Source organism: Dermacentor silvarum, chromosome 1, assembly GCF_013339745.2.
Source record: "Dermacentor silvarum isolate Dsil-2018 chromosome 1, BIME_Dsil_1.4, whole genome shotgun sequence".
Taxonomy (NCBI): Eukaryota; Metazoa; Arthropoda; class Arachnida; order Ixodida; family Ixodidae; genus Dermacentor; species Dermacentor silvarum.
In genome coordinates, this window is record NC_051154.1 from 374,844,610 (window position 1) to 374,988,788 (window position 144,179).

Genomic DNA, 144,179 nt, shown 5'->3' on the forward strand with positions numbered 1-144,179 from the left:
ATCGCTGCTTTCTGACCTTATCACAAAACTCGATTTCAGAAAAAGTGACGCAAAGCCTGTTTTTCGCGCCGCGGAGCATCAAGAAGCAAGGCGCCGAGAGTGGCGCACTCCTAGTGCTGCCAGTGCAAATAAAGAGTTTTCGTCACGATATGACGACATCATCACTCGGGCGATTCGACGGTGACTGCAGAAGTGACACCTTGCGCTCTCTCACGCGTTCCGGTGCGCGCGCGGTTGAAGCGAGCGAATAAGCAGGCTGGCAGGTAAGAAAGGACGCGCGTGCGCCGTACGCGCTCTCGAACTTCGGCCCGCAGCCGTCAGAAGGCGCAGCCATGCAGTTTAGTCATACAGAAACATACTGCGTAGTATGTTTCTCTATGGTTTAGTCGCCGCTCCCGTGGTCTCTAATATTTTGCACTCGACTGTACATACCTTTTATATGAGCAGTCCATTCGTATTGCGAATGTCCCTTGGTGTGAAGGCGAAGCGCTGTCACGATGTGCACTCAGTGCACGCCATTTCTTCTCCGTAGTGGAGAACAATGTCGAGGATGGATTCCGCCGAAAAAAAAAAACGTGCACTTCACTGTTCAGGCCACCTGGAAGCGGTTTTCTCCTTTGTCACGAATCACGATCGTCGTAGGCATAGCAGACACAGTCACAAAGAAACACCGATGTTGTAGGCCACTACGGCCTTTCTTTCTCACGCATGTCGCGTCGCCTTCAGTTTGAACGCTCACTTTGCTTCAATGACTACAAAAGTACACTAAAACAACTAGAAGTACACTAAAACAAACGCCGCCAGAAACAATCTAATTACTCACAAATTCAGGACCGTCACGGAAAACACACACACATGCACCCTGCGCTGCCCGCCATGAGACTCAGTAGCGACACCGGTGACACCTGTCGGTGATAGTTACTGCGATTTCGGTTTCGCTTTGAAAGCCTAAAAACAAATTTTCGGTTACACCACTTGTGTATATTCCTTTCTAAGCTATTCATTCTACGCTACTTCTAAGCTATTTTCTGTGCTTACAGGCAGTTTCACTGGAACTTTAGCTGCATAAGCATTAGCTGATATGAAATTAAATGGCAGGACAGGAGGGGGGGGGGGTGCTATCAATTTGCCTCGAACTAATTATAACAGATAAGTGAGTGCGTTTTCTTTAATTTTTTTAGTTTGGACGTTTATCTGTAAGGCGAGGTGCCCTTTCTGATTCTATAAGATGCTGAGCTGCTTACGAGTCTGTTTTCTTTTATCCACCGAGAAAAAAGAAAGCTTTAATTGGCATTTTCAAGACGTTCACAAAGCGCATGTTTCTGAAGTGGTGTACTCACGAAAATAGTAAATACCTTAACGAATTGCAAGTTATATTAGTTATAATTTCCAGTACTCAGTACACGTGGCTGTCATACCCGTCTCGCCAGGAAAGACAGGTGAGTCTCGCGCAGGCTGCATATGCCCGACAACGCGAACGTACTTGGCAGGCGGGACAGTGCGTGCACACTTTAACAATGCATCGACACTGGCCAGTGAATAAAGATCAGGCCTGAAAGTCGCCGCAAATTTCTGGAATGTCATTCTATCTACAATGATTGGCTCAATGTCCTATCCATGCATGCATTCACATTGTCTGCAACTTGAGAGGGGAAATAGTTGAGTAAATTGCGCTACTTGTCAGTATTGTAAATATTTACTCTATGCATTTCATACTGTATACGCTGGTTATCTATACCTTCTCACATTCTCCTCCCTTTCTCTTTGTGCACTCCATACTGGCCGATGTTCAGGTGCTTGTAAGCCAACAGATAGTTGCCTTTTGTACAGCCAGCTTCGTAAGTTTACACGGGCTCGAAGCCATGAGCACTTTGCACGGCGCTTTCTGTAGATGCAGTTTGAGCAAAGAATTGTGGTCGGTGAGAAGGCTAAAATTTGCCAGCGAATTTAGCTTGTTTGTAAATGGGAGACACGGAGAAAGGGTTGGGGTCATTGCCTCGATGAAAGAATGCCGGGTGGGGTCATGTCATCCGGACACAGCGTATCTTTTGTCCGCGTTGGCGCATATGTTGAATGGTTCGTCGTGCCCTTTTCTCCCTGTTGCGTTGTGTTTTGACATAAAGTTAGCCGACCGCATTGCTTTGGAGCAATCGTGGCGCACTCAGCCGCATGCTGTCACCTGCCTATTCATTTTGCTGGATTCCTGGCGTCCCAAAAGCAAGAGCTGCACAAGAGTTGTGGCTTGCTGAAAAAGTTTTGAACACTTTTATTTCGATCAAGAATTCACTACAAGAAAACAAGTGCATGCGCATTTTGGATTCCGCGGAATTAAATTAATCGTGCAGGAAGGCATTTGAGAACTGTGTGCCACCTAGCTTACTAGCTTACAATGACATAATAGACAATAGTGCTTACGCAACCGGTATTTACCATCACATTCTTAAAACGGCCGCAGGGGGGGGGGGGAGGGGAGGCTCGTCACAACATACATTGATACGGAGGGTGACTCGCGGCACAAGTCTTTGTCAGCTTTGAAGACACAACATGTCTCGGGGGGAACGGTTCGGGTTAGGGGAGGGCCCCTTTTGGATCCGCCACTGGTTTGTAGTGCTGTGGGATGCGCTCTCTCTTCGTAAACCTGTATGTTTGTGAATGTAGTAAAGATAAAATAAAACACCCTTACACCCCCGTCCAGTTTTCTTAGTCAGTACACCCTTATGGTGGGTGTAAGGGTGCTGTGACATCTAGAACTACCCTATGCTTCGAAAATCGTCATGATGGGATGTTTCTTGAATCATAACACCCTTCAAGGGTGTCATGATTCGCAATTGCCACCATCAAGGGTGTAAATTATTTTAATGTGATAATGCGTAATTGGTGTAAATAATTAGAACTTTTTTCTTTTCTTTTTTCTGGCAAGTCGTTAGCATTGCCTACTGGAAAGATAATCAATATTGAGACACATATCACTCACGTGCTTTTCACACGCCATTGATAGAAGACTCGGTCCAAGGGGGTCACTGAAGTCTGCAGGTTTTTTTTCAGGGTCAAAAAGCATGCAAACTAATTTGAAGTGAGGTGAACATAAATCAACATATTCATTCTCTAGGCATAACGAAATCATTTAGTTGACTACCTACTTCTCTTTAAAAAATATAATAAACCTTGTCCTGTGCATATATTTAAATATATTGTGTCTGTGCAGCGGAAATTAAAAAAAAAACAAATGTTGAAGTGAGGAACCACGAATGGGGTAGCCGCCGCTAGTGCTTCTAATGCGCGTGTCCTCCTACTGTCAAGATTTATGGAAATAAAGCCAAAGTATCAATTAAAAGCCGTGCATGTCCGCGCCAACAATGATGCCGTAAGCTGTTAGCCACTACAAAAGTGAAAATGTAGAGGCAACGCCAAAGAATCCTCAAATTATGTGGGTAACAGAACTCTGGTAATGACACTTTAGGGGTGGAGGGGAGGGGGCTCCGCCCGTTCCGGGAAAACTCTGGAAGACCTCCAGCCCCCCCCCCCCCCCCTTAGTCGGCGCCTATGCATGACAACATTCACTTTTGGCAGTTCCAAATGTGCGGGCAGCTCCTGAACGAGGTACCCGTCATCGAACGCGTTCCGAAGAGCGGTGGTCAAGAGGTGAGCACTGCAGTTCATTCTGGCATATGAGACACCGTCGTAGGCTGCAGAATCCCGGTCCTTGCGGAGATGCTCCCGTACTTGGCTCTGATAGCGATCAGTTCGTCGGCAACTTTTAGGAATCCGTCATCGCAACCAACGTGAAATGGCCGCATATATTTTGCGCTCCACTTGACGTAAGCAGTCGTCAGATTCCCCTTAACGCTAGATGAATCCTGGGGTTTCTTGTGGTGTCATCTGTAGTCTTGAACTTGGTTCAGTTGCGATGTTCCTGTCTTCCAACCATCATAGGCGAAGACAGCTTTGCAGCTTTTGCACTGCACATGGCCTACTGGGGATAAGGTCTGCACATCAACAACTTGCAGGAAATGTTTCCAAACCTCGCTTTTCTTTAACTTGCTTCGAGAGAAGCTATAGCTTCCCGCCAGTGAGTTTGTCCCTTAGTTCAACTGCATTCATGGTTTCATGTGGACAGCAGACAAATCATGAGCTATATAAATCCTGTAAGTGAAGTCATTAAACCCTAAGCGCGCTCTGACGAACTACGACAGAACAGACAATGCCTGTTTTTATCTTTAAGCAGACGATGACGTTGGTTATATATGTTACACACGGAGCGGTTCTTTGTAGGAGGTTCCATAAGGGTGGACCACGCTCTGCGCATGCTCCGCCTAGCCGGCTGTCGCCAAAGGAAAGAGGCCGTCGCTTAATTCTTCCGTGCTTCTTCCTTCGCGCGGCTCTTTTTTATGTCTGCTCCTACGTGCCGAGTTGGCAAAATCTCGCAGGGGTCGCCGCAAGGCGGCAAGGCCTTCTTTTTCCGGGTGGTACCATATACACGTGCTTGTGCTTTGTGATGGTTCAGGTGTGCGCCTCGAGGAAGACAGTTAAGAACTTACGATGTCCGTGACAAGGAATGTCGCTTGAATACCCTCACTTCCCAAGCAAAAAATAACATGACTCTTTGAAAGTGCCTTGGAGCTTACACACGCCTTAATATCAGCCCTTCGAACAGAAGGATAGCCACAGTGTCACAAAAGAGCGCGTAATCCAAGCGCGCGCCGCGTGTCACGCAAGCCAGCGAAAGAACACGCCGGCCCCGCGGCAACTTCAACAGAGGGGGAGAGCACATACGTCTCAAACAGCAACGCGAACAACGGCGCCGAAACAACTAGAAGAGCCTCGAGGAAGCGACGTTAACCAGAGAGGGAGAGAGAGAGCCCACGCGCGCGCCGAGACACTTTCTCACCCGGCGAGTCGAAAGAGCGTGAGCGTGCGCCAACAGCATGAGTCATCACCTCCTCTTAACAACTCTCCGACGGCGTATGCCGAAGGTACGAGAAAAGACGAGAATATTCCCAAGCTTTGGCCTTGCTACAAGACCACGACTCCGATAGGAAAGTTCGAGAACGACTGTGGAAGCTATATAACCGCCGTGCGAGAATCGTCAGTGGGAGTTCAGGAGTTCAGTCCGCACCGGTGACGTGATGTAACGTGAAGACCGAGCGTCTGCGGAAAAGGGGGATTCCCCGGCAAGCTAGTCAACGAGTTCATCGAGCGTCTGCATTTCCGGAAGAAGTTCCCTCTTCGAGATTTGCCCAGAGCTACGTCGAGATCGTCTAACTCCAAGGCCTACCAGCACGGGTGAATACGATTGGACACTTAGTGTTCCTTTTCATTTTGTACTTTACGTGTTTGACTCGTAGTGCTTGTGGTTAATTATTTTCCTTTGTTTTGTGAATACCCATCTGATTTGTATTGTGTTGTGTCTAGCCTAAGTGTGCAAGTGTGTGTGTAACTGCCTTGTGTGAAGAATATATTTTGTTGTGTTTTGACAACTCTGGGCTCTGACTCGGTCTTTGGAAAGCAACCGGCGTTCGCTGGCGCACCAGAGGGCCCATTCTTAATTGTCCTTGCTTTCGTTGGATTATTTTCGGAAGCTGATAAGTCAGCTTTGGAATTTGGTCCGGCCTCTGCGCCTCGTTTACGGGGTCTGTGACACACAGAAAATGCGGTCTTCACCACTATATGCGCATTGAAGAAGGACGCGGGCATCAAATATCCTTTCTTTTTTTTTACTTACAGTCTCTACCGTATGTGTCTGCCTCACCTTCTGGGGGTCTAATCAGCTGCAGTGTATAAGCTATAAAACACCGAAATCGTTGTTTCTCCCTTGGAAACATCAGCGATGTGGCCTATTACCTACGCTGTTATGTTTTCGTTGGTGCGCATGCATTTCCCTTGATCGTACGATTTGGTTCTATGAAGTCATTTAGCGCACACACACACACACACACACATACACACACACATATATATATATATATATATATATATATATACGAGCATGTATACAGCATAAAATAAACGCACAAGTAGACAGAGAGCCCTTGCGTTAGCGCTAATATAAGAGAAAAGTATCGAGACTGGTAATATAGTACACTCGCAACAGCGGTGACAGGGACCTGGTTTGAAGAGCGGTTTTATGCATAATGTATTTTTCCTCACGCGGGAACGCAGTTCGCTTTTGTGGGAAAAAAATAGAACTTCATCTGTTTTTATATTTTCTTTGCTAAGGTATACTAAGAGGCAGCTCTTTGTAAGTGTCACTTCAGCTTGGCCCATAATATGCCTTGGACCATGCAATGCATAACGTTCGAGTGTGCTCGAAGGACCGACCTAGGCCCTTCAATGAGAAGGCTTAGGCATGCCGAAAAACGCTTCGGACGGCCCGGACTTTCGGGCAGGCCCGGCCATTGCAGTGCTCTATACCGTGGAGCCACCGTGGCGTCGGAGAAGCATATATGCTCGTCTCGCATTCCAGAGGCCCCGGTTCGATTCCCAACCAGACCAAAATTTATCACATCTTCTTTTCTAAATCCATCAATTTAATTTGTTTACCTCCATGGGAAATCTTACGTCAATCCGAGAATTTCTTGACGTGTTTTTATCTTTGCGCCCTCGGCCATTTTTGGTACCATAATTTGGTTACGCCGCTGACGAGTACGGACTTTCGCGCAATGGGGCATATCATGCTTTGACATTAACATAAGTGATAGAGTTAGTAGTTAGACCAAGGCTAGTGCACAGAGTACGGTGTCAGATTCCATGGAGAGCGTTCCGGTTATCAAAGATCGGCTGGCTTCGCCTAGCAAAAGTGCTCAAACGAGCTAAAACTTGGTCGTTTGTGCTAATCTTGAGTGAGCGCCAAAAACTGAACCTACTTCAAGGTGGGATGGATTGTTGTCAAACTGAGCAACATTACCCGAATCTGTGCACTCGAGCGAACATTTATAACTTCAAGCATCGCGAGATAGCAGGTCTCTGACATCTATAGTCGGATACAACTTCAGAAGGCAGCGGCATTTACCCCTCAAAGGCGGATGCACACGAGCCTCCACCAATAGGCGCGCACTTCAGGTGACGTCATGAGCCGGACGGCTGGTGTCCCCGCCGACGGAGAACATGCCTAGCATGGCCGCCCTCGCTTTGAACTGGGCCGAGTCGCGTCAGCTCAGTGCGTCTCCCTTCGTCAGAGTGAATTCGAATTCTTTGTGGGGGTCTGTCATGCCGGAAGTATTATTGTGAGCTTACGATGCACAATTTGTACCGCGTGCGTTTGTTCTAAGCCGTGAGCCGGTGAAGAAAGATTGCAGCGAACATCGGTGACGCTGCGCTGCGCTTCGTGTGGAAACAGGATCCCGCGGCGACATACCGCTGCAAACAAACATCGTGCGTGTTTGTTCCGTGGTGTTTTGTTTTGCTCCTAAGTGAAGTTACGACGAGGAGAGTTCGCCAAAGTCTGGTACCTACTGTGAGCGGCGGGTGTGTTTGTGTACTGTGCCCCTGCGTTTCTCGTCGGACGTGGTGAAGTGATGGAGCAAAACCATTATCAGGATAAATGAGAAAAGCGAGCGCGGATGAAACCAACCTGCGAGTTTCTCAACAGAAAACATTTGTGAAAGCAACCTCCAACGCAAATATTCATTGCTGCCAGCTCTGCGTGCAAACGACCGATCGTTGGCAGCAGTGTGATAAGATAGCCGAGCGTCTAGCAGCGTCGTTCGAGTGTTGTGTAGCACCGTCGATTGATTGCTTTCCACCAATGCTAACAATCACTGACTAACACGCGCTGATTGAGCGAATGTCATTGGATTGTTAACGGTCAGGCGTTTGGAAGCAGTGTTTGTTGCCTTAATGTCAGCCTCAATGCTAATAGGAAATTATGACTGATACACTTGTGCCGTTACAAGGGAGCTTGACATGAATTCGCGTCGCTGTGTGGCTTAGAACTCTTCGCTAACTACATGCGCCAGCTGTAGAAAGCCTGCTGTGACACCATCGCGCATAAGCTGTGCTGCCAGAGCTCGACTTGCTTTCCCACAACACAGCTAAGCGCTTTGTCGTGATATGCTGCTACTAAAAAATTCCTAGGACAATGAAGGCAACAGAGCCAATATGTACATTAAAAAAAGTACGACAAAGTAGGCACAGCTGCTTGTGAACTGACTCCTAATAGTTCTACTCGCGTCTGCGTTAAATGTGGGTGCGTGTTTTGCTTGTGTGTTTGTGTATATTTGTTATTTTGCCCTTTTTTGTGTTTTAGATCTTAGTTTTCGCGCTCGCGTTTGTGTTAATGTGTGTGAATATGTGAGTTCTTCCGTGCGTATATGTATTTATTCTTATGTCTGTCCTTTTATTTTTGCATTTGTTCTTGTAAGCACGCTGCAGCCACGTCTTTCTTCACAATTCCATTAACTCATCTCTTTCAAAGAACCAAGTCCTGTGAATAGCAGGGCTGGCCTCTTCTATGTCATTAAAGCTATTCTCTCTTGTCTACCTTGCCTCCTCAGTCTGTCACCTTGCTTCGTTTTCTCCTACCATTCTGACATTGTTTCTTGTATTGTTGCCGCAACGTGATTAACCAACTTGCACCAAAGAAAGTTCTATCAGCTGTGACAACAGAAACATTGACAGATACAAAATGTTAAAAGCATCACGTGGCTTGCACAGTTAATTCGTCTCTTACCCCTGAATGTGTTTATGCATCAGTGCATCCGGTAGCTTGCCAGAAGTGCACATGAAAAGGTGCCATATTGTGAAACAGCACCTTGCTATGTTGTTGCATTCAGTCTTAATAAACAGATGGTTTTGCTGCCCGTCACATGTGGTGGTACACATATATAACATTGTGCAGTGGGGTATATCATTTCCTGTCTTGACGCTTTCATCATTACAAATGCAGTTTCCTAGTGAACGGAGTCCAGCAAAGCAGTGCTGTGAGAGCTTTTCCAACTTTCACCACTTATTACTTCACCAATATCACTATATGAATCTGTCCATCAATTGCCTAGGGATTGTAATGAACAAAGCGACTCACTAAAACACGTTCAACTTCGCTGAGCATTTTTCCGGTACGTAAATATCACAAAAAATGCTAGCAAATTTAATCATATCAATAATTGTGCTTGCATTCGCATTACTGGCTCGAGTCAGATTATTAAATTGAAAATTGGCTATGACAACACTTCAATTTTCAGTGCAGCCTGCTAACGGAGCCATAAAGCGTGCTCTGACTGTTGCTATTTCACTATGGGGCGCGTCAAACTCGACGGTGGCTGCCTGAATTAGCATTTTGGGCCTCACTAAGCTAATGATGTCTTATATTTGTTCTCTTATTCGCATTACTTGTGTGAGCCAGATAACAAAATAAACAATGGAACCACATGAATGTGCTTTGACATTCAAGCTGCTGACAGTGGCTGTCAGTTTCGTGTTGTCTGCTGCTATTTCACCACCATTCGCTATGACATGACTGTGATTTCCAGTGCAGACTGCTAACAGAACCATAAAGCGTCCTCTGACTGCTACTATTTCACTATGGGGCGCATTAAACTCGACGGTGGCTGCCCGAATGAGCATTTTGAGCCCGCCAACGATAATCAGGGTTAACAATAGTGTTTCGATTGAGATATGCCAGCATTTAAATGTGTTTCTATGCCACTTCTTAAATCGAGCAGAATGTGTGCAGGACGTTGCTTATCAGAATTTAGCTTCTATTATAAGGAATATGACATAAGTGGAACGCTTATTTATTTGAGAGGTCACATAATGAATGGTTGTCTGTTGCGAACCCGCCGGCAAAATTTTGATAGACCAAATAAGGGCTGTTCTCTCATTGATAAGAAGCCTTTATGCTTCGTCGAGTGGCTCAATGCCAGACAGCTCACAGTCGGAGTCGCTTTCTTCAGTGTCATCTTCACCCAGCTGGATGATGATGGGTTGAATGTGCTCACTTCCAGACGTGTCAAGTCTGAACTTTGCCTCCAAGTCCATCACATGTTGAATGCTCTTCCTCCAGTCTTCCGCCGTTGCATGCTTGATTTTCTCCCTCAAGATGACTTCGACCGTGGACAGCTTGAAGTCTCTGTTGCCCGCAGCGATGCAATTTTTGACCTTGGCCCACACAAGCTCAATGGGATTAAATTCGCAGTGGTACGGCGGGAGCCTGAGTACAATGCAACCAGCCCTTACAGCTGTGTTGTCTACGATGTAGCTCAGAGAGAGTGACTTTACAGATGCCACCAGCTCAAGCAGCTGCTTCTTTATCATCGTTTCACCATAGGTGATGTTCTTGCTTGTGAGCCATTCCTGTATCTTTTCCTTCTTCCAGGCCGTCGTCGGCAATTTCTCTTCTCGCCGGCTATGGTAAGGTCCATTGTCTGAAACAATGATGCTACCAGCTGGCAACTTCTGCAGAACGTCATTGAACCAGCCCTCAAAGCGATTGCCGTCCATTTCCTCGTGGTAGTCGCCTGTCTTTTGGCCTCGGAATACATCCAAGCAGCCGTCGACGAAACCATCCTCGCTGCCGATGTGCGTCACGATCAGGCCCTGACCTTTCCCAGAAGGTTGTTTTAGTCTCGTCGTCAGGCCATTTGCTCGAGCGAACAGGCGTCCGCGCTTCTGCACCACGGTGTCTGTCCACACGATCAACCGAGTGTGTCCCGAAGTCACCCATGTCTCGTCCAGCTAGAAGATCTTTCGGCCTTCCGCCCGGTAGCGCTCCACGTCACGGAGGTAGCAATTCCGGGAATAGGTGATGTCATCCCGGTCGATAAGCAGCGAGTTGCGGCTTCTCTTTATGTGCTTGAAGCCGATCTCGGCAAGCAGGCGACACACAGTACACCGCCTTAGTGATGGGAGTTCCATACGCTCCGAGATCTCGGTAGTTTTCTTCTCGACCGCCGGTATCTCGTTGCGGCGAAAGAAATCGTGAACACATGACCTCAGCGCGCACAACGTCAAGCTGTCAAACCTCACGCTGCGTCTTCTCTTCTCCGCATTGCGTGGGCGCTTTCGCGAGGGCGTCGTCAGTTTGCCACCCGAAAAATGCGAAGCTTTAACTTCCTCCCTCACCCTGAACACAGTCCTTTCGCTGACTCCAAGCATGTCGGCGACAAGCTTGCTCGCGTCCTCCACGCTGCGTTCAGGCTGCCTGTTACGCCAAAACGTGTAGCAGTGGAAGATCATGTTGCGTGAATCGCTGTTCAGGATGTGGCCGCTCTTGTTCTTGCCGAGGCTCCTTGGTGGTGTGGTCATCGAGGCGACACAATGCTCGTTCGGCAACAAAGGATCGCGTTCCGATGTCACCTCGCTGGGCTCCATGGCTGAAAACTGGCACGGAATGCCGCGCGCGATCGTGTGCGAACTCACAAGATCGCAGGTTCGCAAGCGCGAAAAAAAATAATAATTGAAAAATAAGCCTAACACATAAAAAAATAAGCTTGTGCAAACACACAAAAAGTATATATGAATCTTATGCTATTAAGCCAGCGACTGCTTTATGCCCCGTGCCGTCGATCTTGCTCCGTAGCAGACGACACACAGCGTTGTAGAAGGCACGGAGTTATTTTTCTCTCGCGATCCCGTATGTGCTGTAAAATTTCCATCATGATAGTTTTACCAAACCACTCGTCAAGATACACAAATCTTATTTATACCGACAAATACGCGTTTTAGAAGCAGTCACAATTTTTTGAGCGGGACTATTTCTTTAGTCGCGGACGAATTGGCTGGTGCGCTTCGGTCAACTGGGCGGGGCCTCTCCCGTCTTCTAAAGTTGTACCCGACTATAGGCATTTAAATTTTCCTGCTTTTGAGGCGGTATACTTTATGGCGCGGAGTGTAGCTTTAGTTAATTCAGAGAAAAGGGAACACTACTCGACATAGTTATTACAGTATGATAAGTATAACTGCTTTTTTTTTAGATATGTTCTCAAATAAGTTCCAGAAGCGAAACGTCATGCTAACACTGTCAACTTTGCTTGGATTACATATGTATATAGCAGAGTCGCTGCCACTTGCGTCCGGGCCTGTGGCGCAACGGATAACGCGTCTGACTACGGATCAGAAGATTCCAGGTTTGAATCCTGGCAGGCTCGTTATGTTTTTTTCTTCAAACTTTGAATTTTATTTTCACCTTTTAACTTTAATTTAAACAACTGTTTAAGCTTAGTTTTTAGTTTAGCGGGACGTTTGTAGATTAGAAAAGATGGATCATTGGCCACAAATAATTTACAAAGAAAAGTCGAGTAAAAATTGCAAGAAATTACGTCGCTGGTGCATTTTGCAGTTCAACGCTGAGCCCTTAAACGGCGTATCGGAAACACGCTGTTCTCCCTCTCGAAAGGAATATTATCTCCACAACCAACCAACTTTTTGATGCGAGATTTTTCGAAATTGTTGTAATGTGTATAATGCACCTACCGAACTAAAGGCATTTTGGCACCTCCAGATGTTTTTTTTTTCTGTAAAAAATTCCGTACGCAAGTTGACTTGAAAATAACATGATAAGATTAATATATTTATTATGAAGGAAATTACAATGTGAATGTTCTAGTTCAGTCAAAAGCCTGCATTGTGAACATTATTTTGCAGAAGTTTTAACGCTTTAATTGCTTTAGTTGTTTTTAAAATGTTCTTTAACGGAATTTCAAAGACAGATAGATATAAAATGCTTACAACTGAAACATTTCACAATATATATTTTTTAAATAAATCTTTTAATGGGTGAACAGGAATGCCATTACTTAACACTTATAAACTTTAGGAATTTTCCACGGAGAGAAACCTGACAAAATGACGAGAAGCTCCGTTCTCCCTTATATGCCTACGACCCCCACTGATGAAGATATTGAGGAATGCGGCCAGCTATTTCATTCTTTTTCTCACTCGCGTATGCCTGTACCGCAATGTAGCGGACATAAGCAGCCCGCACGAGCGCCGACACCCTGTGAGTGCGGGACCAAAGCTGGGTGCGTTTCAGTTCGGATTAAGCTTCGGGGGGCGGCAGCCAATTAGGCGAGAACCGTATAATTCACTGCAGTGCGCCACACATGAGCCGTTGCGAGCCCGGAAGATGTTCGAAGCGACAGCGCTAGTGCCACCGGTGTCGGGTGTTGGAGGGCGAGGGAAGGAGAAGTGCCGCCATTCGTAACGCGATTCACGAACGCCTCGGTGCAGTGGAGGCCGGTGCTCATTAAGGCGGCGTCGAATTGCGTGCGCCTCAAGGACACAAAGTCGACCTCGACGTCCTTCTCTCCTACAGCGCAACTGCCGCTGTGGTTCACTGAAGCCACGGCCTAATAGGGAAAGGGGGGTCTGAGGCGGAACAGGGAAACGAAAAAACTAAGAAAAAAGCCGGCAACAGCAAATGCGTTTGATCTGCGCACTCGGTTCAAAGGTAGGAGAGTGCGAGGCTGCTTGCCGATGCACGTGTGCGTGTTTTCGTGATCGGACGGCGACGGAGCTTTTACAGGCGGGAGTCATCGGTACCGCAGTCGGCGCAAAGGTACGCGTGCCGTCTCTTTGCAGCACGTTTATCGAGTCAAGTGCAGCTAACAGGAAGAGTGTTTCGCCAGTTTGTAGCCTTCCCGGCGAAACCTTTCTTTGCATCGAGACAACTTGATGCAAGCAACGTGCCAAGTGGTGTCGAACCAGTTCTACAAGCACCTTTGAGCAGCAATGAAGCGTGCGACAGGGTAGAATAGCGCAAGCAAAAAAACCCTAGTGCTCTTCCTAATGCGTTGCCGCTCGAGTGCGTGACGTCGCATCTCTACACGCGAACAGCTGGTTTGCAAAAAATGCCCGCGAATACACGCAAAGTTCCTCGAGCGGCCAGTCGCGCGGCAATTTTGCGTGTATTCGCGGGCTGCTTTTAGGCTCGGAACAACACTTTTATGTAGCACGTACTGAGCAACAGAAAGTTGTACCAGGAGCATTTCATGTTGCTCTACAATTTTCCCATTCGCACTTTTAATATAATTGTAATATTTCAGAAGCTGAATAATTAATTAAGACTAATTATAACATTAGGCGGGATGCAAAAATTAATCTCAGCATCCCCAAGCGACGGCAAACAACATTACCTTGGTCCTGTCCAGCTACGTAGCATTTGCTTATTTTTGAAGTTTGGTGCAAGTTAAGTAAAACACCCTGTACACTCATCTGTGCAGTGTATCGCTCCTGTGCCGTGGGCTGCCTGCCCCGGCTTTCCCGGATACTGACAGGCACCGCTGAATTAAAATTGGCATAGGGCTGCAGCTATGAGAGCCTTCAGTTTGGCGGAGCCTATTACGGGCCGGACTTAGGCCCGAGACCGACCCAAGCCAGACCTGAGCCCCGAAAATCCTAGGCCTAGCTGGGCCTTACTCAACAGTTGCCTACCCGCCCCGGGCTTTTGGACCAGCACGGACATGTGCAGCGCTCTATTGGTGACAGTTGGGTGCTGTTCGTCAGATCGCTTCTGAATTATTCGTTGCTGCAAGCTTAACGAGAAAGGCTGTTCTAGTTGAAAGTGGCCTCGAGATTCGGCAGCTCGTGTGGCAAGCAACGCATGCGCTGCGCTATGGCGGAGGCCTATAGACATACAAGTTGCTTGTACTCTTTGAACTTCGTATAGAGTGTGCTGCCATCTTCCGAAACGGACAGACGCTGTTTTCTTTTTTTTTCGCCTCCCAGCCGGCCAGTGCACAGAAAAGTATCTCGTAGACAGGCATTCTCGAGAAGGCCTCCTTCAGGTTCAGGAGCGAGGAAAGGAAGCATAGATGTAGCTTCGTTCTTGCCCTACGGTAAGGGAGCACTAAGGAAGCCTCCACTAAGGGCGCCTCATTTAGGAAGCTTTCAGAATTTACGTAAGGTGGCCTAACCGCAATGAAGGCTTCTTTGATGAGGTAAGGCAAGTTTCAGAGTTTGGGCCTGTATAACTTCGCTGTATCTGCTATCCGCCTCAAAGCAAAGCCCATATTGACTCGGGCCATTGAGCAAACGCATGTTAGGTAGGTTGTGTGAATACCAGCCATGATCTTGTTCACATACCTGGGTATTCCCTCTCTCCATATAAGACAAAAATTAGAAAGGGCGACACAATCTTAACATGTCAGCCTAACCACACCTTAGTTTTCTTCTTTTCTTTTTTAAATATAATTTTGAAGATATCTCGAAACAATATGGCGACGCACCTAACTTTGTGACTGGTACCTGGAATAAACTGCAACTTTCATAGCTCTCTGTGTCAGTGCGTCAAATGGATGGCGTGAGGACATCTCGTCTGGCCGGGCAGTACGTTCATGTCAAAAGAAAAAGAAAGGACGCCGACGGAAAAGCTGTGTTAAATGTATTCGGCATTTCGGCGTCCAGACGGGAGCCTTATTCCCAAACACATTGCGATAGTTGCCATCATTGAAACTCGGTACGATACACTGTTTCTTTTCTCTTTTTAACAGCGGAGCTGTTTAAGCCGACCGTTAGTCCGTGTAGAGCTAACAGAAAATGTGGGCCGATCCTGGCGGTAGTGCAGGAAGGGTCCAAGCGCAATGGCACATACCCCTGTGAACTAGCGAAGGTGTTTAAGCCTAGCCCAAATACATGACATATACCTTGCGATAGCCACTCGATTGCCAATCAATAGCTAATCGATCACTAATCAATAAATTACGGAAAATGCTGGGGATGACTTGGTAGTGCTAGGTGCCGATCTTCTCCGCTGTTTCTTTAGCCTTGCGCCACTAGTGCAAGCTACGCTAATTTTTTTTCTACTATGGGTAGCAAGAGACTCGATATACTGCCGCAAAATTTAATTCGTTTCCATGGCGCTCTTGAATACCTTGTTCCAGTGAATTGACCACGATCAGGCTGCCACGTGCTCCACAAATTCATTAGAAGTAACTCTTCTTTTATTGCGATAGCAATTATATGGACACTTCAACCGGATTTCTGCCGTCGCCGTCGTCGTCGCCGTCGCCATCGCCGTGAAGTTCCCTATAGATAAAATCTTCGCCGCGCGCCGTATGCCCGAGCGGAAGCGTGCGGGGACGCGCGCTATCACGGAGAGCGAACGCACTAAATCACCCACGCGCAAGCAAGGAGGCGGGAAGCCAGCGCCGGAGGGAGCGCGGGGGGGGGGGGGGGGGGGCGCCCTTCTACTCTGCCAACAACCGCGCTCGTCGCTCGCTCGCCCGCACCGTCTCTTATCTCCACACGGCTCTGACCTTTATGCGCCGTGCATTCGCCGGTCGGTTTCCGTTGCAGCGATAGACCGCACGTACCTTCGCCCGCGGCGGCGTATGCGCTCGCTGCCAGCGTTTTGACAGTCGTTGTCTGCAGTCATTCAGTGTGATCTATTCATGTTTGTTTGTGCGCGCTCACACCACGCTTGCTCATTCAGTTAGTAATAGTCGGGCCAGATTTTCCAACGCACGCTACACATGCAATGCTGCCCGGATCGGCAGTGCAGCACTACAGGTGTGTCCCTTCGGACGCGCTGCCCACGGGAAGCGCTTCTCATCACCACCACCTTTTCCCACGTGCCTTCTCGTGGTCATCGAGTCTCTCTTCATGTCGGTCTACTTACGCCGCAGCACACCTGCTTACTTAATCAGCTCACGTTTAATACAATTCATATTGCTACCAAAGCCGCTCACCTTACTTCGTATGACATTGCTGTGTTGCTATCGCATTCATTGCTTCGCCCTTAGGGCGAAACTGTGACATTTTTAAAATTCTATTTTCCTCTCCTGCCCTTCTTTTAAATAACTAGGCAGTTGTGTCATTCTCATCGCAATAAAGGGATTTAATCGATCAATGCATATTTCTGGCATTTTCGAAATGTCCTCTTTCGCCGATTGAAAATATGTGTCGCAGTTTGCGCAGGGCTTTTCCTGCGCAGACTGCGACATTGGATGGTTCGCTAATTTTTATATCTCTTAAGGGTTGTACTACCGCAATTCGAGTGGCAATAAATGCTAATATTTATGCAAAAGATCAGATGCGAAAGATCAGAGCTACTGCATCAGCTTAGAAGGTAGCGCTTACGGAGCACATAATGAAGACTGACATGAAAGTGCGGCAAGCGTATACTGTGAGAGAGAGGCGTGTATTTCGCCCCCTTCTAGAAGTGGAATATTCGCTCCTGAACCTGTCCCATACGACAAAAGATCGACGATGTTCAGGTGGAGAGCGAAAGTGCTCATTATGGATGCACAATATGCATAACAGATGGTCAAGGAAAGTTCGAGTTCTTTTGACGCGTTGGCTTCGTCTATCTGTCTTGGTATTTGCGAAGATTGTTCAATGTCGTGAAAGTTGCCGCCGTACACGCGGAAAAAGTACAGAAGCCTTTTCGTAGATTATATCTTTGCTGAGGGTACACTCTAAAAAATGTTTGCACCCTTTGGGTCGTATCTTGTCCCCAAGCAGTAATCGTCATCTGTCTTGTCCGCATTTACTTTCTTGAACGCTGCGAGTCCGGTACTTCCTAAAGTCCCTATATAATAAAAGTACCGCCATCCTTTGATCAACGCCGCTTCGCTCTCTCCTGTATCTCCGATTGGACGATGATAGCGCGCGCTTTGACTTCTTTAGTTTTTTTTTTTCCGCCTCAGAGCCATGTTGAAAGTACATCTGCGCCGCCGCAGTCTACAGCAGCGGCGGCGGCGCGCGCACGCCCTGAAAGTTTCAACGTGGACTTTCTAGGGCCGCCACCGTCGACTTGCTTTCGCAAGCCAAAAATAAAGAAAAAAGCAAGCGCTTTAAGAGAGGAGACGACGGAAGAAAGAGTAGATGGCGGTACTTTTTCTATATAGGGACTTTAGTACTTACTATAGTCACGAAAGGCTTGAGCGTTATAAGCGTGACACAGCATTCTCGGTAGGAAAGTAGCGAGCGCCGAGTTTTCAAGAAAGGAAACGCAAGCAAGGCAGATGACAAATATTGTTTGGGGACAAGATACGACTCAAAGGGTGTGAACTTTTTTTTAGAGCGTAGCTGTTCTTATGCTCGTTACGCACCATGGCGTTCAACGGGTCGCATTGTTTTCGAGCTCAGCCGAGCCATGCAGACATCGACGAAAGCGTTCTCGGGTGTGAAAAGTGATCTTGGCGATTTACTCGGAAGCGGAGGAGCTGTATGAAGTCATTTTCCTCTTTCTAGGCGATGTACTTGATGTGATGTAGCAATTTGATGCTTCGTGGAATATTCTCACAGCTTTCTTGCAGGACATTAAGCCCAAATGTCAAATTAAACGAATAATCAGTCATTTTCGTGAGGTAATATACTCTTTACTTAAATGAGACACATTATTATCTAGAATTCCACAGTATGTAATGTATGCGGAGCAGTTATTTAGGATCTAAGAAAGCATCTTTGGATCTCTGCGCAGTGTCGTTGCGCCAAAACAAATCACCTGTGCCGCAGGTGAGGTCCCATGAAGGAACTATATAATTTTGCGCAGCTCTGGCTGCCACGGTACACCCGTAACTTCCAATCAACTGCGCAATCCCCCCCTCTCTTTCCTATGCGCAGGGTAGCAAACCAGATCTGTACCTCTGGTTAACCGCACTTACTTTCCCCTTTCTTCTGTATATATATATATATATATATATATATATATATATATATATATCAAGCCCATAGCCAGGATTTTTTTTTCGGGGGGCACTTGCTGAAGGCCTTGACTATTTGAGGAAAGCACCTTTTTTCTGTAGTTATTTGCGGTAAAATTCGTAGTATGTAAATTATGTGACTTTTTACATACCATTTCACAATAGTTTTCTATATTTAGTTTCGAGAGGAATCTTCCTAACGGTATAATATTTTTGTACGAACGATTCGTCTCAATAGATGTCAGTAATAAAAATAAAGCAGCGTTACTCAGAGCCAAAAATAAGAAGACGTTTGGCCGATGTACGGCGCTGATTGCAGGACATGGGCACGGAAAGATCTGCTCAGTCATGCTGCTCTTGCACAAGGTGAGCAGCTGTTGACAAATTTCTATGCGCAGCGGGGTGGCGGGGGCTCTGCTGGAGAACATCCCCCTCTCCCATGAAAATTGCAGGGGGAGAGGCGGGCCACTCGCCCCCCCCCCCCCACCTGGCTACGGGCTGGATATATATATATATATATATATATATCCACTCAACGTCACTGAGCCGATGGGGCGGAGTCTAGCGCCATCATTTCCGCGTAGACTGAACGGTTGCAGCAAGCCGTTGGCCCTCTGATCTGAGACGCCGTTCTAAGATTACTGGAGTTCTAGGAACGCCTCCCCGCACGCAGTAGAAACACAGTTGTTACGCTCAGCTTTCCTGAATGCCTGCGCTGGTTAGTGGCATCTTGCCAGTTCGTACGGTTGTATTGTGAAATGATCTCGAGTCGATCCTTCCGCACGTGCTGAGATTTTATGCCATGTCTCAATATGCACTCCGTACAAACACTTCTGCGCGACGTGGCCAGCACAGCCACATCTGGAGGCCGCGGGAACCTCCTTTCGTCCTGCACTTAACGTTGGTCTTTCTGTAAGCCGCATTTCACGAAGAGGCGACATTTACTGGTGAGCTCTGCCTAAGACTTCGTTTGGTGATTACGCTTGCCCATTTATTTTTCTAAAACAGGCACGTTCTTTTATCCAAAGTGGATTCTTAACTATGCATAGTCTTAAAATCGTTTCTGGCCTCAAAAAATGCGTATTTTGTGCGTTTGAACTAATAAGGAAAGAAAAAAGGAAATATTCTCACTGAAGCTTTTTTATTACATCGAAGCATAGAACCCCGTCGCGGGGTGGGCGATGTTTCGCCATGATGAACTTAAACTCACTAGCCCAGCTGAAAACCCTTCTATCGAATTTATTGCAGACAGCTTGCGACACCTAAGATTCCTAAATTACCAATACAAATTGCATTAATTGTGTTCAAAAATTATTTGAAGGCTGTTTGCACGCCTCCGAAAGTCACTGGACTATGGTACAAAGTGTGGGTCAATTATGCAATCAGAGATGCTGGAACTGGGATTTCTGAGATTAGTTTTCATTTCCGCTTTTTCCTCGGTCAGGTATAGGTCACACTTCGTGAGCCATTGTGATTCCTACACAAAGGTGTTACAAAGATACTCGGTTCAAGCTGTGGTCTTGAGTTACGCAGCTTACTCCCACTGAACTATGCACTTCTGAGCCGATCGAACTTTCGCGGGCTGGCACTCCCGGAGTGACACTCGGTCTCAAGAAAGCGCGTTCCACGGTAGCCGAACGAAGGATAGATTTATTAATTAGTGGCGGAAATAAACGGGGTGATCATTTTTACGTTTTACCGAATTTATGAAAAATTGCCTGTGGCAGGTAGCATAATTCCTTGTCCTTGAGTTAAAACAAGGGAAATGCGGGAGATGGCGATTCAAGACGATGAGTAAGACGAGAACAAGGTGAGAGCAGGAGCCAACGTTTCGACAAGTGGACTTGCCTTGAAGAAGACAAGTCCACTGGTCGAAACGTTGGCTCCTGCTCTCACCTTGTTCTCGTGTTACTCATCGTCTTGTCCTTGAGTTGGATTATGAGAAGAGGCGGACATTACTAGCATGAGAAATGAAAACACATATTCCAATAATTAACAAAAATTCACTATTTGATTTTCTAATGATTTACTTTACGGCACATATTGCAATTTACGAATTATAGCCGGTGAGCTTGGAAGACGTATCCACATGAAGTGAATTTCCAGGATGACTCCAGTTTCGAGATAATATTTCTTGCAATATACTACATGGCACATATTTCAAATTGCAATATGTGCCGTGTAGTATTATTAGGAAGTTAATTAGTATTTTTTTTCATTATTTGAATATGTGTTTCGATTTCGCATGGAAGTAATGTCCGTATCTTTGAATAATCCAGCTCAAGGGCTAGATTTGCGTTATGTGCAACACGCGGTATCTAAATATTCCGTAAAAAATTGAAAATGATCACGCCGTATACAAATGAGGGGCCACCATGGACGCCATCTAGTAATCATGCGACATCTTCCCCCCTGAAAAAACGTTGACAGTCGATTTAGCATACGCTAAAGAAGCTGAATGCGAAAGCCTTAGCGCTCACGTGACATTCATGAAGTTACTTGGACATTCTCATTCGAATGCGTTGTTACTTCGTATTACTTCTTTTCTCTTTACATTTTTTTTTATCTTGTTCTCTTTTTCGGTCGCGTAGACATCGCCACTGGTTTTGCGTGGTTAATGGCACGTTAGAACAGTTGTGGTTTTCTTTTCCGTTCGTCTACTTTCTTGTAGCGCAAACAGAATGAGAGGGACACGGAACGGCACATTAAACAAACCCAAAGCGCTAACTTTCAACAACTGATTTATTTCCAGTTTTCGCAGGTGTACATATACTTCTCAAAACGCCAAAAGACACGTGTACAATGCTAGGCAAATATGAGCAATACCGGGCAAACCACACGCAGACACCTTTTGTGGCCACGCTGATGGTGTCCGTTAAACACGAACAGAGGTAATCGAGCTCTTTTATTCATAAAGAAAATCTTGGCTTAATGGCGCATGCGTTACCAAATGTGGCTATGTTCGTAGCTTCCATAGTAATTTCAAACTTGCTTCTGCTCATGAAAACAGTCCTTTTTTTTAATGTTTAAAAAACGACAGAACCCATCCTTCGAAGACGCGTAGACGAGATGAGAGAAATTGCACATCCACCTTTGCTGGGACTAGCAACATAGTTTCATAAAACACTTGGGTCGAAAGGAAACCAAAGCGCGCATGCGCGATACATAAACAAGTGTAAATAAATGCATCGGTGTAGAACACATTCTAATGGCAGCATTTTTCCGAATAAGCCACTTTTATGTCTTCTTGTTTATGTATGGTGCATTAACGCATGAGCGAGAAAGGAAGAGACAACTCTATTTTACTTGATCATTATCAATAATGACCTTTTTTTCAGCGCCCACCGTAAGAGCAGGTAAGAGCGCCCATCGATAGTAATGGGCGTTGACGCCGCTATCACTTCCGAATCACGCTATCACCGTAGATGAACCGCCATATTTTGAACGTACGGGGCTCTATGGAAACTTCATACCAGGTATATTTACCTTGCCATGTGTTTCTTGAAACTCTGTTGCTAGTCCCAGCGTGTGTGGTTGTGCAATTTCTTTCCTCTTGTACACGCGTCTTCCAAGGCTGGGTTTTGTCGTTTTTTCAAGCTATGTACAGTAAGAACAGGCCCAGCCCCAGACTCTTCTTTAATGTGTCTGACACGTCACCTGAGACGTAACTTGAATTTTGGTGCCATAACTCTGGACGGCCATCGGATTTTTCGACCCATGAGCCAGCTTATAATACCCCTGACACACGGGCACTCTAAAGTCCTTCATGTAAGGGGACATCTACCGGAAAGGCGTTCAAGTGCAGTGACACACGACAAAGGAGTATCTCCCTCCGCGCTAAGTTCCTTTGCGGCAAAGAAGATAGGGCATCTACTTTTCGAGCAGAAAGGTGTACTCTCGCATACAGCGTGCACAACTCATCAATAGAAGGAAACCTGTCGCAAAACTACTGTGCCCCGTAAGCATTGATTTGCCTTCCGAAAATGGAAAAAACGATTTTAAGTTCTACAATCGCGAAATAGAATCTACCTACGCAGCTTTTTTTAAATGTTTTCTCTCTTGCTTCTTATTTTCTTTGCGGCGTTCATCTGAGGAACCATCTAAAGAAGTTAGTGTGCTGCCGTGTGTCATCGGCGCAACTCCTTTCTGCAAAGGATCCTTCGGAGTAACAAAAGGGGTTTCCCGCAAAGGACTTCACTTTTGCCCGTGTGTCAGGGGTATAAGTCTTTTGCCTTAAAACAATTGTACAAATGCTACATTTGGTAGTCCGCGAATCATGCGGGTTGTCTTCTGTCTCGCGTTGATCACTGTAGGGTTGCCGTGGCCTTTCGTTGTTGATGCCTAAACTTTTAGCGCTGTTCAGTGTTTCTGATGGGCACGCTTCTGTCTGCGGTGGCTCTGAAGAGCGTCATGTTTCCTGGAACGGAAAGCTTGTGATGGGGGCGGGAAAGCTCTCAGCAGGCAGCACGTGCCCCGTTGTACGGCATGTGCCCTTAGCCGTGTCCGCCGCTGCATGTCTTTGTACTTCTTGCCCCTCACCTGATGACACTTAGTTACTCTGTGACGTAGTGTTTGCAGCTAGATGCCTGGCTTCTGAAAGAACTGGACGTCTCGAGCTCCGACCAAGTCCAATTCGTTCTTGGATGACAGCCATACAGAAGCAGAGCAGTTTTTTCGCAAGTTGCTACCCGCGGGGTGTATTGGTGTACCCCAAGGTACTCCGTGGCGGCTTCCACCAGAGGACGCTTTTCGGGCAAACATATTCGAACATAATCTTCCAGCGCGCGGGTAAATCGTTCAATCTGTCCGTTTGCTTTTGGGTGGCAGAAAGCATAAAATGTGTGTTCTGTAAGGCGGTATTCGAAGAATCATTCAAACTCATTCGCTGTCAATTGAGGCCCATGGTTGCTGCCGAGCTTTCTGGGTAGCTGTGACTGCTAAATACGCAACGAAAAAATGGTACACCTTTCTCAAACGTGACTTTAGAAGTTAAGTAGACTTCTATCCTTTTATTGAAGTAGTCATTGGCACGATAGAAAAGCGACAGTCTTTTATACCCTTCGAAGACTTCGAAATGTCTTCAGTTCCGTATACAAGGAAATCACAGTGCTCGCGGAATGCTTCTCCTTTTGTTGCACGGTCGACGGCCCGGGCCAGTACGGCCGTAAGCGACGAAGACTCGAAGGGCAGCCAGAAAGTCCCCGCTGTGCTCGGAATGCTGGAGAGGAGTGCTTTATGTTGGACCGCAACACCCGGTTGCTGCAGGCGAGGGCCATTCCTGCATTATTAGAACACAAGGGCGACGGAAGCACATAGCATTGTTCAACACGCATGTCCTCACTGTCAGGAAAACGCCAGCTGGCGGGTGCACTCCGCATAATTTACTACGTACGTAATTCACTTCAAGCGTGCACAATTTAACAAAAACGTCGTCATCGTTGCAGCGAGTCGTTACAACCTACGGAATCTGCCTTTGGTGCGAGAATTCAGTCTCTCCCTTACAAAAATGAGTTTAGACTGTCTGTAGAATGTCTATAGACTACTTGTAGACAACTTTGCCTTTTTATAGATTTGTTCTTTTGTTGATAAATAATCTATAGACTGTCTATAGACAAAAGTTGATATGATTTTTATTTATTTTTGTCTACTCACATTCTAAAGACAGTCTATAGAAAAAAGTCGATAAGATGTTTGTTTCTTCTTGTCTACTTCCTCTCTATGGACTATCTATAGAAAAAAGTTGATACAGTCTTTATTTATTCTTGCCCATTCAATGTCTATAGATTGTCTATAGACAAAAATTGATAAGATTTTTATTTCTTTTTGTATACTCACTTTCTATAGACAGTCTATAGAAAAAAGTCGATAAAGTGTTTGTTTCTTCTTGTCTACTTCCTCACTATAGACTATCTATAGAAAAAAGTCGATACAGTCTCTATTTATTTTTGTCCATCCATTGTCTATAGACTGTCTATAGACAAAAGTTAGTAAGATTTTTATTTCTTTTTGTCTACTCCCATTCTATAGTCGGTCTACAGAAAAAAGTTGATAAGTTGTCTGTTTATTTTTGTCTACTTCCTATCTATAGACTATCTATAGAAAAAAGTTGGTACAGTCTCTATTTATTCTTGTCTATTCATTGTCTATAGACTGTCTATAGACAAAGGTTATTAAGATTTTTGTTTCTTTTTGTCTACTCCCATTCTATAGTCTGTCTACAGAAAAAAGTCGATAAGATGTTTGTTTATTTTTGTCTACTTCCTCTCTATAGACAACCTATAGAAAAAAATTCGTTACGGTCTCTATTTATTCTTGTCCATTAATTGTCTATAGACAAAAATTAATGATTTTTATTTCTTTTTGTCTACTTCCATTCTATAGTCGGTCTACAGAAAGAAGTCGATAGTTTGTTTGTTTCTTATTGTGATCTTCCGCTCTATAGACTACGTATAGACCAAAGTCGATACCGTGTCTATTATTCTTGTTCATTCTGTGTCTAAGGACTGCAGTCTATAGGCGACAGTCGATAAGGTGTTGATTATTTTTGTATACACCTGGTTTACAGATTTTCTATAGGCGAAAGTTGATAAGGTGTCTACTTCTTTTATCTATTCCCCGTCTATAAATTTAGTCTTGACAAAGGTCGTTAAATTGTGTTTTTTGTCTGTATTAGTGGTCTATATTAGAGCACTGCACGGGCTCGGGCTTACCCGAAAGCCCGGCCCGGCCCACGGGCCGGGCCGGACCGGGTAGAACAGTTTTTTCACGGGCTCGGGCATGGCATGTGCTTTTTGACCCGGGCCCGGGCCGGGCTCGGGTTTTTTGACGCGGGGCCGGGCCGGGCTCGGGCTTTCTGGTAGTGTGCATGAAACGTGCAGCGAGTTATTCTCGGGCGTCTCAACTCTGAAAAAACATTATTTTTCGGTCTCGGGCCGGGTTCGGGCCGGATTCGAGTCGGGCTTGGGCCGGGCTCGGGCCTAAGGTAAAGGGGTGGCGGGCCGGGCCGGGCGGGTAACGTAGATTATTTCCGGGCCCGGGCCGGGCCTGGGTCTCGCCATAAAAGTTTTGATCGGGCTGGGGCGGGCTACCCAACGTAAAAACGGGCCCGGGCCGGGCAGAAAAAATCGGCCCGTGCAGTGCTCTAGTTATATACACCGTTTATACGCAAAAGTTTTTCTGTTTGCTATTTCTTTAGCCGATTGCCAGTTTATAGAATGTCTACAGAGAAAAGCAATAAAGGTCACCATGTCATCTCTGTCATTGAAATACGCAGTTCTTAATTATTATTTTACCAGATAATTAGGTGTTTAAGAGTCTGCTCGCGAAGTTTCATCCAGTATTGCACTGGTTTTTAACATGTAACCTCTGGGCCCGGCACCCTAGTTAGTCGGGAATGCATCCCCGACGATAATTTTTCCTTGCGAACCACACGGAGGCGGAATATATACTTCTATGTGATTGAAATTATTCTTCAATGGTTTCCTATATCCCCCCCCCCTCCCGATGAACGCTATAGGGTGGGACATCACCAAAGATCATGTTAACTCGAGCGAACAGACCGTATACCGATTGCTGTAAGCTGTGAGATGAACTAAAGGACAGCCAATATTGTAAACGTCTTATTGCTTCAGATTTACTTGCCGTCTATAGACAAAAGTCGTTAAACTCGGCCCAACCCGTGTACGCTGTAACCAAGTGGGGGTACAGGCGGATAATACGGAGCAACGTTTGATATAAGCCACTGGGATTGTATATACTGCTGACATTTCTTTAAAGCCTTGTTCTAGAGTTTATTATAGATATGGTGTATATACTTCCGCATTTGTTCACCACATTATATGACCTCCGTATTCGCTCTCGGCAATCCCAAGACAGTCTTTACAGTTGTTTTTCATATCATTACGTTTGCGGTAGTAAAATAAAGAAAACAAACTGCCGATCCAATCATGTAAATGGATGTCATGAATGCCAGTTTTAGCAAGAAGCGGATTACAAACAGGCATCAAGCTAACAGCACAGAGACTTGTAATGTGTATAGCTGACAACGCAGAATTTGCTAGTGTGCGATGAACCGATGTCGCGCATGAGGTGTGCGCCTTATGTGTCGTCTGATTCTCAGATACTCTTTAGGTTCTCCCCATATCTAGGCTGCATCACTAATATCGCGTGGTTTTTCGCAGACTGATATCCCGCGCTATAAATTCATTAAAGCTTCTCGTTCACTTACAATGTGCGCCAGATACTCTGAGCCCACCCAGTCCTTTCCAGGCGCTATATGCCTGTGCGGCCGAGCATATGCGTGCGTCATTAGTGTATTGATTGCTTTGACATATCACCGGAGCAGACAAATGTGCACTAACATGTGCGCAGGTATCTTATTTGGCAGTACGTTGGAAGCTATCCTAGAAATGCACTGCATTACTCATCGTCGTTGGCCATAATGCTAGCGCCTGACTTGCGTGCTAACGGTTTTTACAAACACTTCGTTCATCCAAGTGTGCGCTCTTGCTCCATGCGATAGCCCACAGCGTTTGTAATACAGCGCGCCAAGGCATTTCCTTCTTCCATGGAAAGAACTGAAAAATGGAAGGTGAAAGCAACCGGTTTCGCGCGCATGGAACGCAGAGAGAGAGAGAGAGAGAGAGCGACCATAAAAAAAAGAAAGAAAAAAGAAAAAGAAAAGGGCAAAGGCGCTCGGGTTTCTCGGAGCACGTATGCCGTCGGCGGCCTCAGCGTTTGCGCATGCGCAGCGGCAGAAACGGCGGCGTGCCATCTCTCCGAGTCGATTCGAATTCTCAACGGCTGCGCCAGGCAAGTCAATGCTTGTTGTTGCTGGTGAGCTGCCTGCATGCAGGCAGCTCACCACACAAAGGTGCACCTTTGTGTCTGTGTATTCGCCTCGACTTTGCGGCATCACACGTCAACTACACTGAACGGTAAGTTTTAACGAAGATGTTTTCCGTCACTAGCTCATGACTAGGTGAGCGTATTTCGTAGTGCGAACCGGCTGCATGTAATGTAGGCGACTCGGGCGTACTGTCGATTTGTCGTTTGGTTTGTAAACGCGCTCGGGTTCTCGATTCTACTATAGGGAATGTTTAACGGCAAGCGATCGCTCGCGCTTGTTCATTTTACCGTCATTGTCAATGTCCGTGAAAAAGGAAATACACCATGTTTAACGTGGATACTGAGCAGAAGTAAGCGCGGATTGTGTGTGTTAAGCGGCGTACTGTGGGCAGGTCTCGTTTTGTGGCGCTCTATCGGCGGCCACAAACGCTGCGCTGCCTGTCTAATAAAACTCATCTAAAGCGCTTTATGTATATACCTCGAAATTGTGCTAGAGTGACGAATTGTCTAAAAGAGACGTACAGGGGCCGTATTCTGAAACGTTCGCCTAGGCGAAATTTCTTTTTTCGCTTTCAGGCGTGCGCCGATTGGCTGTTTTAGCAAAATTGGATGAGCTGATTGGGTGGTTGAGCCCGACGTCATTCAATTTGCTCAACCAGCCAATCAGCGCGCATGCTGATTTCGCCTAGGCGAAATTTCGCCTAGGCGAACGTTTCAGAATACGGCCCCAGTTGAATAAATGCTAGCATACTCAGATGAAAGGCCGTGTTTGCGGGTCATGCATCAGCAGCGTGTGCTGCCGTTTTCGTAAGTCAAAAGTAGGAGTATTTATGGGGCTCCTGGCAACCAGTATAAATATATGTAACCGCAAAAGCTTTCAGAGCACGAAACTCGCGATAAGCCCAGTCAATCGCAGCTTCGCAACTTAACCGAAAGAATTCGAGAACAATAAATTAGTGGTTCGGGGAAGCACCCTTTACACGTTTGAAACTGAAGCCATTGGTTTGAGGAGAGTTTGAGGATTTTCTGTGCTGTGCTCGTGTTGCCATGAATTACGAACTTGGCCAAGCCCTTGTCAGCTTTATTAAACAAGTGCTTTAATTCAGCTGAATCTAATAGTGCATTTCAAGTGACTGACGTGTTATTCGTTATAATTATAATTATGTACTGGCAGTAATTTGGCAAGCATTAAACCACAATATTTTTATTGCCCCTAAACTGCGGGTGTCATAGACTGCCAGGGAATTTTCATGAAAACAGCCAGGGAAAGCTTGGAAAAACACCAGGGCAGTTGAAAATGTCAACATAGGTATGCTGTCTTGTTATTTCCATACAATGTTTCCAGAGAATCGCTGTCTTAAACATATTTTTGAAGCATTTCACCTCCCAAAAAATTACAAATAGGTACGATTTTCTGAAAAAGAAATGAAAGTGAAGCATGCTGACATGAGGGGGGGGGGGGCATTTCTTACTCAATCTTTTTGCATTGGGTAAGTGTCCTGAACCTCGAAACTCTAGAAAAAATACTTATGTTATAGAGCGCCTTCAATTATTTACTGTGATAGCATTCATTGTAATGAGAGTTTCAGTTTTGTTTCCCAGAAGGTGCATATGTGTCGTGCCACAACACAGAAAGTGCTCACGGGGTATTTCTTGTGCTCATGTGGTATACCTAACTTGCAACCGTGTCAGCATTCCAGAAAGATATGATTATCTATAGGAAACTAAGTGACCATATGGACACAATCAATCCATCTGCCTTCTATTGAAGTTATGGCCAATTATGTATCAGTTAAGAGTACGAGAAAGACATTTAAATGTGTATTAAGAAAAATAAATTACAATCTTTGGCATGATACGTTCAATACTCCAGTCACTCTTCTGAGCATATCATTCCGCGCGGGTATATTTAAATACCAGCCAAAAATGTAGGCAGTCCAACTGGGTGGCCTAGTTTCAGTAATTAATATAAAGGTCATTTGGGCTAATTAAGTACATTATGTGTCATATGGCCTTGTCAAAAGATGTAACATACTGTTGCTGGCACCAGCAGCAATTGTAACAGTTTAATTTTTCACCATACGGTAGAGTGAAACATTATGCGATGGTACTGTTTTGTATTGACAAGCAGCCATTAGGCATAGTTAAACCGTATTAAGGATTGACCTAAGTGGTTTGAGCGAATATATTAAGCTGCTTAATGAACGTACAAAAAATACACATTTGTTATTTTTGCCTCACATTGTTGTATCTACATATTTGCAGCATGCACCTCCAGCACCTTCGGAACGGCTTACACGAAGGTGAAGGCAAGCCTGGCAACCATGCTCGCCAAGGGGAAGCAGCTGTAAATATGTAAATATTCTCTTGTGATGATAGCATAAGACATGCATTTTAATAAATTAATGTATTATATCGTTCAATAAAAACAGTTAATTCAATATCGGTGCACTTGTTTTCTTTGTTGCACTGCATGAGTCTCCACTAGTGGAATTGCTTGAAATATTTGTTTCTGCAACATATGAGAGTGCAGCTGGTTCAGGATCATTAATAATCTATTAACATGAATGCATAAATGCAGATGGGAAGCAACAGGTGCACATGCATAATATACGTTCAAAATTTTGTTGCTGCCATATGTAAACAAAAATTTTAACTAACTTGCAGATAGTAGATTTCATTCAAGCGAATGCATTGCATGCAACTAAACTTTCTTCAATGTGCAATTACACAAATGCTCATGCAGCTTTACATAATGATTCACGGCTGCATACATTTTAGATTTTTGACTGCTTCCATCTGCATGCATGCTTTTCTATGTACAGTTCCCTATGTATGTTCCCATATGCATACTGGGTACAATAAATTTTTCTAGACATTTCCAATAAACTGCTTATTAGCAAACCCCAGCAGCGAGTGTTTATAGAATAACATTGCCTGCCGAAACATAGTTGGCAAAATGTGGTGTATTATCTAGTATATATGGTGTCCCAGTAATTTTAGCCAAGCTGGTCAATGAAAATGAAAGGTTAAAAAACAACACGGTGCAAGATATATGATCATAAAAAGACCTACAGGTCAGACCTCTGAATTCACGGCCGAATGCACGCCATAGGTCTTAAAATCGGATCTTATTCCAGCGTCTTTTCTTAATATTATTTTTCATTGAACAGCTTCACTAAATTTAAGTTAGCTGGGACACCCTGTAAAATTGTAAGGCTGAAGTCTATAGATTAGCTATAGACTGATCTACAGGAACTCTCTCTACGCAGACTGTACCACATTCTACAAAAAGTGTAAGGCCATAAGTCCATAGACAGACTATATACTGGTCTATAGGAATAGTTTATAGTCTGTAGACATTTCATAGACATGTCTACAAAAGTAAAACTATATAGGCCTATAGACTTGTCTATAGACACTCTGCAGACATTTGTCTACAAAAGTGAATTTTCATTGATCTATAGACCGTCTATAGTCACTCTATAGAATCAGACATTTTGTAGACTAGTCTACAAAATGTGTACTGCCATAAGTTCATAGATTGTCCATAGACTGGTCTATAGATACTCTATAGACGTTTGTAGATAGTTTATAGACTTATGTATACAAATGTAAAACTAAATAAACCTATAGACTTTTGTCTGTAGACATAGTCTATATATAGATAGTCTATAGCCATCTGTCTATAGACATTTTATAGACTTATTTCTACAAAAGCAGAACTATATAAGCCTATAGACATTTGTCCATAGACATTCTATAGACATTTGTCTACAAAAGTGAAATTTCATTGATCTATAGACAGTCTATACTCAGTCTATAGACTCAGACATTTTGTAGACTAGTCTACAAATAGTGTATGGCCATAAGTCCATAGACTGTCTGTAGACTAGTCTAAAGAAATGTCTACAAAAAGTCTGTTGACTTCATAGACAAATGTCTACACACTTTATATAGACTTTCTACAAAAATTTTTGTAAGGGCTGGTGCACTAGTCTCTGCCACAATTAGGCACCAGACCTGAGCTATACAGCCAATGAACTGGCTGCGCGGCAGGCAGATTTAGTTTACATTCTAGATCAAAGGGCTTAATCGTGAGTAATATTCACTGACTAACAAGTGGACCTGTGGTTGCTGAACTCACAACACACATAAGAGCAGCTCATCAACCACATCAGGCTTCTGTGTATTCAAGCCCGCGAACGACGTCGCAGCATCGTGTTGCAGTGGTTGCCTAGTCACGGTAGCATAGAGGCAATATGTTCTTGCTGACCGCATTGCCGGAGACACATGGAAATTGGACGGAGACAATTGCCATTTTCGAGGAAAGACGTGGCGTTTCTGATGTCTATTGCCGTGTCCATAGCGTTGTGTTTGGTGGCCTACTTTCAATGGGGCCCCTTTATAAAACTCATCCATCTTGTGGGTTCAACCTCCCGCGAGACCTCAATAGGCAAGACAGGGCATCCCTTCACGGCATCAAGCTCAACGTGGCTTACACCAACTACTTTAAATGAACCTTTGTTATTACACTCGCCGCTGTACTCATTATGCAACGTACCTGAGGATGCTCAGCATGTTTCATGGTAATGCAGTTTTTGCTCAAGCTTGAAACTGCAGAGTATTTTTTGGCCCGTTGAGAAACACCGCTTGCGCATTCCGCGCAACGGCAGCACTGATGATGTTTTTGAAAACTGCAAGCCTAATGAGGCTTCATGAACACTTTGAGTTTATGTGCGTGTCAGCGGGTGTATGTGGCGTTTTTGTGATATTGTGTGATAAGTGTGTAAGTTATTTCGCACCCAATATTTGGAGTATAGCATGTAAAGTCAACAACCAAGCAAATATCTCAATCTTTAAATCAAAGACATCATCATCATTTCTCTCTTTTATGCTGTCCTTACTTCGTAATAATAAAATAAATGACGCGAACGCCAGCCTGCGTCCTAGCCAAGGACGCAGAGTGGCCCAGGACGCCGGTTTGCGCCACAGGCCCTGGACTGCTGGGCCCGTGGAGCAACGGATTACGCGTCTCACAGCGGATCAGAAGATTCCAGGTCCGAATCCTGGCAGGCTCACTTTTTTTATTTCGAGGTAGACTGTACCTCTGCATGTATTTAGACGGCGCAGAGACATTTACATCCAGAAAAGAAATATTATAAACTCAAAATAAGGGTGACATGCGCGTGTTTCTTCTTTCACCTCCTCCAGTTTGTTTCTTTATCCTCCTCGCGCGGTTATAACAGGAAGCCACTTAGAACGAGCCAGAGCTGAGCAACTTGGTAGGAATACATGTTACTGAAGAGAGGCATGCAAACAGGCACACAACTAGCAACGAGTCTTGCCCTTCTCGTTCTTGCTTAATTGTGTCCGTGTTTTCACGCCTCTCTTTCAGTAACAAAAAACCGCTGTTGCTATGCCCCAACCTGTCTACAATCGGCAGCCATTACTCCGTGAATTCGATGCGTTTATATCTGCGTGATTAGAGGACTGATATCGTTAATATAAAAAACTTTTTCAGAAGAACGAGTGAGGGCGTGCTTACTCTCTCTGGTCAATTTCAATTGTATCTCGTGTCCAGTATGATTGCTGTACTTGGTAACTATAGCCAGAATACGCGCAAGGTTAAAAACGACTGGGCACCCCTATGTAACACGCCTGCGTTGCTCATGCATTATAGCTTACATCGTGTGCTATAAATAGATCATACACGCTTCTTGAACTCTTCCGAACTTCGGGTCAACCATGTCTCGCTCGTGCGTGCGTGCGCGTGTGTGTTCCTTCTCCAAAAATTACGTAAACTTCTGTACACTATCAGGAAAATATTGGATTTCAAAATTCGTTCCTTGACTTTAGGGTCTAGCTCATGATTCATGTTGATCTTGATTTACTACGTTTCGCTAAGACGCAACGGAGTCCTACCTGGAAGGCACGGGCCTCCAAGTGTCCCCAAACAAATCTGAATTGTTACTGTACAGGCCGGTCAGGCAAGGTGTTAGGGGGCTCACCCCCCTTAACCAACTTCCCATAGCCGTCTTTGCAAGAAACGAGCAGCTCATTCCTCAAGTCGAATATAACCGAATCCTAGGATTAATGATTGACGTGGGAGGATGTAATGACAAAAGGCTCACGCACATCATGGCCAAAACTGAAAGCATGCTGAGACTCGTTGCTAGAGTATCAGGACGCAAGAAGGAACTAGGTGAAGAAAACCTCCTCAGGATACATCACGCTTTCCTAGTGAGTCACATCAACTATGTAGCCTCGGTCCTTAACTGAACCAAAACATTAAAAAATAAGCATAATACTCTCATGCGTAAGAGCATCAAAAAGGTACTCAGGTTACCAGTAAATACTTGCTCGGACAGGTTAAGCAAACTCGGTATGCTCAACGACATTGTTGAAGTGATCGAAGCGCAGGTCACGGCTCAGGTAGTCAGGCTCTCGTCAACCAGGGCAGGCCGACGCATCGTAGACGGGGTGGGTATGGCTCCCAGAATGCTCAACGAACAGAAAATCACCTTATCCAGGGAGGCCCGGGCAACCTTTGCGGTCAGCCCATTCCCTCGGAATATGCACCCGCAATACAATACAGGCAAAAAGCCCGAGCATGGGCGATTTTACAGAAGGCCGGCGAGAATCGAGATTCGACTGTCTTTGTCGGCTTGGCTCAGTACGGCAAGTCTAGCACATTCGCGCTGGCAGTCATTGACGGCAAAGGGGAATTACGCTCCTCGGCCTCGGTCAGGTTAGCTACGAGCGGAGTCGCGGAGCAGGTCGCCATCGCCCTGGCCATGACCGACCCCTCGCGCACCAACGCTTTCACGGACTCACGAGCGGCCATCAAAGCTTTCGGATCGGGTAACCTAGCCCGAGAGGCTGCCTCCATTCTGGAAAAGAGAACAAACCCTGGCACTCATTTCATCTCTTGGTTTCCCGCACATATTGGTGCGGACGTTTATCTGAACATACCTAACCTCAACGAGCTTGCCCATGACCGTGCGCGAGATTTCACGCGCCGAGGCGGCACGGAGACCTTATGGAGACAGGGTGAAATCCCGCATAACGATCCGCTCCTTACTTTTCACGAAATAACCTCTCGCTATCGGCTTAGTGGAAGGGCCTATCCTCTTCCTCACCCGAAGTTAGACAGGTCTCAGTCGGTTACACTTACAATGCTCCGGACGGGCTCATTCCCCTTGCGGGGCTTTCTCAGCCGTATTTCCATAGACATCAATTCAAGCTGTCGGGACTGTAATGAGATTTAATGTTTCTTAGCGTACATGCTCTGGCGATGCCCCGCGTTACCTAACGGCCCTCTATCCAGCGAAGCCGCCTGGGACGAGGCACTCCGGAGCCTATCGCTCCAGACACAACTTCAGGCAATCGAGAGGGCCCAAGAAAGGGCGGAACATCACGCTTTTCCGGCCCCGACTTGGACTTGGCCACCGGATTCCGCGGGCCCCCGATAGGCGCCCCCGTGGAAGCTCCTCAGGATCGAATAAAGTTCACTGTCTGTCTATTTGGTAAGATGTGCTCTGGGCGTTGAGCTTCGCAGTGGGAACGTCAAATAAGTGCAAAGTTCCGCTGCTTTATGTAATTTCCTTCATGGTGATCTGAGAGTTTTCGTGCTCCCAGTGTACTTAACACCTTTTTCACGGCGAGGAAAACGCGGTCGTATGCGCCGCCGATCGAGACGCTTTCCTCCTCTCTGGGTTGTGAGATGCAGCGTTGACGCGCTTGCATTGCCTTGATTCGACAGCATGCGTAGCATATCAAAGCCACTGTACCTCTCTTACAGCGCTCCTTTTCTTATGTCGAGTCATTGAAGATCCACCGTGAAGCATTGCACAGTTGCGAGCTCCACAAACAATTATCGGAAACCTAAATAACTGGAAGGCGAAGAAGCGTGTAGCCTTTACGACCAGCCTCGACGGATATGCGACTTCGGTTTATTTCGATTGAATCAGTCGGCTACGTCAGATCAGCGGCGCCTTTGGGTCACCAGTGTGAACAGAAAAGGATTTGAGAAAGGAAAAAATAAGGAAAATACAGGTTGGCTTGTCGCTCACGATAATTCATTCGAATGTTTTTTTAATGCGTAAGCACTCTAGGGCTACATCCCTCCGAAATCTGGCTGTCCATTTGTCCTTCTGTTACGCGTGACATGATGCGCTCCATAGGTATACATGGGGTCCTATAGAAGTATATATGAGAATTCCATATGATTACGTATGACTGCTGATATTTATGATTTTGACTGTATGCAATGACTACTAAAGAGATATTAAAAGTAATTAAGGTTAATAAAAGACTAATAAGATTAATTACGATGAAATTATTCTTCAACGACCGCGACCTCATGCTTAGCAGCCCAACACCATAACCACTAAGCAACCACGGCAGGTCGAATTTATTTTGTACAAAAGACGCAGGCGAGCGCCGAATGTGTTCGAGAGGAGAAACCTCTCGGCCCTCGGTCCCTGTCCGGTAGCCGAGATGCTGGGGGCGGCGGAGGATTCCCGGAACTCGACTCGGGGTGGGGTCGCTTCCATTTTCTGCCACGCTGGTGCTTCCTCCAGCCGAGGAGCGGCGGTGTGTCGCTTGTAGAAAGCAGAGTGGATGTCATATACTAAATTAAATCATCTGCAAGATAAATTGCAGACAACGAACATGCCACACCAATCTGCAACTCTGTGAAAGGCTCTCTTTCCAAATGCAGCTCCGCGGCAGCCGTTCATACATTCGTGCACGTCAACTGATCTCATGCTGAAGCTACATGGTGATGCTCTCGCTAGGTGGCGCGCCAAAGTTTAAAAAAATTGTCCGTGTGGTTCTTAGATGTATTGCTGAGCTCAATTTCGTACGGCACAGCATTGATTGAGTAAGTGAGCTCGCTTCCATGCGATAACAAATGTTAGACCGCCCCACAATGCAACTAACGGGAAGCAATTGCCAAGAAGATGCGCGTGCCCCTCAAACTTGGGGAGAAAGAACGCGATACGCTTCGATGTAAGCGCTAGGGGTATCGTGGCAACCTGAGATAGGAAGCGACGGACCCGCCGTATTGACGGCACTATCGATTGCCCCGGGGCGTCTCGAGTGCCACGCGCACGCGCATTGTGTTTCAAAAAATGAAAAAAAAAGAGCAGTGGAAGGAAAACCGCTGATTGCTTTGCGTGGAAAGTAGGCGCGGTGGACGGCCGTGTGGCGTGCATGCCAGCTCTGAACTTGCGCGCCGCTTCCGTCGCCGCTCTCGCCCACGTTCTGACGAGTGAGAGAACTGCTTGTTGCTGGACGTCTACAGCATAGTGATAGAGGTTTTAAATAATAAAGATCGAGATCAGATAATGACCTTGTGGATCGCATTGCTCACTCTTTCTAGACACCCGTAACACCTCCTCTTTCACTTCCCTCTGAGCCCCCGCTCTGTTTTCATTGCCAGACACGCGTGCCCTCATCCCCCCGCGTGTCTGCTCCCTTCCCCACAACCTTTCTCGGGTGGAAGAAGTCTCTCTCCGGAACTCTCTTCGGGCCGGGGCGGCCCTTACACCAGCCGTCACTTGTTCTTGGGGTCAACCGTACGAAGACATTGCCCAGTGTCCGAAGTGCTCTGCTCCTGCGTCTGCAGCGAATGCCCACCATCTACTTTGGACGTGTCCTGGGACAAAGAAAATTCCAGAAAGTGTTCTGAAAGGCGTGAAATTAAACAGTGACCAAGTAGAAGACTATGATAGATGGATTATGGACAACGCATTTTATAAGTCGCTGTTGCAGTACCTCCATGAAACGGGCCTGCATGCTTATACTTAACCCCATTCTGATGTTATGCTGCGTGGCAAACCAAGCGGAAAAAAATAGGCAAAGTGCTAGATAGCGATAGACGTTTTAAACCCTGATTAAACCAAGAAGGCTAGGGGGACTATTTGTCACCGCCTCGTTTCAAAGGGGATGACACAGAACATCGTCGTCGGAAGACGGTGATAACGGGCAGAACGGCGCATCTGCGTCGTCCTCGAGTCCGGCCGCATTGTAAACGCTGTTGTCGTGTTCTTCCTGCCTACTGAGCAGCCGATAAGAACTTGAGCTTTGCTTTTGCCCTGCAATCGCGACGCGGTGGCGGCGCGATTAACTCGGATAACTGTTATCCGTCTTGGGCACATTGTCGCAGCGAGTTTGAGAAACCAGAAACAACACACCGAATAGACGAGGGGAAATTTCGACCAAGCGTGGGAAAGGGATCGCTTGGCCTACTGATCCGCGACTCGCGTGAGTTATAGAATGCCGTGTCACACGGCCACATTCAATCGCGTTCGAGCTCAATCCGAATCAAAAATTTCGACCGCGATTGGCTCCCTCTAGCAGCTTGAGCAAAGGAAGCAATCGCGGCCGAGAATTTCAATCCGGATCGGGCTCGATCAAACGCGTGCCTTGTCGCATCCGTGTTAGTTACGCTGGCGCATTTGTCACTGATGCGTTGAGCACGGGTTCGTGAGGGTCGCACTTTCGGGTGGTTGTGCTGGTATGCACATTGAAAGCGGGAAGCTCATGGTTGAAAAAAAAGAAAGAAAAAAAAAGCCGGCAGATCCACGCCTTGTGGGAATCGATCTTAAGTGAAGCAGTGTGCGGGGAGCCTACCAAGGTTAACGAAACGAGTATGAGGGCACCAAGACGTACGCAGCAGTTTCATGACCTATACGACACGCATGTCAAGACATTCATGTCATGACCTATCATTTATGTTCGTCATACGCTCTTGTCGTACTATGCAAATATTGGTACACACCAAGTTAACGAAGTGACCATGAGAACACCAAGACGTAGGCCGCTAGATAGATTTGGTGGTTGATCCAAATAGTTCGCGAAGCTTCGGGCGAAAAGCGATTCAGAACGAATTGTCACCGACATCAGCTAGGGTGGTTATGGGAGCAGCGATTGAGTGAGTGAGTGAAATAACTTTATTGAGGTCCAGAGAAGACGCAGGGGAGACCCCGCGCCACCCGGCTAGTCCCACGTAGGGACCGGCAAGCCGAGCTTGACGGCCCGATCGTGGGCACTCTGGACGCCCAGGGTTTGGTCGTTGAGTTCGGGGCTGCCCAAAAGTGCAGCCCATCTATCCTCGCTGAAGGCGGAGCCGATGGCTTCACACTCCCACAACACATGGTTAAATGTTGCCGTTAGTCCACAGGCAGGGCAGTCCGCACTGGGATATCTTTCAGGGTATATAGCGTGTAGAACCGCAAGGTTAGGATTCGCACGAGCTTGTAAAAGTCGAAGGGTCACCGCCCGCGCCATGCATAAGGCAAGGTGCGCCAGGGTGCGGCAGGGTGCGGAAGGAGCAGCGATTGAAGCGTGACTATGTTTGTAGGGAACAAACATTGGGAAAGAAAAAAAGCGTTTTTAATTAAAGCGAGACGCAGTTAGATTCATTCCACGAAAATAAAATTCCCAAAAAATTTTATATACGTATGGCAAGAAAATAAGAAACAACAATATTTTACTTGATCATTATCAATAAATACCTTTTGTCAGCGCCCACCGTAAGGGCGCCTGCCGATAGCGGCGGGGCGCTATCACTTGCAATGCGATGCAGTTCTTGAAGTGTGCCGTAACGTGTGCTCGTAAAGTTCACCTTTTACGATACGCCCCCCTCACATGTTGTGTTGTTTTGCTTGTCGACGTTTGTCTGAATTTGGTGACGTGGGTAGTTTCATTGCTTCTTAATCTGTTCAGTCAAAAGTAGTGAGTGGCGACCGCCAGATAATTGTTTACTTTAGTTGTTTTCGTGCGACAGCGCTGGCCGACGGGCTTGGCGTCCGACGAAACGACGAGCACTCTACGCCCAAAACGTTCGTCGGCCTCCAAAGAAAGTATGTTATGTGCAGCGATGCGATTTCGACACCCACACTGCTGACACTTTCCTGCATCGCTTCTCGCGCTGAAAGCTCGATACGCCCCTCAAGTCGAATGGCGGGCCATTTGAATATACAGCTCTAATGGCAGGCCTCCGAAAACAAATTTCGCGCCTTTGAGAACAAAATGACGTCACTTCTGTTTTTAATTGATATAACGTCACATCATTTTTTTTTTTTTTTTTGCCGTCGGAAGTGTTCCTTCCTCACACACATGGCGCTAAGTCCCTTGAACCGCCATGTTTTGAACGTATGGGCTTCTATGGAAGCTTCGCTACCAGGTATATTTACCTCGTAGATACTCTCAAAGTGGCAAATGTTCGCCAAGAAATGCTTCGCATTTAAAAGATCGACACTCCGCTCGCCGCTGGGAGCCTTCCCTATCGCGTAATACCGTGGCGCGAGCGCTCGGCCTCGGTTGCGCCATGCGGTTGCGCGCTGAAACGAAATCAGCTGGACGGGCCCCCTCCCCCCTGAAAGAGGCCTCCGTGTAGGCGTCGTATCTGATTCGTGCGGCGTAGAAGAGAGGGGAGCGTCCTGTGTGAGGCCCCCTCGACAAACGGGCAGCTGCTAGGCCGGCGCTTGTTGCAACAGCTGCAGCCTGGCGCCCGAGGGCCGCTGCCGTTGTGTGTCTCGTCTTGTTTGGGTGAGTTTCGCCACAGGCGCGATTGCACCTTCACCGGCGTCACTATATAAGACTTCCTTCTGGAGGGCAGGGACTATGGTTGTTTCTATTCGATGTCCCGTAGACACATTGAAAGTAGGTTTTGCAAAGAATCGGAGACGTATTTTCTATCAGTCACCTTTGGGGATGCCACTTACAGTACGGTTCGATCGACTAAACCCCTGTCACACGGCACATGTAATGTCATTTGCAGTAAATGACATTCGTACCGAATGTCGTTGCCGTTTTGGGTTCCCAGTCTACACGGGTAAACAAAATGGCATTCGCAATTGATGGCAATGTTTATCGGCAGGCTGCTATGATAGCGAAACCCTACAAATCGTGCTTCTTGTTTACGTTTTTTCACTATATTGTTAACAATACAAAGGAACACATTGGATGGTTATTTGAACATATATTACATTTCGTTCTAACTTAACTATTTTGTAATTTTTTCCCAAGCCCCTGTCGTCGAGAGTGCACAATTCGCGCGTGAATGAGTTCGGGAAACTCATTCAATGGGCGAATGCCATTAGCAGTGAATGTCATTCACTATGCCCGTGTAGAAGCAACAAAAATGGCATTAACACACAATCTCATCTGCTGCGAATGCCATTACATGTGCCGTGTGACAGGGGTATAAGCCAGTGGGAGCGAATGCGGCGATGGAAATGGCACACCTGTCATTAGCGTTATTTTCTCGTCACGTAGTTATTGCGTACGTCCACAAGGTGCCCGTGACGCATCCCACTGTCAGCTGTATACGTCATGCTATAGTGAAAGTACTCCGGAAAATTGTCGAATGAAACAATATGACCAGTGAAGCCGGTCGTGATTTCATAACGAACCGTGTATCGAATGTGCCCGGAGAGATTGAAACAGGCCTCCTAACGAAAATATAGTATCAATGAGGCCCAAGCGTGCTATGGAAAAGGTCGAATAAGAGTGACAAGGACGGTATTCTAAAATTAGAACCCGAGTTGTTTGCGGGCGGGGTCATTGTAAATTAGTGAGCTTTGTTCCATTGTCTAAGGGGGCATAAGCCTCGCTGATTGTGTGTGCACGCCTTATCTTACTTGACTTTCGCATGCTGCTGGGAGAGTTCATGCCATCTCACCGACGATTCGAGCTGTTCTAAATTCAACTTGCAGCGTTTTCTCTGAATTATTCACTCCGCAAACTCAAAGGCATCGCTTTACATTTAATAGCACCGGCTCGCCTACTGTTCATCACTGTGTCGCCTGTAAATCGGGAAATAATACTACAAAAATGGCGAAAATATTTTTATTTAAATATTTCACGTTAAAATTATGTGTTACTTCATTATTCTGGCGTCACGTTGAATTTGTATGCATGTAAAGTTGTTCATGGAATCAGTTTGTGGCTATCGGCTTATTTCCACTTGAGAACTGCGAAAGAAAAAGCAAATAGCGAAAGTGAATGCACGAGGCACGCCGTAGCGAGGGACTCCGCATTAGTTTTGAGCACTTGGGGTTGTGTAACTTGCACCCAATGCACAGTGCACGGGTGTACTTGCTTTTCGCCCTAACCGAAAGGCGGCCACCGCGGCCGGGATTTGATCCGGCGACCTCGGGATCAAATCCCACAGCGCGACGCCTAGCCACTAAGTCACCACGGCGTGTAGCAGCGAAAGTTGGGCGACTTCTGTTCACAGAAAACACGTCCAACGCGATCTCTTGCTTCAAGGTGACGACTATGGCAGTGAACACCTACGGCTGACGTGTGTGATGAAACGATGCGATTTAACGCAAAAAGAAAGAAAAAAAAAAACGGAAGAAAACGGTCCGGTGTGTGCTCAGGTGTTGGGCGACACCACGCTGCACAAACAAAGCCGAATGCAGAGTTCGAACTGTCCTTTCCTCGCTGCTTTGTATTGATGTTCGGAGGCTGTCAAGGAAACTCGGGTGGGCTTGAGTGCTTCCGGGTATGATGAAATTGTGAAAAGCCTGCCTGCCAAAGCACTTCGTCCCTCTGAGCACGTATGCTTTCGCCTCTCAGAGGAGGCTCTCCATATACAGCAAGGCGCACGACGCATGTAAGCGGGCCACTTGAAGCCAGTGAACTTCGTGCGGCAACCTCAGTAAATCAGGTAAATGCGGTTAACGTCCATAGGCTGTTATTCTGCGCACACAACTAGATTCGTGCATTGTCGTCAACGTTGCCGTTGTGGACACACGTGGTATCTGACCTCTGAGGCGATTATCTCATATATTGTGGCTTCTGTTAGACAATATAGAGATTTTCAGTTCCAGACAGCACAATTCCAGTAATTGTGCTGGATTACTCGATAAGGCGGATAATATTTACACGAGAGCTGGAAGTGGCATTATCAACTGATTAACAACATTACACTAATTATGCTTTAACTTATAACATTACTCCACGTATTGCAATTCGCAAAATATAGAGGATTTCAAGGCGTATCCGTTTGGAACTAACTGGCCGGATGACACCATGTTTCGAGATAATGTTCAAGTTGGGCAACAAAATGCGTTGGCGTTCCGAGTATTCGTGTGCTTCAATGCATAAAATTGTATTTTGGTATAAATGTTGAAGTGGAACAACAATGTACTTTGATTGCAAGTCTGACGCGCATATATCGAAACTGGTGTCGTTCTCATAATTTGTTCTATGTGGGATATGCCTTGCAAGCTCACCGGCTGCATTTCATAAATTGCATATTCTGCCGCAATAGTAATAAATGAACACAATTAGTAAACTTTCATAAATTAGTCGATAATGCATTTTGATTGTTTAAGTGATGTCCGCCTCTTCGAACAATTCAGTTGAAAGATTAGAATTGTCATTACCTAGAAGCAATTTCTAAAATTTGTAACCTACTAAAAAAACAACACACCTGCTATAGTTTGGTATTAGTGCAGCAACATCAAACCGGTTTTGAGGAAAAAGCGGTTCTCCGGTTATTTGATTTACCGGTTATTCGAATTTGAAAACCGGAGTGATCAGGTTTTTGGTTGGTTATTCGGTTAATAGTATCTCGATATTCGGACAGCCGGATGTTTGTTCTTCTGTACTTGTGCCGAAATTGCCCGTCTATTTCTGTTGCATTCTTATATTTGTAATATTTTTGCAACTGTGCGTGCAAAATCGATATATGCTCTGGTTAACCTCCTTACCTTTCTTTTTTTTTAAACACGAAATATTCGTGTCCCAATATTCGAATATCCGGCTAACCGGTTATTTAAACCGGATATCCTGACTACCCGTTTCTTGAAATCCGGATAACCGGCTTTCGAGAACGGAGTCACTTCCCTCCGGTTAAACCGGATAGCCGATTTGCGGTTATTTGAAAGCACTATTTGGTATAGATGGGGGAGGCATTTTTTTTTTGCCTTGGAGGAAGGAGGGGGGCGGGGGGGGGCAACAAAAAAGGTAAAGTGATGATGACGATCTACAGGCATTTTTCCACCAATACGCTAAACGTCTTTTGCTTATCTCGACTGCTGATCGCTTGATGCTTCCACCCACTTTAAACCCCAGCGCATCTGGAAGATGGAGGTTAACTACGGGTCTCACTAGGTGAATTCCTTCGCATGCCATTAGGATGTGGCCTCCAGATTTTTGCTGCAGCATACACATGCCTCACCTTGTTGCAATAGTTGCAAATAGAGCTTTAAATAGCAAGGCAGTTACCTTCGTCTCATCGTACAGATTTTGTTTTCCGATTTCTTAATTTCCAGTCTTGTAAATCTCCATCGTATTTTTTGTTTCCATTATTTGCGTCAAATTTACTGTATTTGTTTCTCTCAGTTTTTTTTATGATGACGCCTGGTTGTCTATTTACAGTTTCAATTGCCCTGTACTTGGTTGTCAACTTTCTTGACCACTTCCTGCATTCTATGTCCACGTTTTTCAGGTACAGATGCTTGTGCACTTTAGCTGCCCCTTTATTTTCATCCATGTTCCTGAGAATTCAAAACTAATTTCGCTCTTTGCTTCTCTGACTTCAAAAAAGGCCCAATGCACGTCCCTCTGCACTGCCTAATTTGTGGTTTTACTGCGGGCTCCCAACGCCAACCGGCCTACAGATCTTTAGTTAACTTCCAACCCTGACAAGCTATCTGATATTAAGCACATAATAGACAGTTTTAGTTACACGTACGTGGAGACTTCACGTACGCAACCGTGAACAGTCTACGTACCTTACGTGCACGCCATCTGAAACGCTTTTAGCTACACGTACGCGACGCACCACGTAGCTACATCTATCGGTAAATATGAACAATTCAATTCAAGATGAGTATTTCAGCGAAGCCAGTGATGTGCATTGATGCGTGCCGGTCATCGTCTCCGCATTGCCCGAAAGTGTGTTGTGCAAGCGTTATCTGCTGTCATCGTTGACATGGAATGAAATAGATGACCAGTCATCCTGTCGCCGTGTTTCCATGCAAGCCATCAGCGCGCGCTCAGCACGCTATCGTTTGTTCGTGATCTCGCGAAACCCCCGCGCGAAGCTGTCTACGTGCGCAAGAAACGCACGTAAAAAATCGAATCTCACGTACGTCCGTGAGACCAGAGCGCGGCCGCTACGTTCTGCGCATGCGCACTGCTTACACGTAGAAGCTCTACGTACGCAATGCCTCTACGTACGTGTAACTAAAACTGTCTAATGGCATTTGCGAACGTTAGCGCTGGCACCATTACTCCTTTCCGGATTGCACGCACTACCTGATACTTATTGTGGCCCCAAAATGTTCTATGCTTTGTTATTGCTGCATTCCCCAACCTCTTTCGTTTCAGATTATCTTGGAGTACGCTTTAGTAGTTCCTTTTTTTTTTTTTGTTTATGCATCCATTGTACAACGAATATCCGCGTGACGTCCAGGAAAGAACCGAGCGTCCTGAGTCGATAACGAACATTCGACGGACGATCTGAAGACGTAACAGTCTGGGTGATATTTTTTGCCCGAAAATAAGTCCTATGAACATTCGCACAAATTAACATGCGGACATATTAGTATGTCTGCTTTCGGATTGCAGAAGGACGTCCACAGGACAACGCCTGCAGAGTTTTGTTAAGCACGCTGGATGCAAATTGTGTACTGCAGAAAGGCACACGGGCTATTGTGTCTGGCTGCTGTGCTTTTTAGGAAGTAATTTAGCCATTTTTAACCAATGTCTTCATGTGCATGGATGATTTACTGAAAGGCCGTGTAAATCGCTATGTAAATTTCTCGACAGTCAGTGCGCAGGGCCTGCCGTAAATGTACATTATATACCACCGACGTCACCAATGGTGCCGTCACATAAACATTGCACGAAGCATGCATATTAATTACTATGCTTTAATGTAACCGAGACGTGTTGATTAAACACTACAGAAGAAATGTCATATTCAGACACACGCTGTCTTGATAAAGTGTGGCTGGACGCCGAGCGCCGAACTTTATTGGTGCCCTTGCGTAAAGGAGATTTTTCTTTCTGTACCATAATGAAGTCACGATACATAGATTAATCGTCTGTCTATTTTATATCCATATCTACCCGTGAACACAGAACTCTCTAAGATTGCACTTGATAAACCACGGACACCGGTAAAACATATTCATCCAGGATGATGAAGATTTGGTTGCAAACAAAAATTTCCTTTGGTTGGCCTTCTCTTTTCTGCAATAAGGAATTTATGCTTAATACAAAATAAACTGTCTTTTTTGTAAACTTTTTTCGGCCTATTGCGCCTTCGTGTTTGTTTAGTCAGCGATGATATTGAGTATGATGATGATATAGACTCAACGCCTGTCCTTATATAGTAAATGTATAAAGCGTGCACTTTGTAATTTTCTAATTTGATTGTATAACTAAAAATGATGGAAGCGTCGTCGCTTCGCCCGGGGCATGTGTCGCGAGCGATCGTGAGCTTCGCAAGCTACAAGAAAGACGATATGACGAATGCGGCTTCGGCTTACACTCTGATTCCCGCACATTTTGTATGTGTACCATTTTGTGTGTGTGTTAGGGTCTCCATAGATCCGGGCCTTCGTCGTTCATTTGTTTTTTGCTTGCACCTCTCGAGAAATTTAAGTTGCCGCGTTACTTCAGTACTGGTGCTTGCTTGTGAACATAACGCGAGTCTTCTTTCTTTTAAATATGCAGTCTCGAAATGTAGCGATTCGACAATGGCGAGCTGTGCAGCAGTGGCATCTTCGGGCTATAGTGTGCTAGTTTGGGCTAATTTCTCACGTTTTGCTGTGCGAGTCTCGACGACGAGACCGTGCATGCGTTTCACTGTAGATCGGCTAATGAGAAGACGGCGAAAGAGAGCGAGAAAAAATTCAGGCACCTCAATAATGTTTGCGGTGGCGCCCTAAAGCAAACACTGGTAGCTAAAAACGATACGATTCTTCGGAAGCCACGTCAACTTTCCAGAGGGAAGATAATACAGACAACGGCGCCTGCGAGCATTGTGCCGAAAGTGGACAGTACGATGTTAGTGATAGTAGCGGCGACAGTGCCGAGGCGATAAGGTCGCGCCATGCCGATTTTCGAGCCGAGCGCGACGCGATCCCGCACTCGGTATCCAGAATGTGACAGTGCAGTGACTGGCGAAAGCTTCACAGACAGGATTACGGAGCTGGGCAGTAGGCAGTTGTTTTAATAGGAGCAATTAAAACAATTAAGCAGAACGAACAAACGGAACAACTAAAATTGTTCAAAGAGCAAGGTGGTGTCCCGGATCTTCCGAACGATGCGGGCGGCCTCCTAGCAGCTTTCAGTTATTGTTATTAGTACAGGCTAGTACAGTCACGTTGGATTCGTGTCTGGCCTTCAGAGCGTCTTTCTTCACTGGTGATCTTGCACCATTTGTGGTAGCGGCATATATATATATATATATATATATATATATATATATATATATATATATATACAATGTACAGGTCTTTCGAAGCGGACTTTTGTGTATGAATTGCTGCTGATAGAAGGCGCATAAAAAAACATACTGCAAAAAACTTTTTGGGAGATGCCGTTTGATTCCAGTCAATGAAAACTGATAAACAACCATGTATTGTATACCTGTTATTTATTAATTTTCATTGACTGTGTTCACACGCCTCCAGCTGCCGGGTACTAAAACATGAAGTACTGCAATGTTTCGCACTCGATTCCACTTCAGCTGTAGTGAGTCAGCCGGATGAAACGACGGCTGCTGTTGAGGCACATATCAAGTCATGGCTGCGGCGAGCGCCCGAGCGTCACAAAGCAAATCTTGAAAAAGCCTCTTGAGGTTTTATAGAAGTTCTCAAAATCTAAAATGTCTTTAGAGCATTGTACTAAACTTTTCTCTCTTACACAAGAGAAAAAGAAAATTCCGACACAAAGCTCTAAACAGATATCAGGGTAAACACTACTGTGCAGACTTTATGAGCTACTCAAGCAGGTTTCGATACTTGAGTGTTTGTCAAGTATTTTGTTGTCAGGTAATTCTAAGGCATTAAAGCGGTAGTGGCGTGATATGTTCAACTATCCCTTTTCATTGCAATAGCAATGATATGGACACTCCAGGCGCATTTCTGCCGTTGAGGTTCCGTTTAAAATCCAAAGGCGATAACATCGTCACCGCGTGCCGTATACTGTATTTGGGAGTGCAAGTGGGCGAGGGTGAGTCGACGGTGGTGGCTCGATTTCGCGCGCGAGAGGAAAGCGGGGAGGAAGCGCGCCGTCTTCCGTCACACGCAAGGCACTGGGGGAGGGGGCGTTCTACTACGGCGGCTACTGCGTATAGACCTACACCACGGCGCTACGTCACGAAAATGCGGTGGCACTGCCCTCGGAATTTAGTTTCGCTTGGTAGGCACTCCGCCGCCGAGCCGCCGCCCGTGTCGCGCCTACCAGCAGCCGCTGGGTTTGGTGGGTGGTTGTGCGGTTCCATTTGTGAGGTCTTTATTCTATGATTTTACAATGAAAGAAATGCAGTATGTGGACGAGCTGAGTTGCGTCAAAGTAAGCAAGATGCTAAAGTTTTCATAGGTTTCCTGTTGATGAAAACCGTCGCAAGATATGGGCCACCGCGATAAAAAGCCGAAAGTTGGATTCTGATACCAGATCATCCATTATGCGCAAAACATTTCGAAACCGTTAAGCTTCTCCTTTATTTTGATTGGCGTGCATTAGCCAACCTATATACGATCTTAGGATCGTTATTAGCGTCTCATTAGATATTATGAGACGCTATTATGATATTATGATGGCGTGCATTAGCCAACCTATATACGATCTTAGGATCGTTATTAGCGTCTCATTAGATATTATGAGATATTATGCCTCCTGTACCACTCAACTTACTGAATTCATACATGACGTTGCACTCGGCTTTAACAATAGTACGCAGATAGATGCTGTTTTCATTGATTTCCGAAAGGCGTTTGACGTAGTCCCGCATGACTTACTTTTGTACAAACTGTCATTTCTTGGCCTCCCCGATTCACTTTACGGTTGGCTTAAAGATTATTTGCATAAACGGCAGCAAAAAGTGGTTCTGAACGGTGCAACGTCGAGAACGGTTGATGCTTTATCAGGTGTGCCTCAAGGGTCGGTCCTTGGGCCGTTGCTGTTCCTTATTTTTATCAATGATTTAAGTGAAGGCGTTGTTTCGAATATCAGACTGTATGCGGATGATTGCGTTGTATACTATCCTGTGTCATGTGCTGAACATACGAGTGTGTTGCAGTTTGATCTCGAAAAAATATGTTCCTGGTGTGCTAAATGGAAGATGGATTTGAACGTAGCAAAGTGTTATCATGTTCAATTTACGAACAAAAGGAAAAAAGTGCCTAGTTCATACTCTCTAAATAATGTTTTAGTGCAATGCGTTGATGAAGTCAAATACCTAGGCGTCACTTTAACGGCGGTATTGGACTGGACATCCCACATTGACATAACAAGCGCTAAAGCGTGCCGCCTTTTGCACCTTTTCCAGAGGAACTTCAAGTATGCGCCCAAACCTTTGAAGGAAACTTTATATCTTACAAATATTAGGCCGATGTTAGAATACGCTTGCGCAGCATGGGACCCCTTCACAAAAGTTCTCGAAGATAAGTTAGAGCGTGTTCAGAAAAGGGCTGCAAGATTCGTCACGGGCATCTACGACTACAAAATTAGAGGTTCGCAAATTAGGGAAAATCTGGGGTGGAAGTTACTGTCCACGCGCAGAAAAATGATCAGGTTAAAGCTTTTACACAACATTAACAGCGGTAACACAGGAATCGATAAGAACATATATTTAAAACCACCTCATTATCAGTCTAAGAGACGCGACAATTCCAAGAAAATAAGGGCCTACCAAAGTCGTATTAATGTATTTAAATTTTCATTCTTTCCGCGAACAATTGCGGAATGGAATTTGCTCCCGGATGAGATAGTGTCTGCACCCAATTTTTCATCTGCCATAGAGAACTTTACATGAATCTGTTGTAGACAATATATTCTAGTGTACCGTTTCATGCATTGTGTAGCAAATTTTATAATCGAATGTTTTTTTTTCGATGTGTTGTCTTTCTCTGTAATTACTATTGTATTTGTAATACCATAAATGATATGATGCTGTTTTTCTTGAAGTTCAATATATGACCTTTATGTTTGTAATTAACCCCCCTACGATAATGGCCAACTCGGGCGCTGTAGGTATTTGTAATAAATAAATAAATAAAATTCTTGCCGCACTGTGGGAAAGCTAGATTAGGATTAGCCTTGAATGTATAGGTCGAGCAAGCAGATGCCCCACAAAGCACGTCACATTCAAATTTATTTTCATCTCAAAGAATTGACCCACCTGCAATGTAGATATCCTATTGCACGTTCATATACGTAGGCAGCACGGTCACAGCTGTGTTTATTGCAGTGTGGATGTCATAAATGCGCGAAATAAATGACAAATAATTCGAGCGCGAAATAAAATGTACAGTGTTAGTACAGAGTTGGAGCGATCGGACGGCCGCGTACAACAGTTCAGAGCGAACCTAAAGTTTGCCCGCGCGGCACCAGCACCGAATGTTCCCCGGGAGGAAGGATGGAAGTGTCGAAGGTCGTCGCTAGGCCAGCGCGCGCCCATGTTCTCTATGGTGCGAGCGATCGGGCGCGTTCTTTTCGCGGCGGCGAGTGCGACCTCATCAACCAGGAAAGGTGGCACGCAATACTGCTGTGTTGTTGATTGCCACAACAACCTCGAAAGGTCAAAAGCCGCCCGTGAAGTCCTACAGAATTCCGGGGAAGTGGCACGAGAAGGACAGACGACAAGCGTGGATAATGCACTGCACCGAGTCAAGTAAGTCACGTACTTCCGCATTCGCGTGCAATATCACGGCCGCTCGATAAAAACGCAATAGTAATATGCCTGTATTTAGCGCATGGCCGTTTGTTTTGGACGTGTCGCGTAGTTGAATCGTACAGTGACATCCGCCGTGTTAGCTTAGCGGTAAATCGAGGTCGCGTCGCCGCTAAGCTCGACGACGCGACCTCGATTCCTGGCCACGGCGGCCGCATTTCGACGGGAGCGAAATATTACCGTGTACTTTGATTTTTGTGCACGTTATTCCTGAGACCTGCCATTACAGCATGCCTCCTAATGATATCGTGGTTTTGGCACGTAAAACCCCCGAATTTAATTGATTGTACTGTTCGTTCACTCGCGACCGGCAAGGACGAGCTAAAGAGAATTGTATCCCTTTTCCAAACGCTGCAACTTTAATTGCTAGTTGGGGAGGCAACAAAAGGGTCCGCACGCTACTTGTCTTTTCTGTGGTGGCAATCCCTATTTATTGACCCTTTTCCCGGTGCTCCCGTGGGCGCTGCCATGTTTGATCACGTGGTGACGCGTCCATTGTTTGCCTCAGCTACCTCTGTTGCCTCCGTGTTTACAATGCATGCGCGTGGCGCCGGTGCGGCGCAGAAAACCTCCGTTTCTTTCGACGCATATCGCAGACGGTGACTGTGTAGACGACACGAAGCTTTGGCCACAGCTTTAGAGGACATGTGTGTGCTTTCAGAGCTCATTACGCCTTGTCCAAACGGCGCGAGCAGCGTGTATGGTGCTTGTACTAAAAGCGGGGCTAGAAATTTGTTCCAAGTTGTCCAAACTTTCCCCTTATGAATTAAATCAGAATCAGTGTGCTCTTCGTTCTTTATTTGGAAAACATTTTGAAGCAGTGGCTTTTCATGTTTCTGACTCAGTAATGTTCCTCGGTGCGGCCACTATGGGATTCATTTTCAGCCTAATCACTCGCGGGTGTGCTGTGCTGCGATAGATTTGTTCTTGCTGCGCACAAAGCTTGGAATGTAAGTGTTCTGTACTTTGTAGTAGCTAGTAGCAAAATCGTATTAACCCGCCGCGGTGGCTCAATCCGCTAAGGTGTTGCGCTTCTGAGCACGAGATCGCGGGATCGAATCCCGGCCGCGGCGGCCGCATTTCGATGGAGGTGGAATGCAAAAACGCTCGTGTGCTTGCGTTGTTGTTCACGTTAAAGAACCCCAGGTGGTCAAAATTAATCTGGAGCTCTCCACTACGGCGTTCCTGATAATCAGAACTGGTTTTGGCACGTAAAACACCAGAAAGAACAAGAAAGACATGTTAACGCTAGCTAGTCCCTCGCTTACTCTGCGGACCGTCACGAAACGTTCAGCTTCCAACATTCGTGTCTTGTCGGTGTAGTTGCCGTCACTCCTGCTTCGGCACATTGATTCAAGTGTGCGCCCTTTCACTTATTATTGATACGTTGGCGATAGGGTGAGCGTAAGTTTTCGTGCGAGTAGGGGTGGATGTGTGTAGATAACGTGCGAGAAACTTACTATTCTCGTATGTGGCACTACTTCCTTTTGTAACGAGCGGTACTCACTCTTAAGTGCCGACGTTCCGAAGTTGAAATCCTTTCTTTGGCGGTTAGCTATACAGTGCTGGCGGATGAATTCTTTTTTTATCCTCTAGGAAAGCCGTGCATCGTGAAGGGCCGACAACACAGGCAGGTCCTTATGTAGCAGTGGCGACACAGGTTGAGTCCATTCCTTAATACGCGAAGCACTATTTTTGCAGCTAACTAACGCACACGTCTTTCCTTTATCGTTGCACATTCTGCAGCATAAATTAGGCACAGTGAATTAGCGAACACCCAGTTGCATTGCCGACAGCTGATCACACAGTAGCAAGGTGGCAGAAGCAGTAATGGTTTTGTATTCGTGCGCATTCGCTGAGGCAACGTATGGCGCGCCACCGAAAGCGCCATCTCGTTCAACTGGAGCAAATTGCTTCGCGAAAAGGGTGAATAGCAAGCTGCGGTCATCGAGCGCGTCGGTAAACAGCAGATCGGAAAGCAGCTGTACGAGACATGCGCATTATGTTTGTTGCTTGGCCATGCTTTCTAGGTTCACAATATCCAAGCATGCTTTCAAGTAATTGCCACCTTGCACATTCTTCCTGCTTCACCCTTCCTGCCAAGAATCTTCGTTTCGTGTAGTAGCCGGCCATCGGTGTGAGCTTACATTAGCTGCGGCGGGGCATTCGCCCGACGAGAAAGTAGATTGGCTTTGATGAGGCATGTATCGCTCATTCTTGCGCTTATGCTGCTGGTCCTAAGGTAATCGCCGGTTACCGTGATCTGGGTTCATTTCGCGGAGCAGTTTGTACGAGCGATTTCTCATGAGCAGTGAAAAGATACCTTGCTCACTAATGCAATGATTTGCCATGACTCTAACACTAGCATTGAATAAGGCATGATATACATTAAGTATTTATACAGCATGTTATACGGCATTATGCGCATATGTAGTACATACATCGTTAATTAGGTTTATTGGCTTATTGGAGCCTAATGCATGTTATTTCTGTGCTCACAGTGCGGATGCCACTACCTGGGGGCCAAAATGAGAGCAGCCGTGTGTGCGCGCCCAGCGACCAACGAAACCAACTGCAATCGTCATTGTCTCTGCACATCTCTGCAAGCATGCATGACCGCTTTGTGATTGCACCATAGAGAAATAAAAGTTACTAAATTACTGAACTCGCTGTGTACCTCTAACTCGATGGATGGATGGAATAAACTTTATTGATTCCTTAAGATCGTGACTCATCACGAAGTGGGCCCTCCCATGTCGTATACAATCTTGTTAGACACCTACGACACGCACTTGGCTTTCACTGTCACATCACCGCTCACAATTTGTTCAAGCCATACACGTGTGCAAGCAGACGCTCCCCTTTCTTGGGGTTGCCGCCACGAAGAAAGCTGTCGGCGTCGGCAAACTTCTTGAAACCGCATTGCAGTCTTTGCATCGCTGTTGAGCAAGCACGCGATCTGCTGCCGTCGAAAACTGAGTACCGTGAGCACGAGCAGCGAAGGAAAGCGCGGGCGAAACAATGAAAACAAAGCGGAGACATCACCCGGGCGCGACCGCGCTGCTTCACATTTTCACATTGGGGGCGCTGTTAGGAGGCGCCGTAGCGCCTTCTGGCGATCGTTTACTCGTCTATGGCCCGGGCGCGCGGGCCCCATCTTGAAAGCAATCTGCGATGGGGCAGAGTGCATGCGCTGAGTGCTGATACCTTCGTGTGCGCTGTTTTCGCCGCTTAGTTGGCACTGAAGCGAGAGGCAGCGCGAAGGTCAATTCGCTCCCTGCTGCTGCGACGCTTCCTCACTCCAACATTTTCACAGCGAGTTTCCGCGGTCATCGAGTGAGATGTGTTCATGTTTGCTTGTGCGCGCGTGACACTATGCTTTTTAATTTAGTTAGTATGCCTTTGTTTACAAGTTCGTACGGCCGATAAAACAATATTTACGTCGTATGCCTGTCTACTCCTTTTCCATCGCAATCGACACGACGCTTCGCCTTTCGCGCGAAACTGCGACTTTTTTTGCGTTATGGGACGGACATAAACCTTTAAACTCTAGAAAATATTGTAACAAGCGTCAGAGTGTGCTAAGCATTTATAATAAATTACCTTCAGCCAGTCTTGGTGTCTTCTCCGGAGGATACTGTGTTTGACGTCATTACACGGTATGGGGTCGTCACGTCAAAGCAGGACATTGGGATGTTTTGACACTAGCTCTGGCTCACTCGGTCGCCTAGTATGCTGCTACTCGCCATGAGAATTGATGTAGCAGCATATTGGATGGCAGAGGGAGCCGCAGCCAGTGTCAAAGCATCACACTGTCCTGCTATAACGCGACCACGTACTATATGACGTCACAACACAGTAGAAACGAAACTGAAACTAGCGGTAGAAAAGCTATTAAATCATTTAGGGTACTCTGAGGCTTGGCGGTATTTTTTCTGGAGTTTAGAGGTACCGTGCCCTCGTTTAAAGAAATAAGACTTGAAAATTTTGTGTAATTACCTCTTTAATGTTGTAATACATGGACCCTATGGTGCATGGTTTAATGTATCTCGTATTTTAGTTCCGCAGTGAGTTAGTGGGGATCTACTGCTCACTGATTATACCTAACGATATATGCCATGTCAAAGTGGGACATTTACCTTTACTTTGTGACAGTAGCAGGGCCCAGTTGACAATTTGTGATATTTCTCATTTTGCCATCACGTATTAGTGTTTAGTCAAAGCGCCTGTATTACATTATGCCACTCAAATTTATTCTCTGACTTGTGACTTCCTTCGCAGCCTAGTGATCATTAAGTCAGATCATGGGAAAAGTCATTACCCGTTCATGTTAGGACCATGATATTTTTAATTTAACTTATGCAAAATAGAATATGCAAACGACAACAAAGTGGAGCTGATTGTGTTAGCAAGGGGCATTTCATAATTTTCATATTGGGCTCAGTCCAAGTTGAGAGATCGATGTGGCTTGTGTAGTTTGCCAAATGCACTGGTTAGTCACTGTAGCCAATTTGATGTTGATGATGCCAAAATTTCTCAATGTGCTTTGTGACATGCAACTTTTCAGAAACATTGACAAAATCATCATCTGAGTACCAGACCTAATGATGTCCTGTCATAAATCTAACTTATTTACATGTTTGTTTTATTTATATGCCTTAGCAACCACTGCCAGAGAGAAATTCTTATGTAATTTAAATTCCACACTTGCAGCAATATATTTGTGCATGCTGTGCACTTCAGTGCTTATCCGTAACGTCCATCACTGAGTTGCAGAATAACTACAGCGTAAGCTATTATGGGCTCATTCCAATAGCCGTTTTGGTTCGCGATGATGCCGCTGCCGGCGTTTGGCCGTAACCGTCTATCGCCGGAAATACGAAAAAAAAAGTACCCGCTCTCCGCGGTGATCAAAGCCAGGCCCGCTGCGTGGGAGTCGGATACTTTACCACTGAGCCATGCAAGCGCTTGCTATCACGCAGCAGAAATATTCCCTTTAAACGCGCGGCGCGCAGGCGCAGACGACGTAAGCCTCCGCCAGTATTGTGGCGCCATTTAGTTAAAGTGCCTGCAACCGCCGCGCACGCCGGCGCGGACGATGAGATGCGATTCAGACGAGGCACGCAATCAACACTATCCCGATGTTACATCTGCACCACGTATTCTGGGTACCTCATCGGTACACGTTATGACGTCTCCTCGCAAGGTACGAACCGCTGCTGAAGAAGCGAATCGTAGAGCTCCGTGCGCGGCTACGACAAGGCATTATCGGGCTCAGAAGAGTGCTGTGCAGAGAGCATTACAAGCCGCAGCTCGCCGTCGACGCCGGGCGGACAGTTCAGATCGTTATCGTGAAAATCGAGGCGAATACACTTTGCCGCGAAGACCATGTTGTTCGTGGTGCCGAAATTGGAGCTACTCTTGCGCCGCTCAACCAGCTTACGCTGTGACTGTGCTGCGTGTGCAGCGCAGGCCTGTGACTTTTTTATAATTTTTGCTCAAGCATGTGGGGCTGCATGTGAACGTTTGGGAAGAGAAGAGAAATAAACTTTTATTTTCTGAAACGGCAATCCGAGTCAGGACCCTGTTAACCCTAGGTGGGAGGATTCCTTATTCCAGGAACCCTCCGGCTTGGGCTGCCTCCTTGGCCCGGGCGACAAAACTGCGTTGGTCGTCCAGGTCGTCAGAGGAAAGCTTCGCCTCCCTCGTTTCTGTGGTGGTATTGAAGTGCGCTGAGTTGGGGCGCACTTCTTGTCTTGTGTCGTCTTGTTGAGCTTGTGAGCTGCGGTTTTGGGATGTGTCACGCAGTGGGCAATCCTGGACCATGTGTTGCAGGATGTCTGGGACGTCACAGTCAGTGCATATGTATCTACTGCGTAGGATAGAGTCTGTGCATGGTTATTCCGTGTACATAGGTGTTTATCTGTAGGTGGCGGATATTGACTTCTTCCTCTTTGCTGAGCTTCTTGTGCGGTGATGGGTACGTTCTTCTGCTGAGTCGGTGGTGTTGCAGAAGCTCCGAGTACTTTAGGGAGGTGTCATCAACGTTGGTGGCCGGCCTAGTGTGGGATGGCAAGAAAGCCCGGCTGGTATGCTCACGGGCAGCGGCATGTGCCGCCTAATTTCCTGTCATGCCCTGATGGCCTGGAGAATCCAGTTGATGTGGGTGTCGGGGAGTGGGGCGCGTGCGATGTGATTTTGAAGTATCTTGAGTGCGGCTTCTGATGTGCGTCCTTTTTGATAGCGGCGAGCTGCTGCTTTGGAATCAGTGAGGATTACGGCTACTTCAGGGCAAGTTGTTATCGCCAGAGCGATTGCCGTTTCCTCTGCAGTCTCGGCGGCTCTTGCCCGGATGGTGACAGCGGCGAGTTCTTTGCCTTGGTGATCTGTGACACTTAGGGCAAAGGCGTTTCGTTTAATATACCGGGCAGCATCGGTGTACCTCGTATCAGGGTTTCTCGCGTATTTCTTGCTGAGTGCGCGGATTCTGCTTTACCGACGCTCCTTATGGAAGTCGGATGCATATTGCGTGATATGCGCGCAACGCTGATGCACTCACGGAGTGTGGGTGGGATTCTTGCTTGCTGGTCTATTTTGGCAATGTAGCTTTCACTCTAGTTGAGGTAGCGCAAAACTTTACGTCCGGTGGGTGTGAGCTTAAGCCGCTCTAGTTGGCTGATGTTATGAGCCTCGCAGAGCCTTTGCCACGTATTGCGGACGCCGAACTTGAGGAGTTTCTCCGTTGATGCCGTGGGTGGGAAGGTTAAGGCTACTTTGATTGCCTTTCGAATGATGACATTCAGTTTCTCGATTTCTGCCGGCTTGAGTGTCAGGTAGGGGGTGCCGTAGGCGATACGGCTAGTTAGGAGAGCTTGAATTATCTTTAGCGTGGCTTCCTCCTTAAGTCCGCTTCTGTGGTTAGTTATCCTCTTGACGAAGTGGGTAACTTGTGACAGTGTATGTTGGAGACGCGGGAAAGTGGCCGCTTCTGATCCGTCCTTGTGGATGTGAAGACCGAGTACGCGAAGGCAGTCGACTGTAGGAATTTTGGTTCCGTTGACGTAGACGTTAGTATCGGGTTCCATATAGTTGGGAACGTTTGTGAAGCATTGTTGTTTTTACCCAAAGCACATTAACCGTTCCATTATTTTGAATGTACGCTGCATGGTATCTGTATATCTAGATTTTTTTTTCTCCAGGGAGGTGATTCACTGCTCTGTCAAATTGTGTCATCTGTAATGTCATTTAAGTTTGTAACTTTTTCAGTTGACAATTTTTCGTGATAACCTGGCGTGGTGGCGTTGTGGCTTTGGTGTTGTGTTGCTAAGCGCGAGGGCGCGAGATCAAATTCCAGCCGCCGCGGCCGCATTTCAATGGAGGCGAAATGCAAAAGTGCGCGCCTTGCACTGGGTGCCCGTTAAAGAACCCCAGGTGGTCAAACATTATTGCGGAGTCCCCCACTACGACGTACCTCAATTATATCATGGTTGTGGCACGTAAAATTTAAAGCTGAGAATTTAATTTATTCTTAATTTTTGTAATAATTGTCCTTTTCACATATTCGTGCTATCTAGTCAAGGTGTCTAAAATACAGTATTACACTTGTGTTTATTATCTGATTTGTGGCTTCTTGTAAGGTGATACTCCGCTAGTAAGATATCGTCATACTATTCATGTTGCTATATTTTGTTCTTATTTCACTAATTAATACGAATATGAATACTTTGCTTTTTTTCGTTCTTTCCGCCCATTTTTTTACGCGTTGAAGGCCAGCGGGCGGAAACGTCTCTTTAAGCCTTTTAGGGCTGCGCCGTTTTGATACCGGCCCTTGTCTTACTAATAAATGTTCTTTTTTTCCTTTTATCCAAAGCAATCGCACCAGGACGAATAATATATCGCTAAACTGTGGCGTATCCCGAAGTAGGCATCAAAACTAAATGCGCGTTTATTATTTATTGATATGAAAACAGCTTTCGTATGGTATCACAGTTCATAATAAAGTTCGGCAATAACCCGCCCTGGTAGCGCAGTGGTTATGGCGTTGCGCTGCTGAGTTCGAGGTGGCGGGCTCAATACCGACCGCGGCGGCCGCATTCCAACGGAGTAATCTAAGTAAACAAATACTTGTTTACTTAGATTGACCACCTGGGGCATGCTAAAGAACCCCAGGTGGTCAAAATTAATCCGGCGTTCACCACTACGGCATGCCTCATAACCACAACGTGGTTGGGGCACGTAAAACGCAAGAGTTTAATTTGAAAGCTCCAAATGGTTTGGAGCTTTCAAATAAAAGTGGTTTGCCTATTCCTTCCCCATTGGAATGGCTGACAGCCCTGCTTGCGACAACTGTGGCTGCGAGGAGACAATCAAGCACCTCCTCTGTGACTGTCCCCGCTGCAATGTGGCAAGAAAAGTGCTCGCGACTGCGCTTGAAAAACTGGACAATCGCCCCCTCACAGAGGAAAAAGTTTTAGGACACTGGTCTAGACGGGCTTCGGCACTCAAGGCCTTAAGGACTCTGCTGAAGTTCTTCAGGGCTTGTGAATTGTGCGACCGGCTTTGAACGTTGTAGCGCGCAGGGTCGCGTAATTGCGCGAATTTTCTTACTTCACTTTATTTTTTTTATTTTTTTTCTTCTATCACCTTTTATTCCCTTTACCCCTTTCCCCAGTACAGGGAAGCCAGCCGGTATTTACACTGGCTAACCACCTTGTCTTTCTTTCTTTCTCTCTTCTCCAAAATGGTTTCAGTTGCAAACGCTAATTACAGTTTACTGTTCTTGAATCAATTGTGAACATCTACTACTGTCCAAACACTAATTGGCGCTAAATTGTCACCTCGTGCCTCCTGGGAAAATTACAAAAAAAAAACAGTCCACAGTTTTACACGGAGTCAACCGGAAGAACGAGTCAACTACGCGTAATTTAACAAGCGACATTGTGAGTATCCTCGGTCATCATACTGTTAGTAAGTTCGTTTTTTGCGGGTCATGAGGGAAAATTAGTCCATCGTGAAACAACTTGAGTAGGGCAAGTCAGTTCTGCGATATCATCCCGCAAGGTGGAGGAAATGTCATGAAAGGGAAATTGTCCCGAACTAGGACAAGGACGAATTTTTGCTCTGCTGCCAATATTTTTTTCTGAGAAGCCCGTATGTTCTTCCTTTGTGGCTTCGTGCTATATTCAGGCGGATGGCAATTCTCCCTTTCATTCAATAACTTCCTTCTATCCTTACTGTGGACTAATTATCGAACACAATGCCTCTTGGCGTCAAGGCTTAACCATCATCTCGACTGTTGAAACGCAAATATTATGGGCTCCCCCCAATTCATATCTTCGAGCCGCCTTCACACTTCCAGCTGTGTTTCTCGCTCTAAAACAACTTCCTTTTCGAAGTTGTTTTGCAGCATATTTTGACTAAATGAATGCACAGTTCGTAATTTTATTTGATAATTTGTATAAGATGGTGGGGAGGTATTGTATTTTCTCGACTATTGTTTCCGGTGTCTTGATGCTCTTGTTCATCAACAGCATATTTGCGAAAAGTGCACCAACCAGACGCATCGAAGTGTACAGAATATTTTTAATACCTATCCACGTATCATATTATCTTCAAGTGTTAATGTCGCGTTACCGTAGTCATGATTGTTTTATTGACTATACAATATCTGCCCACACTACTACCATCCCTCCTGTACGTACCACGCGGAGTCCCGTTACAGTGCTCCCACTATGGAAACTCTTGCTTTGTTTATGCTTCTGTAACGTGCTAACTTGTCATACCTGACAATAAACTTGAACATCATAGCATATAATGATGCATCACATAGCGCACACTCGAGTGTGCGTCGGCGATGTGGATTAAAGTTCCTTGCGCCTCGCCAAATGAACCGTTCTCCCTTTCGTAGAAACCGCCACGTAGTGCAGCCGCTCACGCATCGCGTCTGCTTCGAAGGATATTCGACGCAACCGTCGCGTCAGAGCACAGCCGCGTCAAGGTCGCGCAGTCTATACACTGCGCGACGAGTGGCGTACTTGTTTCCACTGTTTCTATATTACTCATTAATCATTGTCTTGCTCTTAGCGTTACCGCCCGGTAACATTAAGAGCAAGGTTACACACAACCTTCGTTTGGTTCCCAGCGGCTTTCTGTTGTATTTGAATAGGATTTCTTTGTATTGTGGATTCCCCCTTAGAAACGGTGTATTGTCACGTTGTAGTAATGTTGAAAAACACAGTCGCAAAAACTGAATAACGAAACTAGCTCGTTATTAGGCGAGACCTGTGCCCAAAAAACAAGTTACCGTCAAAGCAAAGCAATAGCGGCGAGCGGAGTCGGCGATCGTCGGAAATCCGCGATTCAAGCGGACCGGCTTTCATACATGACTCGGCGAAGGATTCCAGCATAATGGCTGGTGGCCGCGTGCCTTCCAGAAAGTACTACTTAATTCGTGTCGCGCATACAATCTGATTACACAAGATTAGGCGAGAACATACACAACAGATCAACGATAACGTTCGAGTAAGGTCCAATCATGCAGGCGCGTTTTGCGCTCAGCGATAACCTTAAGTTGTTGCGTCCCCGAGAAAAGGATAAATGAGTGCACGTGTCACTGTTTGTTTACTTAGTTATCCATACATAAAACATCCTAATTTCACTGTAGTATAACACTGAAATAAGAAGGTGGACGAGTAAACGAAGATAACAGTATACGAGGGCCTCTTTATTGCTACAGGATCATAAATAGAAACAATCAACGGAGGCAAATTGATTTTCTTATGCAAGCATGGAACAAAAGTATGACAAGATGAGTCTTCGTATGAAAGTACCAACAACTATGCATCTAGAATGGGGTGTGCGAACTTATGCAAACATAATGAGCGAATAGGACCATTTATAAAGAGTCTCAATACAATTTCAGCTCGGCGAAAATATATTCGAAAACTTCAGTGCGATGAAGAAAAAAGGCAAATTAAAATTAAATTATATTCTGGGGTTTTGCGCAGCCAAAGTGCGATATGATTGAGGTACGCCGTAGTGGACGTTCTTTAACGGAGGTTCTTTAACGTGCACCCAATGCACGGTGCAGGGGCATTCTTGCGTTTTGACCTCATCGAAATTCGGCCGTGGCGGCCTGGATTTGATCCCGCGCCCTTGGGCATAGCAGTGCAACGCCAAATGCACTACGCCACCACGGCGGGTGAAAGGCCATATGTTCAAGGCATAGTGTTATGGTTTTCGGGTTTGGTGAACGAGCGTGAAAAAGTTGAATGTGCGAAGCAAAATAAACATTTGAGGATAAATGGAAAGAAAATTATACATTGTGTTTTCCTTCAGCCCTTTCGCACCAGACAGTGAAGAACTGCCCATATCGGTTAACTTACTTGAAGTTACTTGATCTTGTCGATGGTTTAGGACTGCCTCGTGCACCTTGGCGCAGTAGAAGTGCGGGGCATGGGCTGTGCATACTGCACTTTGTCAAGACGAGGCGCAAGGGGTTCAATCTGCCTTAATGCCATACGATTCTCATTTTGACCTCGGTAGATGGCGTACTGTACCATAGCATTTTCTATGCTTGCAAGTGGAGCAACAACACGCGCTTTCGCGACATATTGCAGTGTATAACTGCATAAATACATGGACAGTTCGTAGTTTTATTTCCCAATCTGTATAAGAGAGGCGGCGGGAGGAGGATTCCGCTGCATAACTGCTGCTGTATTGTAATTTCTTGACTATTGTTTCTGGTGCCTTGATGCTCCTGTTGTTTAGTATATTTTCTCAACGTGCACTAACCAGACGTACTTAATGCGTGTCCGCGTCTTACAGTGTGTGTTTCAGCAAAGCTAAAAAATATGCTGACCGAATGCACTTATTAGAAACCATGTGAAGCGGAGTTTGAGTAAAGAGGTTAGTTAAATTCTTTGCAACTAACGACGGTGCATACCAATTTGTTTACTTTTATCGTACGCAACGTGAGATCTCATGCAATGTTTGTGTTTATCTACCGCAAAGGTCACAACTTTTTTCTTATCCATTTTTTTACGTTTGTGCACCACGTCGCTCACAAGCTATGCCGAAATGCAAAAAACACAGATAAGGGGGATGCACCGTGTGAGACGTCTACGCAGCGATGCGACGGGAAACAAGGCGATGTATGATGCTTGTGGAGGAAATGACAGGTGTGCGCACAGAATAGTACCGCCCGTATTAAGTCAACATTTAAACATTCTGTACCTCATGTGTCACTGTAGCACATACCCATTCTGGAGGATTGGCCAAGAACGGACGCACACCTAGTGGCACATACCGAATGGCGAAATCAAAGAAAACGAAGTAAATCAACGAATGCGTAAATGTTGCCACGTCTGCTCTGCGTAGACGACACAGACAAGGACGGGAGGTTTCGAGAGAAGCAGAGAGAAAGCAACTTTATTTGACCCGTTTGTCGAATAAGGGGGGGGGGGGGGGCGAAGCCGCTCCTTCCTCCATCCCCTAGGAAAAGGGCGAGATAGGGACACGCCCCTAAGATGTGTGGCAGGTCCGCTCTGTTGTTACATATTTTGCACAATTGTGTGTAATTTCCGGGATAAAACCGGCTGCAGGACACTGGGCTCGGATACATGCTGGTCTGTAGGAGTCTCGACATCACTGCCTGTTTCTTAGTTATTTCAGGGTAAGCCGCGGGAGACACCGGGCTCGTCCCAGCCGATAGCGATCGGTAATTTCTATATATGTGACCATGCGATCTCCTCTGGATCCTGGCTGGGCTGGTTCAATTAATCAACGCGTAAGTCCTCGAGTTACGGTGTGAGCCACCTCGTTACCAGGAAGGGAGGATTGCCTGGATGCCCAGCTGACTTGGATCATCGCGCGCCATTGCTGGTCACTACGTGATTTAAAAATTTTTAGCGCCTCCGTGGAGATGCGACCCCTGGCGAAGTTGAAGACAGCGATCTTTAAGTCACTGATAATGAATTTTGATGTTGTCGATGGAATTGCCAATATGATCGCTGCCTCATCTGATTCCTATCAGATTCCTACCCACCTGATTCCTATATTCGGTGGCGTCCACATAGACCATGCCCTCCGCGGCCTTATACTGCTCGATATGACAAGCCCTAGCCTCACGCCGCTATTTGTGATGCTCCGGGTGCATGCTTTTTGGTATTGGGGGGGCGGGGAACACGGAGATCCTTCCTTATTTGCTTAGGGACGTCTTTCTTAGCTCTGTGCTGTTCTTCGTAGCGTATGTGAAGTTTGCTAAATACGTGTCGTCCCATTAGACTTGGTGACAGCCTGTTACATTGATATATTGTGTGTGCCTCTATTAGCTCGTCTAACTTTTTATGGATACCTAACTCCCACAATTTGTTAAGCTGCCACATACACAATGCGGCTAATGATGAAGGCCTGCATCAGGCGAACCAGGTTGGCCTCCCTCATGCCATACCGTCTATTGGCTGTTCTCTAGAGTTTTCGGGGTCTCCGTATTGCTCCCCTCCGAATGCACCTGGAGTCCGAGTATTTTGAGTGGCTCCACTACGGGTATTGGGCCCCCGTTCGCCACGAGTGTTATGTTCGGTTGTCTTCTGTACTGTTCTTTTTTTTGTGGTGGAGTACACCAGCAGTAGCTCAGACTTCTGCGGCGAGCAGCTGAAGCCCCTCTCTGTAATAGATCTCGACTGCCTTCACTGCGTGTTGTAATGTGTCCTCAATCTCTGCCTCGCTGCCGCCCGTCACGCAAAGAGTGACCGCGTCGGCATTGAGACAGTGATTGAGGCCCCTGATCTTACCTAGAATGTTTGGCAAGCCGATTATTGCTACGTTAAACAGAGTAGGGGACAACCCCGAGCCTTTGGAGACTCCATCTCGTAGGATTGAAGATTCCACGACGAAAAAAGAGGGGGAAATCAGCTCTACGATTGATTTCATAAAAGGTGCTGTTTTTGGAATACATGTACTCGTCTCCGGTTGTCGGTGCCCTGTCACAATATAATTAACCGTTCTATTAATTGGTCGATGTGCTTCAGAGATACCGGTGAGCCGACATTATTTGTTCAGATTTTATGTAGCAACTTAATTTTTCGCTTCGCAGAACACAGGTGCGCATACTTTATAAAAGTCCGTTCGCTGGTACTTTCATTTGGCGCCCATATAACCTTTCTATATACATCCACAAATATATCCGGCGAGAAACCCAGCCAAAGGGCACGCCAAAGCCGGAAGGGTCGCATTGGCTGCCGTGTATCATGCGCGCGTTAAGCAATAGTAAGCTGAATGACCCGCCGCAGTGGCTCAGTGTCTCTGGCGTTCGTCAGCTGAGCACAATGTCGCGGGTTCGATTCCCGTACGCGGCACCCACACTCCGACGGGAGCGGAATGCGAAGCCGCTCGTGTGCCTAGTTTAGGCGCACGATAAAAAAAGCGGGGACACCCTGTATAAATTAAGCGGATAAAAACAAGGGGACTAAGAATTTGGATGTTCGAACTTAAAGTAAATTTTTTTGTGACAGGAAAGAAGCAATCCGAAGAAAACCATGAAATAAAATAAGCAATGAGAACTAAAAATGAATAAATAAATACCTAAATAAATTAACTAGATCAACATGTAAATAAATACATAAATCAATAAATGCAAGCGGAACTGATGAACTCCGGCAACTTTCTCCTCCGTGTCGTCACTTAAGGGGAGATGAGGGTCAAAAACCGCGATTTGTTTCTGAAAAAGTTGATTTTGTGTTCTGTCATTTTTTGTATTGCTCCAAGCCTTTTCTTTTTCTTTTATGTATTAAAAAATGTAAGTTGAGAATCAACTAGAACTTTGTAAAGAAATGCAATAAGCACCCGCGGTGGCTCGCGAAAGTGCGAATTTACCCAAATCTCGCCCACACGGCATTTCGCTCTGCTGAATTTTTGCGCGGATGTAGGCCTAACCCTCTTCTCTTGGAGCCCACTTCGGAAGCGCCGCATTATTGCTAGAAATACAAAAAAAAAAAAATCGTTTCCCCGCCGAAGTCTAGCGTCGCGCCTTTTTTTTTTAACTTTTAAACATCGTTTTCTCAGTTCCTCATTTTGTCCCATTCTTAGAGCTTGTGCACTAACATTTGTGCACTTTGTGTAGATTTACTAGTCATAAGTAAGTTTGGCATGCTTATGCTTTAACATGTCATGAATTCAAAGAAACACCTTTCAGCTTTCCACATATATATTCAGTATGATAATTTCAACAGTTTCTTCGTTGAGAATGGTGAAACTGAAACTCAGCGTTGTAATTCTCTTCAAGGGTAAAACACAAATGTTACACTATATTTGTTTGCTTTATTGAATTCGACTATTTATTGGGAGCAATATCAGCTATTTTAAGTGCTTTCTTGTGCGCACTGTTATCGCCTAAGCTTGCACAAAAATGCATTGTTAAAAATGCGCGTTGTGCAAGAAAATTAACCAAATGAGCTATCAAAAAAAACGAAAAGGTGATTTAAAAAGAGGAGCTCAAGCTCTGTAAATGGTGGAAGTTTCATTGAGCTGTCATGAATATATAAAGTTTTCCGAATAGCATTAAGAGGAAGCTTTAGCTCGGGTGCATCCATCTAAATACATGTAAAAGAAGAATTCGTTTTTTTCTCGGCAACCACTGCACCAAATTTGACGAGGTTCATTGCATTTAAAAGAAAAACTTAAATACTGGTCACTGTTTGTTTCGAATTTTTTATTTAGGTTGTCAAGTTTTTATTAAATAATGGCAAAATTGGCAGATTTTCTGAAAACAATACTCTTAAGTTTACAACTCTAACTCAGCAATGAAAAATGATATCATTATTCTGTGAATTCCATCTAACAGTAATTCTAAAACAGACTAAATTGAAATGTTACGCATGAATCTAAAAAAAATTAGTAATATGGAAATACAGCTTTGGAGCAATAACGGCGACGCGATGTCGCTTGCAGACGCTTTTATCTGGTTGCTTGTGATATCCGCGCGTTCCTTGTACGCACAAGCTCTCGCCTGCGTTTTGACTGAAGTTGCGTCGTCCCGCCGATAGGTATCCGCTGCCGTCACCGGGCCGATGGACGCGCGCCGTTGCTACATTATCTGGTCGATGGCGTCTCGCCAGTGTCCTCACCTAAAGATTATACAGGGTGTCCCAGCTATAACGCAGCACGATTAAAAAAAAGAGGAACAACGTTACGCGAAGCAAATCAAGTGATTATTGCTTCCAGTACAGTGGAGTAGCCGCCAGTAAATGTTAAGTCACTGATATTTAATTAGCTAATTGTAATTAATTATCTAACTCGAGATGTACTGCCCTAATTGTCAAAGTGTCAATGAGAAAATTGTAGAGCCACATGAAAAACTCCCGATACAGCTTTCTGTTGCTCAATACGTGCTACATAAATGTGTTTTTCCGAGTGTGAAAGAAGCCCGCGAATACACGCAGAATTGCCGCGCGACTGGCCGCTTGAGGCACTTTGCGTGTATTCGCGGGCTTCTTTCACGCTCGGAAAAACACTTTTATGTTGCACGTATTGAGCAACAGAAAGCTTTATCGCGAGTTTTTCATGTTGCTCTACAATTTCCTCATTGACACTTCGACAATTAGGGCAGTAAATCTCGAGTCAGATAATTAATTACAATTAAATAAATCTAAGTGACGAAACAAAAATACTGGCGGCTACTCCACTGCACTGGAACCAATACGCATTAGGTTTGCTTCGCGTAACGCCGTTCCTCTTTTTTTTAAATCGTGCTGTGTGATAGCTGGGACACCCTGTATATCGTACACCGTGGCCCGAGCTAAAGCTTCCTCTTAAGTCGACGTCCGATAGGTCTCCCGATGCATTTTCTCCAGAAGCTTGTCCGCACATTGCTTGTTCGCATCGCGAAGTTGTTCCCCCCATAAAATGAGGAAGAAGGCCGCACTACGAACTCTACAGAGATGTAGAAGCATTTCAGTAGCTAGCCGAGTCGAGCCCTTCTCCGCGATTGCGCCGCTTCGCGTAGAGCGTTCCAAACGCGCACATCATGACGCTTTGCGCTTTGTAGACGTTTGGGATCCTATGCGAATTCCGACACTGAAAATACACCCGGTGATGTGCGAGTGTGTTAATTTGACCTTGAGATACTCGCATAATTGTTGTACGAATCAGCAGATAACATTTTAGGGCCATACACAATGGCAAAAACCGAGAAAAAAAAGAATATTGTTTATCTGGTGATGCCGAACCGCGTGCTGCCATGTTGAATATTTTCCACATTAGTTTTAACCGCATTCGCTATATGGTGCAATAAACTCCACAGTTGCAAGTCGAAGAGTGGAGAATCCGACTGGTACCACGAAATTGGCAGCATCTGGAACACGGTCCGAGCAAAAGGTACGAGTTCGCAACGTACACAAGTGTGTGTATAGCGTCTGAAAGGGTAATGCACTTTACCCGTCACTGACAATGTGCAGTCGTGCGATTTATGTTCGTAAAAACGAAAAACACGTGGCTATTGGTACAGAGAAGGCAGTCTAGTGATAACGTACGTGGATCGCACCGAAGCGAGATTATGGTCGCTGGACACGCGGAGATCCAGTCCCTGCAGACTTGTAGGCTGCTAGGCTTGTTGCCTGTACGGCCGTGCTCATACATAACCTTGTTCAATCGCCATGCTAAGCTCATGATGTATGTGCAGTGTTAAAAAAGGAAAAATACTTGCAGCATGTGCTACTTATATGCGACTACAATTGCTATTTCTTCGTAGGTTTCGTTTTTGCCTGCTGTCACACCTTCTACTTCTGTTTAATTGATTTATTTTCACTTCTTATTTCCACTCATTTTACACATTCATAGCGTATTAGTACTTGAATTTCCAAGCTATGGCGTGTGTTGCATCCGCTCAGCAGCGAGATTTTCGAGCTCATTCATAGGTGAAAGAAGTAGCAGGAAGTAAGCGTTTCCAAGCACTCCATCGTAGTCCTCAATTTAACGCCTACCTACACGCGCAGCAAATGTACTCGTGGCCTTGTCTATCAGCACTGAATTCAACGCATCGATCCCTTTGCAGGGACAAAAACAAAACTTGCGGGAGAGACAGAAGCGGCTCCACAGCGCCTGACGTCATGTGGGCCGAGGTGCTGTTCTCGCTCCTGCTGGTGGCGGTGTCCGCGTCGCTGTCGTGGTTCCTACGGAGGAAGCGGAGGCTAGGCCTTTTCCGGCGTCATGGCATCCCGGGACCCGACCCAGACTTCTTCTGGGGAAACTTCTTGCAGCTCAAGGAGGACCGCGTGCAAGTGAGTGCGCGTGCGCCGGTTTGAGCGAGGGCCGAGATATTTCGGAGAAACGGGGAGTCTATAGGCCAGGGCAAAAGAAGTCGCGAAATAAACGCAATTATTGCCGCCGTTGTTTACGAGAAACCTTGCTCAGTTTATATTACACGCTGCCATTTATTGCCACCGTTGTTTATGAGAAACCTTGCTCAGTTTATATTAAACGCGGGTGCTTACGTACGGCAGCACAGCTATAAGGAAACTTACGGAACGTTACAACAGCACCAAAAGACTTTATTTAAAATCTCCTCAGGCGGCGGCTGCATGAAAACTCGGCCGTCCTAATCTTCCCCTTCTTCCCGGCGCAGGTGATGGAGCAGTGGATTGCCAAGTACGGCAAGGTGTTCGGCTACTATAGCGGCGAGATGCCGTTCATTGTGGTCTCGGACCCGGAGATGGTCAAGCAGTGCCTCGTCAAGGAGTTCCCCACCTTCCACGACCGCTCGCCCTTCGTTATCACCGTGGAACCTTTCGCCAGCTGCATGCTGCAGCTAAAAGGCAGGCACTATTCCGCAGGCCGCACGAATGTCGCGCCATATATTACCACGGAGAGGTGAAGGGCGCTCTGCTACGCAGCAGAGGTAGTATTGCACTATAGTCGTACAAGCTTCGTAATCACTGCTGGCCGGTACAGTACTTCCTATTTCGGTCTCACAGACATGGAAATTTGGATGGTGGTGATATCGCTTCTACTGTATCGGCTAGCCATATCTTTCTGGAAAAGAGTAGAACTGGTCACATGTCGTGAAGCCTGAGATGTTAGAAGGAGGAGGTGTAAACCGATAATGCAACTCAGTCCCTTCATCTGACAAATTACAACATGACATCGATCTTCTTGTGTGAAGCATATAAGTGGTCACACATTAAGAGAGAGAGAGAGCAAGCGAGAGAGGAAAGGCAGGGAGGTTAACCAGAAGTCAGTTTCCGGTTTGCTACCCTAAACTGGGGTGGGGGATAAAGGGGTTGAAGACAGTGCAAAGAGAGAGAGAGAGAGAGCGAAAAAAAAAACAGAAAAAAAAACACAGGCATTGGTAACAAAGGAGACGTTCCAGTCACAGACGTTCACACAGGCCAGTGGACTTCAGGAAGCGCAGGAGCGCTTGCACGGCCTTCTGATGCGATGTTGAGTCGCGTCGATGTTGCAGAATTGTTTCTTCCGAACAATTAAGAAATTCACACATTAAGAAATTCTCCTATCCGCTGCCCTGCCGTTTCGAACTTTTAGTTCTCTTAATTTTTGCGCTGGTTAATTGCCTCTTGAATCGAGCTTGACATGATGCTTTGTTGTTTGTTCATGAAATTCTTCTGGCAAGGTGGACTCGATGGCAGTAGTCTCATTGTAAATGGTCTAAAAATGAACTAAGCAGGCCGCATAGTTCGCACATTATATCATTTGTTTTCTGTAATTATTCGCAACACATTAGACAGTTTTAGTTTAGCGTGTTTACCGTAATAGCGGGCTCACCGGAATAGCGGGATTGAAATGCGCGTGCGCAGAACGCTAACCGACCCATACAGTTTACCGTACGCACGCTATTTCTCAGATTTAACGTTACCGTCTTTGCGTGGTTTACGTAGTTTACGTAATACATGGCGGCGGCCCCGGTCACCCGTTTCGAACTGACTTTGGCGTTGTTTTCGTAGAATTCACTTCGTTCGTAGCAAATGACTGCGTAAACGGCTTTTGCTTAGTCTCATGCCGCTTCGACGAGAGAGTGTTCTGGCTAACCTTGAGGAATTTCGAGATCGCTTCTCGTTTCGAACGCGCCTGAGCCTAACAAAGGAAATTTTCCCCGAGATGTGTGTCGGGGAAATCGATAAAGTCGGGAGATAGGCGCGACGACGGCATATGGCCTCTGAGATGGGAGGATTTTGGAGGCTATGGTAGACAGCTTGTACAGCTTGTCTGTTTCGTTACAGATCGGCGGACATGTGAAGTAAAAATACAGCGCGCTCCTGGCATCCATTGCGCTGCACTTTCGCACTTTCCGGATGCACACACACATGGAATTAGGTGCCCTATGTATGCGAAATTCAAAGAGTCATAGAATAGCGTCCCGCACGTAAACTACGCTATCACGCTGTACTAAAACTCTCTTTCTGCAAAGTTCGTTTGCGGAACGGTAACGCTACTTCCCTTAACCCCGCTATTACGCTAACATTAAACTAAAACTGTCTATTACCAGCGCTAAACGGATCAAACTAATAACCACACGTATACACGGCACGTGCGCCTGACCAGCGCCAGTCCCGTGAACATACGATCCATCGCCCATTGTATTATCGCCAAATAGCTTTAATTATTACGTTCAAAATTTTGAGTAACCAGCTCGCCCAACTTTTAGAAATAACAGTTGTCTTTCAGCGCCATGAACAGCACTGGACCAGGCGGTCATACAAGAGGGAATGGTTCACTGTTTGTATGTACCGGGTATTTCAGCGAACATTATCAAAAATTTTTAAAGGTAGCTGGCAGATAGCACAATTCTATTTCATGAACTGGTCTACTCGATGAGGCGGACATTACTTGCACACAAAATTGAAATGCATAATCGACTAATTCATAAAATATCACTGATTAACTTATTAACTAATTACCTTATGTCACATTTTGCAATTTACGAATTCTATCCGTGGCGTTCGCAAAGCGCATCGCTTGGAACGAATTCTCAGGGTGACACCAGTTTCGAGATACTAATTCCCGAACTTCGCGGAGAAATGCATTGGCGTTCCAGTTCATTTCTTTAAAAAAATGTTATTTTAGGCATTGAAGCACAAAAGTAACTGAAACGCCAATGCATTTCTCCGCGAACTTTTTCTTGAGAAGCATTTCTTGCGAACTCCACGGCTAGAATTTGTAAATTGCAATATGCGCCATATTGTAATTAGTTAAAAACTTAATTAGTAAATTTTTGGTAATTAAACCTATTATTCATTTCAACTGTTTGTACAAGTAATGTCCGCCTCTTCGAGTAGACCAGCTCATAAATTAGAATTGTGCTATCTGCCACAGGCAACCTTTAGAAATTTTTGAAAGTGTTCGCTGAAACACCCTGGGTACAGGGTGCCCTACGTAACTTGTGCCAAAACTTAAACATATGCGAGTGCCTCGTAGCTGAACAGTACGAAAGTAATGTTATTTGCGGTTGCTTGGGGCAAGTCAAACTATATTTTGTATTTCGCCTAATTACATTATTAGTTACTATTACTTAATCAACTTTGCTAAATATGAAATTCAGAACAAGAGTGTCAATGAGAATACGGTAGAACATCCTGAAAAATTCCCGATCCAGCTTTTGGTTACTCAGTACGCGCAACATAAAACGTTTTACAGCGAAGCTGTTAGACTTTAGTTGGTCGGGATATTTTGCGGCACGTCCTCACGAAAAAAAAAATAACTTCAGCGAATTGAAGCGAAAAGTGCATCCGTTCTTTGGTATCACGCATACAACCATATAACATGCAGCACAGCATTCGTTTCAATAAGGAACAGGCACAAAAAAAAAGCATTCAAACTAGCATGCGGTGGCAACCGCAGCTTGCGACGTTTGGGAGTGAGGTCACTAACCTTTCATATATATATATATATATATATATATATATATAAATATGAGCCTAGCAACTGATTTAATCGTTGTAGCAGCACCGCAATATAAGTAGGCAACACGTTGTTAGGAGTCCCGAAGGTCAGCGTGCATACGAGATGCGGCCGAGGGAAAAGAAACAGCAACACGACCAGTGGTGGCGTGCTGCCAAAATTACCATTACTCCTATTAATACCGTTACTACCATTACTCTAAAGCAATAACGCATTGCATACCCCGCTCAGCAGTGGAAGTGGTGGTTGTTGAAGAGCCTCGCCGGACACCCACTTTCGCAGGGCCGGCATCGCGAGCCAATTTTTTTCCAAGCCGGAAAAGAAGCTCGCGAAATCCTGGAACAACCGGTGAACATAGCTTGTCTAGTGAATCTCGAGCTCATGTTCTACGACCACCTATACTTGTTCTTCAGCCAACGAGATACGCAAGTCTGGTAAAGCTAGTTCAGTGAACAAGGTCCGACTCGACGAAAGCGCTGACGCTGCTAATGAGAAAGCCCCTACTTACTAAGTGACGCTGAAGGTATTGCGTGCGATGGAGATGACGCGACATACAGGCACGTTACCTATAAGGAAGAGAAAGATGAAGGAACCCCTGAAGCCTTTCGGCCAATTGGTGTGAATACCATCATTTGGAAAGTGAATCCGAGCGTTGTCGCTGTTGAAATAGTTGCGGCGCCCAGAGAGAAAGTGCAGCCTATCGGAGAGAACAAAAATGAAAAATTTCTTGTGTGCATATCTTCAGTTCTGTCTGTGACGAGTTTATTGGCCTTTGCTCAAATAACTGGCTTAACTCTACCGTCACTTATACCAGACTTACGTGAGTAATCTGGGAGAGATAAAGTACGACTTTTTAGGAATACATTGAGGAACATGCTTGCGGAATACTTGAGAGATTCGGGGGTGAGCTCTGCCCATCGACAGATGTTATCGCCAACTTGATGACGCGGTGCAGTCACATCTCCAGCGTCGTGTTATTCTGTACTTCGGTTCGAGCGATGCCTGACCGAATATTCCTCGGTTTTACGAGTCACAGGCTGGAGGAATATCTGCGTCCACCCATTTACTGCCACATGTGCCAGATATTTGGTCATTTGGTGGAGCACTGCAGATGGAGCCAGAGCTGAAAATTGCGCACAGACGATCACCATTACAAGGACTGCAGATAAGTAGGACAACCAAAGCGCGTGAATAGCAGTGGTTCCCACGCCACATCCATTTCTGGTTGCTCACAGAACGAGGTGGCTTCGCGGCAAGGCCACCACGAGCTTATCCATATAGAAGCATACCACACCACAGCGCTGTGCCATGACTTGATCACGAAGTGTCGTTATAGTGGCTTCCTAGCCAAGGTTAGGATCCACGGTGGACCGTAATGTACCATGCGCAGCGCCCGAAGAAAATAAGACATGTCTCATACCACTTTCACAAATGATGCACGCAATAGTTTACGCCAAATGTCCATCAGAATATCGAGAGGTGCGTGGTTTGAGAACACCTGTTGTAACTCTGTTCTATCTTGCATCGATCCAAAAAGTAAAGTTAAGTAGTGCAGTATCGATAAGCCATTGCACTAAAACATTATTAAATAAACTGCACTATGTACTGCGTACACGAAGTGACGAAGTGTTTTTTCTTGTATTTTTTGTTTTTTGCATTGGATGGACCCAGACGACAATGCGGCATGCTCTTTCTCGGAATCAGTAGACGTTGAACATTTATTGTTGCATTACCTATGCGTGCTTCGCATTAAACAAAAATAGTTGCAGTTTCTCCCGAAATGCGAAGCATCATTTTCAATAGCAAGTTAGTAGAGAGCTATACGGAGTAAGGATAGTAGTTTTATCGGCTGCATAAACTTTGACACATTTGCCTACTAACTGAACTAACAAGCATGGTGTCAGCCGGTGCAAACAAACATGAATAGATCACACTCGATGACCGCTGACAGCCACTGTCATAACACTGGCGTGAGCAAGCGCGGTAGAAGCAGCGAGCGAAGGTTCGTGTGATCTATCGCTTCAGCAGAAACTGAGCGGCCAAAGCACAGCGCATACAAAGGTAAGGGCCATGTGGAGATGGCTTTCAAGATACGGTGCGCGCGACAGTCCGGAGCAGCGCAAAGTACAAGTACGCAGTTGCTGGCAGAATAGAAGCTGCACTCCCTCCCTCCCGCGCTGCCTTCCTGCTTTCCTCCTTTCGCGTGGGCGATTGAGTCGCCAGTTTCCCCTTGCTCCCAGTCGCAAGATACGCATTGGACGTCGCCTCCCCCCTCCCATCGCCCCACGTCCTTTCGCACGACGGAAGACGTCGTGTTTGCTCTCCGCCGTTCTTTCACTCTCCGTGAAAGCGCGCGTCCCTCACGCGCTTTGTCAGAAAGCGATAAAATCCAAGGGCAATAATTTCAATTTTTATCGTCTTTGGACTTTATACGGAACCTCACGGTTCCGGCGACGACAAAGCCGACGGCAGAAATCCGCTTGGAGTGTCCGTATAATTTCTATCGCAATAAAATAACGCATTAAACATTAAGTGCCCGCACTGCAGAAAATGCCAATCTCACTGGAAAAAGACATTGGGGTCATATCCAACACGTGAACTGGAAAAGCGTGCAGTTCGCGCAATTGAAATTCTGGAAGCTCCAGGAATTTCAGGAAACTACTAGAGCGATCTAGTATGTTCTTCACCAAATATATTTTACGGAAATACCCCTGTGCTGTAGTTTCTGAAATTACCAGTTCCTTTGATCCACTCGCTCACATTAGATTCCATGTTCCCCGCCCTAAATCCTGGTGAGTGGCCTGTAACGAAGCATTTTCTTCTCGTTAGTTTTTTTATTGCTTAATTTCTTGCGTTTACATCACGGTAAAATGGTTTCCCTCGGAACAAATGCACGGAACTCCGTAGAAAATTGTGCTCGTTTGGATACGTCAAATTGAAAGGCACCTTTATTAACCCTAGTACATCCCTCCGTGAAAGAAACCATCGAATACACGCAAAAGTGCCGTTCGATTGGCCACTCGAAGCACTTTGCGTGTATTCACGGACCTCGTTCACGCTCGGAAGAACACTTCTGAAGCACGTATTGAGCAAAGAAAGCGGTATCGGGAGTTTTTCATTTTGCTCTATAATTTTGCCATTTACACTTTTCATCTAATTATAACATTTGAGAAGTTGATTATTAATCAAGACTAATTATATAATTAGGCGGAATGCAAAAAATAATCCAAGTGTCTCCAAGCGAAAGCAAACAACATTGCCTGGGTTCTCTCCAGCTACGTGGCATTTGCATATTTTTAAAGCTCGGCTAAAGTTACGTGGGCCATCCTGTATAGTAAAACCGTCTATGCCGTCTGTGTTCGAACGCTGCAGTAGATCAGGCTACGCTTCAAGTCATAAAACAGGCGCACGGCGTGTGTTGCTGTTCAGAACGGCGTCTCACTTTCATCGTAGACCTAGTGGCTGTTGTAAGCAGGTATTGTATAAAGCCGAAATGTTCAGCTGCAACGACACTTGGCCTGTGCTCGTTGCCTATAGAATGGCCAATTGGCACTGAAATTTAAGCTTAGCTTGACTCGGGCGTCGATTTCGTTCATGAAGGATTCTGCAGCAGTTATTCGAAAAGGGACTACTAGAGTATAGCGAAACCGATTTTCACTGGGGGGAGCGAGAACTGCGAGAACCTCCTCTCTGAATTGTGGCGCGGGAGTACAAAGCTATGCAAGGAAACTTCTTCAATGCTTTTATCCGGAGATTCACGCGCAATTACCTCAGAGAAGAGGACGCCCAGGGGCGTTCTATGGTTGAAAAGGTCTGTGCAATCTCCAACGCCGCTGGTCACGCGCGTTCGTTTTGCAGGCGCCGAGTGGAAGCGTGTGCGCAGCGTGCTGAACCCGACGTTCAGCTCTGTCAAGATGAAGCACATGGCGCCCATCGTTCGCAGCTGCGTGGACACCATGATGGAAGTGCTCGACGAGCGCTGCCGCGCCAAGGAGACGGTCGACATGTTCAAAGTGGCCCAGGGGTTCTCTCTGGACGTCATCACCAAGTGCGCCTTCGCCTGGCAGGTAGGTACATATGCTTTTTTTTTTCTTCCAGCTCGTTTGTTCGGAAACGAGCTGGTTCAAGAGTTTCAGCTAAGAATATAAGCAAAATATGACGCTATTATCTCTGTGCGTCCCCAGTAAACTTATTTCAGCTGTATACAGTTCACCTGATGTAAGAATTACTTCTTGGAAATTGATGGACTTGTTCAAACTTCGTCTTTCAGGCATTGGAATGCTTGCGCACTGTTCGTTTACTTTGTTCAGGCTCATTTCCCATCACAGATTCGTAGTGGGGCAATTGTTGCTCTCCCTAAGCCTCTGGTTTCTTCCGTTCGACATTCTTACATTCGACACTATACAAGATGGAAATATTGTATGAATATAGGGTGCGTTCATATTAAGACCGACTAAGGGGGCTCCCGAATATTCTTGTTTCCAGCGAAGTTTTTACGTGAGGTGGACAAATGACTCCGCAGAAAGGAATCAACCTTTGGTGGCCACTTTTGTCTGTGCGATGCTACGGCTAATTAATTAATTATTGCCTTAATCCCGTGAGAGAGGTTGAATAGATGTGGAGTAAAACGTTTATCGTGTAGAAAACTGTATTCTGTAAACCACGCGCTTTTTAAGTTGCAACATTTTGCAACTCGACAAAACAATTTTTTCCACCTTGTCTCAGTTAACTCTTTCCTTACCGCGCCCATTGGGAATGGTTAGCCCTCTATCGATGGTTTGAAACGCCGCTTTCGAGATCTTCCGCCCCGATCACGGACATACTGCGCTATCGGACGTGAAGGAGGAGAACTATATTTTAGTTTTCTAAGCAGGTCGCTTTTTTCCAGCCAAGCGGTAATTTTTAAACGCGCTCCGAAATTTCGCGTTCGTCAAAGCAGAACGCAAAAATCTCAGGTTCCGGAAACGGCGCGCACACTTCAGGAGATCGCAGATGTCGCGATTCCGCTGCCTCTGCGGCCAATCCATCGATACGTCGAATAACAGCGAGTCAGAGACCGCTGAATTTTTTTCGGACTTTGAGTCTGAAAGCTACGACGACGCAAACCAGCCCGGAACATAGGCGGCCGCCGCCCGGCACGCCCAACTGTAATGCTTGCAGTTAAATTTTTGTAGCGAAATACCGGTTCAGTGAAAAATGTTGTTTTTTTCGGAGATAGTGCCTAATAAACGGCAATACACTTTGTATATCTCATAATTTTCGTAACATTTTTTCTTAGTAGATACAAGCGTGTCTTTACAAACTTTGTTCAATTTTATTGCACTATCTTGATTTTAACAATTTATATCTTTTTTATGACATGCATCTCGTTAATAAAACCTTTCTGCGTGAGAAGTGCAATAATTTTGCTTTCTCTTTATGTAATACATTAAATATTGAGTGCAGTATTTCTTTCAGAAAAAACGAACATCTGGCGCAACATGCAAAAAAATACCTATTTTCCCCATGGTAGGAAAAAAGTTAAGGCTTTTTTGTGTTAAACACCTTGTCCCAGTTAAGGCTTCTTGTGTGAAACAAATACCTAGGTTGGAAAAGTAGCATCGCTTCCGTTGTGTGGAAGGGTCTTTCTTCCTAATATAAAATTTTAGTAAAAATTAAACATATTCGGGAACACTTTGTCGACTGCCATTATCTCAACACACCCATGCAATTGACTCCTTCACTGCAGTGGCGTCATCGCGCTTTCCCACCAGGATGGTGCATCGGTTATATACACTGGGAGCATTTCAGATCGAAGGTATAATTAGAGAGTAGTGCCAGAAGTAGTTTCAGCACACCAGCCTAAACAGCACGTACCGTAGAAAATATACGGATACAGGAGCCTTGAATACCCAAGCTCAGCTCATTTCATGGCTCAGCAGAGGCAGAAAAAGAAAAAAAAATGTTTTACGCACTTTGGTACTATCGCAAGAACGACGAGCTCGGAATGCATTATGAATGTAATTTCGATTTTATTTTTAGAACTACACGTATCATAGGGATGACCATACAGGGGTCTAAAAATTGGATAAAATTTTCCGTTTAAAATAAAATATTGCAACATGTTTTTGCAGTGCTAAATTTATCAGTCCTGGGTGGGCATTCTTTAAAATCTTTATGAATATCAATGATAATCGCTTCTTTAAATGTCGTCAATCTAGTGACATTTTCGCAACTTCTGAAATTTCAGTTTTCGGGATTTGCCTACGAAATTTGCTGCATATTTTTTTCTCTTTAATTTGCGAGAAACTCTGAAGATTTGTCAGAACATTTTTCAGCTACTCGCCTTAGCTTAAATGGCCCCACAAAGCCACTGAGGAGCGCTTGCCCAAAAAAAGGAAATTTTTGTAATTGCTTTTTTGATTTTTGTGATTGGAATTTTTTATAATTATACATTATAACAACTACTAATATTAAATCGTAGTTGTAATAATGTATAATTATAAAAAAATTGGCCATGTACAATGGTTTAGGTTTTGAGGAATAGGCCTTGAAATTTCGAAAATCTGCAAGTTGCGAAAATGCTCTTCTCCTTCTGTAGTGATTCACAATTTTTTTTTAATTCACGCTGCATCTCGTACACCAAATGCAGGGAGATTCCTTTCGACAGAGACATTTGCCCATCTCATACAAAAATTTCGCTGAAAACAAACAAAAAAATAGTGGGGACCCCCTATGTATGTCCTTATCTGAACAGACTCAGGACGCTATAACGTAAAGTTATTGCAAAGTGTTTTTATTCCAATATCTGGAATCAACTCTCAACTATTGGTGAAACATTTTTCGGAACACACCGAAATCGCCTGCCTGTCACGCCATGTCAGGAAAATAGCGAAAGCGCGTCGTATCTGATATGACGTGACGTGTACGCACTGATTCTGTATTAGGCAAAACGAAGAAAAAATAATTATTTCCTATTCTACATTTTTTTGATGTTAGCCGCCTGCTATGGGTCAAAAGATTTACGGCTGCGCCCACTTCGCCTGTCTGTCAGGCGACGTCAAAAAACTACAATAACTCATCACGTCAAAGTGACATCTACGCAAAAGATACATTAATATGGCGAACAAAACTAATAGCCGGAGACTGCCCCGTTCCGAAAGAAATGGATGTTTGCCTACCAATCACTCGGACACTTGCTACTCGGAGTTGCCGGGAAGCATAAATTTATTTGCATTTAATAAACATGTTTGTGTGGCAGCGTCACGTTGTCGAGCCCTTTCGGCACGTTTACGACAGCGCTCTGCCGTCGCTTTTTCTTCGCTGTGGATCCGTTTAAGCGGCAATTTTAAGATTCCGTTGCGCGCCGCCACAATTTTCCACCAGCCACGGCAAGCTATGCAAGGAGAAGCGGGCCAATCGCGGATGCCGGTACCACCCTCCTCGTCCGGTTATCTACTTTCACTGCGCTAGCTCGGCCGCACTGAAACCCTCTCCACTGATGCGTGCTCCTCGCTGTTTGTCAGCCAATTCGATAAGAAAACCTGTAATATAGGCAATGCTATTCGTTTTGAAAGCAAACAAAAGTTACCTCCTGTAAATGAGGAGAGCGTTTGATTGGTCGGTTCAAACAACGCTGTGGGTGACCGCGCGATATTTGTATCTGCAGTAACGTAATCTTGAAATCAGGAGATTGCAATAAGAACAGATTTAAATGTTTCTACATTATAGAGCCTTCTATACATGAAAGAATCGCACATAGTGAGTGTTGATTTACGAAATATTATGTATTGATCTAGCGACGCACATGATCGAAATTGTCGTTATTGATGTGCTAGAAATTACGTCATAAAATGTGTTAAGTTCGACAACCTTCACTAGTATATTTTAGTTCTTTGGTGTTAGGGTCGGCGACCTTCGCATCTATCTCTTATTTATTTACATGTAGATGAGCATAGGGAGACGTTGCAGAAATCTTTCTGTACGTGTGAGGGCCAGGGATGTGCACACGCTATAGATAGATGATTTGGAGATGGTGGCGGGCGTTGCCGAGCCGATGGTCGTTGACCACACGTGCAGGCTCTTTCGAACCGGAAAACGCAGCAAACGGAAGCCGACAAACGCTTCACTTGCCGGTCTTCACCGTTGCCGCCGTCACGGTGGCGGGGGGAGCTGGACAAAGGATAAGGAGCGCGCCGGCAGCGCTCCTTGTGAGGCTAATGGGCAGATGGGTGTCGCGGATCCCAGGCGGTCTTCGTCACATAGAGTAGGCCAGCGCCTCTTTTCAAGCAATTACATGGCGCGTTCTCCAGTGTGCAGCTTGCTCGAGTGCATGGGCCGGGTAACGAGCGGATTGTTGGTGTACTTTATTGTTGCTCTTTGTTGTTGCTGATTTGTTTATCTTGGTTTGTTTGTACTTGCTTTGAAGTGAAACCACAATGTAAGGAGTGGACATAGGAAAAAGGGAAAGAGCGAGCGGAACTAATACGAGCGACCGAAAGAAAACTGTTGGGCTAATTTGAGCGAACCATTGGTTCATGACAGATGTGTGCTTGTAAAACCGCTTGTGATTGTTCGAGCGCTCCTGCCCTACGCTGCCGAGGGGCGGAGAAGTGGAATTCTTGTGCGAACCGACTTGCTTAAAACGTGGAATTCGGTCCTGCTTTGAGGGAGAGTGATGAGAGAGCTCGAGTCGATGACTCCGCAAGCTGTTGGCGAAATTTATATATGTAAATAAACCTGTACATACGGAGGAGTTGTTGAGAGCCTTGTATGCAACCTGTAGCCTGACAACGAATGGAAGACTGAGGGCTAGGAGCCCGGATCAACAAGGGTGCCATCAGGAACGACGGACCAGCAGCGGCCGGAACAGCGGTACCCCACCAAAACCAACTAAATGCATTGTGCGAAACCTTGTGAAGGTTGTACGCAACAAAATAGACCCACAAAGAACAATAAAAAAAGGCCCGATGTGTTTTTTCAACGAATCCATGCAAAAATGCAGAAAAATGTGTACAGTCATGAGAAACGTGAACACACAATTGGCTTTTAGGCCAGGATTACTCGCGATTTGTTGATTCCAATAAGACTTCATCGCATGTAACAAGTAGCGTTCCCATCAAACCTTCAATCACATAGAGCACTTTTATGCGGGACACTTGTGTTTACAAACTAACCGCTCTTGAATGTAATTCGGTCATTCATTTCCTTATTACCGAAGCAGGTGCTAGTCACATGGTGGCTGAACAATTGCAGTGTTTTGTCCAATCATAGTCGCATGACGCTCTACGGGATCCACTGTAATGAGCATATCGTCATCACTCCACCACTCCCGCCTTCGGCATGCACTAGCTGGATTCCCGCTCAATGAATGAATGAATGAATGAATGAATGAATGATTGAATGAATGAATGAATGATTCAATTCACGCCACCTCTTCATCGTATCGACGCCTTTGATAGGAGGTTGTTAGCAGACAAGCCAACGTGACATTACCCTTCAAGGATCCTGAACTACTTTTTATCGAAGTGAAAACATGCTATTTCAAAAATACTTTGCCGGGAAAAGTACTTCAATGTGTTTACCAGAAGCGGAGTTATTGCCAATCAAACAAGGCCTCCACTGTACTCCGGTTCCTTCAATGTCTTGTTCTGTGAAGGCTATGGCGGAGTGGGGCGGGGCCACAACGCCCCGCCTTGAAAAATTCACCGTGGCGCGCAGTTGAAATTTCATTTTGGATGTTAACGTAGATGCCATGACTTCCGATTTTGGTGCCTACGTCGCGCTAGACGTACGTCAACCGCGGTTGTCCTCAGCGAGCCGCAGCGCGCTTAGCCAGTGGACTCGTGGCGGCACCTCGCGGCGGCCGCGATGTGGCCGACCGCAGCGACCAATAGCAGCCACGTATAGGAGTGTGCTTTATTACGAAATGAAGCACACAGAAAAGAGGAAGGGTCATGATTTCTGTTGAAACGAGGGAATTTGAGAGAAAGGTGACTTCACGCTACGCTTGCGAGCCCCATGCACCACGTACGACAGCAAAACTTGGCTGACATATTCACAGCAGCGTATGCTACCCGCGGACTATGTTATTATTGCGAGAGAAATTATATTGACACTCCAAGTGCATTCCTACCGTCGCCACCGCCGTGAGGCTCCGTATAAAGTACAACGGCGATAAAATCGTCGCCAAGCGCCTTATGCTGTATGTGCGAGTGAAAGCGCGCGAGGGATGCGTGCTTTCGCTGAGAGCGAACGCATGGCGGAGAGCAAACGTGACATCTCCCGTCGTGCGAAAGGCCGTGGGGAGATGGGAGGGAGGCGAGTTGAGGTTTAGCTGCGGCGCTAAATGCGTATCTTGCGACCGGGCGCAAGGGCAACTCGCCACTCAGTCTCCCACTCGAAAGGAGGAAAGCGGAAGGCAACGCGGGAGGGAGGAGGCCCGGCTTCTACTCTGCGATCAAGTGCGTACTTCTACTTTGCGCGGCTGAGGGCGGTCGCTCGCACCGTATCTTGAAAGCGATCTCCACACGGCTCTGACCTTTGTCTGCGCTGTGCTGTCACTGCTCAGTTTCCGTTGAAACGATAGACCGCATGAACCTTCGGCCGCTGCTCCAACCGCGCTTGCTCACGCCAGCGTTCTGACAGGGGTTGTCTTCGGTCATCGAGTGTGATCTATTAGTATTGCTTGTGGGCGCTGACACCATGCTTGTTAATTCAGTTAGTAAGCGAATGTGTCAGTTTATGCAGCCGATAAAACTACTATCCTTACTCCGTATAGCTCTCTACTAATTTGCTATCGCAATTGATGCTTCCCCTTTCGGGCGAAACTGCGACTTTTTTCACCAAGCCAAGATTTTCACCAAGATTTTCGGCTGGCTCAGGGCCCCTTTCAAGCGCCTCCTATAGCCTGGCATTTGTAGCCCAAAGTTCCTCCAGATGTGCGCACGGTCGCACATGGACACGAGAATGAACGCAAGCATACGGCCTATTGAATTGGTCCTGTTGCCCTATACCCAAGTGACATCGACCAGAACTGTGCGTCTGAAATGACACGCTGGTGGAAATGGTCGCTCGGGTGGCCGTATGCTCGTGCTTTCATCCGCGTTCGAATGCGACCATGCTTGATTCTCACCTCGTGTAACTGCCAGGGGTTGGTCAAGTTTAAGCTGTTTCAGCGCACCAATTTCTTGCTCTTTGAGCCGAGTCATCTTCGCAAGAATAGCGTGAATTCCCTTTTTTGTGCGTGTTTCTTTAACTGGAAGTACACAATGAAAAAACAATGACGCGGACGTGTTGCTGTGTACGCATAGGTGCCGCCCACAGTGCAACTGGTAAGCATACGAATGGCGAATGGTTGACATATATAGATTTTATTGATAGGTGCGACGAGGTTTATTGTCGTCGATAACGTTGCAAGAACGCTACGTAGAGGTAGGCGCTGCAAGGGCTGTTCGTAGCAGGGGGTTCCCTCGCGATCACGGCACGGTCCTTCGTCTTGCTCTTCAGTCGGCACATACACAGGGGCGCCTCTGGTTCATTACAATGCCCCGGGAGCGAAGCACAGCCACCCTGGCGACTCAGGGCGCAGAGAAGATGAGTGGGTCGTAATACGGTTTCAGGCGGTTGACATGTTCTGTCTCGCCTACGACGGCGCAGGTCTGGTGACACTGTGAGCGGCTCAACGATGTAGTTGACCGGTGAAGTGGCATCGATGATACGGTACGGATCGTGATAACGCGCCAGGAGTTTGGAAGAGAGGTCAGAAGTGTGGGCTGGTATCCAAAGCCAAACAAGCGAACCGGGAGCAAAGCTGGGTGGTGGTTGATGAGTATGGTGATGTCGTGTCTTTTGATGTTCTTGAGTCTCGCTAGTGAGGGAACGTGCCAGCTGACGGCAATCTTCAGCATACTTGGCGACTTCGGAAAGCGGAGTGTACTCTGCGGCGTCAGGCTGGTACGGCAGTATGGTGTCCAAAGGGCATGAAAGCTCACGGCCATACACAAGGAAAAAGGGGGAAAAGCCGGTAGTCGCTTGCGTCGCGGTGTTGTATGCGAACGTGACAGAGGAGTACGGTGTCCCAGTTGGATTGGTCGGATGAAATATACATCCGCAACATGATGGAACCGCTTGGTCAGGCCATTGGTTTGGGGATGGTATGAGGTAGATTTTCGGTGAATGATCCTGCACTCAGTGAGGAGGGCTTCGACACCCTCCGACAAGAAGACACGGCCCCTATCACTCAGTAGTTCTCGGGGAGCACCGTGGCGAAGAAAAAAATTGCGAAGGATGAAAAACCCAACTTCATGGACGGTCGTTGCCGGCAGAGCTGCAGTCTCAGCGTAGCGAGTAAGATGATCTACGCTGACAATAATCCACCGATTTCAACACCCGCTGCATGGAAGCGCAGAGGTTGACCTGAGCTAGTGTGCTCTAGTCTGCTACTCTGTACTGGGGAAGAGGGAAGGGGAGTGAAAGTATTGGGACGGATGATAACAGGAGTGGCGAGTGCCTATGTACATTAGATGGTGACCCTACTGGAGCCGCTCGTCTAGCTTCATGTCCTGCAGAAACTTAAAAGCACTTTAGTTGTCTGCATTGAAGCTGCAGTGTCAGGCCATGGGCCTACGATGGCGTCCTCCGACAGAGGTGGCCTGCTAACGCTGGCTAAGGAACCTTCCAACGTCCTTCGCTCCATCATGTATGCTGGTCAATCACACAATATGTGTTTCAGCGTTTCAGGCTACTGGCAGTGTTCTCAACCAGGGCTGTGCGACTGGCCGATGAGGTGTGCGTATAGCGACGGGTGAAAGCAACGCCCAGCCGAATTCTGTGTAGCAATGACGCTTTGCTCCGCGTAACCTTCAGGGGCAAACAAAATTTACCGTCTGTGTCGATCATATATAGGCGTCACAGTTGGCACACGGTTACCCGTACAAATCATCTCGCTTGAGACCACCACACGGTTTGCTCATGGGGCACCTAACGATATCTTGGACTGACCGCTCTACTTCTGTGACACAGAGCAAGCAGCTGCGAGCCGCGAACTTCGGTTGTACTTTGAAAATTGTAAATTTCTGTTCTATTGCAAAAAGTTTTCGAATGCTGTTATTATTAGAGGAGGTAGAAGAAATTAAAATTTCGTTTCGCCATGGTGCCAGAGGCGAGCTTCACGGCCACATTGAGATTCTCTGTTTGCCTTGAATAGCATCCGCAAGGTATACATTCCTTCCCTGGGTTGTCCCATATACCAGAGCAAAGTGATAACATCATGTTTACGTCACGAACCCTCGTCTCTTTTTTTCTCCCCTCTTTCTCTTCCTTCTTTCGCGGTGCGGCATCCTTTCAGTGGTGGTTTTGCGCATTATGCATTGTTTGAATTATCGAACTCACGCGCCGTAATCGATGGCATTGAACAGTGCGTCTGACCTAGAGGCGTTGGTGCTTGTAACCTTTATTACCCGGCGGGAAGCAGGGCTTTGTCGAAGGGAAGGGCGCACGGGCTTTCTTTGGAACTTTAGGCTGGTTTTTCGCCCAGGAATGCGAGAGATTAGGCGCTGGAGACGCCTGGCGCGCTCTTTCGATGAGTGTCTGCTCAGCGCTGCGTAACGTAACGGGAAACGCTGCTAAAGAACCGAATATCTCGAAAAAAAAACAGGTATCTGTTAGGATTTGATTATTATTTGAAAAATACCCATTTGGGAGCATTCAAAAATTTGAGCTTCATGGTAATAAGGCTCTAGGTTTCTGAGCATTTTGTTAACTTCAGTGGGACCTCTTAGCAATAATCTAACTGCACAGAAACCTAGAGCCTGTGACTGTAGCGCTTGGGCGTCTTGGGCGTCTGCTTCTGAATAGAGGGGCCCAGCTGGACGCGCGCGATTCTGCTCTTTACATTGCTTTTCGTTTCGTTTCTCACAAAATGCTTGACAAAGCCGGTTGCCCTAACGAATGCGAGACTTCGCTTCTGCTTCATAAAGGCGTGTCCTCAGGTTGGTAAAAAATAATAAAAAAACGATTTTTTGTTGATCGTCGCGTTCACCGTCAGTGACAACTCCAGATTGAAACTGCACAAGCCGTTCCTGAACAGTCGTACGTTGACCTTGACGCGCAACTTGTTTTCACGGGTAGTCAGGATAGTCACTTTTTGTTATCGTTATTTGCTTGTTCGTTTATTTTATTTAATTTTACAATTTTTTTATTGTATTGTCCCCTCCGATATTACCCGACTCATGATCTGTGCCTCGTTAAGAGTTGTGCCATTTCGCTTCAGTCCAAATGACCAATGAACTTAACACATCGATTTTCAGGTTCCACCGTGCTACTGTGAGTGTGCAAGTGCTGCGGGATACATTCGTCGTTCCCATGCCTTCAAATCTTTGGTGTTTGTTGTTGCTTTACCACAGGGACTCCTCGACACTTTGTGCGTGCGCGGTCGGGAAAAAAAATACCGCTTGGTAGCACGTGTGGACCGAAAGGAGCAGCGGTGTTTCAAGGTGTTTGGCCGCCCCATTCAGAGCCAAATTAATGCGCCCCTCTCCCCTTTGGCACTGGAAAAATTTGAACTTTATTTTCCAGGACAACAATGCAGGATCCAGTGTATCAATTTATTATTCTGTTAACAATTAGTATTAAAATAGCGACTAAAAAGTAAAAATGGAATTCATTTTGTGCTGAGGAGTGGTTTTAAAACCTCCGTATGTGCTAAAAACAGAAAATAATTGGACAGATGGTCGGCAAAAGTACGAATATCAATAAATATGGGAGAGAAAATGACAGTGGATGTAACGTACTATGAATAGAAGGCATCAACATCAAAGGTCAAAACGCAAGATATAGTAATAACAGTATAGGGGCTTAAACAAACCAGTGAACACGTTGCGAACTTCAGACGACAATGATGAAGCGGCGTACTCGAAGCTTGAGGTAACCATATCGATGCAATGTGTTCATTCGACTTTGGGAAGAACCAAAAAAGATGTTTAAGAAAGTGAACTATGTGGGTTTTCCTAAAAAGAAAATGTTTTAAGGTTCGAGACAGACAGAGAGAGAGAGAGAGAGAGTCAACTTTTATTTATGCCAGCAATCACGGGGGTGGATTTCAGCGACAGGCTCCTGTTAGATTCATAGCATTGCAAGGCCCACTAATCTATTTTGTAACACTGCGGAGCGGAGGTAGTTTTTTTATGGCGTTGAGCTTTGAGAAGCGTGTTTCTCCAGGCGCGACTGTGATTGACTGAAGTTAACAGAACGCGGATTGAGATGGCGGGATTGGGAGCAATCATATTTCAAGAGGTACTCAAGTACTTCAGCCACGGACGTGCCTTTTTTTAATAATTCGCGAATGCGCTGTACACTCGTCGCAAAGTTCCAACCCATTATTGTCGCTTCGACCGTTTTCATGAGTTAAGAGTACCTACACGTTCAAACAGGACGACAAGAGCACCTCTCGGGGAACGCCATCCAGGTCTTTGAGGTCGGATGAGAACTGCAAGTATCTGTTGTGTTCTTCTAACTGCTCAAATCTAGCTGACGCACAGTTAATTGTCACGTCCAAAATTGAGTTAAAGAACCATACTGCGGAATATTGTCCTCAAGTCAACTAGCTATACTGGCTCTTCGTTTCCTTCATATGCACACAACTTCGGGCTTTTCCAAAGACAAATAAAGGATGCGTTAGGAAAACAGATGTTTGACTTCCAGCTTTTCAAAGCAACAATTACCTCCCGCAGGTTCAAATTCGTGTTCAGAAGTACCTTGCTAAATAAATTTGTTTTTGTAATATCCTAAACCAAATCGCCACGGTGCGCAAACATTTGAAACCCGTCCCCGCTGTGGTCAATACGTCTGCCTCATGCCTTGCCATGGTTTCGAAAGTTGGAGTGTTTACAATGTATATGAGAGCGTCGTATAATCCATCAATCTGATTCTTGAGAGGACAAACTGCCACCGCTCTCTGCCAGACCATCTTTTTTCTGACGGAGGCTTCGCAGTGAAATTGCTCGTGTGGCATTTTGGACGTCCCCACTGATAGAATATCCGACTGTAACACGAACCTTGCCGCTCTCGTTGACACTTGAGCCAGAGCTCCCTCTACTAATTTTTCTAGAAAACTCTGTACTTGGAGGCTCTGTAGTAGAATTTTTGCGGCATTTGGTTGGTACGACCAGTTGAACAACGGGTTGCACGAAGTATCATATACAGTATGGCTTCTGAAAAGGAGGTTAAATGTATACGGCTGAACACGAAAATGATCGCAGCTAAAAGGGAATTAACGTCCTGGGACGGATCGCCTAATCAGTAGGCCGACAAGTGTGACGTCATTGAGCTACAGCGAATCGCGCCGGAAGCAGCTCGTCAGCGGCTTAGTTTTGTGTGTCATGATTCCTCGACACTCAGCCCCGTCATGCTCGTCCGCAGACTGAACCAGCGATTCATAATGTTGAGAATCCAGCTCAATCTGCAAGTTGCGTTTCGCGACCACCTATTTCACGAGATGACTAAAACAAAGTGAAGATGTAAACAAATACAAAAAAATGAAATGCGAAATCAAGATCGATGTTGAACGGAAAATGGCGCTGACGCGACTCGCCATGCAGGTGGACTGCCAGAAAAACCCCAACGACCCACTCCTCTTGGGAGTTCGAAAGATGTTCGAGGAGGCCGAGAGTGCCGCGGTGTGCAACGCCATCCGGTTTCCGGCGTTGCGGGTCGTGCTCACCTCGCTTTACCGGCTGACCGACTACTACGCGGTTATGCAACGCATGATCGACAACCTGCGCCAGGTCATCGAGCTGCGTCGACGAGAGCGGAAAGTGACTTCCACCGACATGCTCCAGCTGATGCTCGAGGCGCAGGAAGGGGCCGAGGGCTCGAGCAATGATAATGGCAGGTGAGAGGACGAGACTTGTTTACGGTGACCCTGCTTGCGTTCGTAGTGCATCTGTGAATGTCGCAGCAGGCCGCGTCGCTCTAGCAGAATAGGAAACAATCACTCATTATTTCCCATTTAGAGTGAGATAAATTTATTTGCGGTGGCCTGATACTCTGCACCGGGGAATAGGGACAAAAAGAAAAAGGATTGATGGTGAAGAATGAAGAGAAGGAACTGCGTATACATGAGTCCACCTCGCTCGAGCATCTAAAGAGCCATGTCTCCAGTACAGTGGCTTTAGAAAGGCCAGAGCCGCCCTTGTTATTTAGTGTTTAGATTTAGTGCACTGGATTTAGTGCTTCAATTTCGACATAACTTGTGCGCCGGTGCAGTGCATAAACATCCACAAAAATTGCATGTGCTAAAGATTCTCACCTTTATGGCGGACCAACCTAATAATTTTATCAGGTTGCACGCCGCATAGATGGAAAGTAAGCACATTGAATCTATTGCCGTTACTTGTAAAGTATTTGAATTACCGTTTGACTAAAGGTGGGGGGGGGGGGGGGCAGGCTTAGCTTCACGCATATTGCAACATGTTCGCTCAATCTGCATAATATTTTCATATTTTCCCTAGTCACATTTAACCAAACACAAATCTTTTTTCAGAGATCGTCTTTAAATGTGTACAAAGCAGGCACTTATTTTCAAGTAGCTTGTATGAAGTATTGAAATGAAAAGGCCGAATTTGTGCAAGACGTTCTTGCATTGAAGGAACTCTCTGCTCCATACGTATATCATACATACATTACTTACAGTATAGATGCAAGCAGCTATTCCTTGTCTTATTGTGCAAAAACTTACTTCAAACGTATACTGGTACAAAACAGCATACCGATCTCCTGTGTGTGTGTGTGTGTGTGTGCGTGCGTGCGTGCCTGCGTGCGCACGCGCGCTGGTTACCTGCCCTTTCCACTCAAGCACTTTTTTACTTGAGGCCAACAAATTCCCCGGCTCCCCAAAGTACCCTCAATTTTAAACCCTGAAATGCGAATAGTATGTAGCTAAGGTTGCACAATATACATGCAACTATAGATTTTTTAACAGTTTGCACATGCTACTTATTCGTTAACGGTGACCGAGAATAAATATTTGCTGATTGAAACCTGAGCTAATGGCAGTAGTTTAACCATTCAATATATTAATCCCCCACAATATGTATTCCCTTCTGGGTGGAGACTATGTGTTCTGTATACCTCCTTTCCGTGTTCGCTCAAACAAAGATTTTTATTGACACTATCTGCATTTCACAAAATGCCTTGATACTGCATCAAAAGAACGCGAGAAGACAACAAAACGCAAGAGAAGTGGTGGCGTCGTGAACTAAGGTATCCGATCGAGGGGTGGCGCTGTCAAAATCAGAAGATCATCATTTCGTAGTGACTAATATGGCCGCTGCCGTAGCGGCTGGTAGGGCTGGTCGCGCTGTTCGCTCGCTGGTTTTGGGCACTTTGTGAACGCTGCCTTGCCGGTATTCGCGTATACGGCACTGTAACATGACTACGGATATCTTTACTATGTCTCCAGGTGACCGAGAGGCCACAAATGGCAAAAACATTATACAGCAAGTGAGCTTACACTATCAATGTTGAATGAAGCAGTATACACGCCCACAATCTTCGGACAGGTCAGATGGACTTATACCTGCCAGTCACTGAGTTTGCAACATACAGAAACATAGATAGCCATCTATTTATTGGAATCGAAAGCTGAAATCGGGTGAATTTTTCTCATCATGTTCGGCTTGCTGTTAAAAGTAGGGAAAAACGAAACTTTAGAAAACGATATTTATGCTGGACTACCTTCGTACTGCAGTTGCGTACGGTGCTGCTAGTCATGTTTCACACTTATGTATATCGTATGCGTTCAACGGTTTGAGCTTCATGAAAAAAAAAGAAGCGTACGAATGAATTGAATTCTAGGGTTTTTGGGCGCCAAAACCACGATTTGATTATGAGACACGCCGTAGTGGGGGAATCCGGATTCATTTTTGACCACCAGGGGGATTGTTAACGTGCCCCCAATGCACGGAAGACGGGCGATTTTGCATGCGGCCCCCATCAAAATGTGGCTGCCGCGGTCGGGATTTGATCCCCCGACCTCGAGCGCAGCAGCGCCACACCATAGCCGCTAAGCCACTGCAGCGGGTAAACATATGATCGCGCCACGCGACACAAAGATTGTGGCGCCCCTGTAGTCCCGGAACCCAAGACGAATTTACACCCCCTGTCACAACAGGCACTTTGGATCTCGATCGATTCCGATCTGAATCAGGTGTTTCTACACAGGCACCTTCGACCACACTTTTGGACGATCAGGAAGCAGTCGATCGCGATTATAGACTGTTGTCTGCACCGTCATGCTACGTGGACTCATCCAACTCAATCCGGATTGTTGGACAGTGCAGTAGCGATCATTCTTGATCGCGATCGAAAGTGCCATTGTTGCACCGGTATTAAATAACGATGGAAAGCCAAAGCGATTCAAACCGCTACTGCCCTCCTTTTGCAACACAACTCACGGAGTCATGAGCCACGCAGTACGGTCCGCATACTTTTGACAGATCGGCTACCTAATGATACGCATGTGCATAAGTGCTCAACTGCTTGCGGTTCTCCACGGCGGCCGCATTTCGATGGGGGCGAAATGCGAAAAACACCCGTGTACTTAGATTTAGGTGCACGTTAAAGAACCCCAGGTGGTCCAAATTTCCGGAGTCCCCCACTACGGCGTGCCTCATAATCAGATCGTGGTTTTGGCACGTAAAACCCCATAATTTCATTTTGCTTGCGGTTCTAATACAAACATGTTGCGGATCAAGACGCATGTCTAAATAGCCCCCACGCGCTGTTACACAACCACTAGAAAACACATATGAGTCGCACGCGCACATCAGCTGGCGCTCAATGCTTCTTTCAGAGCACATCGAAGTAGAACTGCAGCGATATTTTCGTTGTCACGAGTAAACAGTCATGACTAAGATACAAGGCGAGGAAACCTACTGCAAATTAAAGCAAGCACTCATGAAAACTGCTAACTTTGACATTCCGACTTACTTAATTCGGCGGATGGCGGTTATCCATACCGCAAACGCGTGATCGCGAGCACCTGGATGCGCCGTCGCGCTGATAGATGGTGACGCGGCTCCCCGCTAGGGGCAGGAGTCGCGCTTGCGACTCGCTGCAACTAAAATCCCTATATAGTAAAAGTACCGCAATCTACTCTTTCCGCCGTCGTATTCTCTACTAAAGCGCTTGTTTTTTTTTTCTTTACTTTTTGCTTCCGCAAACAAGTCGACGGTGGCGTCCCTAGAAAGGCCACGTTGAAGCTTTCAGGCCGGGATACGGCCGGGCTCGACTGGAGCGCGCGCTCGTTTACGGCCTTCGCATAGGGGGCTAGTTCTTGCCTATCTGCACTGCTTGGTGGGGGCGCTGCGACCTCACCCTGCTGCGTATTTCTATTTGCGCAGCCGTACAGCACTCGACCGCTGGCGCCGCGCTGCGCCGCTCGCGCGTACCACGTTTCTAGCCGCCGCCGTTGGAACGGTGGAGGCGTTGACGGAGAACACGCTGGCTTGGGGGTGACTAGCCTGCTGTTAGGGGATCGGTGGTATTCCTAAATAAACGCATCACTGTTTTGATGATCCAAATATAATCTCACTATCAGGGAGGGAGCAGTCTACCTGACTGGAGCAGTATTTTTTTATTTGGGGTGTTGCTACGCTGCGCTCCGCAACACCCCAACGACCGCCGCTTCGCGTCGGCGCCCGGCACCACGGCTTCCACCGTGGCGCCGGGGTTCAAACGACCGCACTGGCAAACAGAGAGGAAAAGAAAAGGAAAAGCGTGATATTAAGATTGAAAAAAAAAACGAGCCAAGGCAGGATTCGAACCCGCCTACAAATAATCCCGAAGCGAGCGCCATAACCACTCGGCCATACAGTCTTTTTTTTTCTTTATTGCCGAAATAACACGTTACAGGGAAAAAACGTGGCAGCCAGACTTTGGCTACCGCGGCATTAAAATCTTTTCATACAAGCCAACACATCAAATACAGGGATCCAGTCTGGTGGATCGGCTAGAGCACGATACACATCTCGCACACGCACAACACTTTCGATAAAATGTTCGCGAACAGGGCGTACATTTTCATCAGCATGCCGATATTCCATTCTCGTTTTCCACAAGGCGTGGAGTCCCAGGACCATGATCAAATCGTACGGAATATCCTCGGATACGTCTACCGGCAAGAAACGAATGCCATATGGGTCAAGGGGTAATTGTTTCTTTAATGTGCGCTGAAGCACATCCCAGTGAAAGATTGGGTCCCAACAATCTAGAAATGCGTGCTCGATCGCTTCTGGTTTCTTGCATAAGGAGCAGTTAGTAGTCCAGGGTACAAAGATGCCTTTATCTTTAAGCCAGGTTTTAATAGCTAGTGTGTTCGTGTGCAACTGAAAGAAGAAGGTTTTAACTGATGGTTGTATAGGCATTTTCTTTACTCCTTTGAGCACATCCTGTCCTGGGCCTCCGCTATGTGGGATACGGTACAAGGGCTCTGGGAGCATGTTTTCCACTAGATCCTTATATAGTTTTTCCTTCCTAACATTAAATAAATACTCTAAAGAAAATCGTGCGTTCAGCAACCTGAACGCGAGAACCACTTCGCGTAGGTACCCGGTTACAGAACCGTTAATCATTTCACGCGACGACACTATAAGTTCCGGGAGTAGTCGCCGAAGCCTCATTTGCATGACAGTACGGAGGAACTGGTGATTTTGATCCCGTAAATACACAAATCGTGAAACAACCTGTCTCAGAAACAAATGAACAAGACCAAGCCCTCCTTTCTTAACAGGGCGAAACAAATTCGTTCGGCTAGTCCGCTCCCAAGTGGACGCCCAAATAAAAACAGCAAAAACACGGTGGAGTTTTTGTATGCTAATTCGGGATGCACATAACACATTCATCACATACCAGATTTTCGAAATGAGAAAAATGTTGCAGACAGTAGCCCGTGAAAAAATAGACAATTGCCTGCCTTGCCACGCAGTAGACTTTTCTTTCGCGCATTGCGCCTGGTCAGACCAGTACGCTTCTGGCTCACGATAAGATTCAAGTGGCACGCCTAGGTAACGCGTTGGAGTTGTCGACCAACGTAAGCGAGAGAAGTGCTCTGGCGTGACATTCCAGTCGCCATGCCAAAACCCGTAACTCGGCCATACAGTCACACTTTCAAAGACGGCAAGCATGCGAACCATATGATTGCGTTCGAGCGCCCTCGGCGAAAGCAACCACCTAAAAACGCGGTACGCGCGAGCGGCGCAGCGTGGCGCCAGCGGTCGAGCGCTGTACGGGGGCGCAAATAGTAATACGCCACCCTGCTTAACCCTGCTCAGCTGTTCCCAACCGATCTGTGCAGCGCGCCCAACGCTGAAAGATGGGGTCGGGCGCGCTTCTTACCCACCGTGAATTCAAGAACAAGTCGCCTAATTGTAGAGGACGCGTAAATGGTTCATCTGGGCTTCTTATAAATCCATGCTGTGTAACCGTATTATTACATCGAGCTTCTTTAAATTCACTGGAGAAAATGGAGATGCATGCGCCGGGAGAACAGCTCTCCGCCATCAAACGCATATGTATTTTGAACAATGAAAATAAATATTTATTGCTCGTATGGTACTCATACCCCTGTCACACGGCTGTCATTTGCAGTAAATGAAACTCATACCGAATGTCATCGCGGTCTTGTGTTCCCAGTCTAAACGGGTAAACAAAATGACATTCGCAATTGATGGCAATGTTTATCGGCAGGCTGCTATGATAACGAGACCTTACAAATCGTGCTTCTCGTTTACATATTTTCACTGTGCCGTTAGCAATACAATACTAAACGTTGGATGGTTATTTGAAAATATATTACGACTTCGTTTTAACTTATCGATTTTGTAATTTTTTTGTCAAGCCCCCGTCCTCGAGATTACACAAGTCGCGCGTGATTGAGTTCGGGAAGTATGGTTGCCATACTTTCAAGCGAAAACTCTTGCGGACACAGTAGCTCACAAATGTGTCTTATTCACAATTACAATCTAAAGTGTTTTCTTGGCGGCTTGTGTACATAGGCCGAAGGCTTGTCGTTTTCGTCAGTCAGTTGGTTTGAGTGATTTACAAGGAGTATTCTCAGAAACTTCTCGGCAATTAGATTTGCGTATCACATCGCGTGGATGTCGTCAGCACCTTCAGGGCAGCTCAAGATGGGAGAGCGTTGTAAATAGGGCTGGACTGCTCTTCCTGCGTGACAGGTGTTGGGAGGCTTTATCTAAAAAAAAAAACGCTATTTTTTCCAAAAGTGCTAGAAACTCAGGCTAGAAACTCATTGCTTGGGAACTGGTGAAAACAAACACCGGTTGTTATCCCGGAACGGACTTGCAATACGGAACAAAGCAATACACCATTACACAGCAGTTATATACCGATGTGCAATGAACGGCACCAAGTCTTGGCTGTGGCCGTGCGTACTAAAGGCTGTTCGACCGCCTTCAGGAGCCCACAAATTACTGCATGCTGAACAACACATGCCACAATTAGAAAATACGACCAATCCGTTATACAATGATGAGGTTGAGAATGTGCTATGCAAGGACACTGAAAGATGGACAGCCTTATGACCTACTAAGACTAAGCGCTCATGGCAACCTTATAGTATAATGACCATTGTACTCATAGAAGAAAGTACTCGTTATTTGCAACAACCTTTTACACTGCCCAACAACTGTGTGCACTGAATAATTGAGCCTGAAGAAATTTTACAATGGCTACAGTTGCTCTAAATTATCCTCCTTAAAAAGAAGGTTGATAGAAGACTTTAACTGCCTTGCTCAAAATGAACTCTTTCTTATTTTTACAAAATGCAATGTCGCATTACACGAAAGCGGAGAACACACATCAGAAAACGTAGTCCAAGGGCATAATGCAGGAGAAACTAATGCACCAGAAATGTGCTAGCATTACGGTACGTGTTGCAGCAGAAGCCGGTATATGGAAAAAAATATTGAACCACTCTCCTACCATTGGTAACATCTGAAAATGAAATAAGAAATCAATAATTTATCTCTGTAAATGTAAGCCGAGTTTGTTACAAGACAAAGTATGCCACTGTCCCACTTGGGATTGAGTCAGCGCTTCGTATTCTGTGCGAAGCGCTATCAATGACTAATTTAGTTGCCTGCCTCTTCGCCTCCTTTTTTTACATAGTGCACGAGCAACGCGAAACAGGAAACACGCGTGAGCGCTATAATCCTCCAGGTGGCGGATATGCATGCATACTTATCTGATACAGTGCGACGTCTGCGATCGCGTAAAATCGTGTGTATGGTGAACTAGAGTATTCTAATACACTGTAATCATGTGAAAGTTTACCTTCGCTTCAATCGCATGTCACTTCTCGGTGTGGTTATCTGCTCTTGTCTGCAGTGCTGACATGACTCTGCATATTACGACACAGGCAAGCAAACTTTTTGTCTTTATCTGCTGTCTGCTGTAAGACAGCACTCACAATGACAGTTAATAATGAATAACTAAATAAATATATACAAAAAAATTAGAATTCATTTTGCGCGAGTAATTTCTTGATGAATCGTTACTCTAGAGTTCGAATAGCCTTCCCGATGTGCAACGCGCTCACTACGTTTAGGTAGCGTAGGGGTTCTTTACTTAAAATATTGAAATGTTCATAGAAGTTGGAAATAAAAATTCCCTGTCAATTCAAAGGGAACAAAAGTAGGCATTGTGTACGACTAGAATTCAAATCGATGACTTCCACTACAGAAACACGCTGTTTCTGTAGAGCTCTGTTTGCATTTTATAGCAACTTTTGTGTTTTTCGTCGCGTTGCCGGTCGTCGAGTGCTGTGAAAACGGGCTGTATTTCTGAACTGCCTTAGCTGCAACGCATGCGAAGCATATTATTGTCACGTTGCAGTGACGGTGAAGAACACAGTATAGCAAAACTCAATCACGAAACTGACTTTTTATTGGGCGAACGTGTGCCCAGAAAAGCAAGTGGCACTCGAAGGACAACGATAGTGGCGAGCACAGTCGGCGGTGGTCGAAATATAATCTGAGAGTCAAGCGTGTGCACATTTATACAATGATCGTCGAAGGTTCTAGAGCAATTGCCGGTGTCCGAGTGCTTTCCAGAAAGTACTACACAATTCGTGTCGCACATAGAATCGTATTACACAAGATTAGGTGACAACAGACAATGGATAGAACCAGCGATAACATATGAGAGACTTCAGATACAGAAAGGCGCGTCTTGCGCTGAGAGATAACATTCAACATAAATTATCCTTTAAAAAACGTTTACCGAAACTATGAACAATTTTTACGCGTGTCAATATCGTAGAATTAATGAGTGATAGGAGAGGTATGTAGGCGCGTGAGGGCAAAGAAACATAATATTAATGTTTATGCTCCATCACGTTATATGACATATTTGCCTCTATTTTTGGCTGCAGTAATGTGATCATTGACGACGCACTTGTACGTCCACGTGGCAGGAAAGCGTGACGCTTACCAAAGGCCCGAGAAAGTATGCTTGCTGCTGGTGACAGCATTTAGCTCTGATCAGTAAGTGTTTTTTTCTGTCGGTGTTCTTCCCTTTAAGCTGCTGTGTGTAAGTAAATTCTATAACGGAGATAATAACACCTTCCAGATGTGCTTTGCAAAGCGCTGAGAAATCTTTGATGTCGTTATTTACAGCTGTGGTTGTCTGACTCTCGGCATACTGATACTGTATTCAGCGCCTTTGTCGTTTTTGCTGAATGACACCACGTTGTTCCTGCCGTTATGATGAATTGCCAGTAACTCTATGCATACAGAGCATTCGGTGATCGCAACAAAATTTCTCCACCGCTAAGTGCTAACCAGGGACTACGTGAAGGCAAAATACTGCATCATACGGCGCGGTATTTACTGCATCAGCGGCAGAGGTAGTTGCAGCTGAGCGAATTGCCCTTTGTGCTGCTTCTCGCATGAATGCGAAATAACCGGCGAGAACGCAGCGCACACGAAGCTATCAGCCCTCGGCCAGCCTAGACTTTGTACCCATCGCAGATCGCTTTCAAGACGTTTACGGCCGCGCTGAGCCGCGCCATACGCAGCCGCCGCCAGTTCCCCCGTGGCAATGCCAGACCTCTAAACGGTGCAATCGAGAGAGATCTCCGCAGCCTAAGGGAAGTGCGGCGAATGCAGTACAGGCCCCGCTTTATGGGCCGGAGTCATCACTGAAGTGACGCACACAATGTCGTGGTGACTTCATAAATGGGGTATATCATTAATTGAATATGAAGCTGTAACCTAGGTTTATTACGCGTTCTGAATCATTTAGCGTAAGCTAGCGTGTATACGGGAACCTTGACGTGGTTTTTATTGGCCTGCGAAGAGCGTCCGTCAGAACTGCATTCTCTGTTCTATAAGTCGCTCTGAGTGGACGCTTGCTCGAGTAATTCTCTTCATTTTAAAGGTGGTTACCTTAAATTCAAAGTCGTTGCGTGTGTGTATGGTAGACAGCGTTACCATGGTAGTGTTTATAATGAAATGACTATAACTGCAAACAAAAAAAAATGTGACTCCACTTGCGGAAGTCAGCATGTCGCGGTCACTGTGGAGGACAGACCATCTCAGCAAAGGCTCCCGATTGTGCCCTATGCCTGGGCAAGTCCATACCAGATAGTACATATCGGTGTCTTCTGCCAAGGGTCGCACAGTTTGGGCAGGTGGCATCGTCCTTGATGAAGTCCTTTTACTTGCAGGTAACAGCAGGGGTGAGAGTTACCCAAGCCCATATCCTCTTTAGGAAACTTGCTCCACCTTTGTGAGGTTGCGGGGAAGGGAACATGCATATGGGAGAATAAGAGCACGTGTGTCGCGTCGAAGGGAATCGTTTAGGTCAGGAATTTTAAATGAATGCCAAAATGGTAAATCAGTCTGCACAAGATGTATCAGTGGATGTGTGATCTTTGTGCTGTTGTGTGTTTGCTATCTGCCGTGGTATTGAAAGGGAGAAAGCTGTGGCCTAGTACCCAGCGTAGGGGTACATTTAAAGGCGCGTTATTGGGCAGCTTATGAATCCTTTATGAAAGTACTATAATTTTACTGACTCCCTTCAGCTGTTTAATGGCACACCGCCATTAGGAACTTACGGTTACCTTTATTGTGCACTATTGCTGTCGAACCTTCTTCGCGACTATTCGATAAAATCCGACACATAAGCGCTTCTTATAAGTTGTGAATGCGAAAATATTAATGCCCAATTGAGTGGCACTGAGCGATCCTTCGAGTTTTGCGCTGCGACTAATGTACCATAGCGGTACGTACTAGCCGAGCCAGCAAGCAGTATGCACTGCCAATGCCGCATGCCACCGATGCGGCGATGTCCTCTTCCCTGAAGCAACACCTAGCGCGCTAGCGAAGCAGCAGGTGTTCCCTTTCACCCACTCTGCTTCGTCGAGGTGCAGCTCATGACATGGCGTCGCAGCCAATGGTAATACGAGTTTAGGTGCCGTTTCGTTGCTAGAGGTGAGAGAAGCCGGCTTTTTTGCTCAATCGGTCATTTGACGCTTTCGCATCAAGAATTTCAGAAAGGAGCGAGCGTACTAAGGCTCAGACAGCCAGTATTCCTGCCGAGGCGCCGGCATATCCCACAGATCATGCCCTACGCTGTGGCTGCGCGGTTTTCTACGCTTCCCACAACGTCTCTATATATTATTGGTCTCTCCTTACCTCCTTGAATGCAGAAATGCTCCCCCCGTATTCAGAAATGCGCCTTAGCATGAAGCCCGTGCTTAACTCGGCCTAGATGACTCATGGCATGAACGTGCCTAAGGCGTTCATTTTGATTACTTCGGCGCGTCCGCTTCAGGCGTCATCTAGATCAAGTCAAGCATTGGCTTCTCGCTAAGGCTCATTTCTGAATACGGGGTTAGTCAAGGGTGTACAAAAAATTGCCGTGAACGAGGGGGCTGATTGGTCTGTACATGCTTGGCCGTGCAACAGGTAGAGAGTGAGAGAGAGCAGAGAGAGAAGGAAATGCAGGAAGGTTTCGGCTTTCTGGCTACCCCATACACATGACCAAGGGCTGAAGAAAGACAAGGTAGAAGTTTAGGCAAAATACGTTTCAGTCGGTGGCTCTGGGTTTGTGCGAGAAAGAATCCTTTTTTATATATTGTTACGGATGAGGCGTGTTTATTTACAGGTGATGGATGAGAGTCTAGGAAAACAGTCCAGCACCGGTTTCTTTCTGCGTTCCGCACCCCAAAAAGATCCGTCATCCTCCTCTTCTTGCTTTCGCCTCAACCAACGCGTTACATTCCCCGTTTCGCAGACGAAGCCCGCCACGGGAGTTAGGGCTGAGTGATATTGTGATATCGCTTGAGGCGCGTAACATGCGCAAGTTGAGTAGCGCTAGAGCGACGTCCTGGTGACCTTACACGGGCGACCACATACGTTAAATCACTAATGCGGTCAACGATGGTGAAGGGACCAGTATACTGAACCAAGAACTTTTGGCATAACCCGCCTCTGCGCTGAGGGGTCCACAGCCACACCAAGTCACCTTTTCCGAATGAAACGGAATCGTGGCGGCGCTCACACCGCTCCTTGGAGCGAGCTTATGATGCCAGTGTACGCAGACGAGCAATTTGTCGGGCTTCCTCAGCAAGGCACAAAGTTTCGGCAACTGAATCCTCTGTATGAAGGGTAAAGGGGAAAATGGTATCAAGACAGCTTCGCGATGCCCGAGCATAGAGTAGTTATAAAGGTGTGAAGTCCGTAGTTTCGTGCTTCGCTGTAGTGTAGGCATAGGTAATAAATGGTAAGATGTCATCCCAGTTCTTGTGATTGGATGATACATACATAGCCAGCATGTTGGTCAGGGTGCGATTCGTACGTTCGACAAGTCCATTCGTCTGGGGATGATATGGTGTTGAGTGGCGGAACTGCGAAGTGCAGAGTCTAAGCAATTCTTCCAAAGCTTCGGCGACGAATTCGCGACCATGGTTGCTGATGATTACGCGAGGCGGACCGTGGCGAAGAATTACGAAGCGTAACAAGAAGGCAGCGATGCAGGTAGCGGTGGAAGAAGATATCGCAGCGGTTTCCGCGTATCTCGTAAGGTGATCGACACAGACGATGACCCAATGGTTGTTATTCGAAGACCGTGGAAACGGTCCTAACAGGTCGATACCAACTTGCTCGAAAGGTGTAGTAGGCGGCGCTACAGGATGACGAAGGCCTTGTGGAGCGCTTGTAGGTCGCTTGTGACGCTGGCACTTGTCGCAGCTCGACACGTATTGTTTAGTAGAATGTCACATCTTAGGCTTGTAAAACCGCGCCTGTATTCGATGTCAGGTGCGAATGAATTCAAGATGGCCTGACGTCGGATCATCGTGCATGACACGGAGAACATAACATTGCAGGATTTCGGGAACAACCAGTAAATACCGCGCGCCAGTTGCTGAGTAATTTGTCTTGTATAACAGTCCATCGCGAAGACAAAAGCGACCACTGGCCTTGGGACTGCAGGCATCGGCGAACAGGGGGTCTAAACATAAATCATTGCGCTGTTCCCGCTGGAAGACGGTGGCGTCAGGAAACGTGTGAGAGACAGCAGCAAAGCAGGTGTTGAGACTGTCCGTGTTATCCTCCGTTGTGGACAGAGGAAGGCGAGAAAGGCAATCAGCGTCGGCATGGCGTCTTTCACTTTTGTACGAAACAATGAAGTCAAATTCTTGGAGCCGTAAAGCCCAGCGTGCTAGACGACCGGAGGGATCACGGAGGGTAACTAGCCAACATAAGGAATGATGGTCACTTACAATTGTAAAGGAACGCCCGTAGAGGTAGCAACAAAACTTCTGAACAGCAAATACAGCTGCTAAGCATTCTTGCTCTGTCACAGTGTAGTTTCGTTCAGCCTTGCTGACTGAGAGAACGGCTCGCATAGGCCACCGCATACTCTTCATTATTATGGCGCTGAACAAGCACTACTTCGATGCCGACTCCACTGGCGTCACTGTGCACTTCAGTAAGAGCAGACGGATCGAAGTGACGAAGAATGGGTTCTGACGTCAGGATAAACTTCAGTTGAGAGAAGGCCACGTAGCATTCAGATGTCCACTCGTATGGGCTGTCTTTTCGCAAGAGACTTGTCAAAGGATAAACAACGTCCTCGAATTTGGGCACAAACCGTCGAAAGTAGGAGCATAATCCCAGGAAGCTGCGGAGTTCTTTTAGTTACTGAGGTGGCTTAAAGACACTGACTACTTCTATTTTCCGGGGGTCTGGCCTGACACCATCTTCGTCAACCAGGTGACCAAGGACTAATGCTTGTCATTCGCCAAACCAGCACTTCTTAGAATTCAAAACCAAGCTGGCCTTTTCAACGCAGTCTAAAACGAGGTTTAAACGGGCGTTCACATACATCATCAGCATAAGTACAGTTCATTTCATCATATCCACTATTATTTCTTTGATTACTGTAAACGCAGAAATGTTTCACAAAAAGTATCGAAACTCGGTCTATTGAGGAAGGGCGCGAAATGGCACGAAAGTGGAAAGAGCACCGCATAGTTGCAGAAGCAAACCTATAAGTTCAAGTTATTATTATCATTTATTTATTTGATTTGTAAACATATACACAGGAAAGAGAAAGCGAGGAGCAAGGCTGGAAACTGCCACCAGAAGGGGCACAAAGCATGCCAACTCTTCAGAAAGAAGGAGACAAACATAGTAAGGAAAGGTAGGAAGGAGGGGAAGGAAAGAGGAAAGAAAGAGCGAGATGACAAATCACAAAGAATAAAGTACAACATAGAGTAGGGCCCGTCCCTGCAGGTCATGCTACTAAACAATGTAAAAGAAAAGAAATGGTTGCTGGGTTACAAACGTGCCCCTAAGTTAATTCGTTGCTTCTGGAAAAATAAGGAGAGCGTGATGAGCTTGATCACGTCGAGACGCACAACCACTGGGGTATAAACATTAGTCTAGAGTCGTACACCGCAGGCCAAGGAGATGATATTCCCTCACTAGCGATATGCGTCGCGCACTGAAAGCGGGACATTCCAATATCAGGTGCTGAAGTGTCTCGTAGCCACCGCAAGACGTACACGATGAAGTGGTCACACGTCCTTGTCTGTATAAACGTTCGCGCACGTTAACACAGCCAACCCTTAACTTCAGTAGTTGCGCGACGAGGCAAGCCTAGACCGCGAACACGCGGCGGAAACGTTCCATTTGCGACGCGCTGGTCTGGATGCTGCTTGAGTAGGTGGCGACGAATCAGCAGACGAGCGTCATCAAGCTTCCACAAAATTTCAGGGCAAGCACAGTCGTTATGAGTGCAAGTTGAAGCCAGTCGATCAGCCTCTTCATTTCCGGCGATCCGCCTCTTCATTTCCGGCGATCCCTACGTGCGAAGGTATCCATTGAGCAACGAGAGATACCCCACGTGATAAAATTTTGTTGGCAGAGTCAGTATAGCTGCGCACAATTGTGCAGTCAACCTGACTGCGTTGTAGCCTGCTAAGTGCAGCACGGGAGTCCGTAAATATGATAATCTTCGGTGTGGTGAACTCCTCTTGCACGTATTTTAGTGCAACATTAATTGCTGCTAGCTCCGCAGTTGTTGACGAGGATGGATGGGGTATATGAAATATACGTCGTACTTGAGTTAAAGGGTAGAAAAAAGCTGCAGAGTTATATACACAAAGGAACTAAGTGGCTTTCACCGCGTTCTGCTACCAGTTGTATTGCCTTGACAAACTTTAGAGGCTACATTTATGCCCTTGCATTCTACCGCCAGAGAGCCGACAGAAGTAATTGGTGCGCACGGGGGGTTGTGCGGTGAGGCGGTCGACACCGTGCCCCTTAGTTTGTTAAATGAGGGATCTATAAGTGTTATCGTACAATCATTGCATTCTACCGGTGCTAACATATGGGGCAGAAACTTGGAGGTTAACAAAGAAGCTCGAGAACAAGTTAAGGACCGCACAAAGAGCAATAGAACGAAAAATCTTAGGACTAACGTCAAGAGACAGGAAGGGAGCGGTGAGGATCAGAGAACAAACGGGGATAGCCGATGTTCTAGTTGACATTAAGCGGAAGAAATGGAGCTGGGCAGGACATGTAATGCGTAGGATGGATAACCGATGGACCATTAGGGTTACAGAATGGATACCAAGAGAAGGTAAGCGCAGTCGAGGTCGGCAAAAAACCAGATGGGGTGATGAAGTTAGGAAATTTGCAGGCGCAAGTTGGAATAAGCTAGCACAAGACAGGGGTAATTGGAGATCGCAGGGAGGGGCCTTTGTCCCGCAGTGAACATAAAATATAGGCTGATGATGATGATGATGATGATGATGATGAAGTGTTATCGTATTTTGTGGTCGCGCAGGCGAGACGTACGGCTGATTGAGGACCGGCATGTGGTGGGCAACGCGTTCATCTTCCTGGCGGCCGGCTTCGAGACGACGGCCACCTCGCTAGGCTTCCTCATGTACCTGCTGGCCACGCACCCCGACGAGCAGGACAGGCTGTGCGCAGAAGTCGAGTCCGTGTTCGGCACCGACCAGGAGTTCACCTATGACGGCGTGCAACAGCTAAAGCGCCTCGACATGGTCGTCCAGGAGGCGCTGCGCATCTACCCGCCCGTGGTGCTATTCATCAGCAGACACTGCGACAAGGACACCACCATCATGGTGACTCGAATTGTATTTCATTCAGGATTTGCTGATGTCGCAGCGAATGTACCCGCAACTATTCTCTTGATTCTTTGCTAGCACACAAAAAAAAAACAACTTTATGTCTATTCTGTTTTCACCAATGGTGGATTGGCGAAGACAGTCACATCGCCGGTTTTCATTAACCATATAGTCGTATCTTGTCTTTGTCACCAGCAGAGGTTCTTCGCGTTCCCGGTTATTTTAATTTAGTAACTTTCCCTTGTCATGTGTACCGGATATTGCCCAGAAAAATTGATGTAAGACGGGGCAAAATGTGACAAAATTCAACATTGTGAATTTATTACTAGCTATCTTCGAAATGTTCAACTTCGTTATTGTGAAAATATCCTGGATAGTGTGACTAGGTATATAGTTGTATTAAATAAATGATTGATGAAATTGCTTCAAGGACGATGAGGAATGTCAGTTGTATGAACTTTTCTGGCAAACAAACTTAATTCCTCTGTCAATACTCTATATTTATGACCCACTCAAGCATATTTCAGTTTCAGCTAAGTGAGAATTCTAGTTGTGCGAATTATTCACGTAATTTACCATGTATGACAACTACACCCACACATTGAGCAACGCGCATCTTATTTATTTTTTTTATTGAGCACGAAGGAGCGCTCAATAACATATTCACTAGCAGCCAATAAGTCTAGTTGCTTTTAAGAAGCCAAGTATACAAAAATTTTACTCGATGGCAAGGCGCTTCTGTAGGCACATTTCGTTTGTATGAAGTTGCACTTGAACAAATGTTTTGGGTACCCTTGAAGTTTGCTCAGGCAAATTGTGATGCTATTGTATTTTTGTCATAGCCTTCTGTGCTAAAGAAAAATGATAACGCCAAGAAATTAGATTGATAGAATGCACTTAAACACAATAGAAAACAGAGTAGGAGTAACAGAGGACGAAAGTATGCGACAACGTGGGCGCTGTACTCACGACTAAGATTTTTATTGCACTAACTAGATATACAACGGGCATGCGTGCAAGCCATAACTTGTACGAATGTGGTAGGGCTTCGACGATCAAAGATTCTGCTTTGTGTATTGTCTAGACGTTCATCGTCTTACACTACGAGTACGTACAATTTATTAGTGGAATAATTAACTGACGCGCTTGCATGTATTGCATGCACTACGTGCATTTGTATGTACATATTGTAAGCACTATTAACGTACTTCGTCCTTTTCATTTGTACATAGCCATCATCACCTTCCCTGTTCTTCTACGTCTTCGCGCATGAGCTGGGGCGTTTCCTTTTTGGAATAACAAGCGCTTGACAGCTCGGTCGGTCTCGGTCTTATAAAGTGGTGGAGGTACGTCAAGACCTCACGTCCTCTCGCGTTCCCGTCCTCCCTGGAGCTACGTTCCGGTCGCCGCCTGCGCCCGGTTACCCCTACAATGATGGACAATTCCAACCCCTGCTCTTCCGGCGCCTCTAACCCTACCACACAAACGACTCCGCCTGCGGTGCCTTCTTGGGCTGTGACGTGCCCTCAACGCGATCCCCCTGTCTTTGCGGGACTCCGCGGTGATGACGTCGACGATTGGATCGACAATTACGACCGCGTGAGTTCTTGCAATAAGTGGAACGATACCCAGAAATTGAGGCACGTCGCATTCTACTTGACCGGTGTTGCAAGGACGTGGTATCTCAATCATGAATCCGACATCGCGTATTGGTCCACGTTTACCGCCAAGCTGCGGAAAATCTTCGCTTCCTCGTCTAGCCGTGCAGAAGTCGCCAAGCAGAAGCTGGGCACGCGCCTCCAACTTCCACAAGAGTCTTGCACCTCATACATAGAGGATGTCTTAGCTCTGTGCCGCCGTGCGAACCCTAGCATGACGGAAGCCGAACGCGTTCGAGACATATTAAAAGGCATTGGGTCTGTTGCGTTCAACGCCTTAATCGTGCAAAATCCGGCTTCTGTCCAAGAAATCACTGCCTCGTGTCAGCGCCTGGACGAGATGCAGTCTCTTCGTTTTCAACATGACAGTAGCGATCCTCAGGTTCCCCATTCTTCAGATCTCCTTGCTCTCATCCGCACAATCATCCGCGAAGAGCTTCAAATACTAGACCTGAGGCGTTCACCTGCTGCCTGTGCCCCAACCCCCCCCCCCCCCCCCCCTTCGACTTGCGCGAGGTCGTAAAGCAGGAGTTGACAGCGATGACTACACCCACGACGCATATTGCTCCGGTAGCGCGCCCCTCACCTACTTACGCGGATGTTGCTTCGCTACCCAGCCCTACCCTGACCTCCGTGCCTACTGACGTTACCTGTGACCATTTGGCTTCAATGGTAACTAGAGCACTTGCTGCGCCATCCTACTATCCTCCGTGGCGTCCACCTCTTCCAGTTTGTTTTTACTGTGGTATACGCGGCCATATATCTCGCTTCTGCCGCCGTCGCCAGCAGGATGAAAGACGAGGCTATGCTGAGCACAAGAGAGACCGCACTCGCCGACCAGACTCCTACTATCCCGGTTCGTACTCGTTCCCTCAGCAGCGTTCACCGTCTCCTCCAGATGCCCCCAATCTGCCTCATAGTTCGCGTTCGGCCAGACGTCGTTCTCCTTCGCCCAAACTAACTGTTGCAGTTTTTGGAGGGGAAACTGCTTCCTATCGGTCTTCAAAAATTCCTCCTGTTCGCCCGGCCAACATGCTTTATGTAACTGCTGAAGGTGTTCCCGCGTCTGCTCTCATCGATACCGGCTGCCGCCGTTTCTGTTCTTCGCAGTGATCTGTGTTCACGGCTCCGGAAAGTGAAAACGCCTTATCTTGGACCTATTTTGCGTGGTGCTAATAATGCATTCATTCACCCCGACGGACAGTGTACTGCTCGTGTTCTCATCGTCGGCATTCGCCACCACATTCAGTTTATCGTGCTTCCAACGTGTATCCATGAACTTATCTTGGGTTGGGACTTCCTACATTCTGCTTCAGCTTTCATTTCATGTAGACAGGAAGTTGTCCACATCGCGGATACAGCGCTTGCACATGTTATGGATTCTTCACTTTCATGCGTGAACTTGGCCATTGATGTAGACTACGTCTTGCGTCCTGGTCACGAAGACGTTGTATCCGTAACATCCCGGCAGGTCGCCGACGGAGACGCTCTAGTCGCCCCTTCTTCCCGCTGTACTTCTCGTGGAATCCTCATTGCCGCCTGTCTCGTCCTGTTTTCACGTGGCCGCGCCCTTCTGTCTGCCTGCAACACGACCCCAGATCCTGTGATGCTGCCCAAAGGGATGACTGTGGCAACCCTCGCCGACACTCAACCTATCTCTATAGTCACGCTTTGCCCTTCTTCATCGCCAGCACCTACCGCAGGTTTGGATGATTCCTTCCCTCCCCCAGCCGTTCTTGGTTCTGACCTAACCGCCGCGCAGTCCGAAGCCTTACTGGCGGTCTTGGCGAAGCACAAAGCCTGTTTCGATAGCTGTTCCCCTGTCTTGAGCCAAACTTCTGTGGCTTCACACCGCATCGAAACCGACGGTTCCGCTATCATACGACGACGCCCCTATCGTGTCTCGCCGTCCGAACGGAGGGTCATTGAACAACTGGTTGCTGACATGCTTGCGCGGAAGATAATTCGACCTTCATCTAGCTCCTGGGCTTCTCCCGTGGTTCTGGTAAAGAAAAAGGATGGCTCCGTTAGCTTTTGCGTCGACTATCGAGCGCTGAATAAGATCATACGCAAGGACGTATATGCAATACCTCGAATTGACGACGCTTTGGACACACTGCAAGGGGCGGAATATTTCTCCAGCCTTGATCTTCGATCAGTATATTGGCAAATTCCGATGAACGAGACTGACAAAGAAAAGACCGCATTCGCTACACCAGACGGACTTTATGAATTTAACGTGATGCCTTTTGGCCTTTGTAACGCTCCCGCCACATTTGAGCGCATGATAGATAACGTACTTCGTGGACTAAAATGGAAGACCTGCCTCTGTTATCTGGACGATATTGCCATCTTTCCGTCTAACTTCAGCCAACATCTTCATCGAGTAGACGAAGTTCTCAAGTGCCTTGCAAATGCTGGTCTCCAGATCAATACAAAAAATGCAAATTTGCAAGCAAGACCACAAAAGTATTGGGCCATGTCGTCTCGAAAGATGGCATCCAGCCAGACCCTGAAAAGATTAGTGCTGTTCTGCACTTCCCTCGGCCCCAGCAGCAGAAAGATCTACGTAGTTTCCTCGGCTTGGCTACATATTTTCGTCGATTTATACGCAACTTTGCTGCCATAGCAGCTCCTCTACACAAGCTACTAGTTAGCGGTGCCTCTTTCCCATGTACTAACGAATGCGAGTCGACTTTTCAAGCTCTTAAGCAACTTCTTACTTCCGGACCAGTGCGTCGCCACTTCGATGATCGAGCCCCCACCATACTCCATACTGACGCAAGCGCACAAGGTATTGGCGCAGTACTTCTGCAACGTAATGCAGCCTCTAAAGACCAAGTCATCGAATATTCCAGCCGAACCCTTTCTCCAGCTGAGCGGAACTACACAATTAAATAGCAAGAGTGCCTGACTATCTTCTGGTCGATTCAGAAATTTCGCCCATACCTTTACGGCCGCCACTTCACCATCGTCACCGACCATCATGCTCTGTGTTGGCTGTCATCAGTGAAAAACATGTCAGGACGCTTAGGACGCTGGATACTCCGCTTGCAGGAATATGACTTTACAATAACGTACAAGTCTGGAAAAAGTCATCATGATGCAGACGCATTGTCTCGCTGCCCACTCGCGCTCTCTCCCGGTAACGCGCAGTCGTCTTCCCCACCACGTCGTTCCGATGCTACGCCTGCCCCACACCAGCTCTCGATAACGCCCCTGGACCTAGCTACGCTTTCATCACGCTCTGATCTCGTCTTGCTTCAGCTGGCCGACTCCTACTGTCGAACTCTCATGGATCGCCTTAGTGGATTCGCCGAACCACCCAACAGCCGCTTGCGACGCCAACTTCGACAATTCCGCCTGCAAAGTGGCGCGCTACACCGCTATGTTTATCACCCAACAGGTCACCGGTGGGTCCCAGTTCTACCTCACTGCCTTCGCAAGCGCGTATTAGAGGCACTTCACGACGACGCATCGGCTGGCCACTTAGGCTTCCACAAGACTTACCACCACATCAAGACCCGCTGCTTCTGGCCTGGCCTATTCACAACGGTGGCCAAATACATTGCCTCCTGTGTGTCGTGTCAGCACCGAAAACGCTCGACTTCCCCTCCTGCCGGTTTACTACAACCTCTCCCTTGCCCGGACGCACCTTTTGAATTTGTTGGCATTGATTTATATGGTCCCTTGCCTTTGACACCCTCCGGTCACCGTTGGATTGTCACTTCGGTCGACCATTTAACCAGATATGCCGTGACTGCCTCTCCGAGCCGGGACCGCGTCTGAGGTTGCTGACTTTTTCTTGCGCTCCATCGTCTTGCGCCACGGGGCTACTTGCGTTCTTCTGAGTGACCGTGGCAAGGCGTTTATTTCCCAAGTTCTCGAGGAAGTTCTTCGGGCCACTGATACCGTGCACAAATCTACTGCTACCTATCATCAGCAAACCAATGGCCTCACTGAGCGCTTCCACTGTACGCTGTCTGACATGATTTCCATGTACATCCGGCCTGACCACACTAACTGGGATAAAAGTCTTCCTTTTGTGACATTCGAATATAATACTGCTATTCAACGGACTACCAGTTACAACCCTTTCTTCCTTGTATATGGAATATCTCCTTCCACCATATTTGACAGAGAATTCTTTTTAGCACCTTCTTCGCCTAACGCGTCCCTTCCAGAAGATTTTGCTGCCCGAGTTGAACATTGCCGTCAAATCGCCCGGCAAAGCACGGAAGCTACCCAAGCTGAGCGCAAACGTCGCTGCGACAACAAACGCCGTGACCTCCGTTTTCACCCTGGAGACCAAGTCCTGCTTTGGACTCCAGCTCGAACTCCAGGCCTCTGTGAGACGTTCCTTCAACGTTATATTGGCCCATACACCGTTGTGCAGCAAACATCTGCAGTGAACTATCTCGTGCGCCCAGTACACTCCGTCACAGACCGGCGCCGCCGGAATGCCGAGATTGTTCACGCCTCGCGGATGAAGCCCTTCACTTCCCGTTTAGATAATCTCTAATCTGTGGCCAGGCTGGCCGCTTCCAGGACGGGGGGAAGTTAGTGTAAGCACTATTAACGTACTTCGTCCGTTTTATTTGTACAGAGCCATCATCACCTTCCCTGTTCTACTTCTTCGCGCATAAGCAGGGGCGTTTCCTTTTTGGAATAAAAAGCGCTTGGACAGCTCGGTCAGTCTCGGTCTTATATATATATATATACAAACCATGTTTCAGGCCTTATGCGAAGAGAGAGGAAGAGAGCGGTGTGGATCAGAGAGCAAACAGGGATAGCCGATATTCTAATTGCCATTACCAGAAAAAAATGGAGCGGGGCAGGTGATGTAATGCGCAGGACGGATAACCGGTGGACCATTAAAATTACAGAATGGATACCAAGAGAAGAGAAGCGCAGTTGAGGACGGCAGAAAACTACGTGGGGTGACGAAGTTAGGAAATTTGCAGGTGCAAGTTGGAATCAGCTAGCGCACGACAGGGATAATTGGAGATCGCAGCCAGAGGCCTTCGTTCTGCAGTAGACATAAATATAGGTTGATGATATATTGTCAATGCTATCGATTCTTTACTTGCGAGTACAGCGTCCTTTTTTCCTATTCTTTCGTCCTCGGTTCGTTTCTTCTTTCGTTTATCTGTTAGTTTCTATTCGTTTTCTGCACGAAGTCACCAGAGATAAAGGATAGATAAAGCCAGCTCTGGTATTTCATAGACTGCGGCAGCACCTTCGGTTTTCTCTTTTCTCCCACTTTCGTAATGACTGGATGATGGGTTATGAATAAAACTAACTATATTGCATGAGAAAAATAGCAAAGAAACCATTCAGCCCGCTGCAGTATTTAGCAGGGTGTGAACGGGGTCGTAGACACCCTGCCAGAGCCTTGCGTTCTAAATATAAGGAAATAATAAATGAATCTGTGATGGAGACTAGCAGAAGACCGTTGAATGATGGGTGGCATACGGCAAAGAAAACAGTATGTACATAACATTAGTTTTTGAGAAAAGTGGGGCGGCTGTATTGGGAACGCAGCCGCAGTGGGGTACGTGAAGCGTCTTGTGAGTGCTGCCGAGGGTGTATGGGTACTAGGATGCAGAATATACGTATCCAGGGGAGGTATTCTGTAAGAGTCCACCTAGCGGACATGTCCATTTCGTCTGCTGCCAAAGTGCTGATTTGCTGTGGCGCGTGGCTTCTGCTGAAACACACCCCAGCCCAGCCAATCAGAACTTCAGCAGCAGACGAAATGGACATTTCCACTAGGCGGACTCTTACAGAATACCTCCTCAGATTCACAAGTGGCATTTATTCATGCATTACAAAGATTAGGCCCTTAACTTGTGATACAGCTAGTGGGGAGTCCTACGGCCTTGCCTTATTCGTAGTGGGACTGCCGTGGCCAAAGGTGGTGGGCACGAATTAGCATCTCCCCTGCCTTGCTGCCCGAGCCTCCTCACGCTGTACTCTATGTGTCGAACTTGGAGGCGCCATGTATAGCTGAGCAACAGTCAAATTTGTGCAACCAAGTACACACTTATAATTCCTGATGAGCACATGTCTGAGTTTGATAGATTATACCTATACTATGGCTTCGTGAGCTGCATCTACACAATGACACCATGGTAAGGAGCATGGGTAGTACGGTGGCCAAAGGTGTAATCAATAACGGTATTACCTGTTTTCGTGACGTGGGCGGTTTTAGTGAGAGACCTCCTGCTGGCCGAATTGAAAGACATTTCACGTCAAAAAGAAAAAACGAGGACTCAACCAACCCGGCTTCTTTCTATAGACGCTTATTTTGCATGACAAGGACCGAAGTGCGCGAAAACACCCGAAAATCTATTGCTTCACACAATCGCGTCACACGGTCCCTGCGTCTTTTAGGTGCTAAATTCAGAAATTCCAGTTTCCCAAGGCCCATATTATGTAACGATTCTTTTCATTTTTCATAACTTTGTCCTTCGTCATTGGTCCGCACGTTGTCGCGCCCCCGCTACGGCCGAGGTCGGTTGAAAAGAAATTACTAATGCGGATGAAAGGAATCTTACATAATACGGCAGTTGGTCAACATTTTCTTCTCTGGTAAACAGTGCTTTTTCTGCCGATAAAACAGTTGACGCAAACGAGTAATGCGTTTCTTCAGCTGCAATAAGATGACATCTGATTGTGCGTTGGCGAATTATTTCCCTATTCTCAGTCAGAGCGCGTACTCAGTAATGTATTATGTGCAATTCACTGGGGCATTAAGAGCAATTTGTAGTATGTAGCAATGACATTGCGCAGTTACCCGTAATTGAATTCAATGTGGGACTCCACGGTGTTTGCAAGCCGAACGCGCGTATTTGTATGTACAGTTATAAATCTCTAATAATGGGTGGTGACTTGGCCGTCCGTTCTCGTGTAATAAGATACACGTGCGCCGGATTCGCGGGTGAACAAAAGGTCAAAGACGATTCGGTGTCGCCCAATGTATACCAGCATGCGTTCTCAAAATAAGCTTTCGTGTTGTTTTTGCTGCCCCTTTGCTAAAAAATGTCTGCCGCATTTCGCACGCAGGGCCACTTCTTCCCAGCGGGAGTTAACATCATGATCCCCACGTGGCACCTCCACCACGACCCGACCCTGTGGCCGGAACCTTTCGAGTTCCGCCCAGAGCGCTTCGACCCAGATGGGAGCGGTGGCCTTCCCCAGCATCCGGCCGCCTTCCTACCCTTCGGCTTGGGTCCGCGGGTCTGCATCGGGAAGCGGTTCGCCCTTCTCGAACTCAAGATGGCCGTCTGTCGAGTCCTGAGAGAATACCGCATCCTCCGCTGCGAGGAAACACAGGAGCCGCTGAAGTTGATCGTGCCCAGCGTTATTATCAATCCTGAGCAAGGTGTGATTGTCCGGCTGGAACGACGATGACCCGAAGCGAGCGAGGACTCAACGAAGTCCTCGAATTCTGCCGCCAGCCGGCCGTGGCACGGTCACTGCGTCTTCGACGAGACACGCCTCCATTAGGAAGGCGAAGAACCAGTCTGCGCGTGTGGCGCTAGTGCAATGACGCACACACTCTTTAGGCTTATGAAGTGCGGGCCTACTGAAGACTCTCTAACCAAAGTACGCGTATACTGGACGCCCTTAAATTACAATTTTCACTTGCTCAGCGGTACTCCCGGAGTTGTGCCTATTGGACCATGCATGGGTTTGTGTGGACAAGTTCAGCGTATTACAGCATTTCGTTATTGCGTTCGTGACTCTGCGTGTATAAATATAGGTCTCACTGCTCGTGATTTAAGGACGATTTTCATAATTGAACAACTGCTCGATTTGTTCGGGGCCACGAGTATGACTGGCCCTCTGGCACCGAATTGCGGCACCATTCGGTACCGTGAGCCGCGTCACACTAGGTCCGCAGAATTGGCGGTGGACTTACCAACGCCGCGATTCCACCTTTATAAAAGTAGTCCGACGATAGTGAGACAACCTGTTTACCATCGTAGAGGTCGAACTCCAATAGTTAGGCTATTTGTGCGAGGGGAATAAGACACCATCTTACCGCGTTCCACGCACACTCGTGTTCACCGTATGTCAAGCCTATGAATGCAAGCAAGCACCCGGCGTGGTTATGAGTCATTTAGCAGTCATCGATCACCAAAGAGAAGTGCTCTTCGACAAATAAAAACGCCGTTGAGTTACAATTACCGGCGGTACAATAGCACTAGGTTGTCTCGCTTCTGTCTAAAAGGTGACATCCAAGCCATGTAACGGATTAACGGCTGAACTCTTTGGTTGTTTGTTTGTCTACGTGTGTGGGTGTGTGAAATGGGCCCAAGCTTTTGCATCAACTCGATTGAGTAACCAAATATTCCTTTGGTTACTCAAGGCTGTTCGTAAGCTTTCTATATACGCACTATGAACACCGTGTGCAAAATAACAGGACGTCAGAAAGGGGCATAAAACGCCGTTCCTTTCTCACGTGCTGTTATTTTCTGCTGTTTATGCTCAGGACGTGAACAAGCCAGTCCAAATGCGTACGCTTCTGCAGTTCTGAACACAGGTCTATGGACAGTCTTTAGACTTGTGGCCTTTCATATTTTTGTCAACTATGTGGGTAGATAATATTGTACTGAATAAACACTCGCTGCTGGGGGGGAGGGGTGAAAATGTTAGAAAAAAATGTAAGCTTTTGTATGCTTGTGATGCTTTACCTTAATTCATGCTATATACAGCTATAATTAAACAAATAAAAGCAGATAAGAACCTTACACATAAAAGTACGCATAGAGATGGAAGTAGCTGAAAATTCCCAAATGCATGAAATGGCCCTGAATCGTACAGTAAGCTTCATGAAGACTTGTGCACATGCCAAGTTAAGACAAGTTACATGCGCACATGCACTTGAATGAAGTCCGTTGTTACAGGCGGTTACAAGTTGATTGAAATTACAGTTGATTTTACATAGGAAACATAACCATTTGCAATGTATGCGCACCTACTGCATCTGATCTGCATTCATGCATTAATGTTAACAGCTAGCTAGCTGTGGTCTCGATCTGACGCAGCTGTGCTATTATATGTTACCCCTAACAGGAGAAATCTAAGCAATTGAACTAGTGCTGAATCATGGGGCCCTATAACGTAAAACTATTCGAATTTGTTTTTATTCCTGTCTCCTGACGTCAAATTTACGTAGCCGCCAGCGCAAGAATCGGGCGGTGACCCGCAGCGTTGTTTGAACAAGCCCATGAAACACTCTCCTCGTTTATAAAAGGTCAGTTTTGTTTGCCTTCAAAGCGAATAGCATTATGTACCTTGACAGGTTTTTCTTGTCTAATTGGCTGACGAGAGGCGAGGAGCTCGCAGAAGTTAAGAGGCATTCGGTGGGGTTAGAATTAGCTCAGTGAAAGTAGATAAGCGGATTAGGAGGGTGATGCTGGCGTCTGCTGGTGGCCAGCTTATCATTCGTAAGCTTGGGGCGGCTGGTCGAAAATCGCAGCCGTGCGCCGTGGAAGGGTAGAAATGCCGCTAAAACGTATCCTCAGCGAACAAATCTTGGCAAAGCTATGCGGAATACGTGCCGAAAGAACTCGACAACGTTATGCGGCCACGCAAAAATTTTTATTGTACGTAAATAAATCCATTCCCCACGGAAGCTCCAAGTGGGCAGTGCCAGAGCGATCGGCGGGCAGCCATCTTCTATTCATTTCGGAACGGGGCAGTCTCCGGCATTTCCAAGAAAAATATTGTTTTGTTCAGCATAGTAATGGAGTGTCAATGCGTACACGTCAGTGACGTGGTGAGTTTAACATCACGTGACAGAAAGAATCTCACTACGAAAACTTTTGACCAATCGTGGTGGGCTGATTGCAGAAATTGAACAGCTGTACGTTATCGCAGCGATGTAGTACGAGAATGAAAACAATGTGCATCAAAGTGGAATTACCTGCTATATACATACATATATAAATAAGTATATATATATATATATATATATATATATATAGTGAAATGCATCTATAATTGAAAAAAGACACGCGAACTACTTTCGTTTTGCAAGCATGGTTGTCGGGCTTCCCTTGAACTCGGCGTCAGTGGTGCAAAAAGTGCTGCGGGTGTATGCAGAACATAGCCAGTAGGAATATCCACCAATGTGATGGGAATACATTCAAGTAGTATTCTTTTTTATGGTTAATTACGTAGCCTATTATATAATTGTTTTAATCACTAAAGTCTATAGTTAATGTGGTTTACTGCTGACTAATGGCTGCATGCCAGTACGAATCAGGACCGTTATAACGTTTCATCATGTTGCAGTATGAACAGTTAGACAAACGTAATTGCCGCTGGTGCAAGTAATTGCATGCTCCGTTTCATGAAAGGTTCATATATGACACATAACGTACTTATCAAAATGAGAAACGAATGCGACAATCCCAAATGATTCCTATAATAATTGCTGAACAAGGGCATCCGGTTGGACTATCTGCATATCTTCGGCTGGTAATTGAATATGCCCGTGCTGAACGAACATGCTCAAAATTGACTGCACTTTTCAAACTAGCACAGCAACAACTGTAATTTATTTTCGCTTAGAACAAGACTGCAATGTCTTTCTTTCTCATACATTTTGGCCACACTTTCAATTGACGGCAGATGGAAGGGTCATGCTGATAAGGTTACTTATTAGCTACTTAGAAAAAATGAGATCATATAGGTGTGTTGATAAGATTAGAATTAGTTCAAATTTCAGTAAATAATTAGGCTTATTTGTGGATTATCCATTACAAAAAGCCAGATAATGAATTATCTAGAGATAAACTATTATAGTTTTGTACAACGCATGTGGTATACAGTCTTTCAGACACAATGGCACAAATTGAAACTGTAATGGTAAATGGAGCACTTAATTATTACGCGTAAACACCACTTTTAAATATGCGCGCTTATCAAAATGCGAAGTTGCAGCACCAGCAGCATATGCAACCAGATGATTGAACGGCATGTACCCTGCATAAAGCCGTAGCATCCAAAGGCTTTTTACGCCTTTCGAATAGCGCTGAAAACACCCCTTTACAAATATCATGAGATCTGGAAAAAAATCGTAATACCGTCGTACTCAATGCGTTCAGTTTGAAACATGTAAAGGATGCTTCCCCGCACAACTAATTTATTGCTCTTTAATTTTTAGGCTAGCCACGGCGGCCACATTGCGATGGAGGTGAAATGCATGAAAACACCCGTGTACTTTTATTGATTTCTTTATTTATTTGTTTGTTTCCATGGCTAAAAATACCATGGCAGGGGCTAAGATGAAAGCTGCAGTGAGGCAGCTTGAGGTGCCCTTATTGTTACATGGTGGCAGTGAGTCGCGCAATGAACCATATGCAGAAACATTGCATATAAATGGTAAAGTACAATAATTAACCCATTCAAGAGAATTTTCAATAGGGGAACAAGGAAATTGGACATTTGCAAGTAAAAAAACAATGCAGATATATTACACACCTCCACATTACATACACTTGGCAATGGGTAAATAAAAGTGAAAATTGCGTACACTTGACGGTGCATAATTAAAGGTGAAAAGAAATGGTGCTAGAATTATATTGGAATGATTAGGAAAAAGAATAGGATGAGGTGCACGTTAAAGAACCCCAGGTGGTCCAAATTAATCCGGAGTTCCCCACTACAGCGTGCCTCATAATCAGATAGTGGTATTGGCACGTAAAACCCCATAATTTAATTTTAATTTTGAATTTTCCGGCTAAGTGACGAAGTATCGAGTGACTGAGCTTATCGCGAGTTCGATGCTCCGAAGGCTTTTGTGGTTCCGTACAATTAGGTTCGTTGCTGGGAGCCTCAAAAATACCCTAACCTTTTCTTTATGAAAAAGGCATCAAACACAAAGCTGATCCTTGCTCCGCAAACACGGCCTGCCGTCCGAGAGCGCCAGCATTTACTCAAATATATATCTGATTTTGAAACTTCTTTAGGGTAGTACAATTTCGAGGCATATGCTTAAAAGCGCGTCACGAGAATTTCACTGCACAGACAGCTCATCGTTTATGGCGGACCGCTCGAGCGCCACCATACGAGATCTGCCCACAGTACGTTGCTTAACAAACACAACCCGCTCAATTGCTGCTCATTTTCCAGGTAAATTTGGTGTGCTTACGGACATCAACTATGACGGTAAAATTAAGATGCTTGAGCTATCGCTTGCAGTAAAGCATTCCATATGGGTCTATAGCGGGCTGCTCAACCGGCGCTGTGGAAACACCAATCAACAGAGCCCTCCATGCCGCGCTTATCGGTTTCGGGTAGCACAAAACACGACGCCATGCTGATGAATGCAAGGCGCCGCAGTATATCTGCTCGTCTGTGCGGCGCTGCGGCGAAAATTTTGGAGAATTCCGCGCATGGGAGACTTTGTAGCAGATGCCCCCTGTCGCCCAGGAAGCAAAGCCAGGCAAAGCGCTGTGCAGAATGCGTGCACTGAGCAAGAGACGTCGCATGTGCACTTTTACTGCGCTGTTGCTTTCAGGTATATATGTGCCACTTAAGTCACGCGATGTGAAGCTGCAATGGCAGACTGCTGCAATATTCGACTATTCGCTTGAGCGCGTGCGTCAACTCAGAACTGTGACCGCTAAACAATGAAGTATTTAACTAATAAAACAATGTAAAAATTACCAAGCTGTTGGCGTTAACACCATGATTGAACTTGCATGACCGGTTCTGGTACGTGTTCACGCGGAGGGTGCTGCAGCTACATACATGCTCATGCCACAGAAGCACATTTCAAGACCGCCATCGGTAAATACGGCGACTGAGTGTCTGTAGCCTTAGCGCTCACGTGCAGAAATTTTCATTACAGAGAAAGAACAATGCAGCCATAATAATAACGTCGTTTGTTGCATTTAATTTGTTTACAACAACATATAATGTGACAATGGCTGTTTATACACTGCTTTTTATGTACAGTCCTCTAACTTCATGCTATAACTGACTCTCTGCCGATCAATCTTGTTTCGCTTGTCTTCTATGCGCCGTATTCTGAAACAGTTTCAACCGCTTTATGAATTTTCGCTTAATTATATGGACCACGTCACCATCACAATTTTTAAGTGCTGTAAATTCCTGCGCTGTTCCAGCTCTCTAATAAAATAATACAAACATATATAATCCGGAGTTTTAGATACTAGAAAGCATTTTTGCATCCTTAAGGAAAGAAAGGCGCACTCATAACCAGATGATCCATAGGGTGCTTTCGGCAAACGCAGGTGTCCTTTTCGGTAGCTGAACACCAAAATAAAATCGGAAATGCAGCTTGAACACAGAAACAAAGCAAGCGAGACCGGCTGTACAGCGCGGTGAAAGCGTAACCTAATACCGAGAGCTGCAACTTTCTTTTTTGCAGTCGCATGGTTGCAAGTACACACAGCGTTAGACTCTCCCCGCATAGCATACATAAAATGCCGTGTCTCTTGCATTGCCACACCTGCGTTTCGATCCATAAGCTTGTCTCAGTATTCTGTCTCGTCAAGCGAGCTGCCGTGGTATAGTGGGTAGGGTAGTCGACTTGTGAGCTAGAGGAAGCGTTTTTTTTTTTTTGTCACCTCAATAGCTTTTTTTTATCAGCTTGTAAATGGCTAATTTCGTCAATTGCATCCTTGCGGAGCATAGGAAAAAATGACCGTTACTCCCTTGAGGGGCATCGGAAAAGAGCAACTGTTAGTCCCCTTGATGGAGTAACCGCATGGGGAGTAACAGTTCATCCCCTCGCAGTTACTCCCCAAAAGGATGAATGGTTGTGGCAAGTCACTTACTCCCCAAGAGGACTAACCTCGATACCCCATTTCGTCCTTTTTTCTTTGAGTGTAGCGCACAACGTCCTCCGTATCCGTACATTTCAAGCACTTTCCGGGTGCGTGAACTACACAAACTACGCACACAACTGAAAACAAAGCGCAAAACGAGCGAGATCCGCGTTACTCTAAGGGGCGGCGTCTTTTCTGTGCTACCCAGCCAACTTCGCTGACCACCACCAGGTCATGCCATAGTAAGTTGCAAACTAGGGTGCCTGAATGGTCTTTCCCTCCGCGCTCCTTACAGGGTGGGGACAACCGCGTCGTCTGATACTGCGTCCGCCATTACGTATCTCACTCCCTACGGAGCGCACTGCCGCCGCACGCGTATGGCGTGACTTTTTGCAACCAAAGGCATTTCGCGCAATAGAGACGGGTCAGAACACGCATGTCTGGGCTCATAGATTGTTTGCAGACTCAAACTATATTAATTTAGCTGTCGCACGCTGTCTCCCGTCACCGCAACTTATCACGCTCCTCGGCGGCCGGGCGGCCTGTCAGCCACTCGGTGAAGTTTTTCTCATTGTGCGCTGGGGACCAATCTTACACGGTTTAAACGTGCTTTCTTTCAGGACCTATGGTGCGTACCCTCGTAGCTCTGACAAATCTTGACGGAAGGACCGTCAATGTTTATCAGACTGCTCTTTTCCCCTTTAAGCTGACGTAGTCTGAAAGTGCGTTTACATTAATGAATCTTGCGTCTTCTTTTTTTTGCGCGCGACCATTGAGAGAAAAAAGAAAACTTCTTGCAGTTCTCTACGAGGGCAGAAAGCGAAATATAGCAATAAACGTGTCGCTACTGTCATAGTCCTCCTGCATTCTTGAACTTCCTTAATATATAAAAGCGCCCGATCGAATCAGCACTAAAGTACTACTGACGCTGTCTTGTACTGCTCCGACAATCATTTTCACTGAGAATAACCCACTCGCAAAAATCGTATTCAGATCAAAGATTACAATGCTTCTTTCATTTGCGTATGTGATATTTTATTATGAATAAGGGCAATCTCTACGAACACAAAATAATATAACAAAACAATAAAATGTTCTGAAAGAAAAAGAAAAACTACGAATTCCCACAGTAAAAGACCAGTAAAGTTTTGGTACATATATTGGAAGACCGTAGAGACTTGGGCTAGTCGTTACATACTCGATAGGGAAACAGCGCAAAAAAAACACGGCAAGACAAGAAGGCAGACACACACCAGCTCTGACTGACGACTGAATTCTTTATTCTATCACCAGGTGCACTGAATTCTATCACATGATGCACACCAGCTTCCGTTGGTGCTGGGCTGCTGAGCACGAGGTCGCGGGATCGAATCCCGGCCACGGCGACCGCATTTTGATGGGGGCGAAATGCGGCCACCAATTTGCGAAACACCCGTGTACTTAGATTTAGGTGCACGTTAAAGAACTGCAGGTGGTCTAAATTTCCGGAGTCCCCCACTACGGTGTGCCTCATAATCAGATTGTGGTTTTGGCACGTAAAACCCCATAATTTTTTTAACCATCTTCCGTTCCCAAGTGGAGAGGCTGCTCACTGTAGGATACCCGCGTCCACTGCTCACAGGCGTCGCGGAAAAACTGCTTGAAGAGTGTGCAAAACTGTCCCCCGTGAAGCAGCCAGAACGCGGCAGAAGCAGGTATACCGTCATACTTTACATTCATGGCCTCTCCTACAGCATAAAGAGAATCGCTCAGCGTGGTGGTGTTCGGGTAGTTTTGTCCGCGCCTAATAAGCTAGGTCGACTTTGCCGTCAGGTTAACCAGAAATATCCGAACAACCAGCTTGTAAAAAAACCATGCCACAACATTCCTCCAATGCAAAGCAGCCGTGGTGTACGAGGTGCCTCTTCCCTGTGGACGCTCCTACATTGGTCAGACTGGTCGTTGCCTGAACGATCGTTTAAGAGAGCATGCCTGCAGCCTTAGCTCCGGTACTGGCAGTAACTTGGCCTTACACTACAGTGTTTGTGATCTGTGCCGTAATCCGGGACTTGACTTTTCACAGTGCACGATCCGCAAACGCTACCATGATGCGTGTGCGCGAGAAATCTTTGAGGCTGCTGTCTTTGCAAGGAATGGTGCGTGTTGCGTCAGCATTCTGTCTGTAGCCTTGTCTGAGGCAGAACTAACATATCTCAGCGACCTTCATAATTCGCGGGAAATCTAAATCTAATCGGTGTCTATTTTTGCCCATGCGCAGTGATCTACCCTTCTTTTCTTTCTTTTTTCTTTTGGTATAGATGTGTTCCTTTCTGAATAAAGAATTCAGTCGTCCGTCAGAGCTGGTGCGTCTCCCTTCTTGTCTTGCCGTGTTTTTTTTTTATTTGCGCTGTTCGACTGGCGAATTGATACATATATACACATCTTATTTTTTGTATTTTTTTGTTACTTCTTTCTACATATTTTTGTCTTTGTGTATTAAATTAAGAGAGAGAGACAAAATAACTTTATTTCTAATCTGAACGATTCGCGTCCGGCCAGTTAGTGAGCTGGGGCGCCCACCGATGTTACCGCCAAGAGTTCTTGTTTCCCGGCGGCTTCCTTAGACTGCCCAAAGAGTGCTGTTTTGTTTATGCCACTATGTAGGGAGGCAGAGCCTCTTGCCAAGCGGATTCCTCAGGTTTTAGTTCCTGATATTCCTTTCTATAAAAATAAATAAAATAGAATTTTCGCATTTTGTCCCTCTTGAAATTGCGGCCGCCGCAGCCGGGTTAAAACCCGCGACGTTGTTCTCAGCAGCGCAATGCCATAGCCATGCACACAGCTACCATGGCAGGGGAAATGCAATTTAGAGGTAATTGTCATTACGTTTGATAAAGAAATATTTTTTGTTTAGCTCTTTCCGCTAGAACGCATTACTAAGCCCTAAGAAAACGTTGACTCTGATGATGGCAGTGACGGCTCTCAGGCTCGCGTTCCTTTCGAGAACTTGGCCGTCGTTTTGCATTGACCAGTCGCTCGTGGCAGAGGGTGATCCAACGATAGACGCATCGCTCGGACACAGTCGCTCGCAGGTGGGCAAATGTTGCCGCTTTGAGGAGAAACAGCCATTCGTTGGATGCCATGGATAGACCGAGCATCGGGGTATGGCGCCATTCCGCTAGTGCAATCTGCTATGCGCACGCGGGGGCCTGTGCAACGTGGATTATTTAGGAGGTGAATGATTGTAACTAAAACAGTATAATATGTTTCAACTATCGTAAAACATGCAGACTAATGGGAATAATTTTTAATCAGTGCTAAATACAGGCACCGCGCACGGTTACATCGAGCGATGGCGAGTGGTGGCAACGATGCCGTTTGTAGGATAGTGCTGTCTTAGCGGTGTTGCCGAAAGTTGAAATCTTTACCTAGCAGTAAAATTACTCCCGGAGTCGCGGCTTGCACGGGCCAGATTTTATGCCGGAACACTTGCTTGTGAACGGCTAGAGATACATGAAATACGATTTGCGTAATTAAAACTAAATGTCATTTATTGTACCTTAATTTGCAGTTTGACGGAGTTGTCAAACCAACAAAATAAAATCACCAGCCCTTCCCCTGTCGAGAAAATGGGGGTAAGCGAAGCTTGTGGCAAGACGACGCTGTCGCCGGCGTTCAGCTTCGTTTGCCCTAAACTTACGGTAGGCGGCTCCTCGCTGACGTTCCGCCTGGGCTTCAGAAGCCCTCACGCTAGAATCGGATGACAAGTTTCGCTTACCCTCATTTTCACGACAGGAGAAGGGCTGGTGATTTTGTCTCTTTGGCTCCCACGTGTGACAAGGTCGCGTTACAGGTTCCTGAGCCCGCAGGAGTACGTGCCATTGAGCTTGGACTCTTTCTGCACAATCACCAGAATCGGCCCACTGTTCAGCCTGACACCACCACCACAAGCGTTGAAACTGGTGAGCCTATAAAGCTTCGCTTAAAAACGTAATAGCTGCAATGGAAAGCGTGAGCACTTGAGGACATGCGGTAACCTGTCGTGCCGGTGCTCAGCTATTCCAGTGACATCTGCGCGCGGACATTTCCAGTCGTTTTCCCTTCTTTTTTGCTTTTCTAGTTTTCAAAGCACCAAGCGGATTTAGCGCATTTTATTTTCTTCTGTTTCTTGCTCTTTCTCTCTCTTGCGGAAAAACATGCGCTTTGTTTCGAAAACGTGTCACTGCCAACAAACATCTGAATTGTTCTTAAATAAATGAAGACTGCAGTAACAGTGCCCGCATGAAAAATGATTCTTACGTAACCGCGTTTTCCTATCGCTGAGCGTTCATGCGCCCTTCACTCACAGGAATGTACGTGTGAGCAGCGCAGCTGCCACGATAATGGTAAACATGGGGAACTGTATTGTGAATACAGACTAAGCAGCATAATTATACGTTACTCTTTCACAGTACAATACAATGTGATACCATACGATTTTGTATTAGGGCTGCATTTGCGGAGGAGGCCGTCTTTGGTAAGGCAAAAGATAAATCACCTGGCCACTCCCAAAGCGACAATAACTGAGACTTAGAGAAGTGGTCTTGTTGCGCTGCTGCGCGCCGAGGTCGAATTAACAACCATGCTTGAGAACAGCAACTCGATTAGCTTTGCCTATGCCATATGCTCAGTCTCTTCAAACACTCTCACTGTAACAGAAAGTACGGTGCCAGAGCCCCAGTTGTTTCGATGCATATTAGCAGCACTTTCTTTCCCGTTTGCTAGCGGTCCCCGCATTTGCGCAGTCGCCCTTGCCATCTAACTCGTTGCACGGGAAACCGACCCCATTGAATTCAAACTAAAGTTTCAGACGGGTTGCCCTTTTTGAGACCCTGAGGTGGCAGTAGGTGCCAGCCCCTCACTCTTAATTCGGAGACAGAAAGACAGGCGGAAAGGCAAGCCAAGAAAGCCAAAATAAAGCTTCAAGGTTCCAAGATCCGGACAGGCACTGTTGACATAAAAAAACATTTTTTATCAATTCGAAAAAATACAATTGAATGGCAGTCTACACAAAGAAAATATACAGTATTAAAATGTTCATCCACGTATTGCTACGCAAGAACTTAAACACAGCACGAACACTAATTACTTGCTGGACACTGCACTATAGTTCTGCGCAGACTCTCTAATGAGAAGAGCCATTACTGAGCAGTCACTGCAAAAGTGTTTTGCTCTAAATGCAGCACTGCTACTTCAAGGAGTAATTGAGAGAGGAAAAAAGACAAGAAAAGAAGGTCATTGCTTGGCAGTACAGCGAATAATCTAAAGAAATTTAATCCATGCGAAATAGCCACACTGGAAAATTTCGGATCGCACCGGTCCTCACTGAGTCTCTGCAAGTCTCTGCTAGTCTCTGCTAGTCTCTGCTAGTCACGTTGGGTTGGTAGAACCTTGGTCGAACAGGTGAAGCACTTCCTTGTTGGCAATGCGATGTTCTGTCACGGCTTTCCTGTAGCTCGATGAGACTAAAGGCTGGACTTGAGGTCCAGAATCCTATGCCTTAGTTCGCCCCGCAGGAATGCCTCCTCAGAACAGGGCTTGGCAGACTGGTGCACTGACAGATGCAAATCGAGCATGTAGTCCAGCATCCGGCACCAACGCCAGATGAGATCCGCAACCCGCTCAGAGCACCGAAAGGCCAGCAGTCGTCGCTCGTCTGCCGTTGAAGTGGCTACTCAGTAATGCCTTTTCTCATCACACAGTCTTAGCAGAACTAGTGCGGTATTCTTCAAATGGCTGGTGATGTCCCGACGTCTCGGCCAAGACACCAACGCTACTCTGCAAACACGTCGGCAAGAAGCCCGTGATTGTGATGGAGAGCGCATGCGACACCACTCAGTTGACTCACTGACGAAGACGACGTCGCCGTACTCGCTCGACTGCAAATCATAGACGATTCCGGTCGCGATGTAGCTCCAGCCACGCGAACGAGTTCGTCTGGCACGACATACACCATGCAACAGCTGTAGCTCCCGCTGGCGTTCTGCCGAACGGCGATCTGCTGCGGATCGGCAACGTCCCCTCTGGCGAAAGCGAATGGTTGCTGGCACCAGTGGTCCGTCTCCCAAGCCACGAAGACACCAGCTTGTATCCATCATGCTTCTAGGCATGGTCGCAGGGAAAGTCGGCCGCGCGGACCGTCGCACTGATCAAAACTAAAAACGGTGTCGGATGCCAAGCGCTAGCACGGAAGTGATGCCCTATGAAAAATTACGGTGTAGAGACATGACCGAGTCGAACGTGCGCGTTGCAACGTTCTTTTCTTCGTCGTCGTTTTCGGTCTGCTCATTCCCGGCGCAGAGCGTCGGCAGCTACGAACGCCAGGAGTGGTGACGCATTTTGAAATAAAAATTCTAGTAGTGCTACATGTCGCAATGATTTTATTACCAGCTTTGACACACTGCGGGTAACGCTTTTCATTATTATACGTGCCTCATTTGCAGTCCTCATCAACAAGCATTCGTGTAATTTATATCAATGACGAAAACGAAGTCGTCGCGTGGTTTGGCGCGCAGTTACGTAGAGGCCCAAGGCTATGGGCTATATACTTCTGAATTAGAATGAAAGTGAACTAAACTTTCATTTGGAGCAGGCGAAAAGTCTTCGCCCTAGGTGGGCAGTCTCCTCGGTCCCGGAAGAAATCAGAATGAATAAACATTACTTTTCGCTGTTGTATTACTTGTGACAGATTTATTATGCGATTAGCATTTTCCCCTACTTTGCGGTACGTATGTTTGTCCGTATCTAACTTTTTTCACATACATAGTGGGCAAGTTGTCTAGTACATCGTGGGCAGGTATGTGGTGTCTACTGTCTTGACGAACAGTCACCTTCGCCCGCTGGTCACTGGATATGTTCCCGAACCGACTACCTAGGCGCTGCATACGTGATATTGTTGTGTGCTCATTCTTGGCCAATAACCCATAATAGATGGGTCAAGGTGACAGATGGGCTAAGTAGCCTTAAATATACAGCGATAGCGCCCTATCCGTCCAGAGCGCGGCTAGAGGCGCAGCATGTTCTGAGCGAAGCCCGAACGCAAAGCCAGGCTAACATGGCCGAAAAAACTGTCAACCCCAATGGCGCCCCCATGTTGCTATTCTCATTTGCGGAATGCTTAGAATATTCAAAATATGATGCGAAAAACAAGCATTTACACGTAGCATGTACGTATACTTATGAACAATGTATAGAGTTTATTCCGATTAATTTTTAAGAAAGACCTGAGGATTATTTAATATCATGTAACTTTACAGTGATTTAAAGGACACGTTTGCAGACGCCCGAACTAGACGACTCCACCGTAGAGAGGAATGCTTAGAATCGCGTTAATTGCACGCATTTTTTCATTTTTTCCTTCCTCCATGATTGCGCATCTCGTTTGAATCGCATCTCGTCGTCTGTGCCTGCGCACGTGCACCGAGTAGCAAAATGACAGCACCCTTGTGTTTCCCAAGGTCAATTAATGGCCGCTATGGGGAGCATTTCCTCTTGAGTTGGCTATATTAAGTCTATGTGGCGGAGGACCACGTCGCTCCATTGGAGCTAATGGGGGCGGCTATGCCTTGATGCGTGTGCTCTTGGGTGAAGAGCGTGCATCGAGGTACCCTATACGGGCGACCAACCAACAACGCCGCACCGCCGAAACAGACGAATAAACATTACAATAATCCTTATAATATATCAAACATATCACGGAATCAGCGACCATCATAATAAAGATTGTAAGTCGCATTAACCTCGCTAAACATCAGCAAAGTCGTGGATGCGCCGTGAATATTTTTATTAGAGAAAATACTAAATTCTCCTATCATTGCTTCGTGCAAATAAGATATCTATAAGTGCTTTTATTGCGATAGCAATTATAAGGACACTCCAGGCGCATTGCCGTCATCGTCGTCGTCGGCATCGCCGGGACGTTCCGTATAAAGTCGCAGGGGGAAAACACCGTGGCCGCGCGCCGTATGCTTATGTGCGAGTGAAAGCGTGCGAGGGTGAGCCGACGATGGTGGTTCGAAATCGCATGCGCAAGGGCCGAAGTTCTCCCTTTCGTGATTAGAAATCTCGAGATGGAGGCTAACGTGCCACAACAGTTCAGGGAATAACCAGACGCTCCATTTCTTATTGAAATTGACGCAAACGCAAGTTACCGCCATCTCAGAAGCCCCCAGAAGGCAAAGCTAGGGTGCTATAACGTAAAATGATTCCCAATTGTTCTGATTACAAACTCCTGAGGTCAAATTTACGTAACTACCGACGCAAGCATCAGGCGGTGACCCGCAGCGCTGTCTGAACAACCCAATTAAACACTCTCCTCGTTTATAGGAGGTCATCTTTGTTCGCTTTCAAAACCAATAACATTGTCTACACTCAGCGGTTTTTCTTATCTAATTGGCTGACAAGAGGCGAGGAGCACGCTCAAGTGAAGAGGGTTTCCATGGGGCCGAGCCAGCACAGTGAAAATATATAACCGCATGAAGAGGGTGGTGCCGGCTTCTCCGATTGGTCGGCTTCGCCTTACTTAGCTTGCGATGGCTGGTCGAAAATAACGGCGGTGTGCAACGGAAGGATAAGAATGCCGCTAAAACGCACCCTCAGCAAAGAAGAGTTCGCAGAGCGATGTCGTATGCATGCCGAAAGGGACCGATAACGTTTTGCTGCCCCGCAAAAAGTTTATCATGCGCAAATAAATACATGCTCACCGGCAGGTGCGAGTAACGAGGGCCTGAGCGATCGGCGGGCAGCCATCTTCTATTCCTTTCGGAACGGGGCAGTCTGTGGCTATTAAGAAAAATTTTCAGTTCTGTTCGGCATATTAACGCATTTTTTTCGCATACACGTCACTTTGACGTGAGTTTCCGTGGTTTTGTGACTTCGCGTGACAGACAGGCGAAGTGGACGTAGTCAGAAAACATTGAACCAATAGCAGAGGGCTAGTGCTGAAAAGGCGTCGAATCAGGAATGATTATTTTTCTTTGGTGCGGTTTAATCATGCATAATCAGTCTGTACATGTTATATCAGATGGGGAGCTATCGCGGTTTTCGTGACGTCATGTGACAGACGGGCGAAGTTGGAAGTGGCCCGAAGATGTTTTGACCAATTGTGGAGGCTGATTACAGAAATTGGAATAAAACAGTTTGGAATCATTTTACGTTATAGCACCCGTAGTTTCGGTTTCAAGGAACATGCGTGCTCCTAGCGGTTGCCGGACATCCTAAGGTATTTTTTTATTTCTCATTTTGTGAATCTTAAATCGGGCGAAGCGCGGGAAGTGCTCCTGTTCGGGCATCCGTCGAGCTTGCCTCCGCTCACCCTCGCCACTCGCTCAGCGATATCACAAGTCGGATGGCGCTTGGTCGTCTGCTTCGGTTGTCGTCCCAAGTATGAAGATGGGAAAGGTAAGACAGATAGGCTTGATGAGGCGTGCAACGAACGGAAGACGCAGGAAACCAGGGACGGAAACTTATAACGGTTCCGAAAGCGAACTGGTTCGTTTGCATGTCCTCATGTGATTGGTCGGAATTGTGGTTGTGTCAGCGGCCGTCAGAGACAGCGGGGCTGTACCGCAAATTTTGAACATGTCATGCATCTGTCACTCATTTTCAAAGTGAACCCGTCGTCGACCGTGACTGGAAACGGCCACGAGGTAGTCAGATTTGGGTTGCGTTGCTGTGGCTTGGCTGCTTGCTTGCGACTTTGGCGGCGCGCGCGGGTCGTGCCGCCTCGGAGACTCGCGAGCGGTGTGTGCGCGCGCGCGTTATCCTAAGGTACAGGGTCGTCCACCCTTAGTACGAACACGGCGCCGCGTGGCCGCGCTCCGCGGAGCGCCAGCACACATGGCGCGGCCGCGCATCGAAGCTAAGCGGCGCAGGCGCACAGGGGCTTCGTGTCATCTGCTTAAGTGCGCGAGCGCGCTTTGCTTTAGCAGACAACAGGCGGCACAAACGCGGCTCGCTCGCGCGCTTTAGCAGACGACACGAAGCCCCGCCTCCAAGCCCTTGTGCGCTTGCGCCGCTTAGCTTCGATGCGCGGCTGCGCCATGTGCGCTGGCGCTGCGCGAAGCGCGGCCACGCGGCGCCGTGTTCGTACTAAGAGTGGACGACCCTGTACGACTACATACGCGTGAAAGCATGGCAGCGCCCATCATTCTTTGCCTCGGGTTGCTCTCCCGGACCCGTCAACAACTGCAGGTGCTAGACACGTTTTGAGAGCTGACAGATGAGGAGTTTCGGCGTCATTATCGTCTGTCAAAGGGAACCGTCCGATGGCCTGTGCGACGACATCATAGAATAAAGAATTTACTTTCAAAATTTCCGCACAACTGATGGTGATGTGGCTATTTTCTTTGGTTCGAGTGGTTACAATTTGTAACGCGTGGATTACCACCTGATGACGAACAGTTAAACGAATGGTAATATTATATTGTCTAATGTACAATAAAGGAATATGTCAACAAGCGACGATACTTCAAAACTTTCAAGACAATATTTAAATAATAGTCATCATCATCAGCCTATGTTTATGTCCACTACAGGACGAAGGCCTCTCCCTGCGATCTCCAATTACCCCTGTCTTGCGCTAGCGCATTCCAACTTGCGCCTGCGAATTTCCTTACTTCATCATCCCACCTGGTTTTCTGCCGCCCTCGACTGCGCTTCCCTTCTCTTGGTATCCATTCTGTAACCCTAATGGTCCACCGGTTATCCATCCTACGCATTACATGGCCTGCCCAGCTCCATTTCTTGTGCTTAATGTCAACTAGAATATCGTCTATCCCCGTTTGTTGTCTGATCCACACCGCTCTCTTCCTGTCTCTTAACGTTACCCCTAAGATTTTTCGTTCCATCGCTCTTTGTGTGGTCCTTAACTTGTTCTCGAGCTTCTTTGTTAACCTCCAAGTTTCTGCTCCATATGTTAGCACCGGTGGAATGCAATGATTGTACACTTTTCTTTTCAACGACAGTGGTAAGCTCCCAGTCAGGATTTGGGTTTAAATCCTGACTATTTAATCCATTTAAATAATAGTTCACATTTATTGAGCAAGAAGAAACATTGCGAAATTTCTCGATTAACTCGTCATATGATGACGTACACTGCGGAGGCGGCACCCTCTCGTTTATTGGTTGCGTTCTCTCCGTCTTCCAACTCCGGCTTGGGAGTGGCCTATTTAGTGACGTAAGCGGCGAAGCGAACCAGTTCGCATTCGGAACCGTTATAAGATTCCGCCCCAGGTCAAACAAGCATTAGACGAAGATGGCTAAATCGGGGCATCACATGTGTTGCGCTGCTCTGCGGTGTTCGAACACAGAGAATTGCAGTTCTGCCGAGTTTTTCAGGTTTCCTAATGACAGCAGGTAAGCACAAGTATTTCACTTTATTATTGCGATAGCAATTATATGGACACTCCAAGCACATTTCTGCCGTCGGCGTCGCTGTCGTCGTCGCCGCCGTGAAGTTCCGTATTGACCCTTTTCGCGGCACTCCCGTGGGAGCTGCCATGTTTGATCACGTGGTGATGCGACCATTGCCTGCCTCAGGTACCTCCGTTGCCTCCGCGTTTACAATGCAAGTGCGTGACGCCGGTGCGGTGCAGCAAACCCCGTTTCGACGCATATCGTAGACAGTGGCTTTGTGCACGACACGAAGCTTTGACCACAACTTTAGAGGACATGTAAGTGCTTTCAGAGCTCATTACGCCTTGTCCAAACTGCACGAGCAGCGTATACGTAGGGCTGTTCGTATTCGGGTTTTATATTTTTTTAAATCCGGGGGAAAAATCGGGGTTTTGTGGAATAATTCCAAAATTCAGTTTTTTTGGGTTCAATTTACAAATGTACTAAATAATAGGTTGCGAATATCACGAGCTCCTTGACGCTGACGGGTTAAAACTAGGGATCTGTTTCAAGCTGGTAATCAGGGGAACATCAGGGCAAGGTTTTCGGGCAAATACTCCTAAGTTTGGCGTTTGTTGGGAAATTATAAGTGGCAATGACAGTAAAGAGCATTGATAACTTCTAGGAAATTAAACATTTTATTCATGAATAGCTAGTCATCGATTTTTTACACATCCTTGTTACCAAACATATTATCATCTGCCTGCGCAACATGTCGGTCTCCTGTTCGATCTTTGAACGTATCTGAGCTGAGAGAAAATTCTCTCGACATCACAGCTTCCATTAGTTAGGCACAACAATGTCAGTGCTATTGAAGAGGAGCGTATTGTCGCTTTTCTTCAGCCGTAGAATGTCAACCGTAGAACGTAGAATGTCACGGTGAGTTACTCACTCAGAGTTAGGCGTGCTCGATGGGCGGTTGATTGAGAGCCGTGTAGCGTCCATAGTGCTGCACGCCGCTTGTGAAATGAAGCCTATAGGTCACTGGAGTTCACTCGAGGTCAACAGGATCTAACTTCATTGTCCTGAGGCAGGGTACCTAGCGCGTGTGCACCGCAAACTGCGTACAGCGTAATAAAGAAAAAAAAAGGTTGGTATGTGGTTTTCGAATTCGGGGAGAAATAAGGTTTAACCCGATTCTCCTGAAACATGTTCGGTGTGTAAAAATCGGGTTTTACCCGAAAGCGAACAACCCTACGTATATGGTGCTGGTAGTAAAAGCGGGGCTAGAAATGTATTCCAAGCTGTCCAAACTTTCCGCTTATGAATGAAATCCGGATCTGCGTGCTCTTCGTTCTTCATTTGGCGAACATTTTGAAGCATCGGCTTGTCATGTTTCGGACTCAGTAAAGTTCCTCGGTGCGGCTACTATCTGTTTATTTTCAGCCTAATCGCTCGCGGGTGTGCTCTGCTGCGATAGGTTTGTTCTTGCTGCGCACAAAGCTTGGAATGTAAATGTTCTGTACTTTGCGGTAGCTCTTAGCAAAGACGTATTATCGCTAGTCCCTCGCTTACTCTGTGGACCGTCACGAAACGTTCAGCTTCAAACATTCGTGTCTTTTCGATGTAGTCGCCGTCACTCATGCTTCGGCACATTGGTTGAAGTGTGCGCCCATTACTTATTATTGATACGTTGGCGATAGGGTGGGCGTAAGTTTGCGTGCGAGAAGGCGTCGATGTGCGTAGATAACGTGCGAGAAGCTTACTATGCCAGTAAGTGGCGCTACACTCTTAGCACGGTAACGTTTACTAAAGGGGTATATTCTCACAAATTTGTGCACCTATAAAAAAAAGTTACATAGTAACCTTTATTTAAGTAACCTTTATTGAAGGGTACACTCTCACCAACGTGTAACCTATAAAATAAAAGGCTACGTGTACCTATACTAAAAGTTACTATATAGTAACCTTTAGTACAGGTACGCGTAGCCTTTTTGTATGTAACCTTTCGTATAGGCATAGTCTTGCAAGGCTTCGCACGTACGTCCTTCTGCGCATGTACAGCGGTGAGCACTGTTAGGGTGAACACGCGAGCGCGTGGCCGACGGCACTATCAGCGCCGCGTAACAGCCATCGTTGGAAACATTGCACATGCGCAGCATGTGCTTTGCGAAACACTCTTTCCACCGCGCGCATCACGTCATCGATAGGCTTGATCGTCGTCTGCTAGCCGCATTTTTTGTTCGCTGAGCTGATACCTTCTGCATTTCAAGGTCCATCTGGATTGAAGATTGGCGCGTGAAGGAAAAAAGTGAGTGTAAGAGGGATAATTATTAAACTTTTTATTCAAGAAAATTGCACTTTTGCAATTCAAGTTAAACAAGACCATGAGAACAAATATAAAAACATGAGCAAATCTAATAGCGAGTCATGTGACCACTTACAGCAACGACTGCAGCTATTCTGGACGGTAACGAGTCGTAAAGTGATCGAACATATTCCCGATCGGCTTTCAGCCTTTCCCACTCGTTGCTGACTTGCGCCCACAACTGGTCCGAAGTCGCGGAATAAAGGGGCTTCCTTGCCAAAGAAGCTTTCAGACGGCCCCACACGTTTTCTATCACATTCAGGTCCGCTCCTTTCGGAGGCCATTCCAGTAGCTGCATGTGCTGCTCGGCCTAGAACTCCTTGACAGCCCGCGCCGTGTGTATCGGTGACCGGTCCTGTTGGAACAGGTAATCACCGTCTGGGAATAAACTGCTCGCATATGGCAACAGCACACTGTTCAAAATGTTGCAGTATTGTTCCGACGATAAGTGTCCACGTATACGTTGCAGGGGCCCTAAACCATATCTTGAAACAGCACCCCACACGTTCACACTCGATCTCCCACTGGCAGAAACACCTTGCACGTTGTCCGGGTCGTTCCTGCGTGGTATTGTGACGTTAACTAAAACAATTGCTTTTCAAAGCAGGAAGTTTGCCTCACCGTGTGCCTGGTAGTCTCCAAACACGCAATCTTTGGTCTTGTCGCGTCGAAAACGTCGACTCATCCGAAAAGATGACGCGACCCCACTCTTCTGATGTCCATGCTTCGTGCAGCTCAGCGAACTGCCGTCGTGCGTCCTTGTTTGCCGCCGTTAGTAGTGGCTTCTGCGCTGCGACGCGACTGCGAAGGCCCGCAGTACGCAGGCGACGTCGAACAGTGGTGTCCGAAACGTCCAAATCCAAGTCCTCGCGTATTGCTGGGGCTGGCAAGAAAGGGTTACGAACAGCAGCTGCAACTATGAGGGCGTCTTCATCGTCTGTGGTAGCTTTAGGGCGGGGCGCGCGGGGTGCATCCTGAATGCGACCTTCATACTTGTAGGCTTGAATTATCCTGTTCACAGTCTTCAGGGGCCTATTAACTAAAGCGCCAATATACCGCTGGGAATAACCTTTCAGGGAAAGATCGACAATTGAGCGCCGTTCATCATCGGGAACCCTAGCCATAATACGATCTGGCGACAGAATGAACGGCTGCGAAAGATGTTTGGTTGTTTTATATACGGCGTTGCATGCACAACAACTTTGAAGGGAACGAATAGACACGCCCCCATAGATATACAAGTTTTTTTGTCTTGTTCTGTTCAAGCACAGATGTTTAAAGAAATCTTAAAATGCAGGATGCATGGGCTTAGAAAACAAAAATGCGGCTAGCAGACGACGAACAAGTGCATTCATGACGTCATGCGCGCGGTGGAACAATTATTTCGCGGAAGGCGTGATGCGCATGCGCAATGTTTCCAGTGATGACCGTAACGGGGCGCTGACAGTGCCGTCGGCCACGCGCTCGCGTGTTCACCCTAACAGTGCTCACCGCTGTACATGAATTTAGGACATTGATTCTTCGGCCAACCACCAAACTTCAACGCAATGCACTAGCGTAACTCACTGAGCAGAACTTCATAAAAATTCTACTTCAAATGATCGGCCGAAGTTCTACAACTTTCGGTTACCAACGTCAGGAGGATGCACTCTTCTGAAAATATAGGCATTTAAGGCACTTAGTCATAACTTCTCTGCTGCGTTATATTTGCGCTTTGGTCAAGGTTAAATCACTGCTATAACTCAGCTGGCAATTTACGACTAAGCGCGGTAAAAGCTTATGTCATCGGAAAAAGGTATCCTTTCGACGTAGCTAACGAAAAGTTGTTGAAATTCGGCTGATCTTCCGAAATACACTTTTTCTGTAGCTGCTCAGTGAGTTACGCTAGTGCCCTGCAGTGAAGTTCAATGAATGGCTGAAGGAGCAATGCACAAAATTCATCTGCGTGTGCAGAAGGACGTGCGGGTGAAAATGTGCAAGACTGGATGCCTATACGAAAGATTACAGAAAAAAGGTTCCTAAATATGGCCGCAGGGGTTATGCCCTAATTTCTTAGACATGACTCATTGTCTAAAACCCAAAAATATTCAGGTTTTAAGACAAAATGACATTTTATTGCTGTGAAAACTTCATAATGGCGACAGACAGCATTTGCGCGATACTCACCATTTGGGAAGAAAATTTTACTAATTAGCTTTTTCATTTATTTGGGGACATGTAATTGCATATTGAAGGCAGCTAGTACTGAAAGCGTACCAATTTGCCATAATTGTGCCTGGCACCAATTTCGAGAAATTGAATCTGCACTGAAGTGCGTTTCTGTTTCAGTTATTCTTTCTGCACAACCTGCAGCAAAATTCTGTAAATATCTCAGTTGGAACTGCAATGCATTTTATGGCATGTTTGCTGCAAAATTCTGTAAATACCTCAACTGGAACAGCAATGCATTTTATGGCATGTTCACAGTATGTGTTTTTGAGACTATTCTGTGGCAGAGTGCTTCCAGCAACCGGATATGGCGTGCTGATTGACCAGCTCTGCCGTTAACCACGATTGTTTATTTACATGCTAATCAGTCAAACATTGGCGCCATTCGTACTAATGATTATTATTGAAATTCTGTTGCGATTATAAAACTTGTTCAGCAGAAATCAACATTTCGTCTAAAATTATCTTTTTTTAAATATTCATGGACAGACTGGCTAACAACGTATAAACCTTTGCCACCTTGCTATTTTACAGCGCAGGTCATTTACACAAGGCAGCTTGCAGGAATTAGTATAGAATGCACAATGCATCAAGACAGTTGTACGTTGTGAAATAAGCTGGCACATAATTGGTAATTTTGGATTAAATGTGCAAGACACAAAATAATTTATGAAATACACAGTATGTTGCTTTTGTATACTGGTGAATGCATTGTATAAAGGTTCGTCCCCCACATTTTTCTTTGCTGCGGACCATGTTAAAAGTTTTTTGCAAAAAGTATCATGTCGTCATCACATGATAATGAGATTTCTAATAATTATATTTTGCACGAGTCGAAAGCACATCTGAAAAGGCGGCACAATTCAGATGAATACGCATTTCTGCATGCAACATTTCTTGTATCGGAAAAAAAATATATCGGTATGACACGGCAGCACCCACATTCTGAAAATGATGTGAGTAGCAGCTGTGAGAAGGAAAGCTGACACAAAAGATTTAGTGAAAATGTCATGTTTACTTTATTTGCATATACAAAACAAGGTAACTCAAAGTTCTCCCTTCACAAGCAAAATTACATTTTTCCTTGGTCTGTTTTCTTCTCCACGGCCATGAAGCAGTAATGAAAAAACCTCTGAGTACAGCGCTGCCTGGCATCACAAATTTCTACAGCATCACGAGGAATAGGGCAAAAAAAGAAAAGGAGAAATGTTGAAGGTTCGTGTACAATATGTTCAAATACAAATACATATAAGTTTTAGACTTCCACGAGGAGGCCGATCTCATCCCTGTTTCGAGCACAATCATATCTCTTTGCTGTTAGTATGTCAGTTGCTAATTTTCAGATCTCGTTGCTGTGTAGTGGAGCCTACAACGACAGAAAAATAATCTTACAATCTCATAGTTATGTGTTAGCGTCGCCCTGCAAACAACAGCTATTAACATGTAATGAAAAAGACATAAATAAACCACAAACAGATGAAAAACTACCACAGAACAAATAATTAAACACGCCTAAGGTGAATATACTCTTCTGTCTAGGAAATGTCGGTAAGAATAAAAAGTAAAGATTACAAAACTGAACGAAAATGAATTCTCAAGTCATTTTGTACTCCCCTCCAGTACAAGTACAAAAAACAACACCGCAATAATGTGACAGTTTAACAGTCAAAATGCAATATCAAGTGATTACAAACTGAATATCAGCACAAAACACCAGTTCCGTGCATGAGGTCAATGTTGTGCGTCCGCACAAAAGTGCAACATAAACTTGAGATTTAAGAATAACCAACACGGTGACTGATAGTGATAAAAATATTAAAACAACAGTGTTTATGAAGCAAGCAAGTAGTTCGCTTAAATAAAACTGAACAGTGCGAGCATGAGCAAGAATTGACGGTGAAATATACGACAGACACACACCAGCAAATAGATAGTTGAACAGGAAGCATTGCTTACCTAGGTCACATTTATTGCTGTCTTCGGCATTCATTACAGCAGTCACAACACAAACGATGCTCACCACTCTCAGGTAAGCGAAGAACCTTTACCATTGGCCATCGGCAATGCGTCTCGTCGCAGCGGCCATGCAGCACGCTAAACATGTCCGTGCTCCACGTCCGGCGTCACGGCTTCTTTTCAGCGGCGCGCGAGCCTTTAGGAGTCCTTTTGGTAACTGTAACACTCGTCACGAGTGACTCAGACACACAATACGCTTGGTAAGCGCACGCCACCAAATCGGAGTGCGTAAAAACGTGGGTAAAGCGATGAAACAAAGCGCGACACGACCGTTTTAAAACGACACCACCGGCCATACTCTTCCCGGCATGCATCGCGAGAGCTGCGCAATGCAGAGGAGATATGACGGCGCTCATGTGTGGCTGAAGCTGAAGCGCGTTTGATTATGCCCCGCATCTAGCGCAACTAAATATAATAATCAAACTACAGTTCCGTCAAAGTATCACAGGACCATATATATCAAGATGCTAATATTCTAATGTATCAGGATGTTGCTTTTCGTTTGTATTTGTATGTTTTCCCCCTGGTCATTTGGCCGGCCGCCATTGTGGCCTCCCACCGTGAGCGCACGTTCATCTTTCTACGAGACCTCACTGGAGCGGCTGTCGCCTGCTGTCATGTGAATGTGAGCGGGCAAAATTGGTGCGTGTCTGGCGTTCTCTAATGAACCCAACATTTGCTGTAATTTAGGAACCACTCCCTCTTATACATCAAAATACAAAAAAGAAAGAAAAGAAGAAAAAGAAAGCGCGGTGGCAAAACATTCAGTTGCACTGTACAAGTAAGTCTGATTACGAAGCATCTTTCTCGCCCTGCAGATTAGTTATTCGGCCTGCTCGACGCTTTGATTCTGTCGGTCGTCGAGCTTTTAGACTACTCTAGCGTGCGCCCACGTGCGGCTTCAGTGTGCGCCCCCTGTTAGTGGGTGTCGCGTTTCAGGAGAATATAAAACAAACGCGAATATAAGGTGCATTGATGCACAAGGAAAAAAAAGAATATTGGGTACAAATATATATTCAATCACCATAATGCATCTGCTTTTAGGTTTTGTGCAGGCACACAAGTCTGTGTTTTATAACACAGCTTAAAATGCCTGTATCGGCAGCGGGGGGCTTTCCATCACATTGAAACGTGTAGTGATAACTCATGCCACAACATCGTTTGCCACAATATTCTCCGGTGTATGTTCACTGTTTCTGTGGCTTCCGTTTAGATTATAATGGCACGTATGCAGAAGAGATCAGTGGCGAAGGAATTGCTGCTGTCTCTCTTGAGCATACGCTCGTGCAAGATTAATTTTTTTTACATTGCGAAACAGAAGAACCCTACTGGTATCAATAAAATATTAATCTAGTCCAACCAGCGTCATTCCCTCGGGCGCACAACATATCGTATAGGTTAGTCTCGACTAAAAACACCACATCAGGATAGCAATACGACACAATAATAAGTAAACTTCCAATCCATACAGTAGGTCCCCTAAGCCACGAATGGCAACTCCTTTAGAAGTTACAATCTAAAGGTTACAAGACATTTGGCGTTGCAGTAACCTTTAAAATATACGCTTCGCCACATGTAACCTCTAGCCGCGACGGAAATTCACGAAAACACAAAGATCAAGTTTTTTTAGTCACCGAGTAACCTTTATGTTATACGTTACTTGCAATTATAGGTTACCATAAACGTTACCGTGCTAAGAGTGTACTTCCATTTGTAACGAGCGGTACTCCCTCTTAAGTGCCGACGTTCCGGAGCTGAAGTCCTTTCTTTGCAGGTTAGCTATACAGCGCTGGCTGATTAATTATCTTTTTTGATCCTCGAGGAAAGCCGTGCATCGCGAAGGCCCGGCAACACAGGCAGTCCTTATGCAGCAGGGGCGATACAGGTTGATTCCTTCCTTAATATGTGAATCACAATTTTTGCAGAGAACTACCGCACACGTCTTCCCTTAATCGTTACACATTTTGCAGCATGAATTGGGCACAGTGCATTAGTGAACACCCAGTTTGCATTTCCGACAGCTGATCGCACAGTAGCAGGGCAGAAGCAGTAATGTTTACGCATTCGTGCGCATTCGCTGAGGCAATGCGTGGCACGCCGCCGAAAACGCCATCTCGTTCCTCTAGAGCAAACTGCTCTGCCAAAATGGCCAATGAAGTCCAAGGGCGATAAAATCGTCCCCGCGCGCCGTGTAAAGCCTGAACCGCATGGCGCAATTTGAGGCGCGATTGACGCGCGGATGGTGGGACGCGCGCGTCATTCTGCCTCGTGCCCAGCAGGATCCATCACGAAATCGCGCCGCAGTGCGCTTCTACTCGGAGTAGAAAAAAAAGCGCCTCGCACGGCGCGTCGCGTGCGCGTCCGCCAATCAGAGTTCAGAGTGCAGTCACGTAGCATATTGGTTTTTCGGTTTTGCCACCAGATGACCCTGCTCTCTGCGCATCAAGGCGGAACCTCTTTGGTGGAACTTTTTTTTTTTTTACTCGGCAGAACTGGCGCGCGCGTCCAAGGAAACACGTGCTACACGTCTTCGTTCGCGCATCGTGTTCACCCAAAATGGACAAAGCAACCTTCAACAAGGCCCTAAACAGTAGCAATCGCCTCCTCTGTTCGGCAATAAGCGGCCAACACTCCATTTCTTATGTGAAGCTATTGACCCTTTTCGCGGAGCAGTTTGTTTTAGAGAAACGAGATGGCGCTCACGGCTGCGCGCCATACCTCTTCTCAGCGACCGCGCACGAATACGAAAGCACTACCGCTTCTACCTTGCTTCTGTGCGATCAGCTGTTGGAAATGCAACTGAGTTTTCGCTAACACACTGTGCTCCAATCATGCTAGATTGAATCATGTGGATTGAAGACGTGTGCAATAGTTGGCTGCAAAAATAGTGGCTGGTATGTTAAGGAATAGAATGAATCTGTGTGGCCAAGTTCGCGGACCGCTGCTGCAACTGTCCGAACGTGTTACCGGCACTTCGTGATGTACGGCTTTCCTCGAGGATACAGAAATTTGCTCATCCGCCAGCATTGTATTACTAACCTTCAAAGAAAGGGCTTCATCCCCAGAACGTCGTCAAGAGTGAGTACCACTCTTTAAACAACGACAAAGGGAGTAGCGCCGCTTCCTGTCATAGTAAGTTTCGCGCACGTTATCTATGCACATCTGTCCTAAATGGCAGGAAAAGTTACGCCCGCTCTATCGCCGACGTATCAAGAATGAGTGAGTGGGCGCACACTTGAATATATGTGCACTCTATGCTCACAATAAATGACGGACTACACCTATGGCGCACGAATAGTCGAAGCTGAATGTTTCGTGACGGTCCACAAGAGTAAGCGAGTTACTAGCTGTAATATATATTTGGGTACAAGGTATTACAATGTACAAAACAGCTACGTTTCAACCCTTGTGCGCAGCAAGAACAAATCTATCGGAACTGAGCACACCCGCGAGCGATTAGGCAGAAAATAATCAGATAGTGGCCGCACCGAGGAACATGACTGAGTCAAACTGACACGCCACTGCTTCAAAATATTTGCCGAATAAAGAACAAAGAGCAAAACGCACTAATCCTGACTGAATTCATAATCGGAAAGCTTGGATAGCTTGGAATACATATTTAGCCCCGCTTTTAGAAGAAGCACCATATATGCTGCTTGCGCCGTTTGAACATAGCTTAATCAGCTCCGAGAAAGCGCTTTTGCATGTTCTCTGAAGCTGTGATCAAAGCTTCGTGCCGTCCACCTAGTCACCGTCTACGATATCTCTGAAAACAAAGGTTTTCTAAGCCGCCCCGGCGTCATACACTTCCATAGTAAACAAGGAGGCAATGGAGGCAGTTGAGGCAACCAATGGACGCGTCACCACGTGATCAAACATGTCAGCGCCCACGGGATCGCCGCGAAAAAGGTCAATAAACATGCAGCGGCATCTCGGCATGCGGAAGGTACATAGCCGCAGTTTCGCACACAATCTTGCTGTTTGAAATGAAGCTTGATAAATAAACTTTGTAAGAAATGGCACTGTCCAATTACACGAAGATTATTTTTATTGTAGTGTTCTGTAATTTTAAGGGCACATTATATATGCGGTAACCGAGACAATTGATGTCGTTGGGAGTTTTGCTGTCTGGCAACCCGGAAAACGCAGCGGCCGAGCCATTTTTTCGTGCGGGTGCTCGCGCGTCGGCGGTAAAATAAAGTGTTATAGAATATGGATAGTGGGCTGACAGAGGGCCGCGCACTGACCCAGTTTGTGTCTCACTCGTGAGATGGCGCCACCATCATCTTCCATGTAAGAGACCACGCTGCTGCCCTCCCCGCGAACGTTAATTAGCCACCGCTTCAAGCACAAACTGATGAGCAATTCATCGGCATTTTTTTTTTGTTTTTACATAAGCGAATTCTTGCTTTGGCCATTGTTCTGGCGTCCGTGATCAGCGGGAGCACAGTGCAAGGCGTGCTGTAAACCGCCAGTTTTGTGTTGCTGTAGTGAGCTGTCACTTCGAATAAAATACAGATCCCGCGGTTGTACTGCCTTTAGAGCAAACAGATTGGGTATCTCCATGTGCACTGATTTAATAATAAGCAATAGGGTGGAATGATAACGGCTCATATTTTTCCATAAATATGCTAGCATTTATATCCAATAGCAGCATATGCGAGGTCATGCTCTTAATAAATAAAACAGTATTATGACAAACTTGAGCATTTTACGTCCTCTCGACTGTTATATTGTCCTAAATACTGCAAATTTCAGACTCGGACAGCACACCTTGCGGAGAGAAAAAGATGAATAGGGGCACATTGCAGGAAAGGCTGTCATATGGTGTCAAATGCTTGCCCAAGAAATTTGAGAACGAGGATATTATAGTGAGACTAGGCGCTTCATATGCAATATGATTTTACCACAGTAAACTTGACACCATACATGCTGTGAATTACATTTATGGCGGGAATTGCGCGCAAAACACCGCTATCTGCTGCGCGCAAAATTCAGTTAGCAATTCTGCTGACCCTAATATATCCTAAATGTTAATTTGCATTCCTTTCTACAGAACTATTTGTGTGCACTCGCTTTTATTTGGGAAAAGGAATGTGCAGTGAAGGTATGGAAAGAGGAAGACACCAAGTGTTCATTAAACGTATTGCAAAGTTTATTTGGTGAAGCACTGCAATGCTCTTAATTCCACAAAAGGCGTGCTCATTAATCAATCACTTTCAATCAAAAGAAGAGACGGCAAAAAGCTGAAACAGTTTGAAGAGAGTCTTGCCCCATTTTACAGTCAACAGCACGTGTGGTGTGTAGTATCTTTCCTAAAACAGCCTAATCGAACCTTCTAGAACACCTAATTGACGTTTCAAAAATATTCACAAATAAAAAATTTAAAAGGCGCAAGCAATATCAGTAGCACATTGGCATTGCATAAATTCAAGAATGGGTTTACAAAAACACATATGAATGCTGAACACATTATTCATACAATAAATAAAGACACTCAATAAGTATAAATACTAACAAAAGTGACCGTTAAGCGGCACATACATTGGGTTTGATAAGTGGCACATACATTAGACACAAATTGACATTCAGATAACACATGCATTTTAATTTTTATTCAGATACACTGATGCTCTGGCAGGTCATCTTAATTGCAGAGTTTGTGCTACATAAAGGCTTAAAGTCATCTTTGATGAGTCCATTAAGCAGAGAGTGCACTTATAGGCAACAATTTCTTGCTTTAGTATGCACAGGGAGTGGGAAAATGCCATTTTGTTTTGTCTTGTTTCCCAAATAGTGGTATTTTCTTGTATTCTGGCCAG

At 46.2% G+C, this 144,179-nt stretch overlaps 1 protein-coding gene and 1 non-coding gene across 5 annotated transcripts; both read left to right on the forward strand.

The window, feature by feature from the left end:
- The first annotated feature begins 12,010 nt into the window (after positions 1 to 12,010).
- On the forward strand, positions 12,011 to 12,083 carry Trnar-acg (transfer RNA arginine (anticodon ACG)). Its single transcript has one exon. It is a non-coding gene; the product is annotated as a tRNA-Arg (tRNA).
- Positions 12,084 to 13,398: 1,315 nt separating this feature from the next.
- Positions 13,399 to 115,245, forward strand: LOC119437467 (cytochrome P450 3A4). 4 transcript variants are annotated; one of them, XM_049660587.1, is made up of 8 exons: positions 39,613 to 39,989; positions 42,027 to 42,117; positions 68,417 to 68,642; positions 68,987 to 69,176; positions 76,135 to 76,343; positions 88,854 to 89,146; positions 104,635 to 104,938; positions 113,668 to 115,245. In XM_049660587.1, the coding sequence occupies exons 3-8, from the start codon at positions 68,472 to 68,474 to the stop codon at positions 114,013 to 114,015; spliced, it is 1,515 nt and encodes a 504-aa protein (XP_049516544.1). In that variant the 5' UTR covers positions 39,613 to 39,989; positions 42,027 to 42,117; positions 68,417 to 68,471; the 3' UTR covers positions 114,016 to 115,245. The 4 variants fall into 4 exon arrangements, with proteins under 4 accessions (XP_049516546.1, XP_049516545.1, XP_049516544.1 ...); XM_049660589.1 differs by lacking the exons at positions 39,613 to 39,989; positions 42,027 to 42,117 and adding an exon at positions 13,399 to 13,492; XM_049660588.1 differs by lacking the exon at positions 42,027 to 42,117 and having other exon boundaries at positions 39,612 to 39,993.
- The last annotated feature ends 28,934 nt before the right edge of the window (positions 115,246 to 144,179 follow it).

Bases quoted from the DNA above. Each gene is read 5' to 3' on its own strand.
- LOC119437467 (XM_049660589.1), top strand. From the start codon at position 68,472: ATGTGGGCCGAGGTGCTGTTCTCGCTCCTGCTGGTGGCGGTGTCCGCG. The intron at 69,177-76,134 runs GCAGGCACTATT...TTCGTTTTGCAG, and splicing joins CTGCATGCTGCAGCTAAAAG to GCGCCGAGTGGAAGCGTGTG. The intron at 89,147-104,634 runs GTGAGAGGACGA...GTGGTCGCGCAG, and splicing joins TCGAGCAATGATAATGGCAG to GCGAGACGTACGGCTGATTG.